This window comes from Vicugna pacos, chromosome 8 (genome assembly GCF_048564905.1).
Source record: "Vicugna pacos chromosome 8, VicPac4, whole genome shotgun sequence".
NCBI lineage: Eukaryota > Metazoa > Chordata > Mammalia > Artiodactyla > Camelidae > Vicugna > Vicugna pacos.
In genome coordinates, this window is record NC_132994.1 from 39,613,052 (window position 1) to 39,751,933 (window position 138,882).

Consider the following 138,882-nt stretch of genomic DNA (forward strand, 5'->3'; position numbering starts at 1 on the left):
ATCAGCAAACCGACACTTACTAACTTAGATTTAGCAGTTAGCCTAGCCTGGCTTTTCCGTCACACTTACAGGTAAGTACTGTTTTACAGATGAGGAAGCCAAGGCTCAAAGTCTGGGTCCTACAGCTTGTAGGTAGCTTTGGGATACTACATTCTCCAGTTGTTGCCCTTATGTTATAGGCAGCTGTTTCTCATCTTTTTTGTTTAGTCCTTCTTTTCTTCCTAGTTTCCAAATGTGGAAGGGTTCTAGACCTGTGCTTGGCCCTCTGCTCTTCTCTGTATATGATCCTCCCTACGTTGCTTTATCCTCTCAAATGACTTTAAATACACTGATGAATCATCTATAGGCTGAAGAATCCTTTTTTTTTTCAGTCACTGTTGAGGTCCTCTTCCTATACCCAGCCATTTCCCAAAATCTCCATCTAGATGCCGAATAGGTTTCTAACTCTTAACTATATTCTTCCTGGTATTCCCACCGATACCCTCCAGCTGTGCTCCTAACCCCAGTTTTCCTGATCTCAGTCCATGGATCCACCATTCACCCAGTTGTTCACAACAAAAATCTAGCAGTCATCCCTCATTTCCCCCCCTATTTTTTTTTTTTTTTAGTGGCATTCAGTCTACCAACAACCTTTTTTTGGCCTCAAATCAGCACGCTTCTCACAATATTTATCGAACCCTCTCTTCTTATAGATGTAGATAGATAGATAGATAGACAGACAGACAGAGATACACCACCATCAACTCTTGCCTGGACTTCAGACAGACTTGTATCCTGGTTCCATCCCCATCATGGTCTCTTTTCCACACAGTCACGGTCAACTTTCCAAAACATGAGTCAGAACATATAATTCTTTTTTACAATTGTCCTTTTCATGGCTTCCCATTACACTTAGGCCAAATCCAGATGTCCTCTATGGCCACAGGGCTTCTATGCCCTGCCCTGCCTGCGTCTCCAGCCTTAGTTCCGGTTTCCTTCCATCTGGCTGAATATGTCCCAGTCATTCTGACTTCTGGCTGTTCCTCCAGTGTGCCAAGCCCTTTCCGGCCTCAGACCTTTGCAGGTGCTGCTCCTTCTGCTGGAATGCTCTTCCCCAGACTTTTGAATGTCTTGTCCTTCACATCATTCATTTCTTACTCAATACTACCTCCTCGAAGGCTGTCCTGACCAACATATCTGAAAGAGAACCCACAGCCTTGCTGTTTACTGTTCCCTTGTCCTGCTTTATTTTCTTGTTGGTTAGTCATACTGCTTGCTTACAAAACACGCATAAATGTGTGAGCGTCTTTAAATGCTTTGCACATAAATCCTTTATAAATTAATTGCAAGCAGAGTTGGAGTAATTCCAGCCACAAATTTAGTGAATCACCTGCAGATTCAGACAGAGAACTTCTGTTTTCATTTTCCAGTTTAAAAGCTCAACCTTCAATAGACTTTCTTTTCCTTTTCTCTTAGCTGAAGCATTAATTATAGTTGAACCAACGATTTAGTCATTGATTTCTTATATAGTATGAATTCTAACACTTTTGGTTTTAAGTTCAAGGACATGCCTGTCATCTAGTCACTTACTAGGCCTACTCTCTTGACTGTAATAACAGATTTAGGACTCAATATCCCAATAATTTCGCTTACTCATATCCTGAATCAGAAAGAAAATTCACACAGAAGTTAATTATGCATAAACTTGAATCCTCGTAGGCACAGAGCAGTTTTCTCACTGTTTACATCGTTTCGCTTTACTTGTCTTTGTTTCAAGGCTCTCCACCACTGTCTTAATAATTTCCTTTTCTCCATTTTTCCCTGTCAATGTAATCTCTTATACTAAAGCATGATTTATTATTTTGTCTTTTTCTTTTTAGATTTATGTGCTTTCACAATAAGATTAAAAGAAAATTTTGCTGTGTTATCATAAAACAGGACTCAGAACAAATTAGGTTTTCCAAATAGGTTCTTGTATAGATTGCAACATGTTTAAATTGATTGCTCCTCCTTCCTTTATTCAACCTCAAATTTAATTAACAATTTGAATTTAGTTTTTTTTTCTTAATACTTGAGGGTCATGGGAACAAGTTTGAGCTTAGTCGCATCATAGGATTTTAACCTTTATAATTATCTTGTAACCCAAACAAATATTAGGCTTTCTAAATAAAGGGTTAGAAGGACTATTTGGACCTCTCATAGGGGTTTGGCTCAGATAAATTATTCATTCCAGTAATACATTTTCTGAAGGAAATATCTTCAATTATTGCTTTCCTGACTTCTGTTCTCCTATAAGTTTTCTAAGCTTCATCTGGCTCTTAAAACGCTTCAAAGTAATGCTCTGGCCTAAATATTTTTGGGGAAATTATCAGATTTGCTTTATTTACAAGATAGTGCTATTTTGAGAGAGATTTTAATTATTATTATTATTTTAAATTAAATTGCATCAAAAATACATTTTATAGTTTCCTTTCGGTTTTCCTTAGCCATTCTTTACCCATTCGGGATGTAAATAGAGAACAGTAGCTAGCATGGCATATGACTGTTAAAATATAAAGATGCTTAAAGAATTGACTGGAGCTATAAATAAGCAAGGGGAGTTCCTTTAGTCCTTTAGCATATCCATGTCCTCAGGGATGCCAAATAAAAGTTGCATTTAGCAATATTTGCTTCTGATGTTTGGCACCAGCAAGAGTTCTATTCAGGTATAAGAATCTGTGCCTAGAGGCAGGCTCTGGCCCCATTGTTTTAGCATCTGTCATCCAGCCCCAGGCTGAAATTCTTCTAGGAGTGAATCGAAGGAGGTGAGGTGGGGGTAGCCAGCAGCCTGGTTTGCCTCCAGTCTTAGTTACTTGGGCAGATTCCTCCACCTCTCTGGATATCAGTTTTCTCACTGGTAAAATAAAGCAGTTAGCATTTATTGAACATTCTGTGCCAAGTACTATTCCAAGCACCATATGTATAAAATCTCTTTAATCTTCACGTACTCTCTCAATTCCCCTCCCTCTCCAAAGTATCCTTGCTTTGGAATATAAATATCACAGGGCTAGAATTTCCACTTTGTTTTCTTCACTGGTGTATCTCTAGAACAGATCCTGGCACTCAACAAATACGCATTGGATGTTGAATAGATGAAGTACAGAGACATTAAATAATTTCCTGATGCTCACGAAGCTAGTAAGAGGGCTAAGTTAGGAACTAATCCCAGGCTGTTTGTTTCCAGAACCCATACACTAAAGCACTGTGTTACACTGCATAAAATTAAGTAATTGATAGCTTCCAAAGCCAAGCCTCATAATGATGGTTTCACATCAGAATTATATCTGGTGCTTTAAAAAATATGGTTGCCTACTGTTCCCCACGAACCCCCATTAAACACTCTTGATTCTCCTTTGTGGGTCTGGAGTCACTACACTGTGTTCTAAAATTCCCAAGTGAACTTAATTTCATCTAAAATTGAGAATCAATGCTTAAAGTTTATCTCAATACATCTCTTAATTTTATAAATCATTGAAATTGATTCTGAAAGGATTTCAGATTGAGGCTGGAAAACAGAAGTTCAGTTGAAAGACCTTAGTATAAATTACCCAAAAGGCAGATGCCAATTCAGGATTAAATGCAATAAATATGTTAGGGTAAATGCCTATGACAGAAAATGGAGAGGGAAGGTGGGGAATGTGAAATGTGAATCTGATCACATATTGGTCTTACTTAAAATCCTACGATGCCTTATTAAAATCCTTCGAATATATGCAGTACCTTGACATGACCTATTAGGCTCTGCCTGATTCACTTACCTTCTCAACTTCAACTTTAGATTCTTTCCCCTTCACTGTCTTCACTCCAGACATGTTGTTAAACTCTTAGATTCATGAAAATGTCCTTCTCTCTCCTGTTCACAAGCCTTTGCAGTTGGTGGTCAGTCCCCACCTTTCTATATAGTAGCTAAATCCTACTCCACCTTCACGTCTCAGTTTAATCGTGACTTCTGGGTAACTGTCTCTGACTCCCCGTAAACATTCCCCTATATACAAGCTCAGCAATCCCCTTCTTATGCCTCACCTCCAGCCCTCAAAGGAGTTTTCCTTATTATTATTCACAGGGAACACAGGTCCCAGAGCCATGTCTACTATTGGCCTTTCCTGCTAATTCCATCACCACTTTGATGTGACTTCATTTATATCTTATTTAATCATCTTGCCAATGGTAGGTGGGCAGATTTTCCTTAGTTTTTGGTCTGCCTATAAGGTACATGCAAAATTAGGCATGATCAGGGAAATATTTTGTCTGTTTTCCATAGTCTACTTTAGTAGCTGGGAGCAACAACCTGTTGGAAGTTGATGGTTTGGGAATCAAACTCAAGTTGTAATCCCAGCTCCATCCCCTGACAGCTGTTTGAATTGACTCTGTGCGTCTCAGGTCTTTTACCCAAAAGGGCAGGGAAATTATGACAGATTTGGAAGAATGGGGGCAGTTTCAGGTTAGATAGCTTTGGAAACTTCATGAGATTATTCTGAGGACTGAAGACTGTGTGCAGCAATAGATATAAAGCACAGAGAGAGCCTGGCTTTGTTGGACACCAATGGTAGACGAATCCAGGTGTCTCTTGCCTTATCATTTGTAGCTTAATCAGCCTGAGTTACCTCAAAGAAAGAACAGGCCAACGATTCGACTATGTCCTTCCATTGCATAGATGTTTGGTGTCCTCCCCGACCCCGTCCCTATCAACAGGTGGAGTATTACAGGAGTGGAGTGTCATCCTTCTGAGAGTGTACACTGTCCTGGTCTGCCTGGCCTACATTGTGGATAATGAAGACTCAGGTGACTGTGGACACTCTCCTACTTGTCTGCTTTAAAGTTTCTCTCAATCCCATTTCATATTTGCACCATGAAGCACTAATAATGAGTGTCCATGACTCCTTTGTATGACAATTGAAGACTCACTAGGAACACACACTACTTATTCCAGTGTTAGGTGGTTTTGGAAGCAGCAGAGTTCAACTGGTCTGCCCAGGATGGGGAACAACCCTCCTAGTGGTGGTCAGTCACCTAAAAGTCTAGGAGCATGTGTTTACTAGCTCAGGATCATGCTTGGTGGCATCAGAGGAGTGCTTTAGACACCAAAGCTCCCAAACCCAAAAGTCACTGCACATAAGTGGATTTTCTGCAAGAGGAAAACCCAGAAGAATGAGACTACTAGTTACTTGAGTTTTGCAAAGTCCCAAGGCCTCACTCTTAGACGTTGTTTTAGCAGGTTTGAGGTGGGTCCAGGCTTGTTTTTGAAAATGTCCATCACAAGTTGTGATGTGCACTCCTGGGTAAGGATGCTGTAATAAGCCACCTCCAAAGTCTCATCAGCTCTTTGGTCGTAGAGGCAGGCTTAATTGTAAACAAATGGATGCTCTCCCTTGTTTTCATTAGAGAAATTGTATAAAATAATTTGTACCTTCCATCTTGCCTCCACGCTCAAATTTCTTTCCCCTTTCATTATTTTTCATAAAACCTAATGCCCTGTGTTACAGCTCGGGGAGGTAGATGGTCTCCTACAAATTAAGATGTTTATACAACTTCTATTTTGTCACACTGTGATGCTCTGGTGTATGTTATGTCATTTTCCTCTGCCTTGCATGGGAAGACCCCTACTCTCTGTTTTACAGTTCTGCCTTCTCAAATGCATAACCCGTTTATTATCTGTTGTCTGACTTACGGCATGCATTCAGATATTTTGCTGGCTCATCACTGCAGGAACCGGGAGAGTCCTCATCCTGGAGGAGCTCAGAGGAGACAAAGGCGGAAGCCTGAGGAGCAAGGGCCTACAGAGAGGAAAGGAAAATCTGAGGTAAGGGTTCCCTTCAGCTCTTTCTTTGAAAGAAAAACCTTTATGCTTAAAATATCTTAGGAGCCACTTGTGCCAAGAGTGATGAAATCCTTTGGAAGTTGCTGTGATCTTCCTGCCAGTTTACCTCTGTAGATCTTATTGATAATATTTAAATGATGCCAGCATAACATTGTCCTGCTCACTGCCGTGTACTTTCATCCAGTGCTCTGGCAGCCTGGTGTCTTTTGGCTGATGCTGAGGTGGCCAAATCCTGACTCACACAGCCATGCTCTGTGTCTGTCTCTTCCTTGGCCAGGGAAACTGTTACATTCTTTCTTCATTTGTCAAATGTAAAGATATTGGGTGCTCCCTAAAACTTACTGCTGAGCTCCAGCGCATGAATTAGGATGAAGACTTCATGGAAAGAAAAGGAAAATATATCTAAATCTAAACGGAGGAAATAGTGTGTAAGAGCAAAATGAAGCAGGTAAATTACTAGAGTGGCAAGAAAATAGATACATTTTCCTAAACCCATTCCAGTGGAGTAGTCTATAAAGAGGGAAAGTCCAAATCGAAATGTAACCCTAAGTAGACTCCAAAATGATTACAGTCAGGCAGTTAGTTTTTCATGACATTTCACAGTAAACTGAAGCTTTGAGGCTAATGTTGGGGGTCATTTGTATGCTCTTCAAATATGCAAGCCTGCTACCTAGGCCTTTTTACTTCAGGGAAAATGGATTGGCGATTCCAAAGGGGTTTACAGCGCAGATAGTAAGAAGAGGAAAGAGCAGGGAGAAGTCAGGGAAAGGTACCTTCAGCTGGTATATTAGTACCATCCTTCTGTAGAACAGATGCTGTTTTTCTCAATTACTTAGTTACTCAGCACAGCACAAAGAGTAATCTGTTGGCCCTTCGGTACTAAAAGAGGTGAGTCAAAGACTTTAACAAGATTATTTACTAGTAGAAAGTTAAAATAAATGTTTCATGGATTTCTCCCTTTCTTCCATCACAAAGTGAAACCAATAAGCAAGAAAGAGGAGGGTTAGATTAAGGGACAGGGCTAGAATAAACTTTTAAGCCTCCATATGTGACCTGGGGAGATCATAACTGACCCTGAATTATCTCTTATGTTGTTGGGGTTCCAGAAGAGGTAGAGTTGGAGGAGGATGGATCTTTATTGTCAGGATCTCAGGCAAATGACTTGCTAGAAGAACTATACCTGGTGTCCAAGAGATAGAAATTATTGGGATTACAGAATGTACAGAGTTCAACACTTTAAAGCATTCTCATAATACTGGACTCCAAAATACTCCCAGTAAATAGTTCTATTTGTTATCAATGGGCCCATTATTGGTTTATGTTTCCTACCTCATCAACATTTTTACATATTTTTTTTAGAAAATGCCATATTGTGTAATTGATCTGCCTAATTTTAAGAAACTATTATGTGTTACTAAGAAATTACATTCTTACACAAATAAGCTTAGAGACACAACTGCTAAAGTCAGACTCTTGATTGGCATTTTCACTGCTTTTAGTACAAGTTCAGGTCTGTTCTCCACCAGAGGCCAGAGCAGCAGATCAAAGCCAGGAGTACAGCTAGTCATCAGAGTTCAGATTCTTTCCTGCTTCCCTGTGGAGGGGTCATGAATACAAACATCCTCAATTGCTGCAGCAGGAGGGAACATTAGTCCATCAGCAGAACCAAACAGGAAGCACCAAATGGGCATTTCTTCTGTTTATTTTGTGACTATTAAGAAAGATGTAGTGTAGTTCTTTCAACCGAATTTGTCGGTAAAGCATAGAAAACATAAAAGGTGTAGTCATTTTGGTTAAACTGATTGCAAAATGATTTAATGCTGTTTTCCATTTTGCTTGCTACGGTTTATGCAATACTATACTCTAAGGATGTTGGAATTTTACCTTATCTTAAGTTATTTTTTCTTTTTTAAACTGTGGACCAGCAACTTAACATTTGCTGCAGCCTACTGAGATTCACATTAAGATATCTCTAGTCTGTAATTAAATTTTCCAGATCCTAGGGGATATGCCTATATAGAGCAGAATAATTTTAACTCCCTTCAGTTTGTAATAGAGTAGTAAAAGTGACAGATAAGGCCAGGAAATACCTCAAATGGTACTTTAGAGGTTTTTTTTGCCTTAGTAAAATTTTTAATCTTGGTATATATCACCAAGTTGATTATCCACCCCATTACCTCAGAGTAAGTTCTATTCCTCCACTGCCAGTGACAGCACATAAGAAATTGAGGCACAATGTAATGATTTAAACAAGCCTAATGAAGGTGCAAAAGGAAATATAATTTATATTTTTATGACTATTTCCAGAAATAAGTCAACAAGCCACTTTATTATTCTTACAATTACTTGGAATCTCTTAATTCTAGAAGATATTTGACCTGCTGGCTAAAATGAATGTCCCTTTTCAGTAACCCTCATTATTTTTCTCATCCAGCCCATGGTGTACCAAGGATGGGATGGTGGGAGTAGTCCACCCCTAGCATAGGCAAAAAGGGACTGCTTTGTATGAAGAAAATTTTAAAGAAATAAAATACAATAATAATAAAAAGCCAGTCTGCCTTTTATTATCACTATGCCCTGACAATTCTGAGCAATGCCAATGACACTACTGCTTTCTGAAAAAAAAAAATTGTATTGGTCTGAGTTCTAAACAACTGCTGCCATTACTGAAATTTAATAATATATATGTAAGCTGAAAATTACTATAGCTTTTTGTTACTTATTCTTTAATAAACATTGTGTTCTACATAGAAGTAAACCTAACTTCCTTGCACCTGGATACACATGTTTATTTCAAGAATAAGCAGCCAAATTCTGTTTTTTCATTTTCATAATCAGTGTGCTCTAATTGTTTATTTTGACATTTACAGTAATTAATGATAGATGTGTGTTTATTGCCATTTTGAACTTATCTTTGCAGTTGAATTGGTATATCCTCTTTGTTCCTTTCTTCTTCCTTTTGTGGTTTGGTAATTTTCCTTTGTATTATCATGGATTTTATTTAATTTTTGTGACTCCCTTGTAAATTTTTGACTTGTGGTTACCCTTTTTTGTAAATCTATTAACCCATTACTATAACTGTTTTTATTAAACTGATAGTAACATGATCTCAAACCCATCCTACTGTTAAAAAATTTAAAAAAGAAAGAAAAAAATATTCTATATTTCCCTGCCTCCCTCTCCCACTCTCAGTGATTTGTATGTCTTCTTTTATAATTTCGTGTTTTCTTTATTTGTAATTCATGAGTTATCACCTTTCCAGTTGTGAGTTTCTCATTTCTGTAGCATCCTGCTGCTTTTCTATTTAGAATAGCCCTTTCAATATTTCTTTTAGCATGGGTTTAGTGTTGCTAAACTCCTGCAGCTTTTTTTGTCTGTGAAACTCTTTATTTCTCCTTCTATCCTAAAGGATAGCCTTGCTGGATAAAGTATCCTAGGCTGCATCTCTTTTGCATTCAGGGCTTTGAATATAATATAAAGCGTCCCAATCTTCGCATAATAGGGGTCCCAGAAGGGGAAGAAGGATCAAAGGGGATTGTAAAGGTTTTTGAAGAAATCATGACTGAAAACTTCCCAAACTTAAAGAAGGAATCAGATATCCAAGTACAGGAAGCTCAGAGGGTCCCAAACAGGAAGAACCCAAATAGACCCACACCAAGACATATCATAATCAAGATGGCCAGAGTCAAGGATAAAGAAATGATTCTAAAGGCAGCAAGAGAAAAGCAAAGAGTAAGTTACAAGGGGACCCCCATAAGGCTCTCAGCTGATTTCTCTACACAAACACTACAGGCCAGAAGGGAGTGGCAAGATATATGTAATTGTTTATTTTGAATCTATGTTTAAACACAGGATTACATCGTACCTCAGGGCTTAGAGATACACTAACTGAGCCTGAAGCAAGTTCAGTTAATTCATTACCATTGCAAGCTTTGGAGAGTTTTACTGAATATAATAGAAATTTATGATGAATTTTCTGGTGAAGGTATTTTAGTGGAAATTTTTCAACTGCAGAAACATTTGAAAGCTGCTAGAGCTGATCACAAAGAAAAAAAGCATGGACAGCATTGCCGTTTCTGGAATATATTGTGAAATGGGATTTTTATGAATCTCTGATAAACTTACCTTTATTTTAAAGCTTTCCTAAATATTTGTGTATCTGCTTATTCATGTGAAAGAAACATTTGAAATCAAAATAAATAAAAAGCATCCTTCAATCAACTGTAACTGATGCCATACTAGTTCTATTGACTGTGAATATGTGAAGATCAATTGGCCAAAACCAAATTTGCATAATGGCCCATGGGGACCATTATGTAGGTGTAAATATTTTTCTCCTTTTTGCAAAAAACATATTAATATACTTAAAAAGTATTAAAACTTTATCTTTTTTTGCATTTTATTGGTTTTTTTACTAGCATTATTATTTATGCAAAATTTAGTAAATGAAATTTGTCACTGCATTTCTTCTCTGGACATAATAATTGTTACTTGTTTTATTTCATAATTATTACTGAAAATATTTCTGTCCAGTGGGAGAGAGGTATTAAAAATGATCCCTTCCAGGTGTCAAGTACACTAGATGTGCTCCATCTTTTCATTTTAACTCAATACAAATGAGACACATTCTCAGTCTTTTTAGTACCACAACTATGTTTTTGAAAATTATGCCAAAAAGCAGTTCATTTTAATAAGGCAAACTTTTAATATCCAAGAAATAGAACTACTCTTAAATACGTTCTTACGCACTATAGATTTTGGCAATAATTGTATTTCTAATAAATGTATGCTTCCTGTCTTAACCATTTTGTATAAGCTTAGTAGGATGAAAAAATACAAAAAGTACAGCCTGCCGAAATTTAGACTTGAAGAAACAGAAATGATGACTATCTTATAACAACTAAAAAAAGTTGAATCTCTAATTTAAGACCTTCTAATATATGTCCAGATAGTTTCACTATTTAACTCTAGCAAGTGTTTAAGGAATAAACATCTTTATACCTCTTCAGAAAAGAGACAAAAATGGGGAACACTCTCCAACTTAATTTATGAGGCCAGCTTAACCTTGATATAAAAAAATGAACAGGAAATTATGAGGAAAAAATTCCTGGGAAACCTCAATTATGAACACATACACTGAAATTCTTAATGTCAGCTAACCAAACAGCATGTACAAACAATAACATGTCACAAATAAGTTGAGTTTGTTGTAATTATGCAATGTTAATTTAACATTAGAAAACTAATCAGTAGAGTTTACCACATTAACAGAATAAAAGGAAAAAATTATATGATCATCTTACTCGAAAAGCAGTTGATCAAAGTCAGCATTTGTTTATGATTAAATACATCTTTTGGCAAACTAAGACTAGAGGAGAATTTCTTTAATCTAATAAAGGATATCTATAAAACACCAAAAGCAGACACCATAAAATATTGAAAACTTTCCTTCTGAGATCAGGAATAAGACAAGTATGAGAATTATCACCACTTCTAGTCAGCCTTATACTGGAGGTCCTAGCCAGTGTGGGAAAAAAGAAAAAGAATGAAAAGATACAAATAAAACTGCTATTATTTGATATGATTGTGTATATAGGAAATCCCAAAGATTCTACAGATCAATATTAGAATTGTTAGTTTAATAAGGTTGTATCAGCCTAGTTAAGCTCATTTAAGTCTAATATCTACCCGTAGATTTTAAAAATTGCAGTTCTATGACAAGTAACAGTAGTAAATAAAACTGAAAAAATTTATAATACTATAAAAATAGTTGAAACCTAGGAATAAACATTAAAAAGTTGTGAAAAAAACATAAAACATTCCTGAGAGACATTAACAAACAAGTTAATGCAAGCCTATGCCACACTCACATACTGGAAGACTCAGCATTTTAAAATATTAATTTTCCTGAAACTGAGCTTTAGGTTCAATGAAATTCCAGTAAAAATCTCAGTAGGTTTATATGTGTGCTTAAGTGTGTGTATGTATTTGCATGTGTGTATGTATATATATATGAGAGAGAGAGAAAGGAACTTGAAAATATTCTAAAATATATGTATGAAAATTCAGAAGACCAGGCACAGGTAAGATACCATTGAACAGGAGGAAAAAGGTAGAAGGATTTGTTCTAGTAGATAATAACACTTACTGTATGTCTGTAATAATTGACAGCATGGTACTGGGGTAAGAACAGACAAAAAGATCAGTGGAACAAATCAGAATGCAGAAAGAGATGCACCTTTGAAATGAATCAATTGTCTCTGTATTAAATAGGACATAAAAAGTACCAATAAAAGGAAAAGACTGATAACTGGACTATGCTAAAATTAAGAACCTTCATGTATCAAAAAACACCTTTAATTGTCTGTAGTTAGGCTGCAGAGTAGAAGAATATATTACATATGGGAGTCTTATATCCAGCATACATATAAAGAACATCAGCAGATTAATATATTAAACAACCCAGTGAAAAATAGGCAAAAGACCAGAATAGACATTTCACAAAAATAGGATACCCCAATTGCCAACAAATATAAGAAAAGTTCTTTCATTTCTTTAGTAATGAGGGAAATGCATATTAAATTAAATTAAATGCAAATTAAAACTATAGATAAATACTACTAGATTTCCTCCAGAATGGCCAAAATTGAAAATACTGACAATCTCAAGTATGGGTAAAGATGTGGAGCAACAGGAATTCGCATTCACTGTTAAAATGAAAAATTGGTAAATTGTCCACGCACAGAGAATAGAATTAACATGTGTTTGTATCAGTTCATGCATTCAAGTGACGAGCACTGACCTATGTTGTGTCTCAACTGCCTTTCAGAATAGGTACCATATCTAGATTAAAAACAAGACAAGTGAGGCTCAGGAAAGTCAAAGATCTTTAATAAACCAGTAAATCTAAGTGGAAGAGCCAGCATCTAAACCAGGTTTTTCCAACTCTCAACCCCATATCTATAAAGGTACTCTTTTAAGGTACTAGCCCCTCTTTTTTCAAAATAAATACATAAATTTATCTTTTTTACAAATTCAAAAATATCATTCTAATTACAGTATTTCATGCATTTTGCTCCTTACCCAGAGGTAAGATAATGCAGTTTGGAAAATAATTGTGATCTGTGAAAGTTTCGTTCTGTGCTGTGTTGTTCTCTATCCTAACTGCTTTATTTTAACGTATTGTATTTTATTTAGTGAACAGCATTGTGTGAATCTGTTCACACATTTTTCTCTCACTGTTAGATTCTAATATTTTGGGTGGAAAGTTCTTTATCTTTGTGTCTATATATTCTCATCATATCACACAGATGTCTGCTGAATGAATGGATGAGCGTTTATCCTCGACACCTTAACTCAGTATGGGAAAATTCCCATTTCTACTCTTTTGAAGAAAGCATGAAATCACTCTGCTACCCTCCAATAGAATTAAACCCAAATCATGTTCTGAGAGATAAAGGATTCTCCTTCATTTTTCTATTTGAAGTGATTCACAAACAGTTCCACTTCCTGTTGCTCTGTTCATTCACCCACTATCCAGGTTTCAGAAACTATACCCAAAGAGTATGGTTCTGTTTGCTGAAAGTTTTGTTTTCTTCTCCTTTTCTGTGTGCATTTAATCAATCATAAACATCTCTCTCAGAATTATGTTCAGTGTATGAATGTCCCTGCTATATAGTTATATTCAGATGTCAACTCCCTTGGAATCCAGGAAGAGTTTTATCTTGGCTACACTTAATAATAAATAAATATTTGTTTTGTAGAAGAAAAATCTAAAAATATGTATCTTGCAGTATATTAACAGAAAATACTTTCCTGTTGAAAAGGTTCATGATAACTTGGAAATCTAAACAGTTGAATAAGAGAATGATATGCATCCTACAAGATGTTAATTGATGTGGTAAGAATTAATTTTAGCCAAAGTCTTCCTTATCTGAATGTAACAATTATAATTTCTGAAAGTTTTGTTAAAAGTAAAGAAACATTACTTATAAGCTAATACTGTAATGCCACCTACCTGAGTGACATGTGGTCTGCTGTATATGCTTGCATGTTTTAAAGAAGAAAATAACATCAAATTCTATTAGTATAATTAATTGTGCTCAGAATATCTGGCTATGTATTTTAGGCTAAGTTCAAAGTCTTTGTTGCAAAAAATAGTGATGGCTATGTGATACATATCAATATTTATGACTGTAATGAGAATAGCTAATGATATACTGATAATGTTTATGTTTAGATTTTATCCTTTTAATGCATAACCCTATGAGCTATAAATACTGTCATTACCTCTATTTTACAGATAAGGAAACTGAGGCACAGACAATAAATATTTGCTCAATGCCACACAGCTGGTAAGTGGTGAAGCTGTAAATAACCTGACTCCAGAACCCCTGCTCCCTGTTGCCCTACTACAGTACCTCACAGATATGAGGAAAATACATATAAGAAAAGTTGCTTTGTGCAGGATTTACTTTAGCAAAATCTTGGAATAGTATCATCATTCATCATGTGAAATTAGAAATGCTCTAACTGCAGAATTAATCTGGAAAAAATGAAAATCATTGGTACTATTGATGATTACAGAGAGTTTTGAGGCCAAGTAAAGGCTAAAGATTTAGAAAAATTGTGTTTTGATGAAGTCTGAGATTTCAAATATAGCATAGTAAAATGGTGTTACATACTTCTTAATGAGTGTTTGTAAGCTAAATCATCCTTTGTTAGTTTTTCAGAAGTGGCTCTGAGGACAGCAACTATGTTAAGTCTGCTCTCACTTAAATAGACTTTTTACTCCTGCATTCGATATCACCGTTGGCAATTTGGTATATCTATGAAGATTATCTTCAGCAACTGCAGCAGAAATTTTGCAGTTACATTGATTCTGTCAGGTAAGAGAAACCGCAATAACCACAGAGAGTAAACTTCATCAGTTGTTTCCTGTAAGAAGAGCTTTGTTTTTCTTCACATCTCTGTCTCATGTCCTGATTAACCTCACTTTTGGGGCTTGATTTATTTTTAATTAGTGTGCATCCTTTCATAGTGAAACGTTTTAAATTTGGATCCTATAAATTCAGAATTCGTTATAGTTCATAAACTGAACCAAAAGTTACCTTTGGCATAAGTACAGAGAGAGTGGAAAGCTTAGCTAAACAATTTGACCCACACCCAACCAGCGTCGGCAGAGTTTTTGTTACCTAATTTGCAAAATCCATGTAGCTTATTCCATTCACAAAGCTGTAGAATGATAGAAACCTTTTTCCATTTTCTAGCAAAGTACTGAACAGGCAGCAGCATGTTTATAAAACAAAGCAGCTTCATGCCAGTTAATCAAGATTCTCCATCTCCCCCCTGTCAAGGGTGTCTGAATTCTCTGAAGGCTTGCCCAGACATCCTTGCTCAGGTCCATCTGGAACTGTAAGCTTCTCTATAGTTCCAAATAGCAAAATAGTATTCCAGAAATGTTTGCTCTAATCTTTATTTGTCTCAGGCACCCTGTGTTAGAATTTCTGTTCATCTGTATCCATTTACTAGTAATTTGCTCCTGTTCAGTAGATAAATTAGTTTGTCTTCTTGTCTATAACTGGCTGAAAAAGTCCAGGGTAGGATCCTCCACCCAAACCCTGTCCATCTATTCACCATATCCCATGGCCATGTGTTCTGAACTTTTCATCTCCCATAGCTGATGTGACCACTCAAGGCTTCCAAGAACTTACATAATGCTAAATCTTAGAACATTTACAAGTTGTCAGGGAACATGTACCCACCCACAAATAGTACTCTTTTTTCATTGTTTTTTTTTTTTCAAAAATAAACTTTCTTTTTTATTTTTTAAGCTTCATGGCTTATTTCAGTTGAATTGAAAAAAGTCTCCACAATTTCTTTTTTCACAACTGGAATTTGGGGTTGGTGAAGGGAAGTGGTAGATACAATTTAGAAAGGAATGTTCTGCAAACAAACTTATTTTTTGACCCATGGGAAACTATCATTTTGTTGTTATTGTAACGTGGAATGAAAGGATCAGAGCTATGGTTTAGGAATATTCATCTGACTGCTGTATTTTGGATGGATTAAAGAGAAGATAACAGGGTCGTGGAAGCCAGTTATTGCTGTAGGATCAATCTGGGCGAGAAAGTAATGAAATCCTTAACTAGGGAAGTAGCAGTGGAAATGAATAGGAAGGAAACAATTGTCAGTTGAGTTGGCAGGATTTAAAAAATGAGTAAGTTGGGGGAGAAGGAAAGTTAAAACTGAAACCTCAGTTGCCTGTTGCCCACAGTCATTGCTAATGCTGTTACAGAAATATGGAACAACAGAAGAAGGTCAATGTAGTATCAATCTACTTCTTCACAGAGTGACTTGAACTCTCTAACGTCTGTGGCAATAAACTTCTTTTAAGGAAGCATAATTATGTTAGAGCTCCTTCAGAGAAAGGAACTTGCATCTCTCTTCATATCACAAAGGCTTCCTTCAGAGAACTCTGGATAAGCCAATCTGAAAATCACTTTTAGAATTTGCAGAGTCTTGAACTTCTACCTCTATCTGACATTTTCTCAGGAAAAGTATTAAACAGGACCATCATTAGTCCATTAATGATACAAAAATCCACTGACACAATTGTCTTTTCTTTGAGAGAGAGCAAAGAACTCAGTCAGGCATTGCATGTATTCAACTAGTGATTATAATATTTAAGACTATCCTTGAACAGCATAGTATATGGTTCTATAAGTATCAGGCGAGTCCTCACTGTTGTCATAGTATTCTCAAGGAGGAGTTATGTTCCACATGTGTATTTTCACTAAATATGCACACTACTATATAATCAGCCTCCAAGTAAAGAAAAAAGCTAGAGCAATGTTTGGCTGTTTTTCATGGCTTCAGACATGATGAAGATAGATTATTTCATTGTATAGTGATTTTCCTGGCATATCTTCCATTCAACAAAAAGAAGAAAAAGAGCCCCTCTGTGTCATAAAACATTCTAGTCTCTGTTCTGCATTGTATTATTTTACATAGAACTTGCAATCTTAGAAAAGAATGTTTATTTAGTTGTTAAAAGTGACTCAAATCGGCTAATATTCTTGATATTATAGTTTGTTTTTACATACTGGTCAGTAGAACATTGATTGTGATTGAGCATGAATTTAGTTTTTTGTCTACCTTTCTTTTTTCTTCCAAGTAGTAAATTAACACCATGAATAACTTCCCTATAACAGAGACGTGAACATTTTCTTCTTGTTGAATCACAAGTCCCATGAATCCACAGTCTCAGAACCTTTATTTTAACAGAACAGTTACTTGATCTCAGTTTGGCTGTTCCATACCCAGATCTCCTGGCAGCAACAGAGTGACCCTTGCTAGTACTGTGAGAGAAAACAGTCCCTTTTGAGTATGGTAGGAGATAAAAATAAATCTGATACTTCATAGCATATCTTAAAACTTTTATTTTTCATTTAGGAAAAGTGTTAATAAGTTGGTAACCTTATTAAAAATTTAAATTTCTAGGAACCATTTTTATAGCTTATTATAATATTATGTTCCTATTGACTAAATATATCACAACTACATGCCTCTACATTTTATTATAGTAGTGTTTGTTTTTTATTAGTAACTCCATTATTTTTGCCTCACTATAAAGTATATGCATATATACTGAAATTTTTTAATGATGTTCCACAGAGAAAAATAATAAGGGTTACTGACCATCTGGTATAATTTTTTTCATGAATCCAGTGTCCTCAAGTATATAATTTTAGAAACTCAGGTTTATCAGTTTAATTCAAATGAACAGTCGTTGCTGATTAGAATAGTCCTCCCTGTCATCCAGCACACTCCAGTTCTAATCTCAGGGCATTTAGGAATCAGAAACCTACCTCGTAAGCTCTGAATGAGACAAAGGTCTTGAAGGCTCATCTCAACTCTGGAGGATTGTGGAGAGCTGTCTCTTAGATTTTCTCATATACCTTTCCAGTGGCTGCAGTTCTCCTGCCCTAGAGTGTTGCTTTTTAGTTTATGAGGACTTTAAGTCCCATCATTAAACTTTTACTAATTGGGTGTAACCTCCTTGGTTACAGTTAGTTTCTGTTGGACCATAACCAAAGCTCCTTCCAGTCTCTGCCCATCATCCAGGAAAAGTTAGTCAAAATCTCCAGACTTCAGTTCTGTATGTAAATGTGTAAAATAAAAGGATAAAACTAGATGTCTAGCTATAACATTTCATGATTTCAAGTGTTTACACATTCTTGGAATCAGTATTGATACATAGCAGTGCCTTGCTGAATGTTACTTTGTGTGAACCTGCTGTTACTTACCTACATGTAGCTTCCTTGGCACAATTAGTTTTTTCAGAACTTGGCTTGTCTTGTTACTATATCTAAGGATTGGTTCAACTGAAATAACCAGTTAGAACCATTTCTTCTCTCAATCACAAAGCTTCTCCGAACACAGGGCTGCCTCAAATGATGAACTACCTGCCTAGAAGAATCCCTCAATAGGTACTGAATTGGCATGGGTCATTGATCCTACTTTCTAGACTTTGCATGGAGGTAGCTGTGCTGGGAATGGTGGTTCTGAAAGACACAAGGACTTAAAAAAAATCTACATGGATACTCCTACATAGGATAGAGGTCAGCAGCTCTTGAACTGGGTAGTAAGAAATTGAGAAATAAAAAGCAGAAACTTCGGGATTCTTTGAAGAGCACGCTTCAAACAACCACAGCCCAGATGCTTGTGCTAAAGAAATAGGAGAGCCAAGAAGAAAATATTAGTCAGGTCTGGGACTCCACTCATTCCAATAATATGCCTGGCAGAGAAATCAAGACCCATTTTGCAACATAACCTTAGGGCAAGTCTGGGCAAGCTTTGGGTGGGCAAGTAAGTTGGCTTCCCAAAACTGACCGGGCTTGCCAAGCCAACTCACACACATGCCCCACACATGGAATTGTCTCTTCTTTCCTCCTTCCTTTCCTCTTCTCTTTCTTCTTGCCTCTTTCCTCTTTTTCCTTCTCACCCCCTCCCCTCTCTCCCTCCTCCTCCTCCTCCTTCTTCTCCTCACTCTCTGTCTCAGTCTCTCTCTCCTTCTCCAGAATAATTTGTGGGAATGTGGAATGTGTTTGTCAGACAAGTTCATCAAGGATGGTTAAGAGTATGACAGAGGCATGAGTCTTGCAGTCATCATAAGTGCTTGGGTTTCCCTACCACCATACTCATTTATGTTAGCTAAGTACTAAAATCAAGGTCCTTACTAATTTATGATTCAAATATACCTATTAGTAAATGTTTTTGTGTGTATATGTGTACATGGAAGTGTATATGTGTGTGGGTCTGTATTTGTATAAACACTGATGGATATTTTTCCAGATGAACTATTGATGACCTTTAATTTGTGGTTTAGCATAAGGAACTTTATGTGCTACTTTTCCTCTGGAGAAAGGGAGATTCCTAAGGGTGGTGGAGAAGCAGAATCGTGTGTGTGTATGTGTGTTAGGTAATATTTAATGGAAAATTTGGGGATATTTTCCTTTGTAGTATTCCAAAGAAATCTGTTTATGTCATGGATAGTTATTGGGAATAAATATCTTTCTTCATGAGGGCCTTCTTAATTTCCAGAAAATCTTATAAATGTTTATCAGTAAGGTCTTTAAATAGACTGTTTCATTAATAACAATAGCTACCTTTGAGGATTTATTCTGTCTGGCGTTGTGTCCAACACTGTACATTCTTTATGATTCATCCTTTTGACCTTGCAAGATGGGTGTTAACATCCCCAGAAAACTGAGATTTGGGGATGCTAAGCAATTTGCCTGAGGTTATAAGGTAAATAAATTGCACAGCTCTTACTTGAACATAGATATGACTGTCTCTCTTCACAGGACACTAGCCCTGTGACATAAAGGGGCTCAGGCAGATGTGGGGCTTATTTTATAGTATTTCTCCTTTGTTGAGAGCCTGTCTATCAAGATGTTTGATTTTTGCGAACTTTAATGGCCCATGCAAAATAATTTGATAATTATTATTTTAAGTTTAAAAAATCCTAGAGTCAATCTACACATAGTCATCTTTTCTTAGATTCTTAGAAAAGGTTTTAGAGTATATGTAAGCAGACTTCATATACTGAATCATAATGGTTATCTGCTTTTAAAGAGTGATATTAGCATCATTTTCTATAATCTAGACTTCAGATAGCTTTTAAATATACACCTAAACTTGCAGCAACATGTAGAAGTATTATTTTCTGATATGTAGTCCTCCTCTTAAAGAGAATGAAGATAATATTTAGTGCAGTCTACACAGGAACAGAATCTTCCTCATATTTGTCCTTGAAATGTGAGGCAGGGATTGGGGATTCATTTAGTAAATGTTGACCCAGACTGTATAAATTTAATTATCATAATTTTTTAAATTAAGGAAATTGAAAAACATGTTTATTTCCAACAAGTAAATAAAGTTTTATTTTGATTGATTGAAAGCCTGTTCTGTGCTATGTGTTACTTCGATCTTAGGCAACATAACCTCATGTTGACCTCACAACTGCTCTGCAGATCAGCCTTTGTTTTCAAGTCAGCCTCTTTTGGTTGCAAGAAACAGAGTTGCTACTCTCATTGCTATCTCAAAAGGGGTGAGTTATTCTGAAAGAGAGTGGATGAAAGGTTTGTACAATATGGGAACTAGGAAGCTCATGGAATTGCTGTGCAACAGGCCTTACAAGAAAACTTCAGTGAGAACTCTGTCAGCCTGGGAAGCAGCTCAAGAGGCTCATTCTTTCCACCTCAGGAAGGATAATACTTTTCTGGTATTAGTTCTTTGAATGGTTGGTTTCATTCACTAGTGAAACCAGCTGGTCCTGGGCTTTTCTTTGTTAGGAGGTTTTAGATTACTAATTCAAACTCCTTACTTTGATTAATTTATTAGTTTGTTCAGATTTTCTGTATCTTCATGATTCAGTCTTGGTGGGTTGTACATTTCTAGGAATTTATCCATTTCTTCTAGGTTATCCAATTTTTTGGCATGTAATTGTTCATAGTCTCATATGTTCACAGTAGTCTCAGTGATGCTTTGTATTTCTGTGGTATCAGTTGTTCCATTTCGTTTCTGACTTTATTTCTTCAAGTTTTCTCTCTCTCTTTTCAGTTATTCTAGCTTGTTAGACTAGCTTCTTAGTTTAGTTCTTAGTTATTCTAGCTTTTCAATTTTATCTTTTAAAATTAAGCTGGTTTCATTAATTTTTTTCTATTGTTTTTCTGTTCTCTATTTAATTTATTTCTGCTTTGATCATTGTTCTTTCCTTTCTTATGCTAACTTTGCAATTAATTTGGTAGCCTTATGGGGGTTCCCTTATATAAGAGAAATTATTTTTCCCTAGCTGGCTTTTAAAATCTCTCTTTGCCTTTGATTTTAGGCGGTTATATTATAATGTGTCTTGGAGAAGATCATTTTGGGTTGAAATTTGGGGGTGACCTATTAGCTTCATGAACTTAGATGTTCAGATCTCTCCCCAGGTTTATGAAGTTCTCAGTCATTATTTCTTTAAGCTTTCTACCCCTTTCTCCAGGACTCCAATGATATGAACATTGTTTCTTGGAATGGTGTCCTATAAGTCCTATAGACTTTCTTCATTCTTTTTTATTCCTTTTTCTCTTTCTCCTCTGATTGGATAATTTCAATTGGTCTGTCTTCTAGCTCATTGATTCTCTTTTCTTTTCAATCAAGTGTGCTGTCAAAGCTCTGTATTCACTTTTTCAGTTCAGTCATTGTATTTTCAGGTCCAGAAATTCTTATTGGTTCTTTTTTATGTTTTCTATCTCTTGTTGAACTTCTCAACAACTTCCCTTATTCCACCTACCTCTGAACAGCATAAAGGCTCAGTTAGGTCACTGAAGAGGTTTTCAAACACTGCCCTGCAGACTAGAACAAACTGGCTGCACATCAGATTTATCTAGTGATATTTTCTAAGATGTGACCCATGCCCAAAGAATTGTATGGGCTCAGAAATAGTTATTAAGTTCCTCCAGTAATCTTGGTGAATAGCCAGGCTTTGGAACCATAACTCAGAGCATCAAAGATAAATGTAGCTCCTACTCCTATCTTGCGAACTTTACATGACTGTCTATGGCTGTGCTTTCCAAAATGGTAGATGGTAGCCACTACCTACATATGGCCGTTGGCCACTTGAAATTAGGTGGCTATTTGAGATTTCAAAGGCATGTTGAAGTGACAGTTTTGGTCATACTGGGTTAAATAAAAAATGTATAAAACCTTATTTCACCTGTTCCTTTTTACATATTTTAACATGAAATTACATATGTGACTTGTATTTTATTTCTTCTGTCCTGAACTAGAAGGCAGCTGTCCCACAACTTAGCAATTTTGAGTCATAAAATTCTAAATTTCAAGGAATCTTGTAGATGATACAACCTTTTGTTTCATAAATGAGGACACTGGCATCCAGCTGGGGAAAGTGACTTATTCAGGTCACCTGAGTTGGTGGTAGAGCCAGGATGTGCCTGAATCCCACACACCCAGACCCCCATCTAGTGCTTGCTTTCCCCTCCCACGCTTCCTGTGTTTGGCTGCAGCAGCCACACTGAGTATTTCAGGGTTCCTACAATTCTGGGGCCCAGAAATATACCACCTGTAGTCCCTGCTGCAGTCTCTGCTCACCAGATCCTGTCTGCATAGCGGTTGCTTCCAAGTTTATTACTAAAGAGCCACATTTGGGCCTTAAGTCAATGTCTCCCCCTTTTACCATCTCACATTATTACTGGTTTTGACTCCATATGGAGCTGTGGCTTTAGTGAGGTCTCAGTATCTTTTCAAAGCATGGCTTAAAAAAGGAAAAACAAAAAACCCAGCCAACCAACCAACAACAACAAAAACCCCTTCTGGCTAAGTGAGAAGTGTGAACCTTTGAAATTCATTATCAATTTTCCCGCATGTTTACTACATCTTAGTTTTCTCTGGCATCCACAAAATATTTTTCCTTCTTTTTCCTCTCTTAATAAACTATTTGAGAATTTTAAGAAGATATTGTTAATGGTAGTATCCAAAATATTTCTAGAATCCACCAGCCGCCAATAGGAATGTTTACTGCTCTAAATGGTGCATTCCAGGGACTCACTTTCCTAGATGATACCAAGCCTGTTTGAGACCCATGTATGAACATGTCCCAAAATGTATGAAACTCCATTTGTGTGGGTGTGTGTCAAAGTCTGAAGACACAGAAAAATATCTGGCTGATGTCTTACATTTGATGTATGTTCTTCTGGATTCCTTAGGTTTAAGCTGAGCTGTCAAGTTTAGAATTTGTAAAATAACCCAAATCACTGATAAATTAAAATGCCCTAGGCAAATAAGACTAGGTAAATAAATCTGATTTCAGAATTTCTTAGAACTAGGTCACAAGATACTTTCTAATTTCAGTCCATTACTGTGTAGTTAAATCCTCACTGCTGGCAGAAGGCAGGCAAGTTCTCCTTCCCTGGCTCCAAAGCCCTGTAATCCAATGCAGCAAAAATTTCTAATCATGGCCCTCTTTCCTCACAACTTTTAGGTGCCTTTCACTGCTGTTGATTCTTACTGACTGTAGAGATACTTACCCTGTGAAAAGAAATAAAAATAATAATCAACAGATAACATTTTTAGAAATTACAGTATCAACACCATGTGCAACAGCAGTCGGCAGCCTAGGCTGCTATGTGTACTACCGATTATTCATAAATGGAGGTTTTACAAGCCTCTAGATTTTGTTCAGGGGAAGAGTTATTCTTTAGTTATTAAAAACCTAAGATGAGGTAGTGAGGGAGTATGTTGGGTGTGGTCTGGGATGTGCAGTCCTTAGAAGCATTCTTCCCAGTGGCAGAAATTGATGACTTGTATTCATCCAGGTGGACCTTCTCCTTGATGAGCTGATGACGCCTAATGTGTGGGAAATCCTCCGTGACTTACAGCTGTAATAATTCCAAAATTTCTTGGTGTGCCTTAAAAACACATAACCTTCCTGTTAAAAGATCTATGTGGCCCTTGGGAAAATCTTAAAGGTCATTGCTTTAAACCTTAGCTATTTTACGACTGTTTCCTTCTTCTCCTGCCACTATCAGCAGGCTTCTCAATGCCCTAGGTACCTGTTTTTAAACAGAGTTGTCTGCTTCTCGTTTGGCTAAAGCATCAGTGCGTCTTCTTATGTGTTTAACAGTCAGATTTATGTGAGTTAGAAAGAGTGCAGAAGCCACTGCTTCAGTTTCACATTTCTTAGAGGTCAGTTCCTGGTAGAACTGACCAGTAAGACTTTCTTACATATTTCTGAACTAAGAAAAAAGATATGGTTCTAACTGACAGTGCTTCTTTCAATAAGAGCAAACATTTTTATGTTTATAAAGTGATATTTTAGCAACTTCCTCACTGAAGGTGAACAGTATATTTTACCCAGCTTCCCAGCAATCAAATACAACTTAACAATAACTATTATTACCAGAATTTTATGGATTTCAGTAGTCATTATCAACCATCATGATCAAATTTAAATACATCTTTTTCTTATTTGTGATTTTTGGCTGAGCTACTATGTTCATTTATTTTGTTTCCTGTATATGGCAAATACTATTTTAATACTTGGCAAATATAGTTTAATAATGAACTATGAAGTTCAGAAGTTTCATGGCTTTCAGAGAATGACATCTGACAGATCAGGGACATAGGGAAGTTAGTACTATTCTTTCACACTCAGAAGGGGACTCTGTAATACAGCTCTTTCATTTCTGTATAGATAACAAGTGATGTAGTTAAGTGCCAAAAGTGGGGAGTTTAGCAATATTACAAATCAGGATTCTATAATATTTCCTTATCACTGCAAGCACTTGTTAGTCTCAGCTCGTCTGTGGTTCTAAATGTTGATGTAGTTTGCTTTTATCATAAAATGGTACCCATTGACTTGTGAGGCAAGATCTCATAGGTTCCATTTCTAGGTCATGGTCATTCTTAGTGACATCTAATAAAAGCAAAATTCATATGGCAGCATTGTTTTCAAACAATTCTCCACCAAATTATGATTTAATTATAAACTTGCTTACGAAGAAGAAATACTGCCTTGTATGTGCGTATGGAAAGAAAGCCACATCCCGACATGTATTCTACTATTTCTTTTGTAATTTTCCTGGTAGGTTGACTTGTTGAAAAATGCAGAAAATATGTGAAAGCTAGTTTTTGAAGGACTTGTAAACAAAGGTGACACCTTTATCCCTCTTTCAAAAGAGCATAATTTTTGAGTGGATGTACTGATTTGGTGCTAATCTCCAGTTGCTTTGTGACCATTAGTATGGGTATTTAACACGTCCATATGTTTGAAAATGTTTTCCACATTGGCCTTATCAGAGCAGAATTACAATTAAGCCAAGTGCTCAAATACTATTCTTAATAACTCTCCTATTATACTCCAGTGCTATTAAGAAGATTGTTAGTTTTGATTCATTAGTTACTTGTTCCTCTCTGATGAATCTGAAGTTTTTAAAAGGACTTTTGAAATAGTTCATGTGCTTGGAGAGAAATAAAACAGTATCAGGGGGGTGTGTTTCTACTTTTACGTACTAACTTTTGTGCTGAAAATATTACAATTGAATTCACTGGTGACTCGAGATATTTTAAAATGTCACTTTGCTACAAGTGTTACTGTAACTTTGGGGAGGAAATGACATCTACCGTTTTTATCCTAGGGCCATTTATATTCTAGTGTCAAGACATTTTTAAATGATATAACTGAATATAAGTTTTAATACTAAGAAATACCCATAGTTCTTTTATTTACATGGTTGAGTAAACTTTTTTTTGAGATTTACAAAGTAATCACTTTGTGTTTGTTTTTAAGAATTACCCCTGGACACTAAATTTGTAAGATTCTTTTAAAAGATCTCATTAGTATCTGGCTACTATCCAAACTGTTTTTTAGTTTTATATAGTGGAAAGACATTTGACCATCAAATAAATCTTTGATTTTTATGAAGAATAACAGACTATATATCTAGCAAATGTACTATCAACATAGCAATTCTCAAAAAAATTTGTTTAATACATCATATAATTGAGTGATTAATGAAAAGGGACTAACAAATGTGTTTGTATCTGAAACTACAAGATAGAGCTATCTGATCACCCTCCTCTTGATGTACATTGTCTAGATTATGTATATTATATTACAGATATTACATATATGTGGTTGTATTAAAATCTGATGCAGATCTTCTGCATCAGAGATCCTCAGATTGGAATCACCTGCAGAGCTTTAAACTTGTTTAGACTTTGCATCCTGTAGCAAATTGAAATCTTTGGGATTGGGCCCCAGGCATCAAAGGTTTAAAAATTCCCCAGGTGATTCAATGTGCAGCCTGGTGTAAGAACAAGTGGCCTAGGCCAATAATCTTCAAACTCACTGTGCGTAAGAACCACCTGTAGAGTTTGTTAAAACATGGATTCCTGATTCTTACTCCCAGAGAATCTAATTCAATAGACCTGAGCTTGGATCTGACATTTTTCAAAATTGCAAGTGCTATGTACTAAATCATGTTCCCTCCACCCCAAATTCATATATTAAAGCCCTAACCCCCAATGTGACTGTATTTGGGGACAGGGCTTTCAGGAGGTAAAGTTACATGAGGTTGTAAGGGTAGGGTGGTGGCCTTATTAGAAGAGGAAGAGAGAGAGAGAAAGATGTCTCTCTACATGTGCATGCACCACGGAAGGGCTATGTGAGGACACAGTGAGAAAACAGGAAGAGCACTCTGTCACCAGAAACTGAATCAGTTGGCACCTTGATCTTGGACAGTCCAACGTTCGGAACTGTGGGAAATAAATTTTTGTTTTTTAAGCCACCCAATCTCTGGTATTTTGTTGTGGCAGCCCAAGCTGACTAATATACCAAGTAATGCTGATGCTGGCGGTCCATGGACCACATCTTAATGCTGCTAGCCTAGGCCACATCCCCCAGAAATTGTTTTAATTTGTCTGAGGGAAGTGCAGGGCATCATTATTTTTTAACGTTTCCTGGGTGATTCTAAATGTATAAACAGGATTGGGAACCACAGATCAAGGCCAGTTTCTTCAATTTATAGCTAAGGACACTGAGACACTGAGACTCAAAGAGGTTAAATGATTTGCCCAAGTGATGTATGCTATTGCTGAATTTTCCAAATTGGCAGGAGAAAAAAAATTTTCTTTTGGGATCACACTGCTGGTATGTGAAAGACTTAGCTCTAGAACACAGCACTCTCAGTTTCAAGTATTAAGCCATTCATTTTCCCAAAAACAACATTAAAGTTTGTTTAATTCAGGCAGATTCACTTTCAGTGCCTTTTTCATTACAGTACAATCCAAGAATGTTGTAATTTGTACTCTGCTTCATAACATTTGTTATTTGTTGCAACATGCTTAAAGACTGATCAGAAAGTGAGATTTTATATATATTATATATATGAGTATATATGGCTGATCTTCACACTGTGGTATTAATTTGCTCACCACGAACAGAAACACTGCTATCTAGCAGTATCCTTGTATAAGCACAGGAAACTTAGAAAATTGATTCATGAAATAAAAAGATGAAGATTTAAAACTTTTGAATGCCTTAAAAATCCCAGGTGTAATGAGGAGAAATGACTCAAGATGGGTAAAATTTACTGAAGATTTCACCTCAAGGACAGGAGCTTGGTTTGCAGTTGTAAGTATGTGGTGCTGAGCTCACTTTGCCCAAATCTCAGTGGAAAATTGTAAGTAACATACACCATCAAGTTTAACAATGATAAATGAAACGGGCTATCCCATGTATGTTTTGAATAGAGGCATTTGATTTCCTCTAAAATAAAGCTTATTTCGCCTTTTGCATTGACATTTTGTTAATGGAAAGAAGGCATCTTGACTTTTTTAAAAAAATAAATTGCCACAGTTTATGTAAAACATGACACCTCAAAAGGAGAAGTCAGTTGTACTTTCTTGGTCAGTGATGCAGCATGGAGAAGTAGGAGAAAGGATGTTTGGCTTGAAACCAGGAGGGCTGACTTCTCATTCCACCTCTACCAGCAATTAGCAGCAGGAACATAACAATTACCACCTCAACCTCGTTTTCTTTGTAAAATGAAGGAGTTGGTATTATTTCAAGTTTCTTCCTACCTTTCTTGCATAGATTGTAAGTGCCTCTAAGGAATGCTGTTTTTCTGTTAGACTATACTTGAGCTTTTAAATTTTGTTATTTTTAAAATACACCAGTGTTTTCCATTTGGTTACAATGAGTAAAAATGGACAAATACTGCACTGTTTTTAAAAATCATAAAAATTAAAACAGGAGAAACAGTCTGTATTCCTTGGAGTTAGGTTAGAAAAATATTGAAAAATTCATTGGATTATGCACTTAGGTTTAACAACAGCAAACTGTCATTATTAAGAGGTACCATAAATGCAAAACAGCCAAGATTTTCATTGCTTGATACAGTGAATCTCACCAGTAGAAGAAAAAGCCTGAATAGTCTGGCTGTTAAATATTTTATTGAAATTCATTATTTATAATACTTCGGTAGCAGAAATGTGAAATGAAACAGTATAATATGACAGCAATTTCACTAGTTCAGCCAATACTGAAACCAAGTGCTACTACCCCAAACTGCATATCCAACAAAAGTATGTAGAAATAAACATATTAGTGAACTGGTATGAATGAAAAACAATCTTCACAATGTTATATATAGTTATTAAGCAAGTGCAAATGTGGCAAATGCACCTATTGTCTAATCTAATGTTTCATTTGGTTCAAGCGCCCATTTAGTAACACTCCTGTAGAATAGTGGTTTCCAAGCTTTTTCTACGTTGAAATCACAGGGCTTTAAACACCTAGCCATTACGCCTTGATCGGTGCAGGCAACAGCCTGGGTATCAGAAGTTCTAAAACCTCCCCAGGTTATTCTGGAATGCAGCAAGATTTGGGAACCCCTGTTGTGGAGCATTGGTTCTAACTTTGTCTACATACTGGAATCATCTGGCATATTTATTTGTTTGTTTGTTTGTTTATTTATTTATTTTCTGGCATCTTTGAAAGAATATGGGACACCTGGGCTTCATCCTAGAAAGAATTAAATCAGAATTTCTGAGAGTGAGCCTGAGCATTGGTGTGTTTTAGGTGCTCCTCCAAGTGATGCTAATATTAGCCATGTTAGAATTACTAGTATGGAATATTGCCAGAGCAACTCCTTATTGCCTTCTTAATATGTAAGCATAAAATCCCATAAAGTTTGGCTTCCAAAACTAGCAACTTCTTGAGCACCTTGGTGTAATCTCAACTACTTTGAGCAGGGTTGTGAGTGAGTAGGGTACATGAAGAGAGAAGTTGGGCTATTTCTTGAAGTAACAGACCATAATGGCACACAGACATTGGGCAGTCAGATTCATGAGCCATGAACCTGTCCTCAGAACCTTCTTAACATAATACTTCCTTAATTGCACTTTTCTGGAAAAAGCCAGAGTTTGGTAAAAAGAGGGGGATTAAGTACTCTCCATGTGCCTGAATCACCCAATTAAATCAAGCCTCAATAAACATTCATTTTCTAAACTCCTCAGTGATGTCAACATGTCTTTACAATTCTCAAAAGCCATGTTTAAGAAAAACACTACATGCTTAAACTCCTTTTGGTCCATTCTCTATCCCTGAGAAAAAGTACAAATTTCTAATTTCATCCATTCATGTGGCAATAATTAGTAGTCATTTTTATAATTTCAGAGAATAGTCCTGTAATTTGGTAAGTGTATAGGACACCTTGGGTAGTTTAAAATAAATCAGGGGGTAGATAAAAATGAACAATTTCAAAAGTCAATTGAGAATGAATGGAGAATAACTTTCATCTGAGACCAGAACACTCACACTGCAAGTGGGGCTTTAGGTATGAAAAGTTAGTATGGGCCAAGTGGTTTAGTGGAAAGATCCTGGATTTGATACCAGAAGAAAACTTAATCATATGTGGTCTGAACCACTGTATCTTGGGAAATTCACTTCAACTTTCTGAGCCTCTGTTTCCTCATAGGTCAAATGAACACAGTAATGTTGACATCAGTGCCTGCGAGAGTAAAATGAGACACAGATGGAAGGGCCTGACATACTTAATGATCTGTTGGAAGATTGTGAGGCCTGGAAATATGTACCTGAACAAATTATATAGAAAAGCCTCAAATTGTGACTGGGGGTGGAGGGTTGCAACTCAGTTAAGATAAGAATGTAGGCAAATGTTTCCTTTTGTATTAATGATGAAAGCTAAGTTCAGGAAGCTGGAATCATTGGGAGATGAGGCGGCAGCAGCAGAACGGTCTAGGTAACGGAGAGCAGCAGGTCAGCACTGGGGAAGTCAGGGCGGTGGCTGGCCTGAGAAAGGGAGGTTGAAGAAACTCGCGGTAGATGTCTGGTCAGGGCTGAATGCTCAGAAATGGAAGGGGAAGGTGAAGGAGGGTTATCACTGAGGAAGGTAGGTACAAGCCTAGGGCAACAGGGCTTGAGCAAGTGAAATGATCATACCTCCTCGGTGACTCAAGGATGAATCTTCTAGGTGTAGGGTAAGGCAGTTTTATGACTAGAATAATTTGCTCTGAGGGAGACAAAGAAAAAAAGCATCTCAAAGACTGAGGCAGTTGTACAGTCATGGACCAGCTAGCAGGTTAGTAAAACCTAAAGGGCAAATTTAAGTTTAATTTAATGAGTTAAAGTGAACAAGAGAACAGCATGTACTTGTAATAGCCCTGTAAGATTGGGGTTTGTTAGGCTAGAGTCAAGAATAAACTAAGGACAATAACAAAAATACATTTTTTTTTGTTTTGTTCAGACAAGAAAAACATAGGATGCCCCTACTTGAGAAAGATGTATGATAAACCAGAACTAATTCCCTTTTTCGTCTCTTGTCTATCATGAAAAAAAAAACCCTTCAGCTGAAAGAGTAAGATGTACTTTGCAAGAGATCATTGAAAACTAAGAAAAGAAAGGAAGTAACCTAACTCTCTAAAGCTTAACTTCTCTTGCCTAGAAAAATTATATCTCAGCAAGAAGAGTTTACAAATAAGGACTTAGAATAAGGATCTAGAATCAGCACAGAGGGAGATGACCACTCAAAGACAGTAAAATGGACAAATGGAGTTCCAGTTTTCAAAAAAGAAGCAGCACTATGCTTGAAAGCAAGACAAGGAGCTTTTCACAGATCCTGTGCGAAAACAAATAAATCTGTGATTCAAGTAATATCTGGGCACTTAGGAAAGGAAGAGATTCAGAAGTTAAGAATTCACAAGTACTTATTTCCCTTTTTTGACAATGTTGTAATATCAGTATATCAAGGACATCTAATAGATAGAGCACATCTGCTGTTCAGGGCTGAATCTAGGGGAAAAGATCACTTTTCCCTAACCCCTCAGCCTGGGTAAGGATGGTGTACCTTTTTCTAATTTCTACAAAGATGTCGTGTACCCATGTATATTAGCTGTTGCTCTGGGACAAGGAGAGAGAATATGATTAAATAACACAAGGGTCATCAGCTGATGAGAATATTCATCAACAGCATGCTAATTCAGTGTCAGTTGGCAGTGGGAGGCAGCTGAGAATGAGAACCTGCCTGATGACATAGCACAAAGATGGAATTGCAGAAGACATGAAGTTGGGAGGTGGAATTAGTGACATCCAACATGTCGACAAGCTAAAAGAAGAGGCCTAACCTAGAATAGAAAAATTTAATAGAATCCTATGTTAAAGGCTGAACACAAACTATAACGGATGTAGGTTGGGAAGGAGTGTTTTGGGGCAGATGTGAAAGACTTCACTAATTTAGTGATTTAGTAGATTGCAGCTTAGGAGTCAATAGGGTAATACTGCTGCCATGAGTTCATAGGATTAACTTGGGGAAATACAGTAATTGGAACAAAGCTGTTAAATACCTTTTTACTGTGTTATTTGGATGAAACCTTGAATTCAGTTCTTGGGGTCAGATTCTGAGAGGGATAGTGGCAAAGCAACTGTCTTCCAAGGGCTTTCAGAAAGGATGAGGAAAAGCTGATGGAGTTGGTAGGTATCCAGGCAAACTGAAACACTTTTCCTGTGGAAACAGGGCTAGATGCATCACGGAAGACCTCAGCGGGCAGGACTGAGATCTTTGATTCCTACTGTATGGGGGGCGCTTTACACGAGGTGGGTGTTACTCAGAAGCAGATTCCCAGGCCAGTTGAAGGCAAAACTGGGGCCAAGGGGAATAAATGACAGTGAGTACTGTCTCCTTTGATGCTTTCTTAATACTGGTTGCACATTCTGATCACCTGGAAGAGATTCTAAAACGCTGATGCTTACACTCTAGCCCTAGAGATTCTGATGTATTGGTCTGGTGTGGAGCTCCATGAAAAAAGTATTTTATCAATACTTCTCTGCTGACTTAATGTTCTAGGTTGGAGAACCACTGAGTTAGATGACTACTGACTGGGAAGTAAAATAAACCCAACCAGATGCTTTTTCTAAGTTCTCTTCCAAATTTGAGAAGATAGGTGGAAATTAACATGTGCACTTTCACAATTAATCTTTTCTAATAATTGAATTAATACATGCAAATCCTTTAGCACAGTGTCTAGCATGTAGTACTTCTTGAATATTTACTGTTTTTATTGTATCCCCTCTATAACTGTTCAGTGGAGGTATTATCTCTCTACATTGCAGATGAGGAAACCAAGGCTCTGAAGTTAGTATACTTGTACATTGCAAAATGAAGATTTAAACCAGATTAAACTAGTTTTAAATTCTAGAGCCCCATCTCCTCTTCCCCACAGTCTGATTCTAAAACATCTGGAAGTTTATGCAAATTAGTGGTTTACCTGAGTGAACATTTGAAATATTTAACAAACCCACTTCCCCTTGACCTTTTTGGTAAGGAATCTCTTTTCAAATGCAATTTCTGAAAAGAGAAGCAAAAAGTAGACCTCCACATTTTTTTCTAATGTGGCCTGAGGGAAACTCCTCTCTGGGCCTTGCCTCTGCCTCTGAGGGGGGGGGGGGGGAATGCATGGAGGTGGAACTTTAGAACTCAGACAAAATGCTGCTCTCAGGTAAAACGTCTCCACTTCTAATGAATGGGTGAATGTCTGTCAATTCCCTACTGTCTAGCTCTGGGAGGTTAATTACATGCTAATGCTGAGGGAGAAGCTGGCCCTGAGGTGATGGCCCTGGTCTTATCTGACACCTTCCTGAAGCCAGGCTGGACGGGACTGTGTGCAATGCTGCTTTAACAGAACGGAGGAAATTTCTCCAAAGGGGTCTGGGACTACTAAGGTTGCAAATCATCCACCTGAGGAACTCAGATGGTTGAGGAGTATCTCTCTCTGTCATCCACCCAAGCCTAGGAGATAAGGTAAATTAATTTTCTTTCTGTGAGCTGCATATATCAAATGTTCTGTTTCTGACCTTTTACCTTTGATGATTAAAATCCATTCAGTTTGCAAGGTTTAGTGCTTTTTGGATTTAGTGTATTTTGTTAGTACTGCTTCTAAATAGGCGATGTCCTCCCTTTTCTCTGAGAAGGGACTAAAGCCGAATTCGGGAGAAAGGGAGGAGTAACAGTTTTGGAGAAGGCGAGGGGAAGAGGGCAACAGCCCCGGTAGTGAAGTTCTCTACGGTTTCCTCGTTTTCCTCTCACCGAGCTGTACCGAATCAGCTCCTCCCCTTGGGCCTCCAAAAGTATCCTTCGGTTGGGAGCGATTCTAGAATCGAACCCGAAGCGTATGGGGTCATTAGAAACTAAAGCAAGTTGGAGCCAAAGAGGCCTGGCAGGGTAAGAGCTGCGTGGAGTCGGGGCCCGAGGGGAAGGGAAGGTCGCGTGCAGCTCCGAGCCGAGAGTGCCGGGAGAGGAGGAGCGGGGAAAGCGGGGCCGGCAGGAGGTCGGGGTCCCGCAGTGGAAGGGGGTCCCTGTTCTCCCCTCCCCATCCTCGCCTCCCTCGGCTCTGGTGACGTTGTGGTTTCCTCCTCCCTCCAGCCGAGCCTCAGCCCCCGCCGCGTCCCGCCCTCCTCCCCTTTCGCCCACACCCCACCCGCCCGCGCCGGCCCGGCTCGCAGTACCGCCGCCCGAGGCTGCAGCGGCGCATCTTGTGGCGCGGCGCCCACCCGCACCCATGGCGCGGCGGGCGCGCTGAGGGCTCGGCTCCGAGGGCGCCGGGGGCCCAGGCGCCCTGGAGTGAGCGGGGCCGGGAAGTGGTTCCGGAGCCTGGGCCCAGGCTGGGGAGGCGGCTCCCGAGAGGACGAAGCCGCAGCGGGGAGCGGTAAGCCGAGGGACGCGCGGGTGCTGGGCAGGGACGCGCGGCGGGCGCCGCTCTGGGCCCCGCAACGGCGCAGCTTTCTTCTGGAGTCTTGGTGGGGTGGCCTGCCGGGCTGGCCGGGCGCGGCGGGAGGCATGCGGAGAGCCACGTACCCCGCCAGAGCCCGGCTCGGCTGGGCTCCTGGCGGGCGCGCGAGGCGTGAAGCCGGAGCCGGGGATCCCCGGGCGGCGGGGCAGCTTTTAGCCCCTTGCCACCCTTGAGCGCCCGGCGCAGAGCTGGGCGCACCGTCAGAACCCGGAGATCACTTTTGGTGCGTCGGGTCCGGCCGGCTCAGCCGCAGTTTTCCGGACGGCCTGCGGGGCTCCGGCTTTCTTCTGCCCAGCTGGGTGGCACACTTATCACCCTCCTGCGACCCTCCGCTAATTGGGGGTGGTAGTGGTCGTGTGCCGATCCGGCCGCTGGCAGCCCGCCTCTGCGCCTTCGGAAGCCTGGGAAGCACATGCCGAGCCTCCCCCAGACGCTGGATTCCAGAACCGCTTGGCTCCGCCGACACTCGGAGAGTGTTGGTAAACCTCACTCCCAGGCAGCCCCTGGTGGCGGGCTTGGGGGCTGGGAGGGGTTGGGGGTGGGGGCTTGACTCACAGGCTGGGAAGCTCTGCGGGCAATGCCACATAGGCTCACGATCTGTCGCGGCTGGAATCTGAGCTAACTTTGTGATCCCAGAACTCTCTTCTTCATCGCTCATTGGAGGCATCAGCCTCCGCTTAGGCTGGCTGGCATTAAAGGTGGAAACCGAATCTATTGCTTAAAAGTAGGACGTGAACCTCATTTACCTGGAATTCCTTAGATAAGGAAGTGACACTTTTAGTTTCTAGGGACCTCTGTGTTATAAAGTTCTTTAAAAATTTGTTGTAGAGAGTCATGGTTTAGTTAATGTTACATTAAATTTGAGAATGGACGTTCTCACTTAGAAATAGTTTCAAAACAATTTTTTCCCAATACTTTTTCACATTATAGACCTTAACTTTTTCAGGAATTTCCTTTTCTTCAGTTTTTTAAAATAAATTTCTCAATAAATGATGACCTCTATGAAATGAAATATGATACGCATTATTTTACAGACTGATCAGACGTTACTAGTAAAATGAGATTGCAAAAATGTACTGTGCATGTAAGAAATAAAATACAGGATAATCTGAGTATTTGTGTATCATATGCTACTTTTTTCTTTTTATATCACCATACAGATACGTACTTTTATGAAGTGTATAGCTAGGATGTGTTCTAGTAAAAATGAAAGGAGAAAATACTGAATTTGATGCTTCCATCATCTAGTGACCCCTCTGTGTGGGTTCAGCAAAAAGTGCAAGACAGTGCTGGTTACTTAGGAGACATACAGAGAGATTAAAGAAACTGCCCTGGCTCTCTTGGAGCTATTGTAGAAAAGGATAAACCATAAACAGCATCTGAGAGTTTGAAGCATCATTTTTCATTGATTGCTATATGATGTCACTATCAGTTTCATCAAGTTTTCATTAAATAAAAACAGTGGCCTATATAGTACATTTTTACATTCAGATTAAAAAATATTGATAATATAGTCACCAAGTAAAAGAATTCTAAAAAAAAAAAAAGTTGGATAAAGAAGTAAATTTGCAACAGAACACAGAATAAACCTTTGTCATCGTGGGGATTACTAGGACCTTCCTGGTCCTGCTGGGTAGAAGCTGTTTAAAGTTCCTCCCTCTGAGATTAGGGGCCTGGCTGTGGGAAGGCACCTGGTAAGAATTTAGCTAGGTTTGCCACATGGGGTGGGGACCATCATAGTGCCAACATTTGTGTGTGCATCTACTTTCGTGTTTGTAAAATTAGTCCACAAATTAGCTAATAACAGGTTTTCAGTGAGATTTGTTGTCCCGCCTAATATCCCACAGTGCTGCCTTGAGAGGACCTGGTGGTCATTGGTGAGGTAAAGTTCTTGATTTCACAGATACTGCCCTGCCCTTCCCAATACCTCATTATATGGACTTTTTTTTTTTAATCTCTGAAAAAGTGTTTTAAGATCACAGATGAAAAAGCATTCTGCAGTTAAACAAAACATTCGTTTATACATCTTTTAATATTTTTTGTGGTGGAATATTTTGGTATTTATTTCTCTTGCCTTGGATTACACTGTGTTACATGAAAGAAATTACATGATTTCCACTCAATATTATGATTTCAACAAATGATTGAAGAGGAATAAAAGAAGATACAATATTTAAATTTAGATTTTAATATATCAGTACCCTTTGGTTTCCAAAGGAGTAAAGAAACTAATAAAAGAATAGAATTTTGTAGTTTTACCATGCATTATTAATCATTAGCATGTTTTTGTCCTAAATATAGTAAACATTCTTATCCTTTTTCACCCTACTTCCTTATTAAAAAAAAGAAAGAGAAATACTATTATTGTCCTGGGATGTGTTTGTGGCAGGCCTTCACTAGAACTTGTGGTAGAAAGAACTTGATCATCATAGTGGATACTGTTATTCCATTTACCAAGAGGGGCTGGATCTTTACTATTGTGAAGGAGTGGATAAGGCCCAGCAACCTTTCTGAAAGAATGGGTCCAAGCAGAGGACAGGGCAGTTATTACTATATTACTATACTAAGTGCCTTAGGGTTTTCTCATCTTGGAATTACATTATCTTCCCCTATAGTGATTTGCAGAATAAAATCTTTGAAAGTCACCAAAATTACCAGTAGATGTTTGGATGACACAATACAATCCTGTCTACCTAGAGTCAGTGCCCAACATGGGAATTAGGCAACTGTATAAGCCCAGAGTACCAAAAAGGAGAAATTATTTTCCCATGAAATTCAGGTGGTAAATTAAGGGCAGAATAGGAAGTAGAGATTAAAGTCCTAGATTCCAGAGGCACTGTTCCATGCCTCCACTGGGTGATAGCAATAGTTAGAAATGGGTGAATTTCAAAAAGTCTTGGCAGTCCTAATGCCCAACTCTAACAGAAAACGCTCTTTTAAAAATTAAACTTTGCATTTAGTGGATAATGTTTTTAATGGAAGTAAGTTTTCTTTAAAGAAAATCTTTCTATATATGTTAGTAAATAAATGTCCCAAGTTCTGATCCATCTAACTTTCGTGTTTCACAACTTCCAGTTACATATAAAAGAGTGGTTCAGTTAGGGGATGGTGGAGAGGTACTGTAGGAAAGAATCATACTAGAAAGAAAAACAGAAAGTACTGTGGATAGGATAAAGAAGGGCTGTTAGGTTTAATAAACTCTTGCTTACAAATTCATGTGCACTTTGACACTTGAAGGAAAGGAAGAGTCCCTGATAATACAGCTACGTGAATGCCTGTGTTTTAGAATTGTCTAGTAACTTAACTTTTTTTTTCCAAATAATTCTAATATTTTCATATTTTAGCCTAGTGGAAATGGCGAGTGATGTAGAGCAGATATCTCATCCTCATTTTAGGGGTGTAGAAATGGAAATACTGTGTAAGTAAGAGACTTGTCTATCATTTGCAAGTAATTAGTGGCCTACCTTAAATGTAAAATTAACCTAACTGGCATATTTAATTCTACCTTTCTCCTTTATGGCTCCTCATTAAAGACTCTTACGTTTCATTTTCCTGCAGCTTTAGTTTATTATCCCTTTTAAACACTGCTCACTGCTGTCCATGACCTGTCAGTCCCTAGTATGCTTATGGGCTTCCTACGCTTCTGTAAACTGGCTGTTTACCGACCCTCTTCCCACAGTTCCTTCCTCTCAGTCTGCTGTATCTCTTCTCATGCCTTGTCAGGATTTCATCGTGGGGCCCCCTTCCACTTCCCACAGAGCCCTGGGCTCATCCCTTAGCGCTCGTTAGCTGGCTTCGGGTCTTTGGTACTTTACCAGTTGTGTTGCTGCTTCTGCGTGTCTTGGCAGGCTCTGGCCTATTGAGTGTGGATTTCAGATCCTCTGTCAGAGGCCCAGAGTATAACCCCGTAGGAGGCAGAGTGTTCAGAGAGCCTGTTGAAGATGACAAAAACTGGAAGAGAATGATTTTAATTTGGAAAGAGAAGAAAAGATTGTTGAGGCCATCTGTTTATTTCTTGGAGTAGTGTGTTCAGTCCTTAACTCTGAATAACACTATGAATTTTAATGTGCTTTAAGATTACTACTGGATTTTCTTCTTTTTGTTTCGACTCCCTTGGGATATTCCATAAACACAATCTTGGTAAATGTGGTCATCAAATGTTAGTAAACAATTCCTGAAAGAACAGAATTTGCCTCTGTGGTGATATGTAGAAGTTATAAACATCCTGGTCATAAGCATGATTTGTTTTGGCATTTTATAATTGGGAATAGTTATAACCATTAGGTAAGTCTAGTCCTGTTTTTAAAAATAAAAGACATGTGCAGTGAACTCTCAATTACACATATATGGCATATCCGTTATAGGTTATTTGTGTCCATCTGCTTTGTCCTAGACAGAGTCAGAGAGGGTTTACAACTGTGTTTATGTGTCCACATGCCAAAAACACTTTTTGGTATTATTTATGTAATTAATAGCACCTCTCTTCTCCCTGATTAATGTGAAAAATAGTAGGATAATCATAGTAAAATTCCCTGTGTGTATTTAAATTAGTTTACATGATCTTTGTTAGTAGAAATTGAATAGGTCCACAGTCATTTAAAAAGCTGTCATTTAAATCTTTCCATCTGAAATACTCATCGCATACACAGATGCCGTAGGGTTGTAACTTTGTTGATCAAATCAAGGTTTTTGCATTTTTCTCATGTGTAACAAACTTAGCTACTACACAATAGGCATTTAATGCATGCGGATGTTATACCACAACAAAGCTGAGTCAGCATTTCATAACTCTTAAAAGGAATTTGTAAAGGAAATGCGCTCACCAAGCTTGTGGGTCTATAATATTTTTATTGATGAAGTATGCAGACAGTATACTGGCTTTACTGTTGAAGGGTAATGGCTATTGCAAGAAAAATGGGGATATTTGTTAGCAATTCCTGAAGTGAGAGGTAACAACATTAGGTTGGTTATATAAATTTTAGTGTAAAATGTAGTAATTTGCAGATTATGGTGTGAATCTAGTAGAATCCTCATTTAAAGAAATAACAGACTACAAACTGACACCTTCATTTGAAGTAGTCCTTTACACTGAAAGTATTGAAAGGGTTATTGCATTTCTAAAGTAGGCTTATATCCAGAGAGTTGCATCAGTGACAAGAAACTCAAGAATTGCGTGATAAAAATCATCAAGTAGTTGAAAAACGTTTCATGCCAAGGTGCGCCCGACACCCTGACACCGGGTAGAGTGGTAATGATCTAGACAGCCTGGCTGCAGGATGGCACCGCTCACCTTCTTCACAGTTCTGTCAACTTTTCTTCTTGAAACAGTGCTATTTTTGTTGTTGGTGTGTATCTGAGGACAGACTATAAGTAATGGATTTCTCGAATTCCACAAATTCTGGTAAAGAACTTTTCTTGGGGCCTTGGCAGTTGCATGATATCATTCTAGGAGGTACGAATGGGGGCAGGCTAACCAGCCCCACGGATAATCAGGCAGGGGCCAGCGGGATTTAGGAATCACCTGTAGTGTTTACACTTCTCCTGGGGGGGTGGGGAATGGGCCTGGCAGGAAGGAAAAAGTAGCCTGAGAGGGAATGCTGAACAGCTGTTTTCCATCTTCCCTGAAGAAAAAGAAGAGGAAATCGACTTACAGCAAGTATCAAGAGGGATTTATGCTAAAGACAGGGAAGTTTTTCTGAACGTTTTAACCTTTAGAATGGATTTATGAAGGAGGCCTTTGAGTTCTTCTCTCTTTAGAAGGGTTTAAGTGAAGTTGTCCGGAAGGGATGTTAGCATTTGTCGTCTAGGGTTCTAATTTTATGACTTCTCATCTGGATTTGAAAATCTTAGAAATTAAAGATGATTTAATTATATGAATGAAGAAGAAATGGTCAGTTTTAGTGTTTGAAATAAAAGTTGTCTTTAGAGTTTCTACTTAGCATTTTTATTTATTAGTGCAAAGTATTTGCTAACTAGTTAAAATATTGATCATATGTAAGATTGTTTCAACTTTTCATTCAGGCACACATTACAGAAAATGAAAACTTATCTCCTCTATGCTTTATCTGTTTTCTCCCCAAACAGGTCACTTTCCTCCACATTTCTTTTTTATTTTAGAAAATCTTAAAAAAGAAAAGAATACCCAAAAAAAGGCCTCAGCACCAGACTGTGGTGTTCTATTTGGACTTTCAGTAACACCTGTTACATTTCTCTGCTCTGTTTTTTAACAGTAGACCTGGACTGTCAACAGTAGTCACATGAACGTATGGGGCATTCATTAGCCATGCGTTCAAAACATAGAGGTTACCCATGTCAGTCTGGAAATTTCTCTTATATTCCAAACTTCTTATAGCAGTTATTTTTGGTTAAAAATAACAATGGCATTTATAGAAACAGAATGTAAACTTCGTTTCAGTTTTGTTCAGGAATATAGACTCTCTAGTAGAATTAATTCATGGCTTCAGGCCAGTGATTGTGTTTTAGGCAGGACTTGAAATGTAATTGTCTTAAAAGCAGGTTCATTTTGATGCTGCAAAAGGTGTTGGAAAACGCACACTCAGCCAGTATTGGGTCAGTAGTTTGGGGGATGCCAAGAAATGAAGCTCAACAATGTCAATGTCTTAGGCAATTGGAATTAAGTGTTTCTACTTAGTTTTAAAAGCAATTTTGAAATGCTTTTCACAGTTACCTTTCTCAAAGGAAACTGATTCTTGGAATCACTGAAAAGCCTGCAGAATTCACTTATGAGTAAGAGTGTTTTTTACTGTCTCCCTTAGTTGTGAGGTTAATTTCTTCTTTTCTTCCTCTATCTTTACCATAAGTCTTATACAAGTTAGAGCCTTTTGGTTCTAACGAGAACCCAGGAAAAGTAAAGAGCAAAATAAGAATCAATTTATTGCTTTTATGCAATAGCTCCATTTATCCTTTCTAAACTCTAGTGTGAAATTTTAAGATCTATCTTTTTTCATAAGGAAACCAGTATTGTTCAGACTGAATTTATCCTGTTAACTGTGTGCTGTGTTAGGGTTCTAGGATTTTCACCATTAAAGGTTTTAGACTTACTGTGACTCGCATCGAATTATGCTATATAAAATTCAAATTAACAAATGGTGTTTGAGTATCTGCTATGAGAACTTTAAAAATTCAGCTTTACCTCTACTTGTTGAATTTAATGTGGCAAGTTTTAGGTTAAGTTGGACCACTTTCAGTATCTCTTTTTTTGGGGAAGAAATGTGTTGGCAGTATTTATGCTACTAAATTGCCATAAAATGATAAATCCTGTGCCTAAACAAGTTGAATGGAGCTAGCAGAGTTAGGGTGGTTATGCAACAGACCCTTCTTTGTGTGCTTACACCTTTTTTTTTCTTGCTGGTGAGGCCACTGAAGTTTGGTTCAGTGATTTCAAGTTTTAGAAAAGATAAATCTGTGTTACTGGAAATGAATGCTTTGACATATAACTTTTTCCAATGTACTTTTGAACCTGGAGAGTCAGATGAAAGACCGTTATACTTTAGCGATAGAAATACTGAAAGGATGTAGTCATTCAGCAAGTATTTGCCAGGTACTCCCGTGTTTGAGGGGACGTCTGGGTGGAGGCGAAGAGAAGAGGCATGCGAAAGAAATGTGACATGGTTTCCAGCCTTCGGGAGCTGTAAAATCTGCTTGGAGAAGGATAACTGAGTATGAGACTTTATGAGTACAATTAAGTGTGGGAAAGACACAAATGCCTGCAGTAGGACTGCAGGAAGAAAGACGTTGGTGAAGGTCCTTTGGGCAGAGAATACTCAGCTAGAAGAGGGGAAATGAATTTGGCCTCAGAGGATTTTATGCCAAGAAGGGGAGGGGATAAAGCACTGCAAGCAGAGTGGCTGGCTAAATGAAGGCACAGGAAGAGGAATGAGCAGAAGAGTCTGGTGGCTGCCAGGTCAAGAACTCTTTAGAAAAATCATGAGAATTCACTTATCTCCTTTTATGACATGCTCTCTCCTGTCTTCCTTACCTTTTTCATATACTCCTTCATTGTTCTCCACAAATATTTTTTGAAGACATGTACTGCATGTAAGCATTGGTGCATGACCCTATAGGAAAGGCAAAGAAGACTAAGACCCCTGCCTCCCAGCAGTGTATACCTGAGCACGTCGGACCCGCCTTAGATCCTTTCTGGGTCCAGAGAGGACTGAAACAAATGTGAGCAAAGAAGATAACATGTACCTTCTACTGAGGTATGCGTGTTATTAGTACTAAGTACATACGTTAGTAGGGGTAGTTAAAGCTCTAAACATTCTTACTGACCACTTTTGAGAGCCTCATTCAGATACAACCTACTCAGTGCATCCTTCCTTTTTCAGCTCAGCCGGAAGGATTAATTTATGTAAATTTCAGGAGTACTTTGTCATTCTCATGCAGACTCACTTCCTTTTTCTTTAGTGGTTTGGGTAAATATTTTACTTCTTTTGCCATTTTATAAGATGGGATAAGTCATTCTCATGCAGACTCACTTCCTTTTTCTTTAGTGGTTTGGGTAAATATTTTACTTCTTTTGCCATTTTATAAGATGGGATAAGCACTTTCTTGGTTGACATCATCCTCGAATTCCCAAAGATTATTGAGCAATGCATATATGGTGTGGGGCCACAGGGGAGACCACTTGTGGATGGACTTGCTAGGGAAGGCTTCACAAAGAGCACTGTGTTCTTTGAGAAAGGTGTGAGGTTGGTTTGGTGCAGGTAGGGGGATTCCCCTGAGAGAGTAACAGTGGGAATCAAGGACAGAAGTGTGAGTTGTACTCAAGCAAGGATGTGCGGATAAGCGTGAAGGGAGAGTTTGTGTAGGGAGGAAATGAGGGATACTGTCGAAAAGGTAGGCCAGAGCTAGACTGTATTATACCTCTAACATGAATTTTTGCAGGACCCAGTTCAATCTGTAGCAGACTTCAACTTAGATCTTTTGAGTCCTCTACACTATGCCACAGTGTGCCAATAGGATTGTAAAAAAAGAGAAGGAATCTGGGTTTATATGATGAATAATTAATGAACTGTCCTTGGTTCTTCTGTCTCCACTTTGCCTAGACCTGCACTGTTCCCTGAACAGCTGAGGTGATACACAGCCTTGGGATGTTGGTGTGCTCCCTCCCTGTCTCCTGAAAGGCTCTTCTGCATTTCTTCTTTCTCACCAACATGACATTCTCTGTGACTTCTTTCCACTTGGGATTGGAGATAAAGATATTAAGATAAGTCTAGGGACATTATACTTGCACTGGATAATTTCAGTCTTCTCTATAAATTTGGATAATATGTCACTGTCTCAAAGTGTAGGTGATAAAGGAAGAATTGAATGCTTTTGGAAAGAGGCAAAAATCTAAAGTAGCAATGGTAAGGATTTTACTGAGGAGTTAATCAGAAATGACTAAGTGGGTAGATCTGCAGCTGGGAGATAAGATAGAAGTTGATGCCTCCCAGGTTTATGGTTGGTATTGAGGTAGAATGGGCAAATAGGATTGAGGTTCCTGAATTGCTGAGGAAGTCAGAAATATCTCCAAACAATAGGAATTACCTGAGAAGATTAAAACGAGTACAGAGACGAATGGTGATTTCAAGTGATAAGTGCCAGGAATGGAAGAGGCTGGCTCCATCTTGCTTGTGGGTGGAGAGAATGGCATTCTGTCTCCAGAGAAGGGCACAACAGAGGAAGTGTCACTGAAAGAGTCCAAGTTACTTCACAAAGTCTTTAATGTAGAAGCATCTTAAGTGACAACTGAGCCCCCCTCCCCTGCTCCGTTTAACTCACGAATCACCTGACAGGGGATCATCCAGTCTCCACGTTCAGTTAGGACAAGACATGAGAAGAAAGTATAAGAAATAAGATTAGTACAAAAGGAGTTTTCTCCAGCATGGATGAAGAGAATTCCATCAGGTTTACTAAAGGAAGTAGCGAGGTAGAATCTGGTTATGAGCAGAGATGGGGTGAAATGGGTAAGGTAGATATGAAGTGTATATGCCTAGATTAGGAGATGCTAAATACAGAAAAAAATATATATAGCTAATTCACCAATAAGAGGATACAGACACCAAGTTAAACATTCATGAACTTGGACATACACGCAGATGCAAACATTAAATATCAGGCATCTTTCAGGCTCTGAGTTGGGGTATTTCTGGCAGGGGATGTTTTTTGGCCTCTAGATCTCTGACTATCAATTCAGAAATTATTGTCGTAGTCTACACAGCGTGCATAGTCTCCAGCAAGCTTTTCCTCAGAAATTGTTTCCTGGCTAGTAACATTTGATAGGTCTGTGAAAAATTACCTTAATAAGTTTTTAGCACAAAATAGTAGGAATAATGTAGGTATGAAAGGAAGAATTATTCATTAGAAGGCATCCTTATTCTTTTGAAATCTGTATATTAAAGAAATGTTGGCAGTACAGAGGATTTTTTAAAAAAAAATTTCTAAATAATGGCACTAATAAAACTCTTATACCAAACCATTAAATAATGATAATAATTTTGGGGGATGTGGTTAAAAGTGGGGATGTGAAGGGAATCACTTTTAAATTTCAAGACAAAACAACCTCAGTAAAAGTCTTAGCATTGAAACAGTCATCTAGCAGAAAGGGGCCCTGGCCTATCTGGGCATGAGGAGAGAGTGGAGTGGTAGGATGTCTAATCCCATTAAAAATGGATTGAAAAAGTCTTGAGAAAACGCATGAAAACCATTCATGGAATGCTGGGAAACAAGGGAGTGAACTGTGATCAGAAGTGAGCCAGCCATATTGACAAGGATACAGCCAGCCAGCCAGCAGCCTCAGCGTAGGGCAAACGTGGAGCTTTGTGTCTGAGAGAGGGTTGGGAAGGCACCTGGTTGCGTGGCGGCAGCTCTCAGTAAACTCTGTAATAATTGCCCACAGCAGCCTTGAAAGGTTCAAGCATTGTGGTACATCTTACCTCCAAATGGTTTATTTTGGTGCATGAAAGATTTCTATTGCTTCTTTTTATGTAGTTATGTTTCTATAGCTATCTAATTGTATGTATAACTGTCTCTGAGTAGTTAAAGGTTTACATTTTAACATGTTAATTAAAATCATCTATTCAATGAGTATTTTCTGTTTTTTAAGTGCTGGGCACTCTTATATGTTGGGATATAGAAGAAAGCAAAGGACCCTCAGGGAGCTTACATTCTAGAAGGAGGGGCCGGGCACAGAAAAGAAATACATAAATTATATAGTAGAGTGGAGGGTTATAAGAAAGTGCTGTGAAGAAAAATAAAGCCCAGAAGGGAGTTAGGGAGTGGTGGTGGTTATGTGTGGTAAGGATGTAACTTATGTAAGGTGGTCACATCTGGCCTCACTGAGAAAGTGACATTTGAGCAAAATCTTAAAGGAGATGAGGGAGCAACCCCTGTGGATTTCTAGGCAGAAAGAACAAGCACACAGATGCTAAGAAGGGAGCACAGTCCATGTGTACAAGAATAGCAGGAAGGTCACATGGCTGGAATGGGGAAAGAGATGGGAGAGTTGTAGGACGTGAAGGCAGAGGTAACACAGCCAGGCCATGTGATGACTTCCGAGCTACTGTCCTCAGTGCTGACAGTTGGGAGCACTTACTCTGAATGAGATGGAAAGAAGCCATCAGAGGGTTTTAAACAGTGTTGACACAATCTTGAGTTATGGTCGAACAGGATGGCTCTAGCTCCTGTGCTGAGAATGACCATTGGAGGTGAGGGCAAAGGCAGGGAGACTAGTTTGGAGGTTGTTGCAGTAATTCGGACAAGACAAGATGTGGCTGTTATGGTGGTAGCGAAAGTGGCTGGATTCTGGATGTATTTTGAGGATGGAGCCAACAGAATTTGCAGATGGTCTGAATGTGGAGACGGGGGTAGGGAAGGGAAGGAGGGGGAATTGTGGGGCCTGAATTGCCAGCAGGATTGGATGCCAGTAACTGAGACTGAGATGGGGAAGTCTGAGAAGGCATGCCTGCGTCTTTGGGTTAATTACATCTCTCTCATTGTTTTACAAACCAAGTCTGTGGTATTCTGGGTTTTGATTATGATTCATAGGAGGACATCTGGAAAGTACTCAGGGGTTTTGATGCCAAAGAACTATGATCTCTGAGACAAAAATGAGGATCAACGAAAGTACATATAAAATTTTTTGAAAATGTGAAAGGCAGCAAAAAAAAAGGTAAAATTTATCATTGAGTATTTGAAGCCTAAAAGAAAACATGGAAGAATGCTTGACTATCCGTAAGAAGTGAAAAAGAGCTTTGTGTATAGTGATAAAAAGATCATGCTGTATATACTCACCCAGTAGAGGAAATTTTAATTTTTATGAAATGAACTAGAATTGTATGTTTAATGCCAACAAATTACTTTCCCATGAAAGTCTTTTAAGCCTTTTGCTTAACATCTATGTATTTCAGTTTTAGAAAATATCTGAAGCTTTTAAGCAGTCTGTAAATTAATTATATCATGCTGTGTCCTTTGCTTCAACAGCAACATCCTTGGACAGAATCATTTTTCTGAGTTTAAGGCAGAAAAATATCAAAAGTTGAGTAAAGAGAAAGATTTGGTGAAAAGTATCACAGTATTTTCTTTTCTAATGGGAGGGACAAAGTTATAGCAAGACTCTCAGAATTCTAATCGGTATTTAGAGGATTGAACTAAACAGGAGGTTGGGGAGACCCCAAGACCACCACTGGGCTCCGTGATTCACTAGCAAGACTCAAAAAGCTGTTACAATTGTGGTTATGGTTTAATACAACCAATGAATAGAGATCAAAATCAGCTAAGGGGAGTGGTGCATGGCGTGAAGTCCGGGAGAAACCAGGCACAGGCTTTCGGGTGTCCTCTCCTAAAGTGTCCTATGGAAGTTCCACTCCCAGCAACAACGTGTGACAACACATGCAGTGTGTCGCCAGCCAAGGAAGCTCGCCTGAGTCTTGGTGTCAGGGCATTTATTGGGGTTTCGTCATGTAAATATGCAGTGCCTGCATGAATGACTTTAGCTATTCAGACTTAGCTCCCAGAGCAAAGACAAGAGTTTATCATCAATCACATTGTTAATATAAACTATCTGATCAAACTGGTACCACATGGCCCAAGGCCTCAGCATACAGAAAGACCTCTTATCAGGCAGAATGTTATAAGGGCTCAGAGCTCATCTCCCATGAGCCAGACAAGGGCCAGTCCTCAAGACAGGCCTTTCTTGGAAATATGTAGGGTTTGAGCAATAGGTCTGCTGAGTTAACCCTTTCCTGCATGGCATGGTAGGGCCTTGAATGTGGTATTAGTGCTTCTTAGAGTCTTTATCATTAGAGGGTAAACTTATAGGACCTGATGTTCGAGGAAATGACAAAAGGTTACACAATCCAAATATACATAGTTTTAGATAAATTCTTAAGTGAGTGAACCAGAGGAGAATATATATAAGAGGTTAAAAGTGGTTTGTGGTACTTTGCCTGAAAATCTATGATTGATGTCATGACTTATCCCACAGAAGTTTGTAGATACTGACCTATGAGAACAGAAGAACTGACCTGCAATTATGTGGTATTGGCTGGAATCAGGAAAGAGGTGGAAAAGAGGGAAGGTAGCCTGGTAGTTGATGTTGAGGCAGAGGAATTGGCTCATGGAATTATGGTGGCTGATCTGCTGTCTGCAAGCTGAAGCCCAGGAAAGCTGGTGGTGTAAATCCTAATCCAAGAGCAGGAGAAAACTGGTGTCCCATCTCATCCGGTCAGGCAGAGAGAGACGGAGGGAGAGAGAGAGGGATGGAGGGGGGGATTTTTACCTTCCTCTGCCGTTTTGTTCTGTTCAGACCTTCAGTGGATTGCATGAGGCTCACCCACATCTGAGAGAGCAATCTGCTTTACTCGATCAATTCGAATGTTAACCTCTTCAGGAAACCTTTTCACAGACACATCTAGAAACCAAATACCTGGGCACTCTGGCTAGTCAGGCAAGTGGCTGAGGCACCTGAGCTGGTGGATGTGCCCAGTGGACGTCCTGAGCCTCAGGCCCCGGGCCCAGGTGACAGCCCCCTGCACAAGGACCTCCCTGGGGGTGCTGGGGGTGCACGAGCTCTTCTCCAGTGTCCTTGAGGAGATGTGTGAGGAAGGGAACCCGCCGCTGCTCACCCCCAGCCCGCAACGAGACCCGCTCCGCCCGTGCCAGTGCCGAGTGCTGAGGAAGCTCGACGTGAGCCGAGGGCCTGAAGCCCATGAACCCACGAGAATCATCTTTGCGGAGACACAGTGCGTGCAGGCTGCGGGAGAGGGAAACGTGGGCAGGGCGCCGCCGCTCCGCCGAAGGCGCCGTCTTCCTCTGCAACCGCGTCCCGGGAGGTTCCGCCCCAGTCGCCCTGCAGTCCCCGGCCCTGTTGCCACAGCATGGAAGACAATGAAGGACTTTATTCGAAAAAAAGAAAAGAACTTGGATGGTGAAGAAATAGTTTGAAATTTGAAAACTTCTCTTCTCCTCAGATGTGTTCAGTTACTTGAAATACGCACCCTTAAAATTATAAACGTGCAGTTGAGCAGGGAGAAGGGCCAACCTCTTGGCATCGAATACTATATATTGGTAAAAATATTTGGTATTTTTAGTCTCTTGAAGAATCTGCAAGTTTACGAACACACGATGCATTGTACCGATTTTAAAAATAACCTCCTGTGAGTGATAGTCTGTGAAGCGCTTCTTCCTGGCGTCGTGGCGCACTTCCTCTCAGCTGGAATGACCTTGGTCTTCTCGTTGACAAGATGATGACAACTGCTAGCATTTGTTGAACTCTTTTCTAAATCCCAGGCACCCTTTTCATGCTTGAAGCTAATTTAGGATCACAGAAATCCTGTGAGGAAGGTGTTAATATTATTCATTTTACAGAGGAGGAAACAGGAACCAAGCTAAGGATGTGGTGGCGCTGGGATTCAGGCTCTGGAAGCCTGGCTCCTGCTTGTGCCCTCGACTACTAATCGGGTGTTGAGGTGAATGACGGGAATTCGTATTTTGGGGGGACACTTACCAGAAAGTGTAAAGTACCTTATAGGCGTTACGTCATTTAATCTCCCAACTAGCCTGTGAGACAATACCATCTTTATCTTTATTTTAAGTAAGGGAGTAGGGTTGGAGAGTTAGCTTGTCCAGAGTCATACAGTGGTGAAAAAAGCCACTCTGACCCCAGTGCCAGCCCTCTTAACCTCCTCATCCTGAATCTATGGCAGGAAGAAGAATTTTAATTTAGTTTTCATGGGCATTTCATGGTTTAGTCGAACTGTTATTTGAAACTGTATGAGGTTATATTTAACTATTGACTTCATTATATTTATTCATCTTCTTTTCATGCTTTATGTTTTTAGTCAGTAATGCCAGAAAAGAGAGTTTTCATGGTTAAAGTTGTTGCTGAGAAAGCCCCTTCAGAAAATTTTCAGACCCTTCCAGAAAATCTTTGATTACTTACTGTTAAGAAAAATTTTGAAAAGCAAGATTGTCTTTTGGGGCAAGGTACGGTAAGTTAAATAAAAACTTAAATAAATTGCTTTGGACTAAGGGAGAATTCCTATTCATCTTTATTGGCAGAAGGAGTAATACAGGTACTGCAGTTTAAAAAAGCCCTCAGAAACACCAGTTTCTTAGACTTTTATCCTATAGTTATTTAGGGCAGAGCATAGTTTTTCTTGTTTTTCTGTATCTTCATACCTAGTACAGTTCCTGGATTTAATAGTTGCTTAGTACATAGCTGAATGGATTAATTTTTACAAGAAATTCTTATCTCCAATATGGATAGGGAATTAATATTCCAATTCTGGGAAACAATATAGTGGAAAACTGAATACAGATAAATTACTACTTTTTTAAAAGATTCAGAATACAAAAAAAAAATCCACTTAATTACACTCAACATTAAATTATTCTGAAAATAATATCAAAATAAAAAATTCTGATAATACTTTCCTCTACTGTCATTCAACATCATCATTAAGGAAATCAATTAAATTTGTAACAAGTACTAGTCAGAAGATGTCCAGTTGTTACACTGCTAAGTGAACTAGAATTAGATGAACTTATAGCTTGTCTTAGAAAGTATAACCATTTCGTTTTCTTCTTGAGCCTTCTTGCAAGCAAAATTAAATATTCTAGTAGTTTCATCTGTGACTCTGTAGACCCCCTCACCTCTATTCTGCTCTCTTTGCCTCCATGAAAATGGTACATATTTTGCTTCTCTCTGCATTCTGTAAGACAACCACTCTCTGAAAAGCTGGCTCTTAATGGTGCTTAGTTTTGTAGTAATGAGTACCAGGCAGAACTCTCCTACTAAATTATGCCTTTGGTTTGATAGCCACTAACTTACTCATTCAAGTAGTCTCTGGTGAATGGGAGATGGAGCCTTCAGACTTGACATCAGAAAGTATCTATGGCCATTTAAAGCATAATTTAGATTAATTACTCTTCTCATATATGGAAGTTATACAGTTATTGTTGGTGTACGAAAAGTGAGCTTCAGATTAAATTGTGATAAAATGTGGTATCTTTACAAAAACTTTCCTGGGACAGTGTAGAAATGTTCTTTGCACAGAGCTGCACTTAACTTACAAACCTAACCTAAAGTTTCTCCAACATTGAGTGTGAAGGTGGCGAACACCATTATTATACACACTGTGGTTTTGCTGTGTGGGTTCAGGGTTATAATTACTCCCTCAGTAGTGTGTGTAAATTCTTGGGGGTTCCATATGTTTTAATTTCATATTGTGGATTTTTGTTTGGAAATGACTTTTTGGGGAGATATATTTCATTTCACCCTTAAATAAGGAAACAATAAGCCCTCAGTAAAAAGAACTTTCATTTTGATTAAGAGCCCTTGGGTTTAAAGTTTTCTTTTTTGGCTGAGTTCACAGGCTTTACACATCAGGGAGTATAATTTTAGAGAATGATTGTATAGTACCAAAACCATATGTTTTCTTAGCATTTGACATATTTCAGAATGTTAGATTTATTTTACTACAAAAATTTACCAAGGACATATAAGACTTTATTTTGATATTGAGGAAAAATCATTAAAAAATTATCCTAATTATACGTTTAATGAAATTGAAATAGAAAAGTAAGGAGAACTTAAAAAATATATATATTCCATTACTTAAAATATGTGGAAACAGTGAAGTAGTATGTATGGGACCACAGCAAGATGTTTTTCAAATACTTGGAAATAGGTTTCTTTGAGAGTTAAATCCTAAAATAGATCAGAGCAGGAAATACGTTGCTCTGCTTGGATATATTAGTGCTTTCAGGCCATTAGTTTGCCTGAAACCTGATTGGAGACCTAGAGAGGAAGGGAACTTGGGTTTCACGGAAGCATGAATAAGGAGGAGTTGTGGTTGCTAACTTCTGCAGGGTCTGCACATTTTCCAGGGGAGAGGGTACGATGTCAGGGGCATTTGGCTGTCTGCTCGGTGACTGTTTTAACCCTTCATGGGAAGGGCACGTTCAGTTCCAGTGTGGGAGGTGTAACTGTGCTGATCATATGATTACCTACGGGGCCTGTCTGTTGGGTTGGGCAAACTGAACAGCTGCTGTTGGGCTGAGCTTGGTAGGACTGGCAGCAGGAGCTGTGGGGGATATAAGTTTTACTCTTCTTTCCTAAATATCATTAAAATTCAATTCAAAAATTTCATTTTTAATGATATCCCAGGGGCATCTGTGACATACTGACAACACAGCCTCCTTTCAAGTGCAGTTATGGTGGTGATCTTGACTGGTTGAGTTGCTCCAAGCCCAGGGCCCTTCCCACTGCCTTTGTTGTGATTCCTTGTTCCCCCGGCAAATATCTAATCATTTTACTTCCTGTATATTTTTCTGATGAAGTCAGAAAATATTTCCCAATCTGTCTGATGGTTGTATTTCTCATAAATGAATGCATTGATATTCTAGTTTTATGTATGTTGGGGAGGAGGAGGGTTTTAGTTTTAACATCAGGTAGCGTCCCCCAGGATGATCAGCTGAGATACTGATGACATTGACTGAGCCACGATCAGATCCTGGACTGAGGTTAAATCACCAACTCTGGCAATGACAGCACATGTCGTCTAAGTACTCATGGATCCCTTCCATAATATAAACTCGTTACTAGGAAACAGCTCCCAGCCAGAGATTGTATTTTTCAGCTATTATTGTATCACTGGGCCTTTCTTTTGAAAGAATACAGTAAGAAGCAGTCACCTTTGGTACACTAAAAATAACTGGCCTTGGGAAGCAGTCAAGCTCAGATAATAGTTTATTTAATCTTTATGCTTTTCTTTGGGGGCAAAGCCCCCAACAAATACTTGGGAAATTTCAAGGGTCACATGCTTTCCTTTCCAGTGAGTGTTGAGCTTACTGTGAGTGATATGTTAAAGAGTCAGGAGCATTGTGTTTGAGTTTCAACTAAGTCTCTTAACACATGGCAGGACCTTGCCCAAGTCAGTTGACATCTCTGGTTCTCTTTCTTTTACTTATAATATTTAGTTTCTTTCAAATAAAATATTTTATGTGTAGGTTAATAATCTTGCATGTCTGAAACGTCTTCCTTTTTATTAAAAATAACAAATATTTATTGAGTTCTTACTTCATGTCAGGGTGTATGCGAAATAAGTACATCACATAATATTTAATTATATTTAATTGCCCTTGAAGTGGGAACCATTTTATGGATGAGAGAATGGGGGCTCTGAGAGCAGAAGACAACTGATCAAAACTAGTAGACAGCAGTGCTTGGATTTATACTCCAGTCTGCCCAGCTCCATACCCATAATGTTCATCATAATGCTGTGCTCCTTACACTTGGCACATGTTGTAAGATGGTTTTCCATCCGTCTTAGTCTGGGACATGGTTTGCTTTACATAGGGTGATTTCTCACTTCCATCCTTATACATTCTAAATTTCTAAAGCCAGAAGAATTGAAAGAACTTTTGTACTACTGTGTGTTTCATTTATAAATAGTCCCAGACTGTTTGGAAACCCACTTCACTTTTGAAACTTGATGTACTAGTATAGTTTTCCATTCTTTTCCTTCTCAGCATACTCTTTCTATGCTTTCTTTGTGTAAGAATGGCAAAAATGGAAACTTTAATGTTGTTGAATGTTAAAATTTTGGTTAGAGAACCTTGGTTTAGGATTTAGGAGGTTCAGATTCTAGTTCTGCCTCTGAAGTTTATGCTAAGATATTGTTAGAGTAACTCTTAATAGTGTTTTGCCACATTGTTATTATAAGGGGAAAAGATCAAATATGTGAAGAGCATTTCACACAAAATTTCTCTGTGTCAGCAATCCTAATAGCTGCAATGGATTGTTGGAACCAGAACAACTCTAGGCTTATTCTTGCTTTGTGAGGACCTACTTAAGATAATTAGAATTTGGGCATCTTGTTAAATTCATTTTACATTATTTGGCTTGGCTTAAGCATAATGCCAAATAGGCTACCTCAGATATATGTTAGGGCATACAAGCAGAGAAATGATCAAATTGCTGTCTGAATTAATCAAGACTAAACTGTATTTATTGATTAGATCAACATTTAGGACCATTTTGCTCTCTAAGCTGTGTAGAGTAAGACAAAAGAATGGGAAGGAAAACTGGATTAGGAAAGTTAGTGGAGGAGAAGAGAAAAGTAAGGCTTTTAGGGGAAATGAGGCTTAATAGGGCCATTCAGTAACATCCTGAGAACTGAATTGTGGGTAAGCTGTGTACTATTCGGCAGCTGCTGAGGGGAGCTCATGGTTTTGCTGTACGGAAAGTGCCATGCTGTTGAATTGGGCCAAGTGCAGCTTAAAGATTTAAGGGCGCTGGCAGTGCTCTGTCTGCTGTGTTTGCAGCACAGTGAACCAGAGGGAGAGTGGCTTGAGAGATCACCCACAGATGTCTGAAAGTACAGGCTTATTTGTCCAAGGGAGGGTGTGTGTGTGTGTGGTGTGTTTTGTGGTGGGGGCAGTGAGGGAGTCAGGGTTTGTCATTTTGGTAAATTCTTGAGCCTATAATGGCCGTTGTTTCACTCAGCATTTTCAGCATCTTCCAAACTTAATCATTCAGACACCACTTTCAACAATTTTTGCCTTATCCATTTACTTTTCTTTTTAACTTACTTTTAAACTTAAATGTATTTTAAATAGGAACTTTATATATTTGTCGAATCTCAGAGTTGATGGTCTAGTTACAGTGTTTTCTAATGTACATTGAAATAAGTATATAAAATTAGCGTAAAAGCTACCCAACTGTGGCCCACTTAAAATTGAGAAAAGCTCCTTTCACCTAATTTTAGCTCCTTTTGCAGAGCCGGGGAGGCGGGCACACAGAATGCCGAAGGTAGAAGCTTAAAGGGGAAACCCAAGCCTGGGCCTTCTGGTGGGATCTTCTAGACAGATTTAAGATGGTAGATGGGAGTTAGGTCTTCCTTTGGGTTATCAGCCTAAAACAGGTTTGGGTTAGACTTTAGTTAAGTTTCTGTCCTTCCTTCCTTCCTGCCTTTGAAAAACTACTGAGTATCTTTTAGGCTACAGAAGTTTCTAGGCCTTGTGAGTGTTCTTCTCCATTAGTTTCCTGTCAGAAACTTTTTCTCGAAAATTCTAAACTTGCTCTGGCTTCAAATAAGGGGGAATAAAGTTTCTCCTTGCTCATTTTGGTGATGAGAGCCACTGTATCAGTGCCTAAGCCCACCATCCAGTGAGCTGCCTTTTATCTGTTAGGCGCACACTGCTAATCCCTGGGATGCAGAGAGGAGGCTATGGTCCCTCTTCTGTGAGGTGCGGCATGAACAGCTGAAACAGTCCTGTGTGATACAGGTATCTGCCAGGTATAGGGGATGTTAACTCTTTGGAGAGAGCAGCAAAGGCCTTAGTAGCTGGTATAGCAGTGGCACTTTGAGTGCATGCCATGAGGAAGGCAGCACACAGTTTGTGCCGCCATGAGTGCCACGGCCTTTTCTCCTCAGGCAATCTTTGTAAATCTCTGTAGTTCCGCAGAATTTCTGTGGCTTCTTCCTTGGCTCACATGTATTCTAACAAGAATGTTTTAAGTGTGTGGTAACTCACAGCCTTGCTGCCCTAACACCCTCACATGAATTTGGAGCAATAACTAGGGAACCTTCAGTAACAGCTGGCATATTGAGATGGCATCATTCCCAAAACAACATCTTAATGAGGGCTGTGCTTCGGGAGCAACTCTTCTTGTTTAAATACACTCAGGCACGTCCTATGTAACTGGAAGCAATGTGGCAGAAGTGGTCGGGATCGTAGCATGAGTCCTGCATTGTGAGGGTCTCTGGAGCAGCTCTAACTGTCTCAGTGGCTCCACACCTGGGCACGGGAGTGATCTGCATAAGGCAGGAGAAAGAGAAGAAAGCCCATCAGCCTTAGCCCCTTTTAGGGGATGCGTGTACAGAATCTGAGGTGGAGATTCTAGTCTTTACAAAGCTTCTAACCCATCCATCCATAACGCAGGCCATCCTCTCACCCACCTAGAACTTGAGCCACACATTCAGAAACCGGTAGTTGAGAGATCTTCAACTCTATGCATGTAGGGGTCAATTAGAGGAGAAACTTCAAGCTATTCTCACTCTGAATGCCTAAAACCCCCACAGTGCTAACTGCATTGATGGCTGCATCCAATCTTAGACTTTTGGGGACTTAATATATATAGCCTTTTTCCTTTCCTCTTCTCTTTTTCTTTTTTAAATTAGCACACTTGTTCTCTGAAAAGAGCAAAAAATAAACCCTGGGGTGGGGGTGGTGGGTACTGAGCATTACTTCAGACCCAGCCATGTCTCTTCTTTGCCAGAGACCACACCCCACCTCAGACATAACCACAGAAGGCTATTGCTTTTGGCCGGATCTCTGACCTTGAAGGATCTAGCCAGCCGCCTTGAAGCCTTGGGTGCTAGACATAATACGGGTAGAGTCCAAGAGTTATTCTATTTTATATATTTTATTTAGCATGGCTATATTAATTTTTTTATTCATCACAAGGTCTACTCTTGAAGTAAATCAAAAATGGCTTCACAAAACCACTGCCACTGAGTTCTGTGTATATATCGTCTAAAGCACATTCAAAACTATGAAGAGTACTAGAATTTATGGCAGCATCTACAAGGGATGCCATGTGGCCTTTCTTTTGGACATATACCAAGCTGAGAATGTGGATTGATCTCCAAAGTGTGTTAAGTGCTTAGTTTTCTTTCTTCTGAATGTGATGAAGCAGATTTTCCTTGGAAAAATAGTTTGTGTTCAGCTGGGGAGGTTGATTTTTCTCCATCGTTTTCTCCCTTTAATAATTGAAAACTACTGTTCATTATTTACATAAAACTGTCTTTTTCTGGTCTGCTTTCTATAACCTTTCCCCTCTGAAGAATTTTAAGAATTCCCTGACTTTCCTCTGGGGGATTTTATGCCTGCTTTATCCCAGATGTGGGACATAGACTAGGCTGAGGGTTTTCTTTCTTTCTTTTTTAAATGTTCCTTTTAACCTGTGAGCAAAGCTGCCACTAGAAAAAAAAAAAAAAGAGATTTTCAAGAAAATTAAGTAGTTAAGAAAATATGTGAGCTTGGTTTAAATGTCTGGCTTACTGAATGACACAAATCCCATATGTGAAATGAAAAAGTAGACAGTAGTTTCAGATAATAACGGGAAAATGCACAAGTGTTCTTTCGGCCTTTTAATTTTGGAATTTTATTTTCTGAATGAAGGCTTGTCAGTTTCTAGTCCCAGCAGCCCCGCGTCTGGTCTTGCCCTGCACGCCTGCTGATGTCAGCCCAGGGAGCTCATGGGCTTAGCAGATGTTTACCCTGCTTTTGTCTTCGTAGTCCCCACCTTCTGCCGACACAAAGAGGATATTTAGCCTTACTCATAATATTTTGTCTGCTCACATTCTTATAAATGTATTGATCCTAATCCTTGGTTCAGAATGGGGAATGTCAAAAAGAGGGGAGAACTTAGAGTGAAGGAGGCTGTGTTAAAAAAAACAAGCTTTTCCTACTTTTTTTCCTAATGTCCATTTAGATTCCCAGATGACATTCACCACTAACTTTTGGTTATTGTGGTTTTCATATTAATGTCCAAAAATACTATAAAATCGAAACTTTTTTAGTGTGATAAAATGTGAGAAGAATGCTAAGGAGAGTTTTCTTCCCTACTGGAGCAAATATTATATTGTTTTCCCAAGTCCAAAGTTCTGTTTTCCACAGTGAATACATCTGATGTATCATGTGTGATTAATTAGCTAATTAAATGATTAAATTTTAGTAAGTTTCTTCTGGTTTTCCAATTTTTGTTGTATTTTTTAAAAATCTAAATTCATAAGCTTAATTTTCATAGTAAGCAAACTACCTATTATGTTTCCTACTTCACCATTGTTCCCTGGATGACACATCCTCTTCTTTTTTCCCTCCTGTAGGATCTTTCGAAGATGGTTTGGCTGCCTTGGAAATTTGGAGATCTGATGCCACGATGAGGACTCACACACGGGGGGCTCCCAGTGTGTTTTTCATATATTTGTTTTGCTTTGTGTCCGCCTACATCACTGACGAGAACCCAGAAGTCATGATTCCCTTCACCAATGCCAACTACGATGACCACCCAATGCTGTACTTCTCCAGGGCAGAGGTGGCCGAGCTCCAGCTCAGGGCCGCTAGCTCGCACGAGCACATTGCCGCCCGGCTCGCCGAGGCCGTGCACACCATGCTCTCCAGCCCTTTGGAGTACCTCCCTCCCTGGGATCCCAAGGAGTACAGTGCCCGCTGGAACGAAATTTACGGCAACAACTTGGGTGCCTTGGCAATGTTCTGTGTGCTGTATCCTGAGAACATTGAAGCCCGAGATATGGCCAAAGACTACATGGAGAGGATGGCAGCTCAGCCTAGTTGGTAGATTTTTGTCTTTTTCTTCTTACTGTATTAACTCTGAAATTTAAAGAAACGAATTCATAGATGAAAACTCAGAGGCCAAATTTTCACATACTTTGTGTATGTGTATGTGAGTGAAGGGGAGAGATCACTTGTTATTTGTGCTGTCAGTGGCTTATGAATGGTCCCTAGTTTCAAAAGACCTAGTAACTTCTATGTTTAAAGTTAGAAGGAAAATATTTAGATACAACCTAACCAAAGAAAAAATAGTTTGAGTAAATAGTATCATGACTGTTGAGACTTCTTTCCCCCTCGTTTAACAAGCATGCGTTACCATCATCTGGCCTTGGGTTCTGATTGACTCCCGAACGGCTAACACCTTTTGTCAGCAAGAGATTTTGCTTAAGATTCATTTGCATTTTAGGACAGTTAGGAGCTAAAAGTAATGTGATAGGATTAACTGGCAATTTATAAACAAGATCTTATCCAATAATCAGCAAATTGCCCAAACCTGCAGGAAAACCAATGTTGTGGTATAATTATGTGAAGAATTCTAATTATGTAATAATTTACTTCCAGAAGTTCAGATTTGAGGACACATTTCCTGTCTCTTCTTGATTAGCTTAAATTTATTTTGTTTATAATTAATGTGTCTACCTGCTTCCAAAAGTATGGGATGAATTAATTAAACAAGGGATTCTGTGGGTATTCTTACTTAACCTGTGTTTTAATTTACAATCATGGTCCAGTTACACTAAAAAATTACAAATTATATGAAATATCCTTTTAAAATTACATAGGGTCGTAGGTTTAGCGAGAGCTCATTTTTAAATGCTTAGAAAAATCAGTGAATACATTTAATGCTGTGATGAATTACCTCTCCCATACCATAGGGGTGAAGAATGGTAGCTTACAAGCTTCCTGAATTCTGCCTATATAGTAAGTAAATTTAATTCTTCCTAAATTTCTGCCAGTGTGGTAAAGAATGCTGTTTGCATATTCAGTTTGAAGAATTTTTTGGAATTTCTTAATGAAAAGATTAGGAAAGAGTTGGCATTAAATCCATATCAGAGCTAATATTTTTAAGGTTTATTATTAGGTATGTGTAATCATTTTGAAGCTTACAATATTTTAGGTTGAAAAGAACCTTTTTGTTTGGTTTGTTTCAAAGCTGAGTCATGTGTGCAGTAGTTTCTGATTTTGACTGACCTCATTCTCTTCCTGACACCAAGAAAGAAAATAAAAATTGTATGAAAATTTGATATTTGAGCTATAAGTTTCTACTATCAAATGTTACAGTTACTCACCTGACAATGTGCAACTAATTAAAAATGGCAACCATATTTATTTAGGAAAAAACCTTTGTTGTCTATGAGGATACTTTTAGGATTTTTGTGGGGGAGGGTAGGTAATTGGGTTTATTTATTTTTACTGACAGTACTGGGAATTGAACCTAGGACCTCATGCATGCTAAACACATGCTCTACCACTTGAGCTATCCTCTCCCCTACTAAGAGGGTATTGTTAAAGTCCTTTTTGTTTTAGATAGATAAGTGAAGTTTGACAGATTAAGATACTGATGAAAATGTTCCAGAAAGCTATCTATTTCATGAAAAAGTAGCTGTGAAGTGCCACTTTTTAATAGAGATTTTTTTTAGTACAAATACCATCACAGTAAGAGAATTATGCAAGACCAGTGCAATTTTATTATAATATGAAACATTCAGCTAAAAAAAAAAAAGACAAACGAACTTATTTACAAAACAGAAATCGACTCACATACATAGAAAACAAACTTATGGTTACCAGGGGCGGAGGAGGGTGGGAAAGGATAAATTAGGAGTTAGAGATTTGCAGGTAACTAACTAATATATATAAAATAGATAAACAACAAGTTCATATTCAATATCTTGTAGTAACTTATGGTGAAAAAGAATATGAAAACGAGTACATGTATGCTCATGTATGACTGAAGCATTATGCTGTACATCAGAAATTGACACAGCATTGTAAACTGACTATACATCAATAAAAAATACATATATACACAAAAAATATTTCAGGCATATAAATACCAGCTTGAATGAATGCTGTCATTAGAGAGGACTAGACTTCATTGATAAAAGAAGGAAAATAAATAACTTAAAAATGATCATTTTCATATAGTTTCTACAAGTTCAGACATGTGTAGAAATTTACTAGCAGACTAATACTTTGTTCATGGCATTCCTGATAAAAATAGGTATAACTCTGTCATTATCCAGTAACCCAAAAGCCAGTTTGTGATTTAATAGAGCTGAACAGTTGGCTTCTTTCTCTCAACCTCCTAGAAGCTGAAGGTCAGAAATTGAGAATTTACCTTTATATCTGGTTTCTAGTTCTAGAAGTGATCCTAGCTACTGGAACATTTTATCTTTGCAAGTAATATTACTAGGTTGCACCTTTAAGTGATTTTATGGAAACTTTAACTTTTTAAGAGCTACCACACCCAACCCCTAGACTCTTAAACTTTTATTAAATTGTAGTTGAATATAATCAATCACTTTTTGACAACTTAAAATACTGCTAAATGTTTTTATAGTTCAACTATCCCTATTTAAATCAACTAAACCATATGTCCCCACTTTGCTCAGAGAAGTGCATTGTGAGTGTTGTCATTGTCCTAGGATATCTGTCACCTGTATTTGGTTTCAGTGGAAAATAAAAGATTGACTGATTTATAAAAGAGATCAATAATTAATATTATGGAATTCTTAAAAAAGCTTCCTACAATGGCTTCATCAAACCTAATACTTTTACCATATTCTGTGAGGATCCTTTCTACTCTTGAAAACCAGTGACTAAATTGTGTTCATTCACTTGTTGAATTAACATTTAGTGAGCATCTGTTGTGTGTCGTGCACTGTGCTAAGTGCTGGGGAGTCAGTGATTAAAAAAAATAGCCCAGTAAGTTTACAATTTGCACCTAGAGTAAGGGCTGCAGATACTGGATATTTGAACACTAAGCTAGGACTATATTCTCTGCTCAGAATTAAGTGGAAGTTTCACCTAATAAGGGGTTTATTAGTTTTTATTCATGAGTTACTTGAATGTTTGAGGATTAAATGAGATAATGTAAAGTCCTTAGCACAGTTCCTGTCACATAACAAGCTTTCAGTAAATAATAATGATAATTATCATTACGGGTAATTTGCTTAGTACTTAGACCCTGTTTGGTTTATAATTTGGTATATGTAGGCTGTAAGGAAATAGTATTTGGGATTTATTTAGAGATTTTACTTATCTTTGTTCAAATTGCTCTCAAAACTAGAACATCTGTTTAACTTATAACATTTTCCTTTTGACTTTGTTCCATTAAAACTTTCAGCGATGCTCCCCTGAGCCCTTTTTCTTAGCATGTAAGACTCTGATGGTAACACCAATCAAGACAGCTTAGAGGAAAGTAACAATAATGTGTCTTTTGTCTGGTGTTAAAAAGAAGTACATCTGAGGTATACACGTATACAAATTTATTAGTGTGGTTGATTTTGAGTATTTTGTAAATAAAGAGCTAAGAGGTCACACCTACAGATTCACTTATTTAAAAATCTATGGCCACTGGAAAAGAAAAGTTAAATGGAAGATATTAGCCAATTATATACTGATCGTGTATATACATCTGACCTAAAGTACTACAAAGTAGAAAGGGAATCTGACAGATTGATAATGGTGATAGTGGTAATTAAAAAATAACAACATGCAAAACTCTCTTCTCTTAAAATTATAACTCTGTGCGTCACTGAGTACCCAGACTCAGGCACCACATGAGACATACCTATATACCTCCATATCTGCTTTTGCAGAGGTGAGCACATCCTCTCTCAGAAGCTCTCTCCCGTTTGTTCTCCTGCCTTCTGTTAATGCCATACGTTCTTCATAACAGTAGATGTAACAGGGTAATTTAATTGTTCTTAACTTAGTTCTGAAAATCAAATTTCAAGATACTATTTTAACCTGTGTATTTTTATAATGGTAAATTATTTTCAGCATCACCAATAATGTCTTTGACCTTTGAGGTAAGCTTTATTTCCCCAATAGATCTCATCTTCCAAATGAGAAGTAGGATTTGGGTTACAGTTGGCTCTGTGTTATATAAAAGCTTGGTTGGAACTTAACTATACAGTAGCTTTAAGAAAGCTTAATGAGCTGAGATCATAAATCTAGAGCTGGTAACAATAGAAAATGCATTTTATTACTCTTAAAGGCAGTTCACTTATATAATATCACCTAGTCACTAGAGCAAGTTCGGTGTATGTCAGCTGGCAAAAGGGGGTATTCTCATTTATAAACGGTTGCTTTCTGCATTCAGTCCTTGCATGTTTAAAAAAAGAACACTTTTGGATTCCAAATAACTAAATATTCCCCATCAGTTTCTTTTCCTCAAGAACTTAAACTTCAAGGTGGGAAAATAATGAAAACAATTCTTAGTAGAAATTTAACAGAGATTTCCAAAAAAATCAATCTTTGGAGTTTTTGGAGTCAGCATGTACTGCTCTACTTTCCTAAAATTTTCATACATATGTATGTTTTTATTTACTTATTTATACTTTTTTTCACTATACCTTTCTACCAAAAGATTAAGGAAACAAAATGCAATATTTAAATGAGAAGTAGCTGAGAAGAAAAGGAGGAAAGAAAAAGATCAGGGACATCAGCTGGACTAGCAATGAGGCAGTTGCTGAAATGCATGCTATAGCCCATGAGGGGGCCACAGGTGGGCCCTGAGGTTTTTTAATAGCACAGAAAGCAAGCTCAGTTAGTTTTGAGTATAGAATAGTATAGAATGTCCATGGGATTAAAAACAGATCAGTTAGTCTGTAGAAATACTGCTTTTGACCCACAGGTCAGAAAGAAGTTTCTCCAGGAATTTTCATGAAGAACCTTCCCAGTAGTTTCATGACCATCCTTCCCGTGCGTGTGTGATGAATTGCTCAGTTCTGGTTTTTTAATACTAGGCTAGACTGAGGGCAGGACTGTTTTGCTCATGCATGTATCCCCCAGCACTTGGCACAGTATCAGGTAGATTTCTGTCCGGTGAGTGAATGCTCTAGCATCCCTCAGTGGAGGATCTCCAAGGTGAAGTTCACTAAAACCAGGGTGGAGGTGGAGGGGATGGGCATATGGTTTAGCCCCAGACCACTTTTTCCCCCCTAGTCTAGCTTAGTCCTTCAGGAGAATTTTGCATATGTAGAGAAATGAGTTGACTGCAAATCTGTCAGGCAGCTTTCCAATACACTGTGTATCTCAGCCAGGCTCATGACGGATGTGTTATGTGAGCTGCTCTGCCAGTTCTTACAGTGATCTTCTGTAGCTAAAAACAAACAGAACAAATAACTCAAATGATTATTGGGAAACATTCCACACTCTGAGTCATGTGAGAAAGATACAGGTAAGTTGCTCCTGTTTCACTCACTGTGGAGGGATGAATGTGTTGAACAAAGATTTAAGATAGGATTGTAACAGGAAGGATTTGTTGTCCAAGCTCTGTTGATGGAAGATAGTTATCCTGTGTGCATTTCTGAGCAACGGACCTTTCACAGCTTTTGTCTGAACATTGTAAAGCCTGGGAAAGGAAGGGGCCTAGCATAGAGTCCTTGGAGGCAGAACTGTACTTGCATGTTGATTCTGCTCTTTTGTTAGCCATGTGTCCTTTGGCAGGTTTTTAAACCTCTGTAAACCTCAGTTTCTTCATCTATAAAATGTAGATGATTCTTCCCACATTAAGCATGGTTATTCCAAGGATTACTTGAGATAATGAATGTAAAGCTTTTAGCATTATGTGCCTGACACATAGTTTTACTAAAAAGTTTATTTTTATTACACAGAAATAGGCAGCTTTATTCTTATTTTCTTGATACAGAGTATTCCATTTTACCTACTATGTCAGTCTGGAGTTGTGTTTTTGAGAAGTATTTGTTTTGCATTATTCTTTCCCCCTTTCTTTATAGTATTTTTGCTTACTTATCATCAGAAAATAAATCACAGAGGAAAGGAATTACTTCACTCTTGCATTGGTGCCAGTCAGCTACAGGAATTTAGAGCTGGTGAGGGAAACAAAGGAAGTTGAACTTTTGAACAGAGAAGTAATTGTAATTTTATTCGCAACAGACTGTGTATTAAATCCTTGCCTGTGAATCACAAACTTCTGGAGAGTGACATCTGAGGGCGTATTAGCAAAATAAAATATAATAAATAATAAAGAGAAAAAAAGGGAGAAAGGAAAGCCTCTGGCATATAGAGATGAACCAGTGTTTCCTTCCTGTACATTCCAAAACGAAGAGTGTGCCCGTCTTTCTCAGCATGGCCTGCTGGGCTCCAAATGTCGTTCCCTCCAGCTGTTTCGGACGCTTTTTACTTCAGTAAATTGCACGTTAAGGCTGGGAATCAAAGAGGGGAGGATATAGCTGGGTTCCAATATGTGGAGCCACAGCACTGTGAGTAAAAAGATCAAGTTTTCCTCTCATGACGTTACAATGGCGAAGACTGGGAAGTGCGGCCCAGAGCACACCTGGAGTCCGATGGAGTCAAGGGAACAAACCCAGAGAACTCAGGCAAACAAATGCTGGCTCTCAGAAAACCCAGCCCCCAATTCCCCTGGCTTTTTCTCATTCATACTTTCCTTTCCTTCGGCCCTTTCCCCTACTCCTCTTTCTGCCCCTCTTTTTCTCTCTGTTCCTTTCATTCTGTGAACTAAAGAAAATGACTGCTTTTACCCTGCTTCAGATCTTTGGAAATAGAAGGCTGAAACTGATGACGACAGGGCTTTTTATGATGATCAGGTTCTTTAAAATTTACAGAAACTCATGTGTTAGGGACCTGACCTTTGGGAATTCCCTTCTCAAACGCCATTCAATAGGCAGGTTGTTGCCAGCATCATTCCAAATGAAGACATCAGGCAAGGATGGGGTCAGGTGACCTGTGGCAGGAGGGCATGAGTGAAGCAATGCTTGGGGAGAGGTCGTCAGAGGCACGAATTAGCTGAGCATCTCAGATTGTGGCTTTTCAATGTACAACAAGCACACTCTTCTCCGTCTATTTCAAATGCAAGTGAGGAGGAGGTAGCTTTAATAATGCTGCTTTGGAACAACAAATTTGAGATGTTTTATAACACCTCAAATCATATAGAATTGAAGAGAGATCCAAAGTTAGTTTTTTGTGGGATCTGTCTGTTGTTTGCCTTTAACATTCAGTATCGGTACAACCCTCAACTGTCTCCATGATGAGTGATGCTCTCCCCTACCTCCTGCTCTTTTAGTGTCATTTGCTGCCTTTTTACTGAAAAATATATCATGGTCTTTCAGAGTTGCCTGAGGGAGCTGTGCTTAAGGCCAGAGGAATCTTCATCCCTGTCCTGATGGGGTTCTACGTCAGTGCCTCTCACCCCATACATACAGATACAGGAATGTATTAAATTCCACACAGTCTTTACAATCTGGCTTTTACAGTTTTCTAACATTAAAAACTTGCCAAGCATCATGTTTAAATTTTGTGCCTTCTTTGCCCTGTATTTTCAGGGAAAATGTTGCTTGGCAAGTGCTGTATATATATCCATATTACATTTCAATGATGCTTTACAATCATTGGTTAAAAGTTGCCTTTATCATGTGAAATACAAATTCAGTTCTAAAACCACTCAGGTTGTGGGGGCTTGCTGACATTAAGTTCTTCCTAATGCTGTGTCGATATTTATAACTACTGGAGAACAGTAACGACATGAGTATGTCTGTGAGTCCCTTATGAAGTTGGTGGTTCTTTTTACCTTAGTTACCGTCAGAAGGCTTTTCTTCATCTCCTGCCGTCGCCATCAAGGGAGCGTGTTTTAGGCACACTTAACACAGCCTCTCTCATCAGTCCTTCCTTTTCCTCTCGAGTTCAGCGTGCTGGCTTAGGACAGCGGGAGCAGCCATAGTCAGGGGCCGGATCATTGCTTGTCCCACGTAAGCCTGTGGTTTACAAGTTTTCTGTGTGGATGGCTTGGAGGAGAGGAATCAAGAGGGGAACTAGGTATTAGTCTAGCAAGGAAGTGAAGACTGCAATTAAGACAGAGTGGGCAGAAGGAGTGAATGTAAGAGACATTTACAACAGAATCCATACAGAGGCAGACTGGATATCAGACATTGTTTCTCAAAGTATGGATCTTTCATCAGAATCATGTAGGTGTTCTCAGAAAGAAAGATCCCTGGGCCTGACCCAGACTCAGTGAATCCCAATCACTTGGAGTAGACCAAAGATGCCACGGGTTTAGCAAGCCCCCCGCGTGGCTCTGAGGCACACTAAAATTTAAATAGTGACCGGAAGGGAGGTGTGACGCATGGGACTTGGTTTTTGTCTTGGACGAATGGCTGCACTGTGAAGCCCAGATGAGAGAAGGATATAGAAGAGAGTGGGCTTGTGGGAGAGGAAAGGTAGTTCACTTTTTTATGTGACTTTTCTCCTCTCCACTTTGTCTCACTTTGTTGATATCATCAGCTGTGTGGACAGATGAATTTCAAAGCTCTTTCTCTGTTATCATTACAAGGGCTCATAGATTCCCTTGGCAGATGCCTTGGTATATATTTATTAGTATAATTTTTAGGGCCTCTTGGCCATATCTGTTAATTCTTATATGTTCACTGTTCTGCGGCTTTCACACCAGCCCACTCCTTACCTCCAACCGTTTTTCTCCTCCCACCCCTTTATTCAGTGCTTCACTCTCGCTACTCTATGAATGCATTTTGCTGTTGGTGGTGGTGTCATTGCGGGACATGGGTGAGCTGTTCAAGAAGTAGCTTAGGTGGTTAAAGAAAAAATCATCCTGTCATTATCCCTGTAAAACATGCTCCATCCAGAGCTTATGGATTCTTGAAGTCTTTTTATTTCCCAGAATGTCGTGATTTTGGTGTTTTAAGCTTTTCACCAGCAGGTGTAGATGTGCATCCCCAGCGGTCCACTTGGGCCGTGTGTACTGGCATTTTCAACTCTGCCCTGAGTCTGGGTGGTGGTACGTTTATAGACCAGCCCTGAGCTGAGCTTTCTGCCTGCAGGGATCCCAGACTCATCCACCCCTTTCCCCTCCCCTTTCCCTTCAACTCTACACAGTCTTCAGGATCCTGTTTAACTTCTCCTTCTTCCATAACATTTTCTCTAGCCCCTCATTCCTCTCAGTTTCATACGTATTATTTTTCATGTGACTCGTTGGTTTGCAGTAGTAACAGGGTTACTTACCTGGTTCTCTGATCAGGAGTGTGTGTCTTCAAGATGCAACCCAAAGAAACTTCTTTGTAGAAACCCTCTGGACTCCAGCTTCTATCCCTACCCCGGCCAGTGTGATTCTGATGTGCCAGGGAACCCACACAAAACTCTGACAGGATGTTGTGCCTGCACTGTGATTCTTGGCTTATTTGTTTGCCTCCCCCACTGGTACATAAGCCTATTGACAGTAGCAGCAGCATCATGTTTTACTTTTGTGTCCTGAGAGGCAAATATGGTATGCCGGCCACGAAGACACTCATAAGTTATACTAATGAGTGAACTACCTTATGTTGACTGGTGGACTAAGCTTACCAGGAGTGGAAGCCCCAGATCTGTATCAACTTTGAATCTGATTTGGTGCCTTGTGCACTTGGATGCTCATATTTGCCTGACCACACTTTCACTCTGAAGACCTGCCTGTTGTCAGCCTGTAATCACACAGGTAGTAGACCTTTGGCCCCTTTGGAGGCTGGTAGGAAACAGGTCAGGATTTGACGTCTCTGTGCATAGTTCACCAGAGAATCTCAGATTACCTGCTCTGTGAAGCACACCTTCTGCACCCGGGATTCTCTCCTCTGTAATCCCTTGAATTTCGGTGTCCATCATCTTAACTTGTGTGCAATGTCCATGACTGCTCCCTATCAGACCCAATAGAATTTTGTTTTTATCCATTATTTAAAGCCACCTGCTTCAGTCTTTGAAATGAATGGTAGTGACGTTAGGCAGAGGGAGGTAATGCTTTATTGGAATTAAGATCAAGGACTAGGGAGCCAGACTGCCTGTGTTCTCATCCCATTTGTGAGCTGTATGACCTAAACATGTTACTTGGCTTCTCAGTGACTCAGTTTCCTCATCTGTAAATTAATTGGTGATAATATAATACTTACCTCATAGTATACTTAGAGGATTAAATGAGTTAATGAAACAGTAACTGGCATACGGTGTTAGCTGTTATCTTTAACTGTTACTTTGCTTTTATTTTGTGTTCTTATACACTGATGCCAATAAAGGCAATTTTCATTTATAAATAAATGTATGCACGCAATCCTTTTATGTAAGTTTATTGAGTACTTCTGTTCTAGGCATTGTGTTAGATATTGGGAAATAAAAATTTGAGGGCAAGTTATACATCTTGCCTAGAGTTGTTGATCTATGGAAAATATGAATTGATAGTATTAATGCAGATGATAAATGAAGTGATTAAGAAAATGAGATGTGTATGGGAAAACAGGGGAGTACTTTGCCCAACACTGGAGCATTGGGAAGGCTTTTCTTTTGGGGCCTAAAGGACAAACAAGAATCAGCCAAGTGAAGGGACAAGAGAACGTTATTTGATTGTTCCGAGCGAAGTAACTGATGTTCAGAGGCCATGACATAAGGAAGCAGAATGCTTTTGAGGAACTGAAAATGCAAAATAAGGAAGGAGACTAGCAAGCATCGAGGCTTTGAGTAGAGAACCAGGTGCTGCAAGGCCTCGCCCACCAGGTGAAGGACCTTGGACTTTTCTTCCAAGCACTGGGAAGCCATTGAAGGGTCTTAACAGGGCAACAGCGTCAGATTTGTGTGTGTGTGTGTGTGTGTATGTGTGTGTGTGTTTAACTTTTTCATTGTAAAATAAAAGTAGAACACAATATGAACAAATGTGTGGCTTAGTAAAATATTTTAAAGCAAATGCCCTGGTAACCAGAGCACAGATCCAGAAATAGAACTTTGCCAGCCACCCCAGGAAGCCCTTTGTGGGCCCCATCCAAATCACAGCTCCCTCTGTTCCCATAAAGATTTCCCTGACTTCTAGGGTCATCAGTCATGTCCCTGTGTTTCTTTATAGTTCACTCAAGTGTGCATCCCTAGGCACAAGTTTAGTCTTGCTCATTTTTTAAATGTCTTTTAAGTCTTTTAACTGCAGTTTCCCCTCCATCCCTTTATTTTTGTTACACTTTATCGATGGAAGAACCTGGGCCCTTTGACCTGCTCAGCTTCCCACCGTCTGGATGTTGCTGGCTGCAGGCTCTGGATGCAGCTCAGTGAGTTCCTCCACCCTTGGTATTTCCTACAAACCGACAGCTGGATGCCGAGGCCAGATCCAACTCTGTTTTGATCACTTTGACACAAGCATAGGTGGTGGCTATTCTCTCCTCAGGAGACATAAAGTGGCTGCTGGTTTCTCCATGTGACAGATGTGTATTTTGGAAGAATCTCTGATCACATGTGGAGAGGAGACTGCAGAGGTCAAACCAGGAAGACCAGTTAGGCCTTCTGTGTTTATCCAGATGAGAGCCTGGAATAGGAGCTCTGAGAATGTAAAGAAATGATGGATTCCAGAAGGTTTTAAGAATTAGCAGGTATGAGACTTGACGATTACATTTGAGGACAGAGAGGACAGAGAACTTTCTCTGTGGGTTGCTGAGACGATGGTGGGACCTTTTAATGAGATCGGAACACTTGGAACTGTTGGGGAGTACTATTAAAGGGTCTGGTTTTGAATCTACTGAATTTGAAGTGCCTGTGTACCCAATTGGAGATGTTGAGTTCCCATCTCTCAAGCATTATTTTTAGCTACCTCCTGTTTGCCTATAGTGTATTGTGACTTAAAAAAAAAATGTTGTCACCAGAGGGAAAAAAAAAGAGACTTTATTCAATATAAAACATGCTTTCAAATATAACATAAATAATTTCTGTTGATGATAGGAAGAAATGGAAGGAAAGTTCAAAGAAGGTCAGATTTAATTAAAATAGGCTTACCACAATAAATCAATGAATGAGAACAACAAGAATGAGAAGATAGGGTGCTAATTGAACATTACAGCCACGTGGGTGTCCTCAAATCACTTTCTGGATATGAAGCCAAAGTGGAACATCGTGCAGGCAGTGCTCCAGGAGGAAAGCATTAGCTTGAATGAATCGTGCTGTTTCTCCTAAAATTAAAAAAGAAAAAAAAGATTTTTGATGAGACATGGATGGCGATTTGGGCTTGTAACAATTTAATGAACAATTTTTAGTTCATTTCTGTGATTCATTTACAATGAATTCACTATTCCAAGAAAAAAATCTAAGGAAAGGGAGAGATAAGACTAAATCCACACATATTGCTAATGTTTTATATTAACTTTAATATCTTCTTTCACTAACCTTTTGGTGATAATGTTGAAAAGCCATATGGAGTTTACTATCTTACCGACTTTGGAGAACCTATTGACATGGGAAAAGTTTTAAGGTATTACTGAAGCCAGTTTGAATCTTTTGCTCTTTGCTTTTCTACCATAGCCTGTCACTTGGTTAGAGAAGATGTGATTACATTCAGCCTTTAGGGTAGGATCAACTTTTATTCTCAATATTACAGATAACTTAGATCTAAAACTTTGGGAAGTGTTTAATGCCCATGGCATGTTGAGGATAGCTTACAAGTTTGGCTCATAATTTAATCTAAATTTATTCATTAATTCTGTTTTATAGCATAGTACATCCTCCAGTTTTTTTAATGACTCACAAAGAATAATTCTAAACTGACTTTTTCCACTTTATTGCCAAATTACTTTTTAAGAGGTACTCTTTAAAAGTGTGTCCCCACGACATGAAGTAAAATAAACATTATTGGTACAAGGTGCTGTTCACAAGCATTATTTCATTGTCTCTCTTGAAAATAAATGGCTTCAAAGCTAAACAATGTTTTGGGGGATGGGAAATATGTTCTTGTTTTTCTACAATGATAAATTATTTTTCATTCTTGAATTGGCTGTGTAGACCCACTTGGTGTTTTACATCTGCCTCCGTCATACACCATATCCTGCCCTCTTTGAACTTTCTGAATTTCTCTGGGGGTCTGGATTCCTTCCTGATGATCTCACAATGGATTTCCCCTGATATCTGGCTCCAGACCCTCTGCTAGATGGAAGGTGCTTTGGGCACCCCAGGTCTCAACCTAGCTCCACGCACAGAAGCAGGCTCTGGGACTGGGTCCTCTCTGCCTACTTATTTGGTGTCACATTTACCCTCTAAGACAGTGGCTTTCAAGCCTTTTTTGACTGTGACCCACAGTAAGAAACGAAGTTTACATAACAACCCAATATACACATAATTTTAACTCTACATATGAAATATATGAGTAGAAACTGCACAAATCAGCCCTTGCATTCAGGTCATGCTTTGCACTCTGCTACTTTCTATTCTATTCCATGCTGTTAAATTCCACTAAAAATTTGCTAATCATAACCCATTATATTAATTCCACAACCTGTTAATAGCTTGTGATCTCTGCCTAACATTCTGATAAACACATGATTCCTTCTCCGAGAATCCCTTCTCTATATTCCTGTTCTTGAATATCTCTAGCGAGGGGACTGCTTCGCTCTTTGAGGTGGCCTCTTTATTCCATAATTCTAGTGCTTAGAGAACTTGTTCCTAAAATACATCAGGAAGCATCTTTTTTTCATTAGGAAACAGTGCAAGTCTGTGATTAATGATTACATTTCAGGTTTCCAGGGCCAAGTGGAATAAATTCTGCAGTGCATTATTTCCAGTTGGCACCCAGAATAAAATCACCCACAGTTCTTTCACTGTTTTAAAAAGGCCACTTCAGCAGAAAGCATATTGTAAAAGAGAAATTCTGATAAAGCATTAAAAAGTGGGAATCTTGGATAAATACTAACCTTTCTGAGGAAACCATAATAGAAAGGAAAATATTGTTTCGTGTATCCTAGGCCCTTAAGGTCAGCCTGGTTTTGGTTTGGATATTTTTCTACCATCAGGGCAGCAAGATTTAGCAATTTGAGTACAGTTTTTGCCATTGTTAAAGTGTCCCTCACTTTTTAAACTTTATATCACAGGTAGTTCTTTGCCCTTTTGCATGTGGTGGTGTCAGCTACTATTAAGAGATTGCTCTAAAATAAATTGGAGTCACCACATGTTCAGGCAGCAGCAGGAAGATTTTGAATGCCTGGTGGCAGGGATGACAAGTCTGATTCTTTAAGGTCGGTGTATTATTGCTAGAGCAGTTGTGACAAAATACCACAGACTAGGTGGCTTTAAACAAATAGCAGTTGATTCTCTCACAGTTCTGAAGCCTAGAAGTCTGAAATCAAGGTGTCAGCAGGGCTGGGTCCTCCTGGAGCCTCGGAAGAGAAACTGTGTCATTCCACTCTCCTAGCTTCAGGTGGTTGTACGCAACTCTTGGTGTTCCTTGGAGATGCGGCACTCATCTGCCTCTCACACGTACTGTGCACCACCAACACATGCACACTTCTTGTCCCTCCATCCTTCCAATATGTATTGTGATTTTAATTGGATGGATATTGTGTTTGCATATTTTAATGAGGCAAAAACTATTGACAACTAAGCCATATCGTGTACTATGATTACTTTTCAATTTGTGTGTAGCCTTTTGTTTTCTCTAGTATTAATAGCAGCCTTCTTGTTTTATTTGCTTAGTGTCCTATACATTTAGCACTGTTTACCAACTAGACTCTCACTCAGTTATGTCAATCTCTTAATCTATTCAAACAAGATATTTTTAATAAGACATTCTTAACAGTTCATCTTCTTGATGAAGTAACTGTTAGAGCCTTTGAGTAGCTATGATCTAGATCTGCTATTCTGATGATGACTTATTCTCCTTTTCCCTCTTGTGTTGGATCCCCTGTGGTATGAGCCTCATGTTGTTGTTCTTTTTCGGAGTGTATCCTAATTTGAGTGGAGAAACTCCCCTGGTTTCCAGAGGAAGTATTCACAAGAGGTAAATGTTGAAACCTTGGACGTCTGCATGTGTACATTTGGCTCTCATGTTTAAATGGTAGTTTGGGTGGGGATGGAAATTGTCTCTCCGAGTTTTGGAGGCATTGTTCTATTGTCTTCTGGCTTCTGCGATGATGAGATGTCTGATTCCATTCTGATTCTTGATGCTTTGAATAAAATTGCAGTACAGTGTGTCTTGGTTTGGGATGGATCTGTTTTCATCCATGTTCTGTGCACCTGATGGACTCTTTCAGTCTGGAAACCCAACCCTGTAGTTCTAGGAACTTTTCTAGATGTATTTGATTTCTTCGCCTTTGTTTTTCTTTGTTTTCTTTTTTGGTTCTCTTTGTATTCAGATGTTCAGCCTCTTGGACCAATTCTCTAATATTCTTTTCTTTCCTCCCCTGTTTTCTGTTTCATTGTCTCATTTCTCTGCCTTCTTGAGATGTCTTCAACTTTCCTTCAGCCCTTCTATTGAACTTGTCTTCCTGCTTCCTATTTTTCTAGTCTGCTGTTGAATCGCTCTATTGAATTCAGTTCTGTTGTTGAATTCGTCAATGCTGTGACAGTGTAATGCTTGGTACTTTTTAATATTTTTTGTCTCTGTTGAAATGCTTACTTTGTTCATGCATTGCTCTTTTGATTTTGATGAGCATCTTTACGACTGTTATTTTGAACCCTATCAGGTAAATCATTCATCTCCATTTCATTAAGATTGGTTTCTTGTTCTTTTGTTTGGAACATAGTCTCCTATGTGTTCATTTTTATATTGAATCAAATCCCAAACATATCATTTCATTACAGTATTTATTTCTGACTTATATTTAATTTTAAATATTTGAAATATTTACATAGTTCACAATGTACTGTGTCAGAATCATAGTACAGATAATGCCATGATAGATAACCTTACGCATATATGGTTTTGCATTTGTAGAGGTTATGTCTTTGGGGTAGATTGCTATAAGTGATATTACTGGGTTGAAATATAAAATGTTTATAAACTTTGTTAAATGTTGCTAAACTCTACCCCATAGGATTTGTACTACTCTGCACCTCTAACAACATTTTAAGAGTGTGCCTGTTCCTCCACGGCTTTTACTAGTGTTTGTCATATCTGAGATTTTTACCAATCTGGATGTTATGTTAGTTGTAGATTTAATTTAAATTTCTTTTATAATAAATGGAGTTGAGAATTTTGAATGGGAGGTGTTTGCCTTTCTTTTTTGGTTAACTGTCTTGTTTGTGGTTTGCTCGTTTTTCCAATGAGATTTTGATCTTTTAAAAATTTTTTATGAACCTTTTGTGTGTTAGGATAAGTCTAACTATATTCAAGATACGTATTACAAATATTTTCTCCCAGTTTGCTATTTGTGTTTGCTTGTGGCATTTTTTCCCCTTTGCAAGAAAAAAAAAAAAGAAATTACATTTTATATGGCCAAAATGATCGATCTTTTCTTCTATTGCTTCTCATTTTTGAATCATAGTTAGAAAGGCTTTCCCTTCTCCAGGTCATAAAGGAATTCATACATGTTTTCTTTAAGAGTGTATAATTTCATACTTGACATTTAGATGCCTAATTCATTTAGAGTTTATTTCTCCTGTATCATGTGAAGTTTGGATGCAATTTTATCCTTTTTTTTTTTTTTTTGGATGACTGTCTAGTTGTTCCAGTGTAACTTGTTAAAGTTTTATCACATACTAAGTTTCCATATATTCTGCACCAATTTCTGAATTTTCTGTTTGATTCCATTGGTATGCTTGTCTGTTCATATGTCAAGACCACTCTGTTTTGATTAGTGAAGTTTTATAGTGTGTTTACTTCTCTGGCAGAGCTAGCCATCCTCCATCATTGTTCTTTTCATTGACTTCCCTGGCTCTTCTTACATGTTTAATTTTTTTCTTACAATCAAATTGACTGTTTCTAAGCATTATTTCTCACATGATCGCTGGATGCTTGCATAATCATTGACTGAAGTGATGACATCAATAAGTTGTTCAGTGAACTTTTTGTAACATATTTTACTTTTTTCATATAAATGTAAAGCATGTTAAACACATATAATACCAAGCTTTCAGTATTCCAGGTTTCAGAATTTCTCCATTATAAAATTCTTTCATAATTTGTTACTAGAATTTGATAGGTAAGCCTGTTTTAAACTCTAGTCCTTTGAGCCCTGCCATTCTAATAAATCAGAGGTCTTATTATCAGATTTGAATCATCTTACTTACTGTGTTTCTCCCTCTTACCTTTTTCAGGCTGGACATTAGCCCAAAACACACTTGGTCAGCACAAAGGGATTACAGTTATGAATGCTGTTTGACTCCATTTAAATAGATTATGCTTGGATGGCATATTTGGATATTTAGATAAAAGGACTTTGTGTCAGTGAATTAAACATTGGAATAATTGTCTTTTCCCATTTAACAACACTACTCTACATTTTATTCACTTTAGCTTGGTATATTTGACATTCAGACTAATTCATTTTCTCTATAAAGCTTGTAGAATACTCTTTTAAGTAAAAAAAAAGAATATTCTTTTTAGTTTCTGCTTTTGCTTAAATTACTCCTCAGTATTCTGCTTGAGTGGGGCCAAACTGACCTAAATTTTTGTATTTTAGAATTTAATATTTGGAATATTGAATCCATAGCTTTAAGATGAAATTTAGTGCTCCATTAAATCTAGTGATTTAATGACTATAGAAATATAAACTGTGGAAGAAAATGGTCTGTTGCATTTCAGGGTTGATAGATTATTTTCCCTGAAGATGTCTTGATATAAGGTTCATTCCCATTCTATCATTCTGTTACCCTTCTTAGCAATTGTAGTCTAGTAGGGAGTAAAGTAGATGTTTGGAAAGAAAAGCTCATTGTCTGTTTCTGTGTCTCTAGCCTGGCTAGTGTAAGCGGCTGAAGGTTCGCAGCAGGCAGGTTCAGGCCCACCAGGCTCTGGACCAGCTGTCCCCGGAGCAGGACGCTAGGAACCCCAGGCTCCCCAGAGGTCTGCGGGGAGAGGAACAGTTGTTTCAGGAATGCTCCATGATTGCATCACATGTTCCTTCGGTGCGCCCTGAGCTACCGTACGAGCACAGTATCGTGTTCTCTCCTCTCACGTCTGCTTCTTTTCCCACATCTCAGCTTGTTTCTGTCGTGGTGTCAGGAACACGGCGGGGCTTTGGACCTCTGAGTGGCATTTCAGCATCAGTGCCCTTCCTCCTCACTCTTGGTAGGTCTGCTGTCTCTAGCACTTCTAGATGGGTTCTTATTGCAAACCTGGTGACTTTCTTTGAAAGCGCAGTGCGTTCTCTCACCAGGAAGAAGTAAAAACAATTCTAGATTCAGATAATGCTGATTCCATTTTTGGCTCCACCATTTAACTGTGTGATCGTGAACGAGTAATTTCCCTATCCAAATAGCACTTTTACAGTCTATAAAATGGGAATGTAATACTTAGTGTGATTTTTGAAGATTAAATGAAGTACGTAAAAGGCTTGGCACACACTATGTGCTTAATTAACATGAAGTACAACTTCTCTTTTTCCTCCCGACTATGAATAATTTATACTTGATGATGAAAATGCCCCTCTTTAGCTACCTGATCAAACACTTGGAATATGGACTCCAAGCCAGGCCAGAGTTCAGTTGAATGTGCCACTTGGATAGCTCGCTACCCACTCTAGGGCCCCCAGATCAAGTCTCTCTCTGTTCGAGGCTTACTCTGCTCTTCTTGGCAAATCACTGTCAAGGTCCTGCTGTGCTTCACCAGTGAGGCCACGTGTGTTAGAAATCCACTTCCTTTGGCTAAAGTTATAGGAATTACTTACAAAATGTAACATATTACTGACATTTAACATTCATGGTTAGTTTTCATGTTCAACTTACAGAGGGAAAAAAGATGAATCACAACCGCCATTAATCATGTTTTTAAAAGTGGTGGTAATACATGACTCTCCCAACTTCTCCGAGATTTTTTCCAAGCACACAAAGGCCTCTGGCTGAACACTGAATGACTGTCTATGAGGTTTACTGTCTTCAGGACACGTTTAGAATGAACAGACTGATTTACATTTTAAAAATAGAATTGATCTTATTTTGGCATATTTTGGTGATGTGACCGAGTACACCCTGTAGGCAGAGATGTAGCTCATGTGCCGTAGACACAGCTGCCGTGGAGCTGGCAGATGTGAGGTTGGGGCCGCTCTAACCCTGTCGAGTTATACTTGGGGGTTTCTGAAGAGTTCATCGCTATGTTCCACATTTCAATTCTTAATTCCTTAAAAGCTTATTTCATTTTCTTTTAAACGTATATTTACACAGGTATCTAGTGTCTAAAATAAACCAGGTTTTTAAACATGAATCTCCTACTTTATGAATTTACTAAGTAAATCTTTTATAGGGATATGAACTATATGTTATCTCAAAATGAGAAAAAGAAGGATTGTTCTGAGATTCTGCTTTTTGGAAAGCTTTAGCAAACAGTACAGCCTCATTTAAACATACTTTTGAAAACACATAGACTTAGCTATACCATGGATCAAATCATGGCCTTCAAAACATAGTTACATAATGTGGAAAACCCTGGTTTAAAACTGTTAAGCTGTAAAAAGTGCTTAAGAACAGGACTAACAACGATAATAACATTGTAAAGGGAGTTATGAGTTGTGCCATTGTTTCCAGTATTTATTTTTTATATTCTGTTGATTCATTTAAGTAAATATCAGTGATCTCTTGACACCTCTTAGATGTTAAATACAGAACTTCTGTTATTCCAAGTACTTATTTTAACAATATTTGTGGTAAATTAAATATAAGAACATAAACAAGATTGTACATAGAGTAGCCTGTGAACCTTGTAATACTAAGTATTAATCTTTTCACAGATAATAATTTTCTACAGACTATGTATCTACTAAAACTGTGGAAAATTTTTGATATAATTATATGATAATTTTAAACTCAAATCTATGCAAAGAAAACTAGATGCTAACATTGTCAGGAGACTTTTTAAAATAATTGTTTCATCAAGTAAGCTGTTAAATTTTAAGTAATACACTCCTTAGATTGTCTGCTATTGTACTTTGTACATAGTAGATAGTTCAGAAGCATTTATGATGATGGAAGCAGCCTATTCATGTCAAATTATTATAAAATTTGTATTAATGAAGCTACTAAATTTTGGAAAGTTTTTTTATGATATGCCTTTTATGCACATCATGATGAATCCTATGCTTTTCCCCACCAACACCCTGCACCCCAACCCAGGCAATTAATCTTTTGGTTTTGTGTGCACATCATGCTGTTTCACATAAGTTCACCTTTAGAAATATTCTAGGCAGTAGATTTTATACTTTTTGGACTCAGAACTCTTTTACACTCTTAAAAATTAATGAGGACATTGAAATCAAAGAGCTTTGTTTATGTGGGCTATACTATTGAAACTTACCATACTAGAAATTAAATCTAAGAAATTTGAAAAATATTTATTTGATCATTTAAAAAAATAAACCCATTTCATATGAACATAGTTAACATAATTTTAGGAAAAAAACTAAAAACTAGATTTTTGAAGACAAAGCATTTAGTGTGAAGGAGGTCATTGTTTTACATTTTTGCAAATCTTGCATATCTGCTTCTGTGTTCAGTCTGTGCAATATAGTGTTTAGGCTGAAATATATGAAGACAGTCCAGCTTCGCACAGACATATGACTGAAGAGGGTGGAGTATTGTAAGAGTCTTTTCAGATAATTATGGATAGCCTTCTTTGATACTGTACTAGAACTTGACAAGTCACAGTTTCATAAAGGTTAACTTTATGTGGAATCTGAATCATAAAAGTTAGTTTCACTGTGGGATCCGAACCCATGTTAATGAACTCATATCTTTTAACTGGTAAAAATCCTTTGGCATGTTTTGCACTTACAATGGATCTTTTATCTATGCATGGTTTTGTACTATCATGCCTTTTTTATTTTGAATGTTTGTTTGCTGAGTTATTCCCCTTTTTCCAAATGTTGACACATTTAGATATACGATGCAAAATAAATCACATTTGTTATAACTGACCTCATCAGAAAATTCTTTAAGAATTGGTAAGCTTTTAAGCTCATGGTAGTGGTACAAGTTTTCCAAAATTCTTTTTATCACTTGAAAGCTCAAATTTTTTGTATTAACAAAGGCTTTCAATTTTCCTTGAACTGGCAGGCTTCCTTGTTCCTTGTTTCAAGAAAACTTCCACTTAAATACCCAAGGCTAAAAAACTGTAATTTGTCAGTTGGTTATTCTCTCACGTAAAAATGATGTTTCATGAAAAAAAGTGGCTAGTTTAGCTTTCAACTCAATGCACAATTTCTTTTCCTCATGACTTACTCACTTTGTTACCCATAGTGCTTTTTACAAACTTCCCATTTCATCAGACAAAATATTAAAAAGATGTGTACTAAAAAATTTGAGATTTTATAAAATTAACCATTTTTACCACTTTATCAAGGATATTCTTGAGTGAAACTGGCTTTTTTTTTTTTTTTTTTAACTTTGAGCGCACGGTCACAAGCAGAGTCATACAAGGATTACTAGAGCAGTTCATTGCCCCTGCCAGGATTCTTGCTAAGGTGCCAGCATTTTTAACCCATTAGTGCTTTTGCATACCAGTGCATATATCAACATATAACATCTTAATATTATTATGAAATACTTTTTACCCATGGATCCCCTTAAAGAGTCTCAGAGACCCCAGGGATTCAAGGACCTTACTTTAAGAAAGCCCTCTAAGGGGAGAAAGTATAGCTTATAAGAAGAGGAATATGGTAAAAATTTTCCTAACTAACCTCTTAACTTATTTAATCTTCTTAACTAACCACCTCTTAACTGACTTGCCAATGAAATTAACCTTCATTCTCTGTGTAACTGGCAGCAACTTAGAGAATGCTGAGCATAAGGCTGGTGAGCCGCCCTCTACGATAGCCATTCGTTTTTGTTCCCACTGGTAGAATTATGTGGTTGGTAAATATGAGTTGTATGTGTTCTCAGACCAGTTTATGCCACTTTCACTAATATCTATAATCACACAATTTTAATAATATATAAATAGAATATATGTGAGTTTAAAAAAGAAGAGTTAATGTTTCCAGAGCCAACTTAAATGCTTTGGAATGACTTACTGTAAAAAATTGCTGTCATAATTTGACATGGATGAGATTAGTAAAAGCTTAGGAAAGAAACTCATAAAAGTCTGGAAGGATTCTACATTCCTTCACAAGTAGCTTTAATTTCTTCCTATGTTATAAAGAAACGAAGGCTAAAATTGTGATGATGTGTGTGTTCTTTGCCGGAAAGAACAATGACACTGATCTCTAGACCTATATTCAAAGAAAAGACTTTTAGCTCCCCCTTCAAAAGATTGGTAAATGTGTACATGTAGATATTTAAGCTGAGATAAAATTCATAAATTAATACCCGTATCTTTTTTTATGATCTATCAGTAAGCGTACTTTTTAAAAAAGTAGATTTAGTAACCACTAGTCAGGATCACATTGAGTAAGATATTTCCTTTGCTGCCATCCATGAGCCAGAAGCAAATTTTCCTTTGATTTCCACGATACTCTGTATCCATAGTTACTCTGTATCTGAAGCTGGTTAAGAATGTATTGGGAAAGGATTTACGTAACTTCTTAGAAATGTAGCTACAGGTCAGATTTCATAATGGTAGAGTGGTGCACCTGATGGTACCATGAACTTTTTTTTAAAATTGATGCCCTAGTATTTTGCTCAATTGGAAACTGCTTGGAATAAGCAACTATATGTGGGAGCTTGGAAATTTTCTCAACAACTTTCACAGTAATATTTCCCAAAGGACAAGAATTATAGTAAGTGTCTTTTATCTATAAAAGTAAGTTCATTGGTGCATCAGACGTTTCAGGGCTCAGGGGATGGCAGCAGTTCATTGATGTCAGCTTTATCATGGCTACGTGTATGTCCTTTATAGATGTATCGTGACATGGTGCAGAGACACGGGGCCAGGAAACAAAAGATTTGGATTCTCTGTCTGGCTCACCGATCACAAGTCAGTGAGGATGGTGTGTCTAACTCCCTGGCCGTGAGCTTGCAGTGTGAGCTGTTTTTTCCCTTAGAAGTAGGGAATGACTTCACACTCCTCACAGTCTGTTTTCAACAAATCCTGGCAAGATGGCTTTGTCTGCGACCAACTGGTTAGGAAGTTCATCAGCCTTAGTCATTTTAGTACCAGGTTGTGTCACCAGCACAGCTAACCATACACTGAATTACTAAATACCAAAGGAGTCTTCCAAATCCCTGATTTCCTAATGGTCACATATTGTCAGTTGTGTGGCCTAGTTTTATATGCTTGTTCCTTCATTTTTTTTTCTTTCCAAAAGTATTTTTTGAGGGTTTACTGTGTGCCAGACACTGTTGTACGATTCCCTAATCGTGGGGTCCAACAATGAATACAATAGAGGAGAAAAGATAACCCTGCACTTGTAGAACTTAAATTCTAGTAGGGAATACATACACGTATATATACATAAATGCTAAGAGGCCAAAAGAGTGAGGAAGGCAAATGAGATACTGTAGGTTGGAGGGTGATGCTGAAATTCTGACAGAGTGAGAAGAGAAGGCCTCACTGAGAAGATCAGATCTTTAATATAAACTCCTGAAGGAGGAACACAGTCTAGAAGATGTAGTGTCTCAGAACCCTCTTAAGTATTCTTAACCTGGGGTCTGTGGAGATTGTATGGGGGAAGTATTTCATCTTAATTTTTGCTAACTCTAACCGAAATTTTAGCATTTCTCCCAAATTACGAATATAGGTAGCCAAAGTATCAGGAGAAACTGTAACTTTGTCACAGATATTTCCACATTACCTACAGTTATTGTATACACCTCAAAATATTGTTTATGCTCATTAGTACTTATAAACTATATAGTTACTGTCCCTGCCTTGTTATTTAATGCTTTAATAAAGAAGCACATATATTACAATTTTTAAAAACCTCTGCTGATAGTTATATTTTAAAGTAGCAGATTTGCTCATGTCCCTATGTGTTATATCTTATGAATTTTAAAGCATACTGAGAAGGAGGCTAAGGCTTCACTAGTTTGCCAAAAGAGGCCTCGGCATAGAAATGGTAAGCTTTCGTTTTATCCCTAGTTGAGAGCTTTCTTCCACCTCCCACAAGTACAGCACACTCTTCATTTGTTTCCCTCTCTTAGAGATTACTTAAATACATCCTGAACAGATAGGGAGGGTTTTTAAGGGTAATTCCGTAGAATTGTGATTGTGAAAGATCCTTTTTAAGCTTCCTGCTTAATGCAGGCCACACACTGTTAACATACTTGCAGAATAATAGAGCAAAGCAAGCAGAAATCTGGCTTCCTAGAGAATGATTAATACTTAGACTTCCTTGAAAAGTATTTGGAGGACCTTAGAGGAAGTGCAGTTTGTTTTATGAGAAGGAATGAGATGCAGAACTCTGAGTTAGAATCAGCTCCTTTCTCTCGCTTACACCAGCATTTTAGTCACTCTCCTCATCATGGTGTTGACCAAGAGGGTCTGTCTAGACTGAGAGGTCCTGAGTGCTACAGCACAGTACCTTCACCTTGACCAACCCGTGGGAAGTAAGACGGGCTGCTCATACCTGTGTGACTGTTTTAGCACAGCAGCCATAGGACAGAACTGAGAACTCTAATGCAGTTAGAAACAGGAGGGTGGGTGCTGGTTAGTGGGTGGTACTCCAGCGAAGTTTGCTCTGCCACTACATGTTATGTGCTTTGGACCTCTTTGAATATATTCTTCTACCTCTCATCAAGAGTTAAAAAAAATCAAAAGTAAAAATTCTCTACATCTTGATGCTGCCAGAAGCTGGAGAGAGAAAAGTATTAACCCTGTAATTTTCACATTAGACAGACTTTATGCTTGTGCCTAATGTGGAGGGAAGTCTATTATTGTGTCATTAAACCTCCTGGACTATACCTTCAATTGTATCCTTTAGTTCTGAGAAATAGACCCTTACGGAGTGTGATGAGGGCTGGGAGCCTTGTGGCACTCATTTGCATGGCTTATTTCCCTTCACAGGTTGGTGAAAGATGCTCCTTGGGATGAAGTCCCACTTGCTCACTCCTTGGTTGGTTTTGCCACTGCCTATGACTTCTTGTACAATTACCTGAGCAAGACACAGCAGGAGAAGTTTCTTGAAGTGATTGCCAACGCCTCGGGATACATGTATGAAACTTCATACAGGAGAGGATGGGGATTTCAGTACCTGCACAATCATCAGCCCACCAACTGCATGGCCTTGCTCACAGGAAGCCTAGTTCTGATGAATCAAGGTACGTGTGGACACAGCCGCGGGGATGCCCGAGCTGACATCAGCTGTCGTTACCATGTTGTAAGGAAAGCATTTATATAACTAGTCTAAGTACATGTTCATACTTGGGCCTAACTGAGCCCCTAAGATGAAATAATACCCAGGGCACCTCTTGGAGAGGTGACAGGCATCTCCTTCCTCATTTCTGCTTGTTATATTAGCCTGCAGGTTATTTAAGTATGGCTTTTCATTGTCCTAAGCCATATCGTTACAGCATAAGATCAGTGGTGAATATTCCTTTTTCCAAAGATTTTTGACAGTGAAGGCAGCCTACCTGGATAAATAGGGTTTTAAAAAGCTGAATAGATGGTTTATTATTTTCCTCACGTACAGATGTGTGTCATTACACCACTATTTTTTTTTTCTCTAGAGACTTTAAAACAATCAATCTAGATCATGCAGGTCAAATTTGGAATTGACTTTTGTGGCTCTTACAGCTGCTTTGCCTTAATGTGTTATGTAACTGCTAATAATGCATTTTCTTTGTTTTTGTAATTCTGACTTAATTACAACTCCTGTGGAAGTCTATAAATGACTAAATAAGATTGTGTTTAAGAAAAGTGAATTATTAGAATGTTAACTATATGCTCGTAACTGGCAAATCTGAAAAGGTTTAACTCTTAATTATATTCCCTATAAGAATTCAGTGAGCATTTTGTAGGTTATCCAGCATCAGATTTTACCCAAGCCTAGCTTTTTCTCTTGTCACATCAACCATCACTTTTATTTAGATCTTAGAAGAAAAGAAACTAAAGTTAATTGAGCATATGACATGTGATAATCTTTGTCCATATTTCATTTAATTCTCACATCAACCATAAAAGGTAGGTGGAATTTGGACCCAGTTCTAGCCAAACTTAATTTCATTCTCTTTCTACTATATTTTGACGCTCTCAGAATAGAAATTCAATTTATAGTATCTTAAAGAAAGCTTGATTAAGAGGGTGAGTTTTCATGCTATCTCCCTTTTCTCCCTATTCTTATAAAACAAACACAAATTTTAAAGTCACAGTGTAAGCCACATGAACACCTACCATCAAACCATGTGTAAATCCAAAGTCCTGTGAAAAGACAACATCATGAAATGGTGGAAAGAAACCTAGAGTGAGCTGAATCTCAGCCTGGGGTCTTGGGTTTTAGTCTAGTACAGTTTTATTTCTTCTAATAAAAAATTTAATTTATTACTAGCAGGAATAGAGCTTATTTCTTCATTCTTCACAGTAGATAAAATTGTTCTGGATAAAAAGCAGGCACCTAAAATACTGGCTCAGATTGGATCAAAATGTGTATTCCCTGCCAGGAGTTTTCACATCCCTTTATCTTCTGGTGAAAGTTGTGGGTTGCTCTGGGATCCACTCCTCCAGAGCCATTATACATTTATAAGAGGATGGGACAGAAGGAGTGGAATCTCTGGTCCCTCACATCTCTGCTAGTGATCAGACGTGCAGCCCCGGCTTTCTTGGCATACTCACTCTAACTTTAGGAGCTACCCCAGCCACACTGTTTCAATAATTCCCTGTTCCCCAGGCCAGCCTTGTAGATACTGACTGAGGTATCTCAGTCAGGTTAGCTCCCGCTGGACTCACATGCAATCTCAACAGTGGGAGAATTAGAATTTTCCCTCTGTTCTGCTGAGCCTGTCTGTGGCTTGGTACCCAGGGCCCACAGGATCACATGTATGTGTTTTACAAATCAGTTGGAAAGAAGACAGATGTGAAATGTTTGAATGACTGCACAATACTTTAACAGTACCAGAGAATGAAATGAGGGGTATCATGAAGTTACAGTTAAATATCAAATGAGTATTAAGTTTAAATTCAGGAGAATATTGTGCTTTAGGTGGATTTCAGATAGTTCATGGAACTTTAAAAGATGGATAGGATATGGATAAGTGAAAATAATGAACATTCCAGGCAAGGTGTATGGATGAAAGAAAAAATACAAGGCATAGCATCGATAAGAACAATACTAATACCTTGTATTGACAGATTTGAAGTTTACAAAGGTAGACATTGCCTCATCTCTCCAGAATAGGGTTTTTATAAGGAAAAAATAAGGAGAACCAAGTAATGGATTATTTGGGGAGCATTGACTAGCAGTCTTGATTTTAAATGTCCCATTGGTGTCTGGTTGGGGATAGAGAATGTAGAGAGGAAAAAGATAAAGATGATTGGGACTTTAAACCCGAATGGCTAGAGACTGGAAATTGAAAACTATCCACGCAGGGCGTGTCAGGTGCGGAAGTGGAGGGAAGAAGGAGCCAGTGCACAGTTAACGGTGACCTCTGCACGGCTGAACCTGAGAGTGGCGCTGCCCCCATGAGATGAGAGCCGGGTCTTACCTAGCCTGGGACCTTGGATTTAGGCTGGGAGGTACCTGGGGGTACCTGGGCCTCTGGAAGCCCCCATGCCCAGCATTTCTGGTAGGACGTGGTAGAGTGTTCAGCGCTGATGATCACACACGTGCCTATGGGAGTAAAACAACAAAAGTCCACTCACATTAGGAGGCAGTGAACGTAATTTTATCCTTACGGGTTATGTGTTTTAAATACAAGTAAACAGAACAAACCTTAAATCTAAAGACCTAAGTTCAGATCAAAGTTATGTTCATTTTTAGTCATGTGCCAGAGGGCTTGGACAAGTCAACCTTTCTGTAATCTTGGAGCAATAACGCATAATTGAGTTGTTAAAAGATTAAGTAAGATTATGGTCAGTGCTGTGTAAATTTATAAATGTTATGAAATGTGAGGAATTATTGCTGCCTAAATGCTGGTCTCACAAGAATTACAGCAAGGTAGCATTTCTGAGTCAAAAGAATTTTATAAAAAATTTAGACCTTTAATTTTCAGTGGGGGAGATTGAAAAATGTGGTAGGTTGAAGAATTGCTTGAACAAAATTGTGTATCTCATTTTTGGTAGATTTGGGGCTCTCAGTTGATTTTTGTCACGTCTAGATTGTCACTCTGATGGTTTCTCCACCCCACTGTGCTGCCTTTTCTGATCCTATGGAATCTAAAAGTATATAAAGAATGAGATATTGTCTTCTAATAAGAGACCAAATCGATGACTGTCCATTTAATTTATAGTATTTACAGCTTATTACAAATTCTAAATAAAATAATGGTTAATGTTTTATAAAATTATAAGCTTCAAAAATCTTTTCAATTAGCATTTTTAGGAAAATTGATTAAAAGTCTCAATATACAAATCTTTTCTTGCAAACATAAAGTATGTACAATTTTTAATCTTAGATGTGATGTGGTTTCAGTTTATTAATGATTATAAAATGACTGATATTTATTTAAAGGTTTATCTTTATTTAATGAATAAATTACCTATATTCAAGAACTTCTTAACTTAAATCACAGACTCATCATACACCTGGATTAGCAGGATGTTATTTACAGCATTGATAAGTGAGAAGTTTACAAAATGCAATTTGTAATATAAACTAGTCAGATAGCTCAGAGGGTTTTTTTGACCATATTTTTATTCATGCTTCGTTACAGCCTTAGTCATTGTTTCCATGTGTTTTTATTCTTCAGGGTATCTTCAGGAAGCTTACTTATGGACCAAACAAGTTCTGACCATCATGGAGAAGTCTCTGGTCTTGCTCCGAGAGGTGACAGATGGCTCCCTCTATGAAGGAGTTGCGTATGGCAGCTACACCACTAGATCACTCTTCCAGTATATGTTTCTCGTTCAGAGGCACTTTGACATCAACCACTTTGGCCACCCATGGCTTAAACAACACTTTGCTTTTATGTATAGAACCATCCTACCAGGTACAGTGAGGACTCAGAAGTGGGAAAACATTAAACTATTGTAATTTTTTTTCTGATTATGAAGATAGGCTAGATGAAGAAGGGAAGTGTGGGATTTGAGCCATATTGGGAATAAAGGGATTATATATAGTCAAAAACATTTTGGGAGCTAATGTGAGGATTTGTAACTTAGGTATTATAAAAGCTTAGCTCATAATAGATCAAATGTAGTTTGTAGCCCCCACAGTGCTTTTATTATTGTAAGTATACAAACTTGGGTACATATACAAACTCATTTTCATGAATCTAAACAAAACATAAACACTTATGATTACATGTTAATTTTCCTTCATGTGTGATTCCCAACCAATCCTATTTTATTTTTTAGTCTTTAATTTTTTCTTCCAAACTATACAGACATGATTCAAAGTGAAAGATTACACCTATGTATTTAAATTGGAGGTTTAGTATTTTCTTTACATATTTTCTTGAAAGAAATGGTATAAAATATAGAAAATGAATCAAAAAATGAATTTCTATGGAAATTCTAGCTTCTTGTTGCTGTATAGCTTAGCCTTTAAAGAGAACTGGCAACTATATATATATAGTTGAGAGAGAGAGAGAGAGAGAGAGAGAATTCATTTCTAACTCCTCTCCTTATTTCTAAATAGGACTAAGTCGTTAGAAAAAGTTTAGGAGGTTAATTTTCATCATGATGGGCTCTCCCCCAGTGAAATACAATTTTTACATGATGATTCTAGATGTACAGCAAACAATCCAGTACTTAAATCATTTTGCTTTGGTTGTAAACTCATGGATTGGATAGAATCTCCATTATTGGATTAGTTATCCCCCCCAACCCCCCAAAAATCCTGCAGAGCAAAAGAACCATATTAAGATTTAGTTTAAATTCAGAATGGTTTTGTTTTGTTGCTTATTCTTAAACATGCAGGAGAGGCCTTTTTCCTTTAGTTCATCTTGGTAAACAAAGGCCATCTAAAGCAAGGAACCTTATAGAGGTCTCAGTGCTTTGTAATTTGATCTGAGACCTAACAGCTGGCCACATCAGGGCTTGTGTCCGCTGTGAGCTGTATGTGGCTACTTCCTAAGCTGGAAAAGTCAGTATGATCACCTCTAAGAGGAGAATTCATGTATTTGTGCCAATTAATTCAACAGCCTTTATCGAACCTCTATGCTCCAGGCAACGCAGCAGGCATAGGATTCAAAGAGTAGCAAAACATTATTTGCTTTCAAGGAGCCCACAGATTAGTAGACGATTCAGAAAATCACGCTTTATAATAAGATTTGCTCAGAAGAGCATTTCCTAAACTGGTAGAAGCAAAATCATTAGCTGTAACTCATGTAAATATAGTCATGGTAACATTTTTAGAAGGGATTCTGTGTTAAATCAATCTGTTCTCAGCATTTCTTTTTTTCTCTATGATGGCTGTTCTGGTCACAATTATTCCTGTCTGACCCACAGTTTTCTCCTGTACTTCTTTTTCAAGAACGCCTGGAGCATATCCAGTCTTACCTGCTTTTGTTTTTCTGGCCTACTCCAGTATGATCTTTGCATTTTCTCTCTTCTCTTCAACTTCTAACAGTACATACTGGCAGGGTCTTCTCTGGGAAGTGTTTAGTTTTCTTCCTATAGATACTTGGTTTATCCCCTACACCTTGTAACTCCAGCTGTATTGGATACCAGATTGAAGCATCTTATATTATTATCTTGGCTTGGGATGTGGGATAGTTGGTGGGAAAGTTAGCGCTCATTTCAGATTCAGGGGCTCACCGTGCACAAGAGAATGGATAGCCCATGTATCTGTGCAATTATAATTGCACATAAAGTGGACACTGGAAAACTAGCAAGGTGGGCAGAATACGAAAGCATTAAAAGTTATTTTCATTACCAATGACAAGTTGCCACATAACAAGTACAAATTTGCACACAAGGTTTTGTGGAAGACTTTTAGAAGGATTCTGATTAATTGGTCTAGGGTAGAGTGTGGGCATGATGGTTTTGTTTGTTGTTTTCATCCAAGATACACAATTGAGTCTTAATTTACAACAAGGATTGAAAAATCATTGTTTAGACCTTTATGAAAGTATGCGGTTATAAACTTACCTTAATTCTGTCAAACTTCTTTCCCCAGGGTTTCAAAGAACTGTGGCTATTGCAGACTCAAATTACAACTGGTTTTATGGTCCAGAAAGCCAATTAGTGTTCCTGGACAAATTTGTCATGCGTAACGGCAGTGGTAACTGGTTGGCTGACCAGATCAGAAAGAACCGTGTGCTGGAAGGTCCAGGGACACCATCCAAAGGGCAGCGCTGGTGTACTCTTCACACGGAATTTCTCTGGTATGACACGTCGTACTGGCTTTAAAGAGAAATTGCACCCAGGGGTACAATGTGCTAGCTTTTTGCATTTAAAAAGAAAACCAATCTAATGTACTTTCTAACCCTTTCTCCATGCCACCTAAGTACTCACAGCTTCAATTCCGTTCATATCTCAGTGTTTGAAACACTTCCTTCCATTTAAGATATAATTACTGTTAGCAATTTTTTATTTTCTTCTATTAGAGATGTCCTAAGCTCACACTATTTCACAGATACGCATCTTTTGATTTGCATCATTTTTGAAATCTTACGAAGAGAAACCGCACAATTTTGACTGGGTTATTCTGATAATCATGCCCCAAAAAAGGTAGTAAAATATTTTGTTTTGTTTTGGTAAATGGAGCATTATAATCTTCTAATAGCAAAGCTGTTACTGAATTTCAAAACTATTTAAAAGTGTTTGACAGTATTTGACAGTTTCACTTTGATAATAAAAGAACCATGTAATTTTTTTGCCTTAATCTTTTAAGCCTAGAAGGAGAAGCCAGGGTCTCCTTTTTTAAGTACTGCCAAATACATTGTTGGCATCCAATAAATTAAAATAAAAATTACAGGAAACTGATTAATCACTAATCCCTGATGTTGTTTCAAGCTCTTGAAATTTGCATTCAACTCCAAAGTAAGCTTCCGTGGTTTGATTTTCATTTTTTTTAAAAAATTCAATTAGGAGGAAAAAAAATAGTTAAGTGGTAACTGGGTAACTGTCAGTTTAACCAGCATTTAAAAAACCATTTTCACAGATGAACTACATACATTAATATGTAACCATTCCTGACTCCTTTCAGGGGTATGAAGCAATTGCTTACCCATAAATAAACAACCAAGAGGGTTCTATAAAGCTGACTATAGGAGTCAGATTAATGCAAAGTCTAACTTGGTTCAGAATCTTCTTTTATAGGAATATGAAAACAGACCAAAAACTGAAAGACAGTTGGCCAGTACAGCTAATATCCATATTTGTTAAATCATGGTAATTAAGCCAACATTATACTAGACCAAAGTAGAGACACAAATTCTGACATCTTGGAACTGAGACTCCAGAACAACAGACAAAACAGTGCAAAATCGAACACTGATAAGATTAACTGTACCATAGGTGATTGCTTACTTTAGGGAAAAAGTATCCGAAAGCTCATATGGGTCTGCCTTTCTTCCCTTGAGCAGCAAGTCATAAACCTGTCTCAAATCAAACAAAATGAACAGTCATCTTCATTAGTATTTTTGGAGCCTTTCTGAACCAAAACCTGTGTTCTTAATCACTGTGAAAGTTTAATGTTAATAATTGTATTATTTTGATGTTGAACATTTATCATAAAATAAGAAATTTATTGTTTTAAAAAAAGCATGGCATCATCTGCAGATTAAAAACAAAACCTTTGGATCTGGGCTAGACAGTGGTGGGCACAGTCATAGTCCTCTAGTACCAGATCACTCCCTGAATTTCACTGTTTATAGTCTTAGATGCAACATTGGCAGGAAATTTTTATATAATATGTGAAATTCAGCTCTATTCAAATTTATTTCTCAGGCGGTGGGGGAAGTACTCTACCGAACTCTCTATAATATCTGTTGTTTGCAGAACAATACTTCATTACCATTCAAGGATTGTTAAGAGTCCAAAACCTAACGGGGGTTTCCTGGAATAGGAGCCCTTCACCTAGAGTTCTGGATGAAGTGCTTAATTCTATGAGCTCCAGTTGTTTGGGTGGCAGCTCTGAAATTGTGAAGTGAGGAAAGTCCATGTAGTTATTATCAGCAGCAGTCATTTCAGGCTCAAACCCTTCACAGCTGCAAAGATCCACTGCTCTCCCATCACCAAGGGCGTTCCACTACACATGCTGATTATACAGGGGTGTCTGCAGAAATGGCTCTGATACAGTCTACACTGCCAGTGCTCTGGATCGTATTTGTGTGTTGGCTCCTCCAGGTACGTTACCACGTGGCATCACGCCTCTGATGTGTTCCTTTTCCGTCTATCAGAAAACCATTTAATTTTTAAAAATCAATTCTTTCAGGTATGATGCCAGCTTGAAGTCTATTCCCCCTCCAGATTTTGGCACTCCAACATTGCATTATTTTGAAGACTGGGGTGTTGTGACTTACGGAAGTGCACTGCCTGCAGAAATCAATAGATCTTTCCTTTCCTTCAAGTCGGGAAAACTTGGAGGACGTGCAATATATGACATTGTCCACAGAAACAAATACAAAGACTGGATCAAAGGCTGGAGAAACTTTAATGCAGGGCATGAACATCCTGATCAAAACTCATTTACTTTTGCTCCCAATGGTGTGCCTTTCATTACTGAGGCTCTCTACGGGCCAAAGTACACCTTTTTCAACAACGTTTTGATGTTTTCCCCAGCTGTGTCCAAGAGCTGCTTTTCTCCCTGGGAGGGTCAGGTCACAGAAGACTGCTCATCAAAGTGGTCTAAGTACAAGCATGACCTGGCAGCTAGCTGTCAGGGGAGAGTGGTTGCTGCAGTGGAGAAAAATGGGGTGGTTTTCATCCGAGGAGAGGGTGTGGGAGCTTACAACCCCCAGCTCAATCTGAAGAATGTTGAGAGGAATCTGATCCTCCTGCACCCGCAGCTTCTCCTTCTTGTGGATCAGATACACCTGGGAGAGGACAGCCCCCTGGAGACAGCCGCAAGCTTCTTTCACAATGTGGATTTTCCTTTTGAGGAGACAGTGATAGATGGAGTCCATGGGGCTTTCATCAGGCAGCGAGATGGCCTCTATAAAATGTACTGGATGGATGATACAGGCTACAGTGAGAAAGGCACCTTTGCTTCAGTGACGTACCCCCGGGGCTATCCCTACAACGGGACCAACTATGTGAATGTCACCATGCACCTCCGAAGTCCCATCACCAGGGCAGCTTACCTCTTCATAGGGCCATCCGTCGATGTTCAGAGCTTCAGCATCCATGGAGATGCTCAACAACTGGATGTGTTCATAGCCACCAGTGAGCACGCCTACACCACTTACCTGTGGACAGGTGAGACCACAGGACAGTCTGCCTTTGCACAGGTCATTGCTGACCGTCAGAAAATTCTGTTTGACCGGAGTTCAGCCATCAAGAGCCCCATCATCCCTGAGGAGAAGGACTATGCTGCCCTTGTGGACCAGAACCTGCAGCGTTTTAAGCCAGTGTTCCAGCTGCTGGAGAAGCAGATCCTGTCCAGAGTCCGGAACACAGCCAGCTTTAGGAAGACTGCTGAGCGCCTGCTGAGGTTTTCAGATAAAAGGCAGACTGAGGAGGCCATCGACAGGATTTTTGCCATCTCACAGCAGCAGCAGCAGCAAAGCAAGTCCAAGAAAAACCGAAGGGTTGGCAAACGCTATAAATTTGTGGATGCTGTCCCTGATATTTTTGCACAGATTGAAGTCAATGAAAAAAAGATTCGACAGAAAGCTCAGATTTTGGCACAGAAAGAGCTGCCCATAGATGAAGATGAAGAAATGAAAGACCTTTTAGATTTTGCAGATGTGACGTACGAGAAACACAGAAATGGTGATTTGATGGAAGGCCGGTTTGGACAGGCTCGGATGGTGACAACTACTCGCAGCAGAGCCCGGGCACTGTCTGCTTCGTATACCAGACTGTTTCTGATTCTGAACATTGCTATTTTCTTTGTCATGTTGGCAATGCAACTGACTTATTTCCAGAGGGCCCAGAGCCTACATGGCCAAAGATGTCTCTACGCAGTCCTTCTAATAGATAGCTGTATTTTATTATGGTTGTACTCTTCTTGTTCCCAGTCACAGTGTTAGCACTGAAGCTATAATTTGCTTGATCATTTGGTGGTCACAAGTCTATGCAAAAAAGAAAAAAATCATTGCCCCAGTTTGTTATCAGATTTTTTTCCCTCAGATTCATTTTAACAAATTAAGGGGAAAGTATTTTTACACAAGAAAGCAAAGACATGGAGAAATCAGTGTTGGTACAGGCAGAGAATTTATCAGGGCAATCAGAGGAGCTTGGTTGTTGATGCTTCTGGAAGTGTCTGGCTTGGCCAGCATGGCAGTCCACATGCTACTACTCTTAGAAGAAACAAAAGTTTGGTTTTTCAGTAATATTACTTCTTAAGAGAAAAATAAAACTTAGGTAGAATTGGATTTTATTAATAGTAATTTAATGCTATTAGCAATCTCCAGATTCTATTTTATGGAAAGACTGAGGTACACAATTCTGAGAAATATGGAAAAATTTTTTTAATGGTGTAGTCATGTTGAAAATAAACTTTGATGTGTCCTGGTATGGTGGTGTCAGCTTCCTTGGAGAGTCATTTATTAGTTAAATGAATAACAGCATCTGCATATTGGATTACTATTCAGATAACACAGTAAAATGGCAGAAGATCATTAAAAACTGAAGATATATTTCCAGTAGAAAACATATATCTGTGAATGAATATTTCCTTGATGATGCTGGTTTCTGCACACACATAATTGACCACTTTTATGCAACCATTCAATAAATAAGACAATTACAGGTGACTTAATTTTCTATTTTTCTTCTATGGAAAACAGTTGTAGACCCAATGACTAACTTCAAAATAAAATATTCTGTATCCTGAATGTTGATATCAATACCAAAGAAGATGTGGAAGCTAAAATTTGGATATGATTCTTACATTTTTTAATAGAAACCCTTCTTCAAGTTTATTTTGCTAAATAAACATCATAATTGTAATTTTTCTATAGTGTCTTTCTTTTTTCCATTACATTAAACATGTATGCAACAATTTTGAAATCTTTGAAGAGAAATGTTTGTTTGGGCATGGGTTAATTAAACATAAAGTAGAGTTTGAGTTGAAAGAAGTAATTTCTCTGCTGATTTACCTTTTTGTTGTCTAAGCATATTTTAAACATTTAAAATAAAAGCAAAATTTTGATATTTAAGTGATACCAAACTTTTAAAACATAAAATTTTCATGTTTATTTTCCATTAAGTCCTCAGGAGGTAACAGCAGCACAGGAGTGCTGGAAACGTATTCCACAGTGTGACATTTCAGTGTAAGAAAATGATATACTTAAAAGGAACTTAACAGTGAATTATCTTACATTTAGCATATTTGAGTCATATAGTCATATATTTCTCCCTTGAAAACAGAAAATATGTTTGGCTCAGGTTTACAAGGAGAACACATTCACTGATTTATTGGTCTAAGGCAGTAATGGCGATCTTTTCCTTTTACTTGTCTTTTGATTCATGGAAATACCGGTAAGTAACAGAAAACAAGAACACGGAGAAACTTACGAGCCCCCTTTGGCAGTTCTAATTTTGAACCTTCTTTCCTAAAGAAAACCCAAGTGTGACTTTTCACTGTGCTTCCCTCACTAGACTGGGAATCTAGAAAATGACTTCTGAGGAAGTATTTTTTTTCTTTCATGGAAGAAGTCACTAGGGAGGATGTCATTACACACTGTTTAAAAGAATAATGTTTTCAAAAGAATAATGCTTCCGTTTGTCCTGCATGGATGCTGTTAGAGGGCTTTAAACTTGCTTTATGTGACAGACTCTCCGTTTACTTAACCTTATTCCACATTCCTGTCTTCTACTATTTCTCATTCAAAAAGGATGAATTGTCTGAAATGATCAAAAGCAAATTTTGAGAAAAAAGATAAATTGCTCTTTGAGGCTACCAAGCAAACCTGATCTCGGATCCAAAAACTCAAGCATACTTTCTCATAGAGATGAAGAGTGCAAGCCGGTGCCAAATCCAGCTTTCCTTTTGTTTTCACTAGGTTGGGGCAGACAAGAAGTTAGTCCCTATAGCAAGATCTAGTGTAACACATCAGCTCATTTTTAAAGCAATTTTTTAAAATATGGTAATCATGTATCTTTAAAACAAAATTAATTAAATGGGTTTTTTTCCCCTTCTAATGGGCCTTGTGTTAAGAAAGTATTTCAATGAAAAAGAATAAGAAATTTCCACAGTCATTGACTTAAATGGTTCAGTTAAAAAATGTTGAGGCAAATGACAGCTCTTCATAATGAGGCATGTTTTATATCAGGGATAGTGCGTATTTGAATAAAACAAAAGAACTCTTGGTATCTTCAAGAAAAGCAAGAAATATTAAATCTCTCTTGAAACTGAGTAATTAATTATGAAATCTGTTTCAGTGTTGCTCACTATGAAAGGAGGGTTTCAGGTTCATTGGATAATATGGGAGCTGTTGTTCAGGGGATTGGCAGGGCTTTGAGTCCTCATCTTGAAGAAAATTTGGGAAACATAAGCATACAGAGGTTGTCTGTGCAGTGGAAGGGGCATGTTCCCTGGTTGATAACTGATTAGTTTCTAACGGCCTTGACAATGAATGAGACCCATCATATGCTGAGAGAACAGTCTTTGAGATCATTGTTACAATTGTTAATAAAGTCAAGTGGAAGACATTCTCAGGCTTTTAATAATTAAAATCTGTTTTATCACCCAGAATATTGACTTTAATTCTTCTACAAAGATTTTGGTCATAATTTTTAAGAAGTACCAAATATTTTAAGGTTACTATAAAATAGTTTTAACAGAATATTATACACACTGAATAATGTTTTTAAGAAGAAAAATTTATATGGTAACTTACTCTGTTTAAAAAAAAATTTGATGGTTCATAAACTACCACAAAGGAATTGGAAATTTGTCCAAACTTTTAAGAGAAAGCAAGTTATGAAATGTCATATTTGTAGGTTAAAAAGTAAATTCCTGGTTTTCCTTAGAAACACAAAAGCAGATTAAAATAGATACGGTCATGGGCGGGAGGGCCATGTGATTTATTTTCTTAACTGGGCACTTCTGAGAGTTAAAGGAGAAGCAAAGAACAGATCCCAGGATTGTTCCGGGAGAAGAAGGACAGACGGTCACCTCTGTCATAGATTGATACAGGAAATAAAACAGGGAGGTGTGTGAAGGTCTAACCTGAAGTTTAGTGCTAAAAAAGGAACTTGAAATGATCAGATTAAGCCTCCAAAATCTGCAGGTAAGGAGACTGGGCTCAAGCAAAGAGGGCTGGTCTTTGCTTCTTCCTGTGCTCACTTCATTTCTGTTGGCAAAGCCCAGTGACTTGATCTTTCCTCTTTGTGTTCATGTTGAAAGAGGTCAATTTCTGCTGGCAAAGATGACCTATTTTTCCTGGCCGCGTTTCAGCTAGATACAAGCTTTATGCTATGTCATATCAATGAAGTACTGACAAGTTTTCAGGAAGTGACTGAGAAATCATGCATTCTACTACATAGTCTAAATAATTTTTGGTCTCTTTTAATAATTTCGAACTCTATTAAGTAAGATACAGTCACCACATGAAGAGTAAAAGTTGATGATGTTGCACTATGACTTTTTTGTTCTTTTTCTTGGCTGTGCAATTTCTTTTTGTTTTCAAGTTTTCTTTCCTTTTTTTTTTTGGTGTAAGTTATAAACAAATGATTTAAAAATTAAAACAGTACTAGAAGGCTTGTGTTTTTAAAAACCTGCCCTCTCTCTTCTCACTCTTGATTCATGTTTCCCGGAAGTAACCAATTTCTGACTATCTTAGCTGTTGGGTCCATTATGTCCTTGTTTATGTTAAGCTCAAAACTTCCTACCAATGACAAGGAGGATTTTAGCTCTCTTATCCATCTTCCCCTTCTTACCTGTTTCATTCACCCTCATCCTTCTAACAGAGCTATCATAATTTGGGGCCAAGTCAGTATTCAGTGTTTACATGTTAAAACTATATCAATAAGACTCACAGTGTAGCGTGTAGCCTACTCTCCTAATTCCTCTCGTATACAACTTGGGTTTCCCCAGAGCTAATGAGTTAATGATTATTTCTTCTTCTCATGTGCTTAGTTGTCAAGCAGTTTCCTTTCACTTCCAAGCTTTCCAATGTTAGTGTGAATCTCCTCACTCTGTTCAATCACGTCTGTAGAATTTGGCAGTTCTCTTTGTTCTTGGGGCCCTCCTTCCATGTTGGTTGTTCTCAAATCTCCTCTCTCCATCATTCTGAGGACTCTCTGTGCCTCTTTTCTGTGTAAATCTGTTCCCTGAACCCCATGCTTTCCTTGCTCTTAATTAGTGTCTCGATTTGGCAGAGCATGTCTTCCCCGAGGTTCCTGACAAAGGATGAGTGGGGAATAAAGTTTTGCCTCCTTCCATTTCTGAAAAAAATGTTTATTCTCTCCTTCACTTGATTGACCACTTAGCCAGCAATTCTAATCTGGAAATAACTTTTCCTCAGAGTCATGAAGGCATGGCTTTCCCATTTCTGGTGCTGCTGTTGAAAAGTCTGTTACCAGGTTTTCTCTTGGACAGAGCGATTTTAACCAGAGAGAAAGTCTCCAGTCTCCTTCCTAGGTAGCTGAGGGGAGGGATGCTGGAGGAGGGAGCTGTTTAATAGGCCTAACTGCCTGTGTTCTCAAAGCAAGTGGAGGAAGGGGACTGGGGCTCTCACTGTTTGGTAAGTGAACATTTAACATGTTCTCTGATTACAGTGCCTCCACTCATCTGTTTTGTGTCTTTAAACCAGAATCCCTCTCCTCAGTCTCCTCAGGGAGTCAAGGCCTCCTCTCCCACTGGAGTCCGAGTGTAGTCTGTCCACTAGGGGGCCATCTTCCACTCCAATGCTTTCCCACTCTCAGAGGTACCTACTGCCAACTCCTGAGTGTCCTTGTGGTTCTGCTGAGCCAATTGGCTTGTTTTTGTCAACTCCAGTCCCACTTTCTTGCTGGCTTGGATTTCAGCCTCCTGTTTAGTTACCATTTATCCATCTAGAATTATTCTATTCTTCATTCATTCATTCTATAAATATTTTTTTAGCACCCACTAGGCTCAAGGCACTGTTCTGGTGCTTAGAATACACATCAACAAATGAGCTTAGGATAACTATATCAGTGAATAAAATAAAGATCCTGTCTTGGTGCTTAAATTCTAGGGAATGGGTCTGAAAGATTAGCCTAATTCCTAAGTAAAGTATATAATCTATTAAAAGATAATAGGTGCTATGAGGGAAAGGGAAAGGCAGGATAAGGAGATAGAGGAGAGGGTGTAGTTTTAAATAGGACAGTCAGAATAGGCTCTATTGATGCCCCCGTGCCCATCTTGTTTTCACTTTTAAAATACCTTTACTGTCAATTTAATAGGGCTTCAGGAAGGATCAGAAATAAGTTCATATATTGAACCCAGTATGTTTAACTGGAAGCCCCACATCACTTTTCAGGTGGGTTGACGAATAGCAAGAATGACAATAACATGGGTTTATTGAGCACCTACTATGTGCCAGGGACTATTTTAGAAACTGGAGATTTGAGAGAGAACGACAAAGTAAAACCTGGTCCTCATGTAGTGTGTGTTCAGATGTGAAGAGTGGGTGGGTGGAAAGGGCAAACAGCCACAACCACAACAAAAATGCACCCTGTCAAGGAGTGATAAGGACTGTGGGGAATAAAGCAAGAAGGGGTGTGAAGTGATGGTGAGCCAGTACCACTTTATGAAAAGAAGTTTCAGATGTGAGAACATGTGCACTGAAATATGAAAGACATGAGGGCGTGGACCACAGGGACATCTAGGAGAAAAGCAGTCCAGGCAGAACAGCAGTGACAAAGGCCCTAAAGCCAGTATGTGCTTGGTGTGTTTCAGGAAGAGGAAGTCAGTATGGCTGGAGCAGAGTGGGCGAGGGGAGAAGGGTGGGAACAAGACCTGATCCTACGAGGGCCCCCTGGGTTCTAGCAAACTTGGATTTTGAGGTGGGAAGCCAGTTGGAAGAACTGAGTTGCAATTACCTGAGACGTGGCTGCTGAAGGAGGAACAGGGAGAGATGGGTCCAGGAGCTTGTATACTTTCTAACCATCCAGCTGGAGATGGACAAGCCTGGAATCCCGGGATGGGCTCTGGCTGAAGATAGAATTATTGATGACTTCTTCAAGGTTAAATAGAACATCACTAGCTATGTAGGAGGAGAAATGCATCCTGGGTAAATGGAATAGCATAAAGAAACAGAAATGTGGAAAAGCAAGTCTCATTCAAGAATTCACCCAGAATGGCGTGGTTGGCCCACAGGGCATGTAATGAGGAGTGGTTGAAGATGAGGCTGGAAAGGAAAGCAGGGAGGAAAGATATCATAGGACTTTGTATAGCATGCTAAGGAAGCTGGATTTTATTCTGCAGTGAGGGCTTCTCAACTTTTTTATGCTTCAGCCTAAGTGAGGGATACAACAGATGCCCACTACGAGCCAGCATGGCAGTGACTTTCACCAGGGTGAAAGGACTCAGGTGAGGAGAGATGATGTTGCACATCCGCATGTGTGTGTGTGTGTGTGTGTGTGTGTGTGTGTGTATGAGGTTTTAAAAAATCCTTGAGGTGGTGCTGATATGCACCCATTTTCCAAACATTTGCTCTAGGGGAGGGTTTCCCTCTGGTCGGAAATCACCACAAGCAATGGGGAGCCACGGAAGGATTTTCTTTTTAAATAATCAGACCTGCATTTTAAAAAGACAATTTCATTATTTTTTTATTGGGACATAACTTCACTGTTAGTCGAGAAAGAGCTTTACTGTTTTTTAAAATAAGAGTATGCATGGGGAATTTATGGGGGCAGGTTGGAGGGAAAACAGATCTAACTGACTAGTGATGGCATTCAGGAGTGGAGGTCATGATTTTTTTTTTAGGTGATTGAAAGAAAATGTTGTATTGCTTTTATAGTGCAAAACTCAACTTATTTTTTAAAAAGTACAAATTTTGACAATTAGGAAATAAGTTTAATAGAAATCATGATTGCTGCTCGGGGAAACTTTTTTGGTATTATTGTGAAGATGGTTTTTAAAATTTTATTTTTTATTGAAGTATAGCTGATTTACAGTGTTAATTTTGGGTATACAGCAAAGCAATTCAGTTATACATATACATGCATGTATATGTATAGTTTTCAGATTCTTCTCCATTGTATCTTATAAGAAACTTAATATACTTCCCTGTGCTATACAATAGGTCCTTGTTGTTTATCTATTTTATATATAGTAATCTGTGTCTATTGATCCCAAACTCCTAGTTCATCCCTCCCATCTCCCCCTCTTCCCCTTTGGTAGCCATAGTTTGTTTTCTGTGTCTGTGAGTCTATTTCTGGTTTGTAAATAAAATTTGGATCTTTTAAGTGTTATCATATATTTATAGAAAGAGAACTTTAGCTTCAATGTAGAGGATGGCCCCAATGGGGAGAGATGAGGAGGCTAGGTAGGAGATAATCAGCTCCCTTGACTAAGTCTAGAGGGGGGATATTTAAGGCAGAGCCCAGAGGCAAAACACGTGACCAAGGGCAGGTATATTTTGTGGGAGTGTTGCCAGTGTTCCAGCTTCTTGTCCCGTCCCAGGAAGAATTCAGAGATAAGACGTAGTGGTTTAAAAAAGTAAAGTGAGGATTTATTAAAGGATGGATAGTACGCTCTCAAGGGGAGAGCGGGCAGGCTCAGGTGAGTGGCTGCCCTGTGTTTCTCTGGCAAGTTAGTTACATATGGTGTAAAAATGAATGGGCGGAATATTTATTGAGGAGGGAAGGGCTTGAGGTCATATTTCCTGATTTTCATCCCAACTCCACCTTCCCAAAGGGAAGAGAGATTTTTGTCCTTATTTAGTCTGGATTGGAAGTGTCATGGCATCAGTGCATGATGGGTCCTTGTGATCTGCAAGGCTAATTTTACTGAAATGAGGGCATAATGAGCAAAAGGTTACATTTGGACCCTGGAAATTCCTGCATTATCTCACCTTTCTTGTTGGTCTCCAGGCCACTCATCACCCCCAAAGGTGATGGCCCCTTATCAGCCCAAAGGTTCCTGCTTTTCTTTCTCTGCCCAGGGACCCCTGGTGCTTACATGATGTGTGGTTTCCTGCATTTGGCCTGTGCCCCTCCTTTCTGCCCAATTCCTGCCATCTGGTCTGTGTCCCTCTTTCTCTGCTCGTATCTAGCTATCTGCCTGCTCTAACATTAGCATTGGTCAAAGCATTGGTCAAAGATTGGCTGAATCACGGTCCCCTCAGGATGTATGTGTCTTGGAGTCCCGTTGACTGTAGAAGAGCAGATTACCTGCCTTGGCTCTGCCCCAATCACCCGACTGTCCCTTAATAAACTTAGAAAATTGTCCAAATCTTCCTGTCATTTCTATTTTCTTCCTGCCTCTTTCAGGGACTTCCCCCAGACTGGAGTACGTGAAGTGTAGGGTGTGTCGTGGAGAGTGGGAAATAAGACTGGGAAGGGAGACAGGGAGACTGAGAAGAAGATCCTTTCTAACCCCTTCCTTTAATTTTTTAGAATAGCACCAATCGTATGAGCATTTTTGATTAATCCAGGCAGTTGGAATACCTTCTAAATGGGAAAAGTAAAAGTGCTTCTGCATGTCTTATTGGGAAGCCTGTGTCACAGAAGAATCATATAATTTTAGTGCTAAGTCCCAAAGGAAACACCAGCGATGTGGGATGGGTCTTTGAGGCTTTGGTTTAAGGTAGAATTTCTTAAGGCAAGAGCTTCTAAAAACAATTCAGTCATCCCAGCACTTTCCAAATTAAACAATGAAAAGTGATTTTAATATATATTTAGGAGTTATTTTCTGAACACAAAATTTTTTGGTGGTTTAAGCACCTTCTTTTTCTTTCAAAGAGATAGTAATAACAGGGTACTGGAAATACCTTTCTGTGTGAGGGGAACATCTTGTCAGTTTTCCCTACTTTCCACTTTTTCTACTTTTCAGCATTTGTTATTTATTGCTTTTTAATTTTGTCCAGGATAAGAGATGACTGGTAAAATAAGAGAAATTCCCCTTTCTTTTTTCCCTCTTTATTGCCTTCCTGTGCAGATGCTCTTAATTTTTTAGCTCCTTCACTCTGCTCTCTAAGGAATCTGTTTTACTGACAGAAGGATGCATCCATGCCATTTATTAGAGTTCTGAGGAGATTTCTTTAAGCACTGTGTGTATTTTTAAAGCTCTGTTCATTTTTTTTGACCTTTTAAAAGCATTTTATTATTTAAAAATTGTTTTTATTGATGTATGGTTGATTTACAATGTTGTGTTAGTTTCTGGTGTACAGCATAGTGATTCAGCTATACATATATATTTCATATTCTCTTTCATTATAGGTTTGCAAGATACTGAATATAGTTCCCTGTGCTAAGAACAGTAGGACCTTGCTGTTTATCTATTCTGTACATAGTAGTTTGTATCTGCTAATCCCAGACTCCCAACTTATCCCTCCCACCCCTTTTTCCCCCTGGTAACCATGTTTGTTTTCTATGTCTGTGAGTCTCTTTCTGTTTTGTAAATAAGTTCATTTTGTGTCACTTTTTCAGATTCCACATATAAGTGATATATGATTTTTGTCTTTCTCTGTCTGACTGACTTCACTTAGTATGATAATCTCTAAATCCATCCATGTTGCTGCAAATGGCATTATTTCATTCCTTTTTATGACTAAGTAGTGTTCTACTGTATACATATCCACATTGCCTTTATCCAATCATCTGTCAGCGGACATTTAGGTAGCTTCCATATCTTAGCTATTTAAATAGTGCTGCTATGAACATTGGGGTCCATGTATCTTTTTGAATTAGAGTTTTCTCTCAATATACGCCCAAGAGTGGGATTGCTAGATATGGTAATTCTATTTTTAGTTTTGTAAGGAATCTCCGTACTGTTCCTCATGGTGGCTGCACCAATTTACATTCCCACCAACAATGTAGGAGTGTTCCTTTTTCTCCACACCCTTCCAGCATTCATTATTTGTAGACTTTTTATGATGGCCATTCTAACTGGTGTAAGGTGATACCTTGTTGTTTTGATTTGCATTTCTCAAATGATTGTGATGTTGAGCATCTTTTCATGTGCCTGTTAGCCATTTGGATGTCTTTTTTGGAGAAATGTCTGTTTAGGTCTTCTGCCCATTTTTTGATTGCATTTTTTAGATTTTTTTGATATTGAGGAAAGCTCTGTTCTTAATACAAAAAAAGGATTGAAGAGAGGAAAATATGATTACTTTGAAAGATAAATTCACAGAACTTTTTATCAAAGTTGAATATAAATTGCAATAACAATTTAAAACATTGCTATTACTGAATACTGCCCTTGGGTAGCTCACACTTAGGACATATAAAGAGATTATAAAAACTGCTACTCCATCTGTCTTCCCCACTAGACTACACTCCTTGAGGGCAGGGATTGTGTCTCTTGCTCATTGTAAATTCATGATTCTTATACAGTACCTGGCACATACATGGTATTCAAAAAACACATGATGAAATTGACTGGCTGAATACCTGAGTGGAGCACACAGAAGACTCTGGCCTCAAAAGATCTTAAGATATAGAGCTCCAGCTCTTACAATAAGCTGACATCACTAACCCCCCACACACTAGATCCTGGAGCTGTTCCAACATTGTCACCTCTGGGCTATATGGTGGCCCTAAAATGAAATGTCCAAGACAAAGTACATGAGAAAGACAGATGTTAAGATACACATGCAGCTGCTATATGGCTGTTATACATGCGGTGGGCCCAAGTGGGATAGAAAGCCTGGATGCCAAAGCACAACTTAAAATAACACTCCATTTGCGTGGGATGTTGTAAACCACCAGTAATCAACAGACTGTTGCTAAGGTTCACCAATTGCCATGAGAATGCCTTTTAAGTCCACGACACTGGGTAATCCAGCAAACGAGGCCACGCCAGCACAGCTGACTTCCTAGAGAACAGAAGACAATGTGATGTGGGCACAGGGGATGTGGGCGGCCAGTGTGGCTGGGAGGATTGGTTATTCAGCTGGCTTTACGGCCACACCTATACATGTGGAGAGTCACACTGTGACACCTTGGAGCACACCAGACTTCCTGAGGAAGACTCTGTGAGGGGAGTATCTCATGTAAGTTAGTGCATGTTTTCTCCATTTCTAAATGGAGTTTCTGTGTTGCCTAGTGGATGTTTTGAGCCTCATGGATGATGATAAGACCTCTGTGAATCCACTGATGAGGAGAGATCATTTCTTCGTTAAAAAAATAATTTAGATGCCAGAGGAAGAAGGAGGCAATGAAAGAGTATTTGATAATTCTGTAAAATAAATTTTGCTTTATAAATTAGATAGAGCCCACACCAGGCTTATTTTATAAAATGTGCTAAGATTCATGAAAACATTGCCCAGGCCATGTTTATACCACTGTCATGTTAAAGCATACTGGAGAGCAATGGTGATAATGGCCATCTTACTGAAGCCTGTGGAGTTCAAGAACTCTGCACACATCTGCACACCGATTCTGTAAGGATGTAAGGAAGATAATAGCTATAGTCTCATATTATAAATTAGGAAGCTAGGCCCAGAGAGGTTAAGAAATGTGACCAGAGACACACAGCCAGCAATTATTATGGGCTAGTGCATCAAGCTCAAAATAAAACAATGTTTTAATATTTGCCTTTATTTGTTGGAATGTTCAAAATGCCACATTATAATAATTTAGTTATGAACATAGTTACAACAGAACACTTAGTCTCACCGAAAGTTTTTACCTTTAATCTTGTGCAGCTGAAAAGAGCAAGCACTTTTTGTGTTTTTTTTGGTTGAAAATAAAGTAGACTAAAGGACATCTCCATAGTTTAGAGATTACTACAACTCTGTCATAGTTTCGGATCCTGCAGGACAGCTTACAGAGAGTATAAGATATACCATCAGTGCAAAATCAGACATCTGCTTTTTGTTTTTAGTCTCATCTTGAGGTATTTCGATTCTTTCAAAGTAGAAGAGCTTCATAAATATAAAAATAAATTATTTATTAATTTCTCTATATCCATCTTTAATTTAGTATTGTTTTCTGGACTTTGCCCTTTAGTCATAGATGTCTGTGGTTTTGAAATGAGTGAAGTCATTGTAAAACTAGTACAATGCTTTCAGTTGGCCAGCTAATACTTTATATAAAATAAGCTCACTTTATCCCCCTCTCCTAAAGAAGACAAACATTTGGCTGAAATAATTACTAACAGGTGTGAAGATATAGAAGAGGCTAAAAAATATTTTACAGTCAGTGCATCTTTCAGACATCCAGTTGTTTGTCACTCACATTGATTTTTAAACCCCAGCATTATATGGAAGAAAGAAATGGAACTTTTTGTTTTGTCTTATGTTTTGGAAGATTCTAAAATTTCTTCATTTTTCACTTTTGATTGAATTTTGTCACTTCTTGGTTGAGTGTTTATCTTTTTGGAGACCATACCTGTTCCTTTCTTTAATAAGATAGAATTGGAAAGAGAATATGAAAATGAATATATGTATATATATGCCTGACTGGTACAGTATGCTGTACATCAGAAATCGATACATTGTAACTGACTATACTTCAATAATTTAAAAAAAAAGTATACCTCAATTAAAAAAATAAGCTAGAATTGTGTATAATAGAATGTTAGAGTTGAAAGGGCCCTAAAGATGACCTAGTCTCGTTTTACAGTTGAGAAAACACCTTGTCTGGCGTTTCTTCACATTAGTGCAGGTGAGGGCATTGCCTAAATCACCACTGCCTGCTTTTCCACTGCTAGTTGGACCAACCCTAGGTTGGGAAATAAACAAGTTTATGATGCCATCAGTCTGGCTGTTGGACTGTTCTTCCTGAAAACGGTGTCAAGTAAGTTAATGGACTTCAACGTTTGGATTATATTAATTTATCTCATTGAATAAAGATAGCTGAAAATTTGCTTACTAAATATCTGATTCTTGGTTAGATGAACAAGTCAAGTGTTAAGGCCCATAGAGCACAATAGCCTAGTATGTGGTGAATTAGCGCCCTCTAGCACATGTCTGTGTCACCAACATAAAGTGTAACTGTGAAGCTAAAATGTTCTAAATACTGTGCTGGGTTCCTTATACTATCTCACTTTTAAATTTTCAACACAAAAATTGTATAACAGAGGTTGAGACAGCTCTGTAGGTAGATAAAACTAATAGGCAGTGTAATGAGGGCTACTTCAGGTCTGAGAGGAGAGTTGTGGACAAGGGAATGACTGATTTTACTGAAGGATGCAGTGATGAATAAGAGGAGGTCCGGAACTCTGGGAGCTCCCAGTTTAGTGGGGGAGACAGGGCACTGGAAAGGAATGCTGTAATAGATTCATTAAGAATGACTGTGGTGCATTTGGGGAGCAAGGGAATGACTGATTTTACTGAAGGATGCAGTGATGAATAAGAGGAGGTCCGGAACTCTGGGAGCTCCCAGTTTAGTGGCGGAGACAGGGCACTGGAAAGGAATGCTGTAATAGATTCATTAAGAATGACTGTGGTGCATTTGGGGAGCAAAGAAACAGAACCACTAACTCATAGGGATTTTGAAGATGCCTACAATGAAGAGATAACATCAGGCTAAGAATGAAAGGAGAAGAGTAGTTTGCCAGGGGAAGAACAGGAAAATGTCATTCAAGGCAGCAGTAAGAGTGAGTGAGAAGGCAGAGAGTTGAAGAAATTATGATATGTTAAGTACAGGAATGTTGGGGGACACTGCTGTTGGAAACTGAGGAGCATGGGATGGAGTGGGGCAGAGATGGCTGGAGCAAGACTGGGAAGAGCTTCTGTGCCAACACAAGGAGTATGAAACTTGTCCTGTTGACACTGGGGTTTTCAACTGGAAAATAATGCAATTGATTTCTTTCTTTTCCAGCCTTACAAGTTGAGAAATAGAACCTGTAGTCAGAAGACTGCTGACACAAACATCCCTTATAAAGCAAACCCTTCTGTAACCCTCATGCTGGTATAGAAATATAACACTGTGAACCCTCTATCCCACCTCCCCACCCTAGTCATAATCCTGTTCAAGCCCCAAAGACAATAACCACTTTCCTTGTGATTCCTAAGCACTTCTTTTTCTCTATAGTTTTGTCATTTATGTATACATCCTCAAAGTAATGTTTAGTTTTGTCAGTTTCTGAATTTTTTTATGAAGGGAGTCATACTGAATATATTCTTTGTGTTTGATTCCTTTTGCTCCACATTGTTTTTAAGGTTCATCCTTGTCGTTGACTGTTGCTATGGCAGTATTTATTTACATTGCTGTATAGCATTCTCTTCCTTGAATACATCACGGTTTATTTTGTCTACTGTTGTTGGATATTTGTTCTTTGATTATAATTTTTTTACCAGTTTTTGCCTAATACAAACAATACTGCTATGAGGTGTTTTACCCTGTTCACATGCGCAGGACAGTTTCTAGGGTATATTCAGATTCCGTTTCCAGGAAGTTAACTCTGACGGGGCTCTGTGGAATAAACTATAGTGGGATGAGGTGATGAGGGACTGTCTACTTTCAGTGAGGGTGGAGAGGTCCAGTCTGAGGGACAGTCCTCAGGGAGAACTGAACTGCACAGGCAATGGAGTGGCACTGAGTCTTCTAGCTTGAAAGTCTGATACCCTTAACTGACAGTAAAATTCTGGAGGAGAAATAAGTTCTAGGGGAAAGTGAGTTCTATTTTGGGTCTGAGGTGACTGCGGGGCACATAAGTGGAGATATCCACTGGACAATCACAAATGCCTGTCTAGAAATTAGGAAAAGGAGGGGTGGGAGATAAGATTTCAAAATGGTTTGGGAATACAGTTGGTTGTCAAAGCCAAAGAAAAGGAGAATAATAAGGGTAACTGACAACACCTTTTGAGCTTTTGCTGTGTGCCAGGCAATGTTCTAAGAATGTTACATGTATCAACTCACTTAATCTACACAACAACCCAATCAGGCGGGTAATATTATTATTTTCATTTTACAGATGAGAGAACTGAGGCACCAAGAGGCCATTTGACTTGACCAAGGTCACACATCTAGTCAGTGGTGGAACCAAGAGGAGATTATTCAGGAAGTTTATGTGGAAAAGATTGAACTTTACTGAGCACCAATATTAATGGTTGGGAGGTGGAGGAACCTGGAAAGGAGACACAGATGAACTCATAGAGTTAGGAAGAGAGCCAGAAGTGTGTGATTAATAGTCCAACTAAACTCAGTAAGGGAAATGCTGCAGGTGCCTGGCACTACTTGGGGCGGGGGTCAGGTAGAGGCCGAAGGAGAGTCACAAATAGTCAAGCTCTGACTCTAGGTGTCAACAAGACCTATTCAGTCTTGGTCCATTGCTTCCAAGAAAGGAAGTGAAACCTCTTTCTGGGATCTAACAGTAAAATGTAGAAAAATAGTTCTTTCTCTTTGGTTGCTGTCAACAGCTGAACCACAAAGAAAAATCCCTGTTCTCCGCCATTCACTTGTGCGTGGGTATGGGAAGATGGCTGAGAAAGGGGACGGTAGTGGGGAAGTCGAGCACGACGCACCAGACAACTCTGCTGAGTAACCAAGCAAATAAAGCAGCCACAGTGCTGAGTCTGAAGTAAGAGCAGAGAACATCCAAGTCTGCTTCTCATTCATTCATTCACTCATTTTCCCCACAAATAGCTATTGAACACCTATAGTGTCCTAAGTACTATGCTAAGACCTGTGTAACAAAAAAGGGATTAAATCAAGCATGATCCTTGCTCTCATGAAATGGGTAATCTAGTTGCAGAGATGAAAAACATACTAAGGAGGAAATAAAAGATTATAAAACTGTTATAAGTAATAAGGAAACAAATATGACATCAAGGGATGGATGGGGGCATTTAGAAAGTCTGGTCATAGAAGACGTGGTAGAGACTTCTCGTGCTCAACCACGTCCAGTTCTCTTGGCCTCTAGAGCATGGGAGAGGACCATATTTCCCCTTTCCCTTGCAGTTAGGTGGAGCCTTATGACTAGTTCTGACCAGACGCTGGAAACACAACAGGACACTTTCATAATAAAAATCATCTTACATCGCCCCTACTACTTACCCCATTTCTCCACCATCTTTCCCCCATTTCTACACATAACTGACTTGCTTAAGGAAGGGATTTTCTTTGTACTTTAGCTGTAGGCAGAAACCAAAGGTAAATAATTATTTTTCTGTATTTTATTATTAGATTCTTAAAGAAGTTTCACTTCCTTTCTTAAAATACATTAGCAGTCCGGTGGTAGACAGCATGAAAACTGATTATGGAAGCTAGAGAGATGGCAATTTTTCTTATGTGGTTGTTGATAAAACTGACTTCTGCACTGACTTGGAAAGAAGATTATGTAGCTAAAAAGAAAAAATGTCACTCTAAGGGGAAAAGATTGGAAAACAATGTTTTTAGTGTGTATTGGTTGCTACTGGCTATGTTTGGCAAGGCTTTATAAGCTCAAAATGGAACTGGTTGATTTGTGAGTAGAGATGAGCATACAGATAATTCAGAAAATTGGGGCTTGCAAAATTGGAAAACCTGACAGGTTTTAGACTCCAAACACTAAGACAGAAATTGAGGAAGCCCTGAAAGACAAAGTCCATTAAAATAAGCCTACAGAGAGGCAAAATTAAAAGTAAGAATCTCCACACCTATTGATAACATTATCTCAGTAAATTGATGAGCTTGAAGGCCAAGATACAATTAAGATATTCAGTTGGATAAAAAGCTAGGACAAAGGTCAAAACATGACTTTTCTACAGAAAACCATAGTCTCATGTTTACTCAGGGTACCTGTAATGGCAAGAGAGAGACAGATGTATCTGTATCTGTATCTCTATATACAGAGAGACTGAAGCAAGAAAGCAAAACAATATAGTAGACCAGAGAACCATGTTTTGACAACAACTGTGAGCGTAGGTATTGGCAAATACAGTTTACTGAAATAAGAAAGACAAGAAGCTTACGAAATCCTGGGAGAGATTTTTCTGTCAAAGGAATCACAACCCCACCTGGACCTCCGGTCTCCAACACTGTACTAGCGGCACATGGACTAAGAAGACTGCTCAGCCCCCAAGAAGGGCAAATGCCCACTACGTATGTGGTCAAGGAAGGTAACAGAAGACCTTCCAGAGGGTGCAATCATGAGAATCAGAGAGCATTTCTAGTCCCCGTGACAGGGGCCTCTATGGTGTTTACCCAGGAGAAAATTTCAGAATTGTAACAGGTCAGTCAGGGCCCACTCCTTGCTCCCATTTCTCCCATTATCAGGATGTAGTGTGTCCTGTGGTTGTCCTGGCCCTGTTCCTCCACTGGGCATTGCCTGTGTGGAGCAGGTTCACCCATCACTGTTAGTCCTTGTCTGAAGACGAAGAGGGGCCCCACGTAGATCTGATGTAGAGATGACCACATGCTCCCCAGGGATTCTGGACTGTGAGCTCCATGCCATGACTGGTTCGGACTTTTGGTTTGTTTCTTTGGGGAAGAAAGTTACTGAGTTCTGGTGGGGAAAGAAGAGTGAAACAGAAGAGTGGCCCATGAATAGTGAGCATGCCTTTCCTTCTGACAAATGAGAAGATTATATGCCCTTGTGCCCTTGTGATAAGGTGGACCACAAGCCTGTGCTGAAGCATTTAATGGCTGCTGGGAGACACCCCTCCCCACCCCCAGCACTCTTCCTGCTCTGACCATCATGGAGGAGGCCTTGAGTTGAGATGAGGTGCTATGTATTCAGAATAAGTGCATGAAAGACAGGTGCCCTGGAGCATATATTTTGGAAATGAGAAATATATGTACTATAGTAAGCAACCAAGATTTGGGGGTTATTGTGAAGACAACATAGCTAACTTAATGCAGAAGGCCTTTCTGAGGATGTGATGTTTCAGCTGAATCTTAATGGATGGGAAGGAACTAACAGAGCTATCCCAGGCAGAGGAAGGTTTGAGTGTAAAGGTTTTTGAGGCATGAAAGAGCTCATTATATTTGAGGAGTTGAAACAAAATTAGTATGGCAAGAATGTAGTGAATGAATGAGCAAACAGGCTGGCATGAGGACAGTGAAGAGGACAACAGAACATCCTAGAGGCTGGCTGGATCTAATGATGCTGCTAAAACTGGCTGTCTTCCTCTGCTCCGACTGCGTAACAAAATACCGCTGACTGGGTGGTTTATAAAAAACAGAACTTTATTGCTCACAGTGCTAGAGTCTGGGAAGTCTGAGATCAGGGCGCCACCAGCATGCTCACTTGGTGAGGGCTCTCTTCCTGGTTCACAGCCAGTGCCTTCTCCATGTTTTCTCATGGTGGAAGGGGTTAGGAATCTCTTTAGGGTCTCTTTTATTAGGCTCTCATTCCATTCATGAAGGCTCCATCTTCGCCACGTAAGCACCTCCCAAAGGCCCCAGCTACTAGCAGCATCAATTTTAGGGATTAGGATGTCAACAAATGAATTTGGGGTGGGGGGGTTGGGGTGGGGGGAACACGTTCAGATCATAGCGCCGTCTATAATAAACAGGAAGAAAGAACTGGAAATGCCTTGGGGACGGGGGTATATATAATTAACCAAACATTGACAAAGACACAAATACTGCCTAAGGGAAAGCATGTAGAGACAGACACCATGACCTATTTGTTTTCGTCCATGGACAAGCACTTGCTGAAGAGCGGAGAGTTACATCCCCAAGGGGCGGAGCACGCAGCTCGCAGCAGGCAGAGCTGGAGCGAGGGCACGTGGGCTCCCGGGAAGGCCAGGCTCCATCGAGAAGACAGTCGTGTCCTTCCAGCTTGGTTGTCCGTAGCCGTGAAGATAACTTGTCAGTGTGTATAGATCAGAAGCCATTTCAGTTCAGTATAAACCTCCAAAGTGCTTTTTATAAATGACATGTATTGTTTTCTTTCTAATTTTACAAGCAATTCAAGTTTATTGCAGACAACTAGAAATACATAAAAGCATAAAGTAAAAGTTAATAAGCACCCATAATCCTCACCCCACAGAGATAGCATCAGTAGCCTTTCCATGCACTTCCTCCCAGTGTCCACATTTTTTTTAACTGAAGTATAATTGACCAAAGTTCTTTCTAATGTCTGCCAGAACTCTCTCCTTCCGTGAAAAGAGAATAAAACTTTAAAGGTATTTCCTTTCCTCCTTAAAAAAAAAAAATTGTTCTTGCACCTTTTTTTAGACCAGGAAAGGGATACTGGGATGCCTGGAATTCTGTCTGATAGGAACCACTCACTTCCCTTTCCTAAACTCTCTGTTGCTCGTGGTCAGGAGCAGTTCTCAGCCAGCATTAAACAATTATCTTAACTCACTAACACACTATAGTTTTTCCAGATTTTCCCCTACATAGATGGTTTTCAATGAAGCTCGACTAAAACTCAGGAGAAACCTGTCTGGCTCAACACTTAAGAGAGAAGATGGTGGTTTCTAAACTGCTGGAGGCTGAGCTCACAGCTGTCCTCCCCAGGGGCTGCACAGTCAGCTGCACATCCACCTCCTTTCCACTGCACCCACCTTCCCCTCCGCCTTGTTTCTATCCCAATAGTGGGCATGCAGAAGATTCCACAGAGCATAGTTGGAGCCTTGTCTGAACGAGGAAGATGGCTCTTTCCATCCTGTATCCCCCCCAAGGCTTGGACAGACGCCACTCAATGGAAAAGACTGATAGAAATCTGGTCTTTTCCTCTCATTCTCCTACTGAGTTTTGACACTTTTCAGTTCTCAAACACTCAGTTCTTTATCTTCCTCATTCTTCAAACACGGTCAGTTTCTCACTAGGATTTATTACTTTTGGCAACAAGAGGTGAGTTATTAGAATTCCAGTTTTAGGGAACAGCCCTTAATACAAGCCCTGAGTGCAAAGAAAGGAGGAGAAAGAAGAGACTGAAAAAGCCTCTTTCCACACTTGATCCTTAGACCTTCTCAGTACATCAAGACATTTTATATCAGTATTTTCAATTGTAGAAATAGCACATGCATGTTAAAAATATCAAATACTAAAGAAAGATATTCAAAAAGTTTCTCTCTCTACATCAATTCCCAACTCTCTCTCCTCCAGTTTCCAGGGGTAAATACTTGACACTATTTTTGAATTTTGCAGAATATTGTATGCAACTGCAAGAGATGTGTCTTTTTAAAATCTTTCTTTCTTTCTTTCTTTCTTTCTTTCTTTCTTTCTTTCTTTCTTTCTTTCTTTCTTTCTTTCTTTCTTTCTTTCTTTCTTTCTTTCTTTCTTTCTTTCGCACAAATGGATTGTATGGCACACAGTGTTTTTGCTTGCCTTTCTCAATTACCATGTCAACTCTGTCTTTTCAGCATACCAGCACAGATCGACCTCAATCTTGTGGATCTGCTCTATATTCTATTACATAGATGCACCATAATTTACACAAATAGTTCTCTACAACACTTCCTTGATTGTGATTGTTTTAAATATGCAGCACATTTCAGGTGATTTATTCTTTTTGGGAAGATCAGTTTAAGTTCTCCCTTGAGATGACTAAAATTTTTGACATTTTGCAATCGTGATATTTATAATTTGAAGAAACCCAAATTTTCTCCTATTAAGTCATTTTCTTTATCCTAATCCTTTAATCTTATTTGTTCTTCATTATTATTATCTTTGGAAATCCAAATCTTTGATCATATTTCATAAACTAGCAAGCCAAATTCGAGTTCAGGGGAACTGGGCTTGTGACGAAGCAAAGTATAAATGGCCTTTGACAGTGAAGTTCTAGCTCATGTTAAAGTCACCTCTAAAATAAGTATCTGAGTCGATGGGAAAATACAATTTAATTTGCCAAGAATCCTAGCAAATGTACGTTTTAAGAGCCATGGAAGGAAAACTGGGACCTTTAATAGCCTTTTATGGTATCAGATGATGCTGTTGGTGGTGACAACAAAGAGTGACCATGTCTAGGTTCTCAGAGGTAATCATCTGCTGTAAGAAAAAAAAATTGGATGGTGTGTAATCAGGGAATTAAAATTTTCTGATAGGTTGGGAAATTTATGCTAAGAAAAAAGGAAAATGATATATAAAAAGGTTATTTGAAGTGTCATGGGATTGTCACTCCTGTTGGTCAGGAAAAGGTCTGATCTTTCCCTCCTTCTGCTTTGTACTTCTAGAGGAAGAACTTCTATAAACATTCAAAAATCTTAAGATAATAACAGGTTTCAGGTTTTCAAATACATTACTTAATGTAAACAATATATCCACGAATTATAACATGCAGAAAGATATTCTCTAAGCTTAAGAATGTCAGACTTTCTAAATTGACTTCTTATTTTGGCATCTAAAGTTGTGTCTTGCACGTGCAGATACTTAAAAGGTATATGAACCTTAATTTGATTTTACTCTCGTGGGTCTTGGGGCCAGGACTGACACTTTGCTGGAATCAAGCAGGACCATCTCATCAGTCTGAGTTCTCCTGAGAGCTAGAGAGAATATTGTTTGAGAACTAGCTCACTTGAAGATGACCACAAGAAACTTTCAGGTTCACAGTGTGAATGTGCATTTCCTCTCAAGAGTTTCTCTTGCTTTCTTTTCTGAAAAATGTTTTGTGGTTTCTGGTACCCATTTCAGACACTGAAAATGATAGTGCAGAGAAAATAAATACTATAGTTTAAAAAAATAAAATAAAAACCCATAACATTGGTTTTTTCCATGGTGTTTAATATGAGAATCTCTCACTCATTTCTTAAAAGCAAAAGTAAATCTGTGTTAAATTATAGGTTTTCAAAAGCGTAAAGTTCTTTCAAATATTATTTAGTGCACTGTCCGAGAAAATTCTTGAATCCTCTTGAATTACTACAATACTCTATTTCCACTGAACTTCTGGGCAATGTCCTCTCAGAACAGGGCTGAGTGTAAAGGGTTGGGTACTCTTCAAAAGACCCAGAACTAGAACCACCCATTGCTCCAGAGATGGTGAGGCTGGATGTCAGGGTACTAGACTCAAATGCAGTTGTTGGAAGGAAATGCAGGCTGGCAGGCAGCAGCTGGACTCTAACAGTTACGGAAACCTCTAATAAGTACAGAGTGATCATCGGTATCTGGGAGCTCTGTGACGGGAGGAGCACAGTGGTGGCCACCCCACGAGGTGCTGGTTGGAGACACAAACTGACAGGGTAATGGGCGAGGATGCAGCTCAGTCAGCAATGAGTTTCAGGGGCAGGGCTGTAAACTGCGTACCCTGATCTGTGAAGCCCCTAAACCTGACCTGCCACCCACAGCTCTGCCCTCGCGATGCACCACCTTCCTCCTTCCCCTCAATGCTCCTATCACTCTGGCTGTCTTTCTAACCACAGAATACCAAGCTTCTTTACACCCAGAGCCTTTGTCATTGCAGTTTCTGCTTAAATGTCCTCTCCTCACAAAAGCTTTCTTAGGACAGCCTGTTCCATATGATTTCATTTTTATTATCTGCATAACTTTGCGGACTTTCCCCTTCATTACCCATATCCTCTCCACTAGAACAGAAGCTCAGTGAAGGCAGGGTATCTGTTAGTCTTGTTCCTCATTGTCTCCAATAATACCAATTATAGGTACCTAGCATAGCCTGGGTTCTTATTAAACATTTAAATGAATGACTGAAAGAAAAATGAACTAATTAATAAATTGATTAACAAATGAATTACTCTAGTTGATATAGTAACTAAAACTAGTTGAAACCAAATCCTTGACAGGGGCTAGGAAGAAAATGAAGGCTGTCACCAGACGCAAAAGTCTTAATAAATGAAGGGAATGAAAACAGATAGTGGGACTGAGGTGGCGAAGGAGGTCATGCTGAACAGCTTGAGCCTTGATGGAGAATAAACTGTTAGAAGTAGTGGGAAAAGCCCAGGTTTAGATGTAGCAAAGGGAGAAAGCCAGCCCTCACTTACTGAGGAATGTGGAGAATACATCAGTCTCAATCAAGAGAATGGAAGGTACATTTTAGTTAGGTTACAATTAAGGGAGATTTGGATAAAGCCATCTGCATAAAGGTTGTGGATACAGTGGGATTTGTTCACGATGGTATGTGGAAAGTGTGGAAGTGGGGGCAACATCTCAGAGGAGTAGGATGGAGGTGAAGAAGAGTCCAGCAGTAAGAGGAGAGTCACCCAAGGGATAAGGGAAGGAAGATTTTTTTGCAAGTGTAGGATTATAGAGATGGTAGTCACAGCAGAAGTGATTTGCCTAACATATGCAACTTTGATGCAAGTTTACAGGGTGGTACCTAGTCTAATATTAGAGAATAGGGCCTCCATTGTCCTGCATGACAAAAAGGACCGTGATCTGGGGACAGCTTCTCAACACTCACACAGTGAGAACAGCTGTTCATCACAACATTATTGAAATTGTGGTTTTGTGCCAGGCACTGGTGGTGGGAGGTTAGAAGTCAGGTTGGACTGAAAAAAGAATAGTATGTTTCTTGCCCCTTTTCTAACAATTCACTTGGTTCTGTAGGCTGCTTATTCTTCCCAGATAAACAAGGCAAGCCTAGTGGCTGGGCTCGAGTAGCGACCAGTTCACTGTGACCTGCTCACCCAGACTCCATATCCAGACACCCTCGTGAAAGTGAAATGGACAGCTGCAGGCACACCAGTTCTCTTAAGGCAGGGCAGGATCACTGAGTCACTGAAAACAATCCTTGGTCTAAAATCGAGTATTCATTTGGATTCTTAAATTATGTACAATACAGTTATTTATTGTCTGTTTCCAAATCTGCAGTGTAAGAGGTGATCCCTCACACTGAGCATTCGTTAATAGGCACATCTTGTGTATAAAAGTGCTTTGCAGATAGATGCTACTTAATTTACTCGTCTCAACAGTCTTCAAAAGTGAGCACTACTACCCTGCTTTTACAAGTGAGGATGCTGAGTCTTAGAGGGGCTGACTTCTTAAACACACACACACACACACACACACACACACACACACTAAAACATGCGCAATGCACCTGACTTCAAAACCCACGTTCTTTCAAGTACACCTCACTTCACTCTAGAGCCACCCAGAGTAAGTCTCGGTTTCACAGAAGTGGTTAAGTTACAGTTTGTGTCAGGGGAAGGCTTCTTTTAGAAACTGAAAGTGGAGGAAACAACGTTTTAGCTAGTTGTAGCTGCAGTTTGAATTTTTTTTGGTTCAGATGGTGTTTTTTGAACAATCATGTGCCCCTCTCCTCTGCTGATCAACTTGGTGGTCACTGAGTAAAAATTTGACACTATTACAGGTAAGGACGATGTTAGGACTTACCTGGAAAAAGAAAGAGAGAGGCAGAAAATATAATATACCCAGGCTAATGTCCTGGGGGAGATCAGACAGGACAGAATAGTGGTAGTTCTGTTCAGAAGGGGGACAGGAAAGGGACAGAACTTCATGGACCTACTAGAACTTGAGCATGGCTTTGTTGCGGTTTAGTTTATGAAAGAGAAACTGGAAATTTGTCCTGGAATCATATGTCCTGTAAATGATAAGGTTTTTTTTTTTTTTTTTTTTTTTTTTTTGCTAATTGTTTGGTCTGACTGGGAGTTGGGTTTAGGAACCAGAGTGGCTGCAACAGATGAAAAGCTGGTGTTTTCTGCAGTTTGCCCTAGTGAGAAGTATTATTTCCATCTGATGATTACACAGAGTCATTAAGGGCAAGGAAAGTCCCTGGGTTCCTTGTCAGCTGGGAGGAAACAAGATTACAGTGGAATGGGGCCTATCCTTTGTCTGAGTTCCTGAACTGAGGAATTAGGGGGCACCAGTGCATCTGCCTCCGAAAAGGGGGAGGGTCGGGCACAGGGGATGTCGATGGTATGTGCGCTCTGGTCTGCCACTGCTAGTTTGGTCGAAACAAGAAAGCGAAAGCTCACGAAGCCCGGAGAAGCCCTCCTTCTTTTTCGTAAGCTGCTGCTTAGCAGAGCATGATAGACCTGACCCTAGACCCTGCAGATGATTCGAGGAGCTGGGCAGCGAAAAGGCAGAAGCATCCGGGCCTGTCCACGGCTCCTTGGGCTGGGAGACCCATGGAGAAGTTTCGGGCGGTGCTGGACCTCCACCTCAAGCATCACAGCACGCTGGGCTACTGCCTGGTGACCCTGCTGACGGCGGGCTGCGAGCGCATCTTCTCCACCGCGGTGTTCCAGTGCCCGTGCAGCGCTACCTGGAACCTGCCCTACGGCCTGGTCTTCCTGCTGGTGCCGGCGCTGGCGCTCTTCCTCCTGAGCTACGTGCTGAGCTCGCGCACCTGGCGCCTGCTGACCGGCTGCTGCGCGCCGGGCGCCCGCACGGCCTGCGGCGCGGGGCTCCGGGGCACCCTGGTGTGCGCGCAGCTCAGCGCGGCCGCCGCCGTCGCGCCGCTCACCTGGGTGGCGGTGGCGCTGCTCGGGGGCGCCTTCTACGAGTGCGCCGCCAGCGGAAGCCCGGTCCTGGCGCGGCGCCTGTGCCTCGGCCGCGACCCGGACTGCGCGGTCCAGCTGCCGCTGGTGCCCTGCCAGCAGGCCAAGGCGCCCGACGTGCAGGACCTGCGGAAGGAGCTCATTGCCCAGTCGCAGGTCGGCGCTCGCGCTGGATGCGGGTGGGGGGCGCAGGGGCGTCGGAGACGGACCGGCTTTGGCGAGGCAGACCGGGGAGGTCGGAATCTGTGCCCTTTCTCCCAACTGTGACACCCGAAAACAGGCCAGACTGGCTGTTGGCTTCTAATGAGCCAATAGGGGAATGCTTAAATAAAACGATGAAAGGGAGGAAAGCACTCAGGTAGTGTCAGGCACCCACCCTGGGCCAGAGCCCTGCTAGGCCCTTTACCCCCTTTATTATTCTCTTACGTCTTTATAGTGAGTACACTGAGTTTAGGTCAAGCTATTTGTCCAGCCAGAATTGCTACAATAAAATGAGCCTTCCTGGCTCTAAAGCCATCACCCCACACTGCTTCTGGGCTTATAAAGCTCAGAAGTTCTTGGAAATGAATGCTTGTCTCATTTGATTTGCCGACATTCCACGTTTCGAGTTCTAGGGGAGCAACATGTAAGCTCCTCTTTGGGCCTTTGACGTGACTTGGAAAGTGACTGTCTTGTCAACAAGCAGTTGTACTGAGGGGCTCGAGAGGTCACTGCCACTTCTTTGTCTTAAGGGATTGAGACCCTTGCTCATCACCGTAACTATGAGTAGTTCAAACTTCATCTGAGGATTTAAATTTTTCTTAAAAAACAGTGACTAAATTGCTATTTTGTCGGGTTTTCCTAAGGTGACGGGCTGGGTCCTGATAGCAGTGGTTATCATCGTGCTCCTGATTTGTACCTCTGTCAGCCGATGCCTATCTCCAGTTAGCTTCCTGCAGCTGAAATTTTGGAAAATCTATGTGGAACAGGAGCAGGAGATCTTTAAAGCTCAAGCCACAGAGCATGCAACCGAATTGGCAAGAGAAAATATCAAATGTTTCTTTGAGTGCTCACATCCAAAGGAATGCAACATTCCAAGCATTAAAGACTGGCAGCAAATTTCGTCACTGTATACTTTCAATCCCAAGGAACAGTACTATAGCACGCTGCACAAATATGTTAACAGAAAAGAGAAGACTCAGAGTATCAGATCTTCTGAAGGAGATGCAGTGGTTCCTATTCTTGGCTTTGTAGATTCACCTGGTATAAAGAGCATTACTGACATATGACCTTTTTAATGAATAGGTAAAAAGTTATTTTGAATTATTGATTCATGAAAAAAATAAACATTGGTACTGTTTGACTCCTTTTTTTTTTGTCTTCCAAATTGTGAAATCATAGAATATTAAATCAAATCAAATAAAAATTTAGAACTTTACCTCTTTATTATATTATTTTAAAAAAGGAAGCTAGTTTAAGTGGTTCAGTCAATGTGACAAACTGGAACTAGATCAGAAGTTTTACGTCCCTAGTCTAGGATCTTTTTCACTGGATAATAATGCTGCTTTCAAATAAAAGAATTTAGTACCAAAAACAGCAAAAGAGCAATTAACTTCAGACCTTTCTTTTAGGTTATCTGATGTTAGTTTCAAATTCACTTTCATGCAGTCAGGACATCGTTTGGAACTTTAAAATACTGGCATTTTATGGCTGTTCTATGGTTACTAAACAAAAATACAAAAATATCATCATGAAAAGGAAAGTAAATTTTTTTCTGAAATACAAAATTTGAAAAACTAGGCTAATTGCAGGCATAACTGTTGCTTTTAGTTTGTAGGATCAGAGGCAACATTTTAAAGCTGTATCTTATGGTAAATTTCAAATATGCACAAAAGTAGAGAGGATAGTGTTATGAACAGTACAGTTTCAACAGACAGAAGTCAGATGAACTCATACCACACAAATAAATAGAGAAATACAAATTGTGAGCTGATTTAGATTGAAGAGTAGGGGGTTGGGGGTGTCTGTGAGAACTGAAATCTGTAGAGTGAGAGAAGAATGTTTCAGTTTGCAGAACAGTAAGTGCAAAACTGAGGTGAGAAAGATCTTAGTATAGTTAGAAGCCTTAAAGGTGAGTGCAGAAAATGGGCAAAGGACAGAACACGCAGCCCCTTGAAGTCTTGCAAAGGGTTTTGGTTTTCATCCTGGGAATATTTCAGGAAAATCGATCAGCTTTTCTTGTGGAAAAAGGAATGGCAGGGGAAGAGGGAGAGACTAATCAGGAGGCCACTGCGGGGAAAATAGGTGGGGGTGAACTTGAACTGGGTTGATACTGATGAAGATAGAAAAGGAAGACGGATTCAAGGCAGATTTTGACAGGATTTGTTGGTGGAAAAGATGCAAGGAGTTTTTGAGAACAAAAATATCTATAGATAAAATTCTGTTGCTTGATAATGCCAGGAACTTTTCAGGGGACATTAGATTGTCATTCCTGCCCCTTCTCCAGATTTATGGCTATTTTGTGCATTAAAAAATGACACATGAAAGCTTTAAACGGTAAAACAATTGAGCACAGACTATATTTACCCTTCTGGCTGACGCTTGCACCTGCTTCTATTTGCTCTTTGTTGCACAGGGGCCATTAAAAAGGATTGGTCTGCAGGGCTGAATATCCTGTTGCTGAGAGTCATCTACTGCAAAAAGTTGGCTACAGGATTTGCACAATCAGTTTTTTTCTGTTCCCTACTGAGTAATTTTAAAAGTCATATCATGCCTACTTTCATTTTTGCTTCCTCTATTTCATTTTAAAATTTCCTTTATATGTTCTTCCCTTCAATACTTTTTTTTCTAGTCTACCATTTACACTTCTGTATACTATCATATTTTCTCCATTTTATTGACTTGTGCTCCACTTTTGCACAGTCTTTAATAATTATTGTGAAAGTATATATGCTTAAGATAAAAAAATGATAATGGTAGAGACTGAGTTAAGGAAAAAGGAAATCACCTCATTCCTTTGCAATATATTCTCCCCAGAGGAAGCCATTTACTCTATGTGTACACAAATATTAACATACTATAAATGTAGTTCTGCAGCTTTTTCACATAAAGTAACATTGTTCCATGTGTATATATGACACTTTACCTCCTGAAAAATTACTATATAGTGTTCTGACTAGTAGGATTTGATCGCTTTTTTGTTAAAAAAATCCACACACACATGTACACATATATTTGCACACATTCATAAAGTATATAAAGATAAACACCAAATTGTCCAATTTGGTCAATTCTGGAGACTGATAATGGGCCAGGGAATTTTTAAAACCTCATGCACTTTTGATCTTTGGGTTTTTAAAATAATAAATCATGAATATGAACTGTATGATTGGAAAAGATTGAAAAGAACCCTTATACTGGTGTAGGGCTCTACCGTTAACAAAGAACTTTTTTTCATTTTCTCTATTTCATTTTCACGAGTTTGTGGGATACCCATGAGACCCATCACTCAGTCCTGCAAGTGAGGAAATGAAGGTTAGAGAGGTCACATTACTAGTCCAAGGCCACATGGTCAATGAAGGCAGAACCAAAGCTAGGGGGCTGATCTCTGGATCATGTGGTTCAAAGTGGCCACTTGGCTATTTTTATTACTGGGGTGGATTCTGCACCCCCCCTCCTTTTAACCCATGTGCCCATGTGACCAGAAAAGATACAGATGCCCTTAGTGATCCACAGGAATTTTCATCTCATTCAGAAACTTGGCAGCTGTTGCTGGCTGTGACCACTTTGAACAGTGAAATCAGAACACCACACCGTTATCTTAAGGTGGCAACATGGTCACCACTGTTTTGCAGGATAAATCACTCCTCTGACAATGGCCCCAAACAGGCCATGTCATAGGCTCAAGAAGCATTTCTATATTCAGTATATATGTATTCGCTGGCTCAGTAAATGATTCTTCATAATCACCCCAGCTTGATGCTTCTCTGAAGCCTCAACCTTAGAGGAAATTCAGACACAAAGATTAATATTTGCTGAAAAACAGCCCTATTGTTCTAAGAGATGATTCCACAGTGTATTGAGTACTGGTGAGTTGATACTGTTTATGGAACATAAGATTAGGCATGGTCTCTTTGCTTCATCCAAAGCCGTGGACAGAAATATCATTGCTCCGTGAACTGATTAGAGAAGCAACTCCCGAGGAAAGCATCTGAAGATAGAATTAGCCTCGGACACAAATGTCTGGTTGAAAAACATCTGGGAACCCCTGAGTTTTGCAATATCCTGTATCTTATCTACCACATGGCTTATTGTAAATACATCTTCCTAAGAGAGAAGATGAAGAAATGCTCCCTGTGTGCGTCAGCCCCAGCAACAGCCTCCACTGCCTGCGCTGTCAGTAGCCAACTCCCAGCAAGTGCCTGATGCGTGTCCAACACTAGACCTGCCCCGAAAGCTCAGCCTTTAGTTGTCTTATTTCATCTTTTCCTCTTCATTACCTACATATGAACTGTCTCTTATAAATTGCAATGTAAGGACTGTGGAATTGGTTATATTTTATTCTTACCTAAGGAAAGAGACCTGTATCAAAAAAGGGGTATGGTCTGTCAAGACCCTTTACCACAGGCAGTGGACATAAAAAAAACTTCCAAAGGAAAGAAAAATACTACAAGATCAAGCAATTTATTGTCATTTAAAAATTGCGAGATATCAAACATAGAGAAGAGTATATGAAACATTTATGTACAAAGAATAATTACAAGCAAACATCTATGTAACCATCCCAAAGGGGAAAGAAAGAGGACATTTCCAACACCCCCAAACCCCTGCCCATGTGCCTCTTCATGATCCCAACTCTCTCCCTGTAGAAGTTGGGGGTTGATCATTTCCTTACTTTTATTTATAGTTTTGCCACCTATGTATACCTTTGCATTTTTAAAATGTAATATTTAGTTTTGTCGGTTTTTGAACTTTATGTGAATTAAATCATCCTCCAGGAATTGTTTTATCATGTTCTTGTTTGATTTTGTTTGAGAAATTCATCCATAATATGTGTAGAACAACTTATTTATTTTGATTGCTGTATAGTATTCCATGCACGAATCATTCCATGCATGATTTTCCACAATCTAGTCATCCATTTAACTGCTGATGGACATTTAAGTTATTCCTAGTTTCTGGCTCTTATGAGGAATTCTGGAGTGAACATTCATGTACTTATATTCTGGTGTACATGTGCAGGTATTTCTTCAGGGTATGCTCCTAGGAATTTGCTAGATGATGTTAACTATTTGCCATTATGCTTGTACCAATTTACACTACGATGAGAGTTTCCAGTGCTTCTCACTTTTGCAACACTTGGTATTTCCAATTATTTACTTCTGTCACTCTGGTGAATTTGTAATGGTATTTCTCACTGTGGTTTTAATTGGCATTTCCCTAACCATTAAAGGTTTTGGGGGAGGGGGGTGGGAATGGACAGACTGAGAGTTCGAAATTTGTAGATATTGACAGGTATATACAGAATAGATAAACAAGATTATACTGTATAGCACAGGGAAATATATACAAGATCTTGTGGTAGGTCACAATGAAAAAGAATGTGACAATGAATATATGTATGTTCATGTATAACTGAAAAATTGTGCTCTATTCAGGAAATGGACACAACATTGTAAACTGACTATAACTCAATAAAATAAAATTTAAAAAAATTTTTGGCATCTTTTCATTTGTTTACTAGCCATATATATATATATATATATATATATATATGCATATGTTTGCTAAGATATTGGATATCTTCTTTTATGAAGTGCCTATTCAATCTTTTGCCAATTTTTAATATTTGGGTTTTCTGTCTTTTTCTTCTTGATTTCTAAGATTTCATTATTATATCATTCACTTAAACCAACAAATATTTATTGAGTGCCTACTTTGTTCCGGGCATATTTTATTTCCTTTAATTACATCAGTGAACCAACGGCAAAGGTCCTGACCTTTTGGAGCTTACATTCCAAGGGGAGAGAGAAATAATAAACAGAAAGCATAATAAATAAGTAGATAATTGGATATGTAAAGGGGAGAAGAATTCTGTAAAGAACAAAAGAACATTCTAGGAGGTATTAGAAATGCTGGAGATTGGAGAGCTGTTTCCCTCACTGAGAAGAGACCTTTGTGCAAAGACTTGAAGGGGTCAGAGGCTAGCCAGTATAACCTGGGAGTAGTGAGCTACGGGACAAACAGGCCATGAGGTCGGAGAGGTAAGGGGGCAGGGGCAGATCACCTAAGACTTTTGGGCCAATGTAAGGACTTTGGCTTTTACTCTGAATGAGCTGAATAGCCACCTCACGCGTTCCCTACAACACCTAAATCACGTGATGACTCAGTCAAACCACTGGACAGTCTGGTATAATCAACAAAAGGCAAGAACATTTTGACTTAAAAAAAGGGAAGTGATGTTCCCTTTTACAGTATAGATGGCCATAGCCCTGGAACTAGGGGAATGATGCCTAAGAGCTAATAAAATTCGCTGGAGTGGAATTAAATTCAGATAGGAAGTATGTGAATGTGTGTGTGTGTATGTACCTGAGTTCTCTTATGGTGCCTCAAGTACACTTTTGATTGTTTTGCTAGGAGAATACTTACTCAAGAAAACTTGGTTTGATAAAATTTTTGGTAATAGTGAGAAATGAACTTCTGTATTCAAAAGCCATAAAGTTTTCAAAACTTAGAAGCTCACTTTTCAGTGATTTCCCCTTGCCAAGTTTGTTGCATTTAACCAGTGCCTTCATGTTCACCATCAACATCTTTAATATTTATTTTCAGTCATTCAAGAAACATCCAGACATGTATTGGAATACCTACTGTACGTGGGAGTCATTACAATATCCTGATTAAGAGCTCAGTCACTGGAAGCAAAGTACTTCAGTGTGGGTGGTGTATGAACAACAGAAACTCAATTCTCAGAGTTCTGGAGGCTGGGAAGTCTGCAGTCAAGGCACCAACACATTCAGCGTCTGGTGAGAGCCTACTTCCTGATTCATAGATGGCTGTCTTATCCCTGTGTCCTCACATGGTGAAAAGGGCTAGGGAGCTGGGGCCTCTTTCATAAGGACACTAATCCTGTTCATGAGGGCTCTGCCTTCATGACCTGATCATCTCCCAAGGGCCCCCCCTCCAAACACCGTCACATTGGGGATTAGGTTTCTGCGTGTGAACGTTGGAGGGAAACAAGCATTCAGTCTACAGCCCTGGGTTGATATTCTGGCTCAGCCTCAAGTAAGGACATGAACTTAAACATCTCTCCAAATCTCAGTTTAAGCATCTGTAAAATGTAGAATAATCATATCACTTACTCAGATGATTTTTGTGAGGATTAATTGGGATAATGCCTAGAAAATGCTCAATAAACAGGTCTTACTGTTATTCTTGTAAGGCAGTAGGCTAACGATTGGCGAAAAGGAGAGAAATAAGCTTTACTCCCAAGGAATTCTCAAGGAATTGGTAAGCAAATAAGTAAACCGTTAACCACAACAGGAATATGAATAAAATATAAGATAATAGAAACATAAACAAAGTGTTTTGAGAAAAGAGAGTATCAATGCTGCCTACAAACATTTGGAGACATTTCCATAAAAAAGGAAGTAGTGTATCTAAGGCTTGATAGTGAATTGGCTCTGCTCTTCAAGGAGAGACTGAAAAGTCAAGCCTACCAGAAGTATAATAACCTCCCAGGCCACCCAGAGCCTCCCGGTGAAGGCCCTTCCATTCCATTCCCACTGAAAAGTGCTGCTCTGGGAATGGTACCCAGCACCAAGCCCTAAGGAGCCCACCCCGCCCTGGAGGTGTCATTTCAGGGTTTCTCCACAATAGCTTGTCCCTCAGAAGCAGTCTTTTTTAGAATTCAATCTCTTCTCGGCAGTGGTAATTGTATTTGTCAATGTAATGATTTATTCAGTGTGTGTAGGATTTTTTTTTAGAAGAGTGGCACCTTAAGAATCTAATTCAAGCCAATACTGCTATGGAAATGAATTCTTTCAGAACTCTTCCCAGCATGTTTGCAGTGTCTGGTCACCTTTTCTCATGTATTAAACAGTGACTGTCACAAAAAACCCAATATTCACAAATATTTAATTTTGACATTCATTGTGGATCAAGGCAAACCAATTCAACACATGAATTTTGAAAGACACATATTCAGTCCATAGCATTCTCATTTAAAGCCCTTAAAATCTACCTGTCCCCTGCTCCATCCCACCTGTCTACCCCTATTGTTCAGTATTCTCCAATATATAATCTCTGATTTAATCTGACTTCTGACATCTTACCACACCCAATAAACAAGGTGGAAGCCTTATTCATAACTCTATACTCGGCTGATTCTCTTTTTTGTCATTATCCTAATGTGTCTGCGATTTGATTTTATCTTACTTACAAGCTAATATTACTATATCTATTACTATATCAGGGAGGCTGGCAGAAGAAAAGAAATCTCTGGGTCAATGACAAAAATCTATATTAGTATCAGCAGAGCAGACAGCATGAGCATCGTGTTTGCATTGGTTCCCTTTGCTGCCACGTACTAGGGGAACAACACAGAAGGCTAAGATGGATACCTGCACACAATGTGGGTTGTGTTGCTGGAGAGAACACCAAGTTTGGGGCACCCCCATTATAGAGGAAGTAGTAACCAAGCTGCCTTTTGTCCAAGAGGGAGATTACTTCTCTTAAGGAGGAAAACTGCAAACACAACCCTTTGAAATGATGTGGGTAAAAAGCAAGCAGAGCCTTGCATTCCTGGAATACTAGTAAGACATACAAGAGCATGACAGACCCATGAAGGACCATCTCCCATCACACAGTATTTTCCATCTTTTAAGCCCCGCTTTGAATCAGACTTCCTCCTCCATGTGTTCTCTGACTACATCAGTCAATAGTAACTTCTTTCCTCTGAACTCTTAAGATTTTACCTCTCAAGCTCACTGTAGCACTTGATTGTATACTTGTTCGTATCATATTAAAACTATGTGTTTTCTCTTCCCAGAATGATTTTATGCCTTCTGAAGACTTCAGAAAGAGATTGTCTTGGCAGGGGAGAATACAGCTCAAGTGGTAGAGCACATGCTTAGCATGCACAAGGTCCTAGCTTCAATCCCTAGCACCTCCATTTAAATAAACAAATAAGTAAATAAATAAATAAGCCTAATTACCCCCCAAATCCTTTATTAAAAAAAGATATTATTCTGTAAATTAAAAAAAATAACAACAACAAAACATAAAAAACAAATGAGAAAGATTAAAAATCTTTATTAAGAAGAAATGAATTTAAATATCATAAATGTTTCTCAGAATTTTAAGACACAAGGCACATGACCATCCGTAATATATCAATAATTAGAGGTTGCATTTAGGTAAATACATTATCATTCCTAGACTTGAAAATCATGAGTTCATAAATCATGTGACTTTTTTTTAATGTTATTTGTTGGTCTTTTGTGTGTGATACTCCATTTCTTAAAAGCAGATTATAGCAAAAGAAAAACAATGCTACAAATATATTTAAAATTTCCTTGCATTTGGTAAGAAACAAAATTAAAAAGACAAAGAGATTTTTGGTTTTTTTTTTTCGTGGAGTATCCACTAACAACTTGGGTTACTGATGGTCCACAGAACACAGTTTGGGAAACAGTACCTCAGATAATCAGAGGCAGATGGAACATCAACTGTTGTTTGGTTTACTTCACAGTATTCCCAAATCACATAGTCTATCCTAAAATAGCTACTTGAATGAACTCAAGTCTGAGACATGGTCCAGCTGTGGGGCAACATTTCAATGGCCAAGCAAGTAGATGGATACACAGGGGATTCATTAAGCCATAGTTTGTTTCATGGAGACTAGATCATCATGTGTCTAGGCATCTTTAAAGGTACTTAAAAGCACTTGGAAAAAGTGCATTAAAAAAAAACAGATTTTTTTTCTCTTAAAAATCAAAACAATTCTAACCCCCTTTCTCAGCTTCCAGCTATGCTCAAGAATTCTTGATGAGACAACTGTTTGTATTCAATTCCCGTGCAATCTAAGAGGACTAACTTTTAACGAGTCCACATTCTTTTTTACATCTGCTTGCCACTGTTCATACCAACAGAATTCCAGCCTCCTAAGCACATTTATCCCAGCTAAAAGCTGCCTAACTCTTCCTGCAGATGTGTGGTGAAGCTCTCTCTATAAAAACAGTCATTTTATTTTCTAAAAATCTAAACCTTTATTCTGTCCTTTATATCCTCACTCCAATTCGAGATTAAATAATTTACATTTTTAAAAAATAGTACTTGATAAATACCATCATTATTGGCACTGAAAGGCAACCAAATGAGGTTCTTCTAGTTAAAATTGTTGTTTTGAAAGTACATATTAAACCACAATCAAACAAAAGCAAAAATATCTTTCTTTTCATGTTGTAAAGCAACCAGAGAACAGGAGAGAAAAAGGCAAAACAATTTCTGGAAGTTGGAAAGCAGATGGTAAATGGTGATTGTCCTACCAGACCTGAGAAATCTGAGTCCCAAGCCAGAACTGGAGAAAGATAAACACTATGATTTGTATCACGGAATCTATAGAAAAGGCTCAGGAATTAGCAGCTCCAGTCTCTGGGAATGGGGCTGGAGGCGGAGTTAAAAGCAGCAACAGTATGGCAAGCTGGGGAGTTTAAATGTGAATCACAAAGTATGTCATTTTATGGAAGTCTTTTCTTTAGTAGTCACATTTGCTAGATATGTCTCTTCTGACCTACTGGCTGGAGAATATAGGCCTGAATGCCAGCATTCTGAGAGCCAGGTTGAGGAAGAAGGCTGTGGAAATAAAAATCAGCATGTATATTTTAACTTTGATTCCCGTTTGTTCAGTATAGTGTCTCTGCCTTCAACTAGTCCATTGTTAAAGGATTCCATGCATCTGCCCTTCCGCAGCTTGAGTAGCAATCCCGACTCCTTGGTGTGCTTACAGTGCATCAATTTAAAATGCAAAATTCTTTAACCACTGTTCTCTCTCTCCTGTCTTCCCCTCCTTCTAAAGATGAGCTGTTTATCTCAGTTATCATCCCGGCCCCCTCTGAGCCCTGAGATGTAACGCCAGCACTCTCCCACAAATCCAACCTCGTAGCCTGAGTGAAATGTCATTTCACAGGAATGTCCCTCACTTCAGAAGATTTTTTGAAAACCTCTCTCTAGAAGACTAAAAGCCTCATGTTTTGCTCAGGTAGGGAAAAGCAACTGCCCGGCTGCTTGGATTGGGGGCAGAGATCTGAGCGACCAATTCTTAAACAATCTTTCAACCAATCCTGTTCTAAACTGTCTCCAGCCCCATTCCCAGAAGTGACTGGAGCTGCGCAAAGCATTGCAGAGCAGCTGCCCAGGGATACTGTCCCGCCCACAGCCAGCCTTCCTGCTTGCGGGCCAAAGCCTGGGCCCAGAACAGACACCACCACAAACCATCCTGCACCAAATAAGGATAAACTCAAGAGAGCATCCAAGTGAACAGACCTCACCATGTAGCTGCTTCCTGTGTCCCATAGGAGGGATCTGGCTTTGGGCCAAGAAACACCAGCAGAAACTATTAACACACCCCTGTTACAGCCCCATGAGCCAGATAATGTTCAGAAGCCAAGCTCTTAAGGACCCTTCCCACAGCTACCTTTCTTCCCTAACTCCCTGAAACTCAGTTGCTATTGAGAGAGTCAGAAAGTAGGGTATTTAACTCTGAAACTAGATGTCAAAGCCAGGTCAAGCCTAGTCCAGCAGGGCTGAGACAGAGTGGAACTGGAATAGAAAGAATATACTTTGATGGACCTTGAAAATTCCTAGTTGAAAATTCACCAAGTTGGAATCTTTGGGAAAAAAAGTTCTTACTCCAATCTATACCACACCCCCAATGAATCCTTATAAAGTGATTCAGAAGAGGAGAAAATAAATTAATGGCTTCCAGGGTCTATAAATCTAAAATTATTCTAAAATTAAAAGTTTATTAAAATAAACAAACAATAAAATAAATCCCCCAACTTATCAACCTATGTTGAAGCCCACAGTTTACATGCTCCAGCAAATTTCATATTTTATTCAATATGAATGAATAACTAAGAAGCTCTAGAGATTTGAGAAAAGTATGAAAGACACAAGCCAAAACAAATGAAAAAATTTATTTGGGGGAAACAGAAACTATGCACTTTTAAGAAAACTTAAAGAAAAAAACCCTACCATTAATGATTTTAGAGATATAAGAGGAGACGTTACCTGTATAAAATGAGAATAGAATAGTATTCAGAACATTTACAGGACAAAAGAGTTCTTGGAAGTTAACAATATCATAGCAGAAATTAAAAACGTAACAGAAGGTTTGGAAGATGGACTTGAGGAAATCTCTTAGGAAGTAAAATATTAAGATAAAGAGACAGAAAAGAGAGAAAAGTAGAAAAGTTAAAAAAAAAATTAGAGAACCAGTCTAGGGGATCAAACATCCAACTAATAAGAGTCTAGGGAAAAGCAAGGAAAATGGATAGAAATAATTCAATATGTTTTCACCAAATGGAAGGTGGATTTCTAGATGGAAGAGTTCATCAGGTGGTCAGCACAGTGGAAGGACACAGATACATCATGGTGCAATTTTGGAACAATGGGGATTAAAAGACCCTAAAGTTTTGCAGAAAGATATCACACACAAAGAATCAAAAATCAAATGGCATTGAACTTCTGAAAAACATCTAAAAGTTAGACAACCATGGTTTCACAAACTTTATCCCCTATTCATCCTTTATCATGAAGCTCCTAGGGTCTGCACTCCTCCAAGAAAGGAAAGTCATAGGATCAAGGAAACAAGGGATCCCAGAGAAGACAGAGGAGAAGGGACTCTCTAAGATGATAGTAAGAGGAAAAGACAAAAATGATGGTAAAAATCAACCCCCATAAAACTAGTCCTATATGGATTAGTCAACGTTTAGAAAGTTTTATGAGTTCTTAATATTTTACTGGAAAATTACTGTGACATCTTTTAAATAGCATGTGGTATTTTTAAAGCATTGTCCATAGATTCTTTGAAACTTCTTCCTTCAGGAGATAGAGATGAATTCCCTGTCTTGATTTGGGTGCTGGAGTCAGTGACTCAATTCTAGCAAATGGAAAAAAAAAAAAAAGTGGAAGTGAAGGTATCAGTCTTCAGAACCTAGGTCGTAGAAAGAGCTGCAGCCTCTTTTCTCTTTCTCTCTCCTGGCTTGCTCTCTCTGGTGGAATTTAATCGCCTGGTTGTGAAGGTGATGGAGCAGCCTCTAAAGAAGCCCATGTGGTGAGAAATTGAGATTTCCTGCCAACAACCATGAGTGGCCTGTCTTGGAATTAAATCCTCCAGCCCTGGAATTAGCTCTCCAGCCATCCTCAGATGGCCACAGACTTTGCTGACATCCTGACTGTAGCCTTGAGAGACATCCCGAACCAGAACTACCCAGCTAAGCTGCTCCTGCATTCTTGACACTTGTGAGATAATTAATTATTGTTATAAGATAATTGATTATTGTTAAATTATGGGGTGATTTGTTACACAGTGAAAAGTAATTAATTCATAGCCTTTTGGGGAGGGAGGTAACTAGGTCTTTATTTCTATTGTTTTTTAAATGGAGGTACTGGGAATTGAACCCAGAGCCTTGTGCATACCAAGCATTCAGGCTACCACTGAACTACACCTTTCCTCCCTTATAACCTCTTGAAATTTGCTAACTTAGGTCTCTAAAGTCCTTCCTATCACATATTGCTGTATGACATCACATCTCATTTTCTCTGACCTGAGTGTCATAGGTTGACACTCCTGCCGGCCATGAGACAATTTTTGGAGAGCATTTTACACTGTACTCATGTGTAAAAAGGACTGTGATTTTGATGGTTAAGGAACTGGGATTTGTAAATACCCAACTACTGTCTGGTGATTTCTTCTGCCTTCCTGCACTGTAGTTCTCAGCAATATCAAAATCTTACTGCAAATTTTGAGTCAGTTTTCCCCCACAGCAATAGCTGAGCAACAAGACAACATTAAAAGGCTTGAGAGAGATTTCTTTAAGAAGATAAATTGATACAGAGCTTAATGTGTTTGAAAATATTGAGAGGAGATTTATGCAAGTGAGGGAAAGGTTTAAGGATTAGTGATAAGAATAGAGAAAACTAAGGACATGTAAAAACTACTGTATTGTTAATTCTAAGGAAAACCAAAAGCTGTAGAGGAAAGGAAACCTACTCTTAGTAGTGTGCTGCGTGGTCCAGCGTCAGGAGAGTTTACACAGCCATGTGGTGTAACCATTGAATATTGATCTAACCCTAATCACACCATACTAGAAGAGGTGGAGGTCAGGAAGTTTCCGTATGTGTGTGTGTGGTTAGGATAGAGGCTTTGTGTGAGGAAGCCTTACATTTCTTGTGTGGAAGTGAAAAAAATAATGCCTCAAGCTGAAAAACCAAGAAACAGCTATATGAGCAGTTTATGTACAAAAATGAAGTAAATGCCAGAAGAGTTGGTTATGAAAGTAGAAAGGAGGTGCTAATGTGAAGCAGGAAATGGTAGAAGGCAAAAGTGGTAGGGGTCAAGGAGGGGGAGGCAGGCAGGTAATTTGCACACTTACCTGCAAATTACCTTAAACTTGCACACTTACCTGCAAATTACCTTAAATTGTCTGTTTTTTTTTAAAGTAATTTTTCAAAGAAAAGGAAAACCAGATAATCACTAAAACAATCACTGAAATGTATGGAGAGAATCTGTAAATGTCATCAGTGTTACTAATAGGTGCTTGACATTTTTTGCAATGTCAGATTGTAATAGGAAAGAACAAATCTGACTCCATGTTAGATCTGTTCCTTCGGCTTTGACCGCTGTGTCCTGTTGTCTAGGCTTAGTCTTGCTAGCTCTGCACTCACATAAAGATAACAAGTAGCAGAAGAGAGAATAACATTTGTTTTGCTGGAGGTTTTGCAGGAGCACCATGAGCTGGCCCACGTGGACAGCCGCAAGAGCGAAGAATGCCTACACCAAGAGGTTTGCAACAACCAACCACACCTCCTCCCCCGCCTTTTTTTTTTATATGAAAGGAGCCTCTATTCTGACTGGGGGAGGATGGTTCTCCAGAACATCAGTCTGCCGTCCTCTCAGCTGCTGGCTTTCTGAATAAAGTCGCTATTCCGTGCCTGACACCTCGTCTCTCGATTTATTGGCCTGTTGTGTGGCGAGTTAGGCTTGGGTAACAAGATTCTTTTCCAGGGGCCCCTCAAATATGGTCCTTACGTGTACAGAAAGGAATATTTTTGTGATGTTAACTTTCATTTAAGATCTTCCAGTGTTTTCTGAACTGATTTAAAAAATCCTATGACTGGAGCCAAAGTAATCTGCTTTTTGAGAAGAATATTTTTGTGTTTTGAGATGAAACAAAATTTCTAGTGACCACTTTAATCAATTCTGGAACAGAATTCCATAGACTTGGTGGCTTAAACAACAAAATGCCTTTATTTCTCACAGTTCTGGAGGCTGGGAAGTCCAAGATCAAGGTGCCAGCAGATTCAGTGTCTGGTGAGAGTCTGCTTCCTGGTGTGCAGATGGCTGCCCTCTTCTAGCCTTTCAGGGCTGGGAGAGAGAAATCTGGTGTCTCTCTTCTTCTAAGAGAATTAATCCCATCATGTGGGCCACCCAGCAAGACCTAATCTAGCCCTATTACCGCTCAAAGGTCCCACGTACAAATATTCTCATATTAGAGATTATGGCTTCAACATAGGACATTTGCGGAGAGACAAACATTCAGTCCATAGACCATTCTTTCTGCTACATCTGTGTTTTTTTTTTTTAAGTTTGCCAGTTAAAGAATAAAGGAGACATTGTGACCTGTTGAGGAAGCAGTGTTGAGAATTCTTTTAGGATTAGACATTTGAACATATTTTCATATTTTAGGCTTATGTATGAGAAACAGCCAAGAGGAAGGTGGAAACAGGTAAGTGACTAGTAAGGTCCCTGAGGAGGTCATGGGAACTGGACTGTGCCTGTGTCTCTGTAAGAATAAGCAATTCCATCGATTAGTAGTTATTTATTTAATTTGCTCTCCGCTGAGGTCTTCCTCATGACATCACTGTCAACTTTTCAGGTCTTGGTAACTATATTAATTTTTAAAAAGGAGGACACTTCAGATAATCTCCCAGATCATGTTTGGTACCAAGCTTTTATCTTTACAGCTTTTTCCATAAAATCTACCATCCCAGAGCTAGAAAGAACTTTCTGGGTTATTTCATGGTCTGCCTCCCTACTTCCAAACCAAATTTGCTGCAAACATTTTTACCTCTATTAAGGTAGCTACCAAACATATCACTGAGACTTGGTTCAACCATGTTCAATTATATTTAAATTATAGAGTACAAATTTTTGCCAAGAAACAACTGATCCGGTCCATGCATAGAGACACCATCTTAATCAACCACTGGGCCTGGAGAAGTTGAATTATTGGCAAAGAATTGCCTCTCGTGCTGTTTAAACTCAATCAACTAGCTTTGGGCTTCCTTTCCCCCATTCATTCATTTTGATTTGACATCCTCATGAGGGACTCCACTCAGCAGTCGTTTAGAAAAGATGCACTTTTTCACCTCTCAAAGGAATTGAAAAGTACCTTGTTTAGACCTGGAGCTATTCCAGATTGTCTAAAATATCTTAGGCAACTACAAGATAGTCATAGGTTATGGTTTTTTGGGACTGCTGGCAGAGGGGGTGGGGATTCTCTTCTTTCCATTAGTTTTTAAGTGTCTCTGCAGCTGTAAAAATTATGTCCATCAACACTTTTTAGTTACTGGCTCTAGTTTTGGTGCTGCATTTCCTGGAGTGTTTTTATCAATAGTGGCATTTGTCAGCTTTTTACAGGATTATGCATGAACCCTTGGAAAATCTTTCCCAAAGGGGAACAATACCATTTCTTTTACATTTTTGGAAAATTACCTTACAAGCTTTAGTAGTCCAGTTGTGTGGCTTTCTTCGGCTTTCCTCAGTGGGGATTCTTCTGTGTGTACCACCAGCAGTTTCAGAATGCAAGAGTACCTGGGGCAACTTTGTAGCCACAGATCTACTCACTGCCTGGAAGACTTCCTTAAGAGAGCCCACAGCCACATCTCCCAGTCTCCTTCCAAGACAGAGGGAATCCAGCTTATGATCGGTGGAGTCTCAGTGCATCCAGTCAGGATGTTGTGGACAAAAAAATTATTGCCTGCCACTTTAGGAAACAATGAATCAATGACTGTTTTCAGCCATCATCCTGGCAGCCACTGCAGTGACCCTGGAGGGTGTGCCCTGAGGGGAATTAAAGACAGAGAAAAACAGGATACTGGCCCTACACAGTTAAGATGCATATCAAAGGAAGATTTTCAGTGAGTCCAGACGCTTGCATCTTCCCATACATAGAAAAAGCACTGAAATCATTAACTTGAATCTGTTGTGTTTTTTTTGTGTGTGTGTGTGATTAGCAGTAATCTTTTGATGTTAGACTAAGTGGCTTTGTTGTTTTGTTTGTTTTGTTTTCTTTTTTTCAGCAAAACTTCCTCTGTACCCTGGCTCCTCCTTTACCTCTTTGGACGACTTCCTCAGAGCTGAGAGGTTGTATCCTGCGCTATAGTCCTCAGTAAGGCCACTGAATGAAACATAAGTCTCAACTTCTAGGTTGTGCATTATTCCCAGTTGACAGCGTTGTCCCCGTTGTGTTGGAGTGAGGGCGGAGAATTGCTGGTTAGCGCACAGGGGAAGTAAAGGCGTTGTGTGTTCTACTTCTGGGTGTGAGTGCTGAGAGGACGGGTAGGGGCCTGCCACCAAGACCTTCAATCTTCCTTCACAGGAAAGATTGAGGCCAACGGCCATGAGCTCTATCGAGTCCTCCACTAGCGCGCCCAGGCCCACTTCTCTCTACGCCCGCTCTCACAGTCCCCACTTTTTGCCTCAGAGGAAGAGATCGCCTTTATGCTGTCCAGAGCCAAGTTTTTGTCCTATGATCTGGTCCCCTTCGACATTCTAACAACTTTGCTTCATCAATCGTCCCTCTCTCTTATATTTTCATATGCCTGCATTCTTAAAAAATTAAAAATAAAAGAGTATCTTACATCTCTTTCCATTTACAGTCAAGCAATCATCTGTACTAGCATCTCACATTCCACTGACCCTTCAGTCCTTGGCAGTGAGGCTGCTGCCTCCGTCTTGCCCTGTAATTACTGGGAGGCAAAGACCTTCTCCTTATCAAATCCAATGGCCCTTTTCTGGACTAACTTTCTTGGCTTTTCTGTGGCATCTAATGCCTCGGCTCACTCTATTCTCCTCAAAACTCTCTCGGCCTTGGCGGCTCAGTTTCTCCCATCTCCGTCTTCCCTTGCTGCCTCTTGAATGGTGATATCTCTCGAGAGTCTATCTTTGCTCCTTGTATCTTCTGAAGTCCATGCTCTCCCTGGATGCTGCCACCCGCATCCTCTGCTTTTACTATTATTATTCCTGTACCGAAGATGCCAAAGTCCACCTTCAGTTCAGACCTCTGAGTGTCTGATGTTTGGATGTCTCAGTCACCTCCAACTCAAAATACTCAAAGCTTGTAACTTCTTTCCTAAGCTGCTTCCTTTTCCTGCGGTCCCTCGCTCAGTCTCCCAAGCTAGATACTCGGCACCCCTCGTCTTAACACACTCAAAGCAGACAAATGTAGCCCCCTTTGTACATTATATCCAACCCCTTCTCTCTCTGTGTTACCACCTTCGTGCTTCACAGACTGTTATGAAATTTAAGTGACATACATATAATTAATGTGCCTAGCAACTGATAAAAATCTTAACTGAATCCAAGAAAGCAGCATTTCCAGGTGCTTCTATTATTGGCATATACAGATGGCTGGGAGTGAGCATTTCCTCCCTTAAATCACTGCAATCTGTGTGATTCACGAGCTACACAGAAATAGAAAGTCACTAAATACAGTCTGCTGGCCTGAAAGATTCAGGCCACTGGGAGGCTCCAGAAATCAGAAAATTGTTCTGACTTTGGAGTCCTCAAGTGATTCCTGATGTGATTTAAGATTTCAGCAGAAACAATTGAAGCTAGGACCTGAAAAGGATGATTTTTTTTTCTTTTTTAAAGAGCTACCACTGATTTAAAATGTCTCCTTTCTTTCTGTGAAATCTCCCTTTTCTGGGCCCTGGGCTGTGCAGATGCACACTCTAATGCTGCTTTCTGTCTTCTTTGTCCTGTAATCCTTTTCTCTTTGTGAGGAAAAGAGCTGTTGTAAATCCACATTTTATTTCATTCATGTGAAAAATGTACTAATAAACGTTTTATTCTCTTCGGTATTCTCCAATGTGTTGCAAATTATCTGACCTGTCACATATTTATCATACAATGAACTTCGTTGCATTACCATAACAGAAACCCAGCTCTACTCGCTTAAAGGAAAAGTGGAGTTATTGCCTCATGTAACAGGCAAGCTTTTCTTCTCTTCAACCCAGTCATCTTTGTTCCCCTCTAAGTCTGCAGAATGCCATTGGCTTAGACCTGGCTGGCAAGGGGGTGGTTTTAAGCCGGGAAAGAGCTGCTGCACCAGGTGACAGCAGTGGAGCTGGGGCTGTGGATGACTTCCCCTGAAGTAGACGGTTGCCTAACAAAGCGGGGGCACCTGAACAGAAGAATGTCGTTCTTTTAGGAGAGGGGATGATACAGGCAGCCAACAAATGTCCATTACATGAAGAATAATTAAAATAAAGGGAATGAAAGAGAGAATAAAAAAGAAAGTAAAGGAGTTGCAGGGAGATTTCTTTGGAAGAAAACATGAAAGATGAAACTGAAGGAGGAAAAGTAAAGAAAGATTTAATTGGGAAAGACAGAGTCTGAGTTTAAGGGAGAACAAGGAATTATCCTAGGGCATTTATTTCTTAACTGTAGTGAAGGATTTCCAACTGTTGATGTTTTGTTTAGCTTGTCCTCTTTTAATGAAACACTTGAAAAACAGTATTTTGCTGATAATTGTTGTGGCTATGGCTTGTTTTCAGTTTTAGGGTAACTACTGCTGATTGAATAAGAACTGAGTGTTTCCTTTTCAGAGCATAGGTGGGTACATTACACTGGCCACATGCCTTTTCTGCTGATTATTTGCTGTAGCCACTGCTGGTTGACCATT

At 39.0% G+C, this 138,882-nt stretch overlaps 2 protein-coding genes across 4 annotated transcripts; both read left to right on the top strand.

Annotated features, from left to right (window-relative positions):
• Positions 1–33,477: 33,477 nt before the first annotated feature.
• Positions 33,478–94,299, top strand: DSE (dermatan sulfate epimerase). 3 transcript variants are annotated; one of them, XM_015240457.3, is made up of 6 exons: positions 33,478–33,639; positions 57,610–58,078; positions 83,145–83,398; positions 86,981–87,220; positions 89,353–89,560; positions 91,615–94,299. In XM_015240457.3, the coding sequence occupies exons 2-6, from the start codon at positions 57,663–57,665 to the stop codon at positions 93,371–93,373; spliced, it is 2,877 nt and encodes a 958-aa protein (XP_015095943.1). In that variant the 5' UTR covers positions 33,478–33,639; positions 57,610–57,662; the 3' UTR covers positions 93,374–94,299. The 3 variants fall into 3 exon arrangements, with proteins under 3 accessions (XP_015095943.1, XP_072821871.1, XP_015095944.1); XM_072965770.1 differs by lacking the exon at positions 33,478–33,639 and adding an exon at positions 33,997–34,123; XM_015240458.3 differs by lacking the exon at positions 33,478–33,639 and having other exon boundaries at positions 57,966–58,074.
• A 23,714-nt stretch (positions 94,300–118,013) lies between these two features.
• CALHM6 (calcium homeostasis modulator family member 6) lies at positions 118,014–120,044 on the top strand. The gene is made up of 2 exons (XM_072966304.1): positions 118,014–118,870; positions 119,560–120,044. The coding sequence occupies exons 1-2, from the start codon at positions 118,241–118,243 to the stop codon at positions 119,980–119,982; spliced, it is 1,053 nt and encodes a 350-aa protein (XP_072822405.1). The 5' UTR covers positions 118,014–118,240; the 3' UTR covers positions 119,983–120,044.
• Positions 120,045–138,882: the final 18,838 nt, after the last annotated feature.

Bases quoted from the DNA above. Each gene is read 5' to 3' on its own strand.
- CALHM6 (XM_072966304.1), top strand. From the start codon at position 118,241: ATGATAGACCTGACCCTAGACCCTGCAGATGATTCGAGGAGCTGGGCA. The intron at 118,871-119,559 runs GTCGGCGCTCGC...GGTTTTCCTAAG, and splicing joins AGCTCATTGCCCAGTCGCAG to GTGACGGGCTGGGTCCTGAT.
- DSE (XM_015240457.3), top strand. From the start codon at position 57,663: ATGAGGACTCACACACGGGGGGCTCCCAGTGTGTTTTTCATATATTTG. The intron at 83,399-86,980 runs GTACGTGTGGAC...TTTATTCTTCAG, and splicing joins CCTAGTTCTGATGAATCAAG to GGTATCTTCAGGAAGCTTAC. The intron at 89,561-91,614 runs GTATGACACGTC...CAATTCTTTCAG, and splicing joins CTTCACACGGAATTTCTCTG to GTATGATGCCAGCTTGAAGT.